Source organism: Leptonotus elevatus, chromosome 12 (assembly GCF_054856555.1).
Source record: "Leptonotus elevatus isolate MCC_2025b chromosome 12, RoL_Lele_1.0, whole genome shotgun sequence".
In the NCBI taxonomy this organism is placed as follows: Eukaryota; Metazoa; Chordata; class Actinopteri; order Syngnathiformes; family Syngnathidae; genus Leptonotus; species Leptonotus elevatus.
The window spans coordinates 7,537,459-7,680,479 of NC_141250.1; the positions used below are offsets into that span (position 1 = coordinate 7,537,459).

Genomic DNA, 143,021 nt, shown 5'->3' on the forward strand with positions numbered 1-143,021 from the left:
AATATTTTAAATTTCATACATAACGGAAAACAAGGTTCTAGAAAGTGTTTTGACATTGCTGCCACTTTGGGGTCAATTGTTGCATGTATTTTAACTCATTCATAGCCAGCCCGGTTAAAATGGATCTTTGACGTCTATAGTCGTCAATGGTATTGTAAAAGAAAAACTCTGCGGTGAAAGATTATATATCGTTGATATAAAGATTTGCCTTTTAGGTTGCATATTTTTCTGATATTTCTGTCTCTTTACTTGGCATTTTGGCAAACACACCTTAGAGCATAAGCAATAATCATCAGAGCGCTTCCACAACCACAGAGCGGTCTCATTGTTCAAAGGTATGAAGAGAAGGTGCCAATAGAATTTCTAAAGCATTAAATATACCATGGAACACAAGTGAAGGTAGCTGTGGACAAAATGCTGCACTACAGAGATATTACCAATAACTGGACATCCCACCAAAATTGTTTTACAGTGACACATGGTAGTGGTAGCATCATGCTTTCAGGATGTTTTTCTCGGGTTGAAATGGGCCATAAGCAAGGTAGAGGGAATTAGGAACAATTCCAAATACCAGTCAGTCTTATTGCGCAAGACCTTTAGGCTTTGCTAATAATAATAATAATAATAATGCATCCGATTTATATATCTTATTAGCTTAGGAGTACAAAAATTAACAAATAATAATACATTACAAAAATAGTGACACCAAAATGTTATGAATCGTCACCAAAATTAACATCTCTAACCTTTTCAATTTCAACTAAAAATACACGCTTTTGGATTTTATGGGTAAGCCTTTTTCTTACCATAGACTGCGCTCATAAGTTTACATATTTTGCAATGAACCATGCTTTTTTTGTTTGTTTGTTTGTTTTTTTAAGGTGTTTTTGTCCTAGAATTTTCATAAATTTTGGGGGGTATTTGTAACTTGTCCATCCTGCATAGTCAAGCCGAATGGTGGATCTGGATTCCTTTTCTGGACACTCAAAGACACTTTACAATGGGTACATTATTCATGCACTCAACACATTCACACTCTGGTGGCTGTAAACTAACATATAAGTAGCCACAGCTGCCCAGGGGTGTGCACCTACGGCCCCTCCGACCACCACCAAACATTCACACCTTTCGGACACCAGCTTGAGTGGCACTGGAGGCAATGTGTGGGACACAACAACAAATGACTTGGAGGGAGAGGGAATCGAACAGCGGACCTTCCGGTTCCTGGACGGCTCTACCTCCTGAGCCCTCAGCCGCCACATTCTAGAAAGCAATAATACAAAAATTTGGAAAAGCCTACTAGAATAGCTCAACTATTTGTGGCTATATAAATGGCAGCAGTGTCACATTTAAAATGAGTTTGAATGTGATTGGTTCATGCTGAACACAGCCACGTCCCCTGTTAGAGGAGGGTGTGTACACTTATGCACATTATGTCAGTTAGTTTTTGCTTCACCACCAAAAAATAAATGAATGGAAGTTTCCTCTATGTCTATTTACAATTTATTCTCTGAGCAGACCTAAAGCTCAGTGACAAAAGGTTGATTTTGAGATTCCTGCCACTTTGTCAATGGGGGCTGGATGCATTTTTGGGGGGCTTGTTGTTGATATTAAGACCCGGGAAGGTAGATTATGCCTCTACACCAACACTCCCGGGGATTCTAATAACAATGCCGGGGTCCCAGGGAGCCGGAGAGGTGCGAGAGCTGTCAGGCCCTTTGTTTCAGGAGCCCACTCATTACATTACAATCCCAAAGATAAGGCTTCCTTCATAGGCTAACAGAAAAGCTACGGAGGAGGAGCTATTGTTCCTCACTGCATGCACACCTCCGTGCTTTTGTAAATCTGCAGGAAACGCGCTCCCGTAAAATGGGGACCTACGCAGCCCTATGAAAAGATGGCGGCGAAAGGCAGACCCTCACCACAAGAAATAAGAGTGGGTCTTCTATGAAGGTGATCATTACTTTGCCAGTAGGAAACTTGTGGATTGAGAGCTGATTGTGTTTGAAAATGAGGTGACGTGCATTGGAGGTGGGCTACATGTTTGTTGGATTTGGACTTTTTTTCTTCTTTTTTTTAGGGAAGGTGGCGGTTTGGGTATGGGGTTGAGGGGCTTGTGATTGGCTGCCTCGCACGCACACATCATGCTGCAATTGTCACATGAGAATGTTCCAAAAAAATGAGACATACATGACAGAGGGGAGAAGTAGGTGCGAATTGGGAAGCGAAGGTCTCCACAGGGAATGTGTGCTTTGGTTTATATATGAATAAATGTGGGCACGCGCACGTGTGTGCGTGAGTGTTTGTGTCGGTGTGAAGCCTTGTGGGTTATCACAAATGACTGTTTTTGTTACAAATCGTGACACCAATTCAAACTTCTAAGAAGGATTCTTCTTCATCTACTGACCCTGCAAAATCCACATATTCATTTTAAATGTTATCCAGCATAAAGTGGCACATTTTTCATGTTTTTTAATCCTATAATTAAAGCACACTGGGGATTTTGAAGAACAGAATGTACGGCATAACAATAGCCTACAGTCTCATATAAAAGCTCCATACGCTTCTAAATAATTGTTTTTGTAAGAAACCTGACATTGCTGCGGTCACAACTCAAAAAGATGAATGCTCAAATACACTGGGCCAATTCTCATAAACTGTTCATGAATATTGTTTCAGATCAGCAAAATGATGCTTGAAGAAGCCGAGCTCAAAGGTAGCATAATATCTCAGTTTTTAACCAAATTTCATGGCCCTGCATTTGCATCTGAGCAAGAATGCTATCACTTTGAATGATGGAAGATGCTTGAGAAAGCAAGGGTCAAAGGTTGGATACTGTAGATACGGTAGATCAGTCATTCCCAACCACTGTGCCGTAGCACAACAGTGTGCCATGAAATCACCAGGTGTACCGCAAGAAATTATTCATTTTAGAATGGCTATATCCCAAACTTCTCTTATACATAAAAAAAACAACAACAAGAAGTCAGCAGGTTGGTTTTAGAACATTCTCTATTTGGGCTCCAGTATACTTTACCACAGAAATTTGAACGGCCCTCTCTGCAGAAATGTTGAAAACTTCAAGACTAATTTCTACACTCTACATTTGGCTAAACCACAAATGATATGCATTTTTTCTTTTGCCTTAAATATGTATTTTGGCCTGTTTTACTGCCACGTCTCCTCTGTTTGTTTTTTGGGTGTTTTTTTATGGGATTTTGCTCATGTCAAATATGTGCCTTGGCTCAATAAAGGTCAGTTATGCTTAAAGGTTTACACACACTTGCAGCATGTAAATTTACAACCTTAAATGTAAAAAAGCTAAATGTCACTTCATGACACAAAAATGCTATGAATCGTCACCAAAATTCTCATGGACATCTCTACCCATGTCAACTAACTTCAATTGAAAATATTGCCACAATATTTTGGATTTTATGGGCATTTTTTTAAAGCCTTTTCTCTTTTTTTTATTTAATCTGTCCATCTTTCCTGCATGGCCATACAAAAGGGTGGATCGAGATGCCTTTTGATGCTGAAACAGTTTTTCAACTGGAAATGAAGCCAGACGGGGGCGCCGGAAGAGGAGAGATGAAGACAGTGGCCATAAGGAGCCGCCATGGGCCAGATCACAGGAGTCAGGTTATTGAGATATTAACCTGTTGATTTTTAACATCAGCCTTTCCTTTGGCACCTTAGTGAGTGTAGAAACTTTCAAGTCAAACGTCATCAAACCGATTAGCAATCATTTGTGCATATTAAAGAAATAAACTCATTTTGTTTTGATTGGCATCTTATTCTGACTCAATTAAGCAGCCCAATGATGATACATACAAACTGCACAGGCACAGTGACTTACTCATGACATCGGGGATTAAAAGGATTCATTTAAACAAGGTTGAGCTATAGATGGATGTAGCGCTTTTTAAAAGGATCGTGTCGATTTAAAACGGCGCAGTCGTTAAGGTCTGCAGGATGAGATCCATAATGAAAGATGTCGCTAGCTCACTTTCATCACCGACTTTTCTGAGCTCCTTTAATGCAAGCCAGGTCAGACTTTATGCAATGATGAAAAGATGATTTATTTATTTTTTGTACAATGTTGTAGTTTGTTGGAGTAATACTGCATGTATTTACTCAGTATGTATGCTGCTATACTTCTGGATTAAAGAAGTTTTTCTTTATGGAAAAAATATTCCTCAAACGTCTATCCACAGAAAGCGGCTGAGAATAATAGCACGATGATATATGGAACAAGCGTGTGTGAGTGTATGCATGTGTGCAAATTAAGCTTTTCGGCATGACAAAAGCAGCCTTTAATTAAATTAAAGGCAAGATGTTAAAGCTGAAGGAGCACATAATGCGATGCATATCAATGGCGCCATGAGTGAATATGCAGCTTGCTCCCCTCCACTTAACTCTCATGACATTGTATTAGTGCTCACCACTCGACCACTGAGCATACTCCTCATCGCGTCGTATCCGTTTGGACCCCAGGGATAAAAATGAAAGTTGTCCGAGCAGTATTGGTACTCTTTATGGTACTATTTATCATTAGTTGGGATTTTTTTCCTTCTAAAATCCCAAATAATGTACAGTCGAAATTGTTCTTATTATATTATATTATATTATATTATATTATATTATATTATATTATATTATATTATATTATATTATATTATATTATATTGTATTGTATTGTATTGTATTGTATTATATTATATTATATTAAATCAAATTATATTTTTTTAAATTAGGGCCTACATGTCAAGGGTTGAATCTTTTTAATTTTTTTATTAGCATGGCTAGTTCAGACCGGACCGAGTATGAGCGGAGAAGAGGCTTCGATCATCACATGTCAATCTGGTGACCGGTGGTTGTGTTGTTACTTTGGCTGCTTAATGCTGTCTTGGTTGACAGTTCAACAACTGTAAACAAGTTAATACACTAACCAGATAGGCCAACTTCCTTTCTCCCTATTCTTAGGGTGACCATATTTTCGGCCCAGCCTCGAAATACTCAAATTATAATGATACTTAAAGTTTCCTTAAAGATGCCATACATTATAACTATTTTTAACAAATGCCTGCCTCCTCTGGATATAAAATAAAACAAATAACATAACTTTCTTTTGAAGTCATACTTGACAAATTAATAAATAATGACAATTTTCTAAGCCCAATTTATTATTTTTTTTAAATAGGTCAAGTGGGGATCGAACACTCACCCTCTGGTTTGTGAGTTGCAGAGCGCTACCCGTGAGCTACAAAATCTAGGCCACCGACATAGTACGGGACTGTATTTGAGATACATAAATATATTACCTGTTTTTTTCTTTTACAAAATAAAATACTTTTTTAATACAATATATAACACTCACAAAAGAATCCCGCCTTTCTTTTTTCCCTACACCACTCCTGATTGACTTGGGAACAGTCCGCAGTCTACCAGTCGCAGCAACAACACAGTGCACTTCGCCTCCCATTTGTCATGCAATAAAAAACGGACATTTTCATGAATTTATAAAACCTACCCAGATTCCCGGATAGGATGTAGGATGGGATGTTTTTATTTCACCACGCTACTGTGTGTGGTGTCATAAAATAAGCAACTCTACAAAGTAGCCACATGAGTAGCCAGTCGTAGCTCGTAACTAGCTAGCTGGTGCTAGCCGGTTCTGCCATTCTCCACTTGGATTCATAATGATGCTCGCATCACCATTGTGCCACTGCCACCACATAAATGATATCAACATCAATATAGTCATATGAATTAGTAATTTACCCGTAAGATTCTTCCAGTCATTCATTGTCACTAGCGTGTGGATGGAAGTTAGGGAGCCCTAACCTTGCATTCAGTATTGATCCCAATCAAAACAAGTTGCCAATACTAATAAAGACCACGTCAAGAGTCATCCGAGCATACCACAATATCAGGGCAACGGGACACTTCATGGCAGGAAACCGCAGAGGTATTGGGGACGCCGTGGGTTGTATCTGGCATGTGCACGGACACATGCGTGCGCTGGTCCGTGCATGGGTGCACATGTGAGAGGCTAATCATCTGTGGGCTCGTGACTCGATGGCAGACATTTATCTGGTCAATAACAGCTATTACACACTGAAATAACAATTGAGATATTATACTGTATGGATTCACTCACATAGAAGACAACAATGATCAACTTCCTCCTTGACGGCTGCCATTTTGTCTTGGAAGGTATTATACAGGGAAAATATTTCAGACACTGCGAGAGGTGAAAATCCACAATATATTACTTTAACACACACAAAGAAGTAATCAAACGACCATACAACTATACTTTATGTTCTACGGGAACAATGGATACTACTAGAACTCAGTTGAGGACCTTCTCTGCCTCATCTTCTCTAGTAGGCCTCAGTGCTGCCCAGCATGTTGAAGCACAATGTGGTGCTTTTTTTTAAGGTAATCTGCCAGTATATTGTAAAAAAGAAAAAGAAAAAAAGAATCCATTAAAAATGATCACTTAAAAAGTGGTGAAACATATGGAATTGGAAAATATGTAGAACAATAGTTGTATAATTTAATAAATCATATGAATAGTTATGATCGAAGCCCAAAAGATTATTTATTTATTTTTTTAACAGCATGTGTCTCAAAGTTGGACAAGTTGCTGCAGGGCGGCCATTCTCAAGTTTCTCATGCAAGTGTGTGGCGTAATGATGATTTTCGGGTTTGGACAGTGGAGGCTTCCTCTCGGAACCCGTGACCTCTACGGTCCCCTCGGGTGCGAGAAAATCGTTAAGAACCCAGCGAGCGAGTGAGCGGGCGGGCATGGCCGCAGCCCACCAGGTCAGGAAAGAGGCAAGCTGTTGGCGTTCTTAAGGTCATACTAATTGTCGCGGACATACGGCGTGCCTATAGTTAGACTGTGCTGAAGAGAATGGGGGAGGGTGTTGGTGGTACAGGTGTGGACCTTTAATTAAATATCACTGCAAAGGTTAATGCACACAACCAGGAAACTTAAACACATATTAAAACACGAACCACACCGAAAGTGTGCAATTAAAACTATTTCCTCCAGAGAAAAAAAAAAGGATGACATTTTAGTCCACATAAGATTAGGTACAAGTAAAGTCCATTTATTTGAATACAGTATTTTTTTCTGTTTCCTTTTAACACCACGATTTTTTGACAATATTTATTATATTGTCTCATAATTGTCTTACCTCTCTTATTTGTCATGATTTTTCATTTTATTATTTGAATGGACTGTCGTCACTGACTTGTATTGTATCACTGGGCTTACTTCAGATTCAGGCACCGGCGGCTCATTTGCCACTCAGTGCAGGTGTGAAAGTGAAGGTGAATGCTTGTCAGTTTCTATATGTGCCCTGTGATTAACTGACGACCAGTCTGGGGTGTAGAACACCTTTCTGTGAGCCATGGATACATGAAACGCATTTCAAACACAAAATCAAATTTTTATCCATAAATCTTGGAACGTTAGCTCTGTTCCCAATCCATTTATTGTTAACGTCTTACTCAACGCAGCTCTATTTTCCTGCTATGTACCATCCAATCAAGTTTTCTCGACAATTGTCCAAACAAAAAATGAAATTATGAGTCTTTATTCTGCGTCAAAAACAAATCACCCATGGCAGATATTTTTCTTTATGAGACAGAAAAAGCTTTCAAGTCATTTTTAATGCTGTCTTTGCAAACATTTCCAAGACACTCAAAAATGTCGCCTCAGGCAGACATTCATGACTGTAGAGGTATTTCTGCACCTTTATACACCTGTATGGAATGTTAACTCAGTCATTTTCTCTAAAGCAACCCCCTTTTTTCCCGGCTGTTTTACTGGATTTTGACAGATTTTGCAAGGCCCGCAGAATATTGTGTACTATTGCTATAAAAACATGGAAGCCACCAAAAGAAAGATTACAGTCTCTTCTTTCATCAGGAAAAAAAAAGTATATTTGTATCTGTTTCCGTTTTGCAGCATTTCGCATTAGAATATAGCTAAGTTCCATCATTATTCACAAACACTGAGGAAAATAGTTTTTTGCAACATGGCCCTGGTTGATCTCTTATACTCTGCTGCGACCTGCTGGCCGTTTATTGTAATAACTACCATTGCTTTAAGCGACGTATTCTGCATCAAAGCCTTCTGTACGCTCTAGGATAAAAAAAGTCATTAAAAAAAACTAATAAATATGTTTTGGGGACCATGGCAATATTTAAAATAGAACGTTTTTATACGTTTTTGGGGCAATTGATGTTAATGAGAGAGTTTCCACCCAATGACTTATTGACCAACACAGGCCTATCTGCCAGGCATCTTAACAATGGTCGTGATGCCATTCCCGGTGGTGGGGCATTCCTCCCACTAGGAGTAGAAATCATTGGTTTTTCCACACCAACTCAAGGCTGGACTGTCCTTGTTATATGAACTGATGACAGAATTCTTGGATGAGAGGCGAAACAGAGCGATCTAGTTGCGTTCGATTATGTGCCCTGAGAAAGGACACAAGGAATGTTTGTTGCATCTTGAGTATTCACGAGCAAATTTGACCCAATTTTACGCTTTCCTATACATTACCCTTGGTCGCCCTCAGCCCAGCCTTATCTCCGTCTTTAACGATCCTCCTTCCCCGTCGCGTGGGTTTCCAAGGTTTCAAATGCAGCGGTATGCCTTTAAGCCACCGCCATCCGGCTGTGAGCGCCAACTCTGGCCTCTTTTCAGACGCACAGCTTGCGCTCAGCCTCAAGCTCTCGCTTCACCTCCTTTCTCCAGCCGCTGCTACTCTTTGGAGCGTGGCCAATACGGGCAACCTATGCCGCCATTTTGGCCCTGTTGCATGAAATGGTCTCGCCAAATACTCACGGATTCACAAATGACGCATTGTAACAGTCCAATAAAGATAACGACAACTTGTTTTGTGGTTTTATGTATGTATAAAACCTGAGGGAATTAAGAACTTAACGCAATTTGGAGATCCATATGACACACTTACATGTTTTGCACATTATACTGAATGTGGTTATCAAGAAAAACAGCACTGCATTGTAAAATATTAATATAAAAAAAAAAAACATAATAAAACATACAATACGGGTTTTATAAAGTGTAGTTTAGCCAAAGGGAGTTTTTCTGTGATGATGGCTCACTCCTAATTAAATTTTTTGTTTTGGGAGAAAACAGTAAATTATAGTCAAGGTACCACTGTAATGACATTGTGATTTTTTTTTTTTTTTTTTTTTTAGAAGATGTTATGGTACTTAGAAAACTTCAAGTTGCATTTCTAAACAGTAAAAAAAAAAGAAGATCTTCATAAAACAAGCTCACTAATTTTCACCTCAGTTTGAACGAGCTCCCTGTTGGGAAATTACTGTCGCAAATTATCTTATAATTAGAAGTGGCTCATAATTTAATTTGCAACACCCGTGAACTGAGCGTCACAAATGATTATGATGTCAAACATGTCAGAAAAGATGCGAAGTTCAACGGGGAAAAAACAACAAGTGTGAAAACAAGGTGCAGCTAAAAATGACACGAAACTTGAACTCTGCTCTCTTCCAATTAACAAAATTTGTTTTGACTTAACTTCATGCAATTCTTTTTGCAGTTTTTCTGATATCATTGGAAACAACCTGGAAGCTTCTCTTGGTCATTGCAGCTTCTTCATATGATATTGTTTATTCATGCAGATTGAAGAAGCAACATTCACAAGCAGCTCTGTGCTGGCACCCTGGGCAGAATGGCATAATTAAATGTATTGACTTAACGGGATGCAATGAATATCCAACACACATAGTTGAGTCAGGCGCACAGATAAATTAAAGCTAAAGAGGGATGAAAAAAAAAACTTTAATTTATCAGAAGAAGCAAACTGGAAGAAACTGCGGGAAAGGCTAATTTGACACTTTCTTACTATACTTACTAACCAAAGAGTATTTTTTATAGAAGAGGCTAGAAAATTTTCCGTAAAAACATTTTATTTGGCATAGGTTACTGTGCATTAGCGATTACTCTCCATGATCTGAATTTCAACTTTTGATATAACTAATTTAATTGAAATCAATTAAAGAGGAAAACGTGCATCAATATACGTAAATTAATTGAATTCAAGAAGAAAAGTCACACTGCTCTAAATATTTGGACTTTTTGGGACAAAATCTAAACTTCAGAAAAATGACGATGCTCTCGCTAATTAATCATTTGATCAGATGACATTTACATCATCTGTATCTTGCTCATTGACACTTGAGCTAGAGGCAAAATCACTCATGAACTGAAGTCTATTTAAAAACAAAACAAAGCAACAATGCTTGATGTTTTCGTACAGACAAGTTTGCTATGATTTCTTTTAAATATATTTGCTTAAAAATGTGCCGAATTACTACCAAATGCTACGTATTGTAGTTTAGCGACCCCTATCGGCCATGTAAATAGCGAAAAAATTGTCAACTGAACCAGAAGAGGAGTTACTGGGACTCGAACCCAGGTCATCTGGTCAGAAGACGAGCGTCAATCTGACTGAGCTAAGAAGCCAGCAATTATTTTGGTGTTCACTACATGTTTTGTAACATCAACCATACTACAACCCAGCCTCTTCCTAACCTCAACCATTAGTGTCCCATGTGAAAACGTAACGTGAACAACCTTATTGAAAGCCTAATACTAACCCCAACCATTAGTATCCCATCCTATAAGTGACGACAAATTGGCGTCAAGGAGCATGCTCAGAAGTCTTGTTCCTCTTGTCACCGTGGGGGACCTGTCGCGGAATACGCTCTATTTTGTCATATTTCAATGGATGGCAAAAACGACCAATATGGTTGTATTAATTGATTGGACATCTTGTTCCTCTTGTGACCTAGGGGGCGCTGTTATGGAATAAGCTTTATTTGGTGCATGGTAAAACAATCAACATGGTCGTATTTGTTGGAGAACTTGTTGGGATTCCCTACCGGATATGGATTATTGAGTGCTTGAGCGAGTGGTGTCAGTTTGGGGCACATTGCTAACAAAAATTTGGATCTGTTTCCAGTGAAGGTTGGACTTCACCAAGGTTGCCCTTTGCCACCGACTCTGTTCATAACGTTTATGCTGCGTGCAGACCGAATGTGTTTCGAGTCAAGTTAAGTCAAGTTTATGTATATAGCCCTTAATCACAAAAGAGTGAGGGCAAGGGGAAAACAAAAAAACAAAACAAAAACATCAGGGAAAAATGAGAAACCTTGAGAAGGGACCGCAAATGTGGTCATCCCCCTTCCATGATGCCAGGCTGCAATAGATGCTGAACGGGCAACAATTTATATAATTTGTGATACTAAAAATTTCGTGTTGTTTCCATATATAATCAATGCAGTTTGATCGCCGCAGCGTCTGCAGTGTGGACTCTGTAATTGTTCGTTGCGGTGACAAAGGAGCTGAGCCATAGACCAAAGTGCTCAATTTAACGGTAGATGGATGTTCCTACTATCAAATATGGTCACCAATTGTGTTTTGTGAGCGAATAAACAAGATCCCAGATACAAGTGCCCGAAATGATTTTCTCCGCTCTCTCTTAAGGCCTAGATACACCAATCCGACATCGGCCGAATGTGACCGACGCCTACCCCCTGTGGCGTCGGCCCAGACGTCGGCACGTCGCGTAGAAAAATGACGTAAATACACACCGCACCGACCACGACTATTATGTACCGTCAACGCATGCACGAGAAGTAATGCATCCCAATGTCATGCCATAGTTTGGCTTTCGTTGTACGTTCAAATGCGATGTAGTCCAACTCGATCCAATTTTACGAGTAATTTATACACTGATCCGACGCCGCATGCCGTCGGCCCGAAGTTGTCCGACTCCCGACGTCGGATTGTTAAATCTAGGCCTTTAGTGATAGGGTGAGAAGCTTGTTTATTCCGGAAGCACTCGGAGAAGAGTTGCTGGTCCTCCACATTGAGATGAGCCGAATGAAGTGGCTTGGGCATCTGGTTAAGATACCTTATTGGGAGGAGGCCTCAAGGACGACCAAGGAAATGCTGGAGATATACTAAATGTCTCCTGTCTGGCCTGGGAATGCCTCAGGACCCCTTGGGAAGATCTGGACCAAGTCTTAGCTTCCCTGCTTAAGATGCTGCCTTTGCAACCCAAGCCCAGATAAGCAGAAGGCGATGGATGGATGGATAATCTGTTCACTGTTCAAAGACATGATGGCACACATTGGTATGATGTGTTTATATTGCATTATAATCCCCAATTTTTTCTTTTTAGAAGCATTTTTGCATCGCTCAGGAAACATACATGTGTGGGAAATTACGATTTCTAGCTCCAGTGATATGAATTTTGAAGCGGCACACTTAAATATAGCCATCCATCCATTCAACGTTTCCGTTTGTTATGCTAAATCTGGAAATCCTAATTCTAGAAGTCCATATTCCAATGATTCAATTTCCTTATTTCACTATATTATTATTGCAAAGATTCTCCCACTTAATGTCACTTTCTGAAAAGAAAGGCAGACAAACAGAAGCGCTATACTCCTGTGTCTTGCGCTTGTAATGAAATAAAACCCATAAAAATGTTGCATGGAAAAGCAATTCCTATCACTGAAGCATAAAGAAACAACAACAGAGTGTACTGGTGTTCTTTGAGTAGCCGTGAACAATAGCTGCAACAAGCAACCCCCAGCCTCCCACTACTACTACAAAAAGACATTTGCATGGTGGGCCCAATGATGGCTGCACATTGTGATGTAAATACATTCGCGCAGAGCCATGAATCTAAATCCAACGAGCTGTAAATTGTCCAATTCCAACGCTCTTACAGTGCCATCGATTTAGAATGCATCAGCATTCGAAATGCCACAGAGTGCTCACGTTAAGAAACACTCGAGGCACATCTGGATTACAATTGCTTTCGTCGGGCTGAAAGAAACACACGATTCATGGTAAAGGTTGCAGAAAATTTGAATAGTTGCTGTGCATCTTAATGCAAGAGCGTCCGTCGCCTAAGTGGCCGATTAACCATTCGTTCAGGAGAATGACTCTTAAAAGGCTCTTTTGTCTGAATCCAGGTTCTGTAATAAACTTTTTATTGTTTTATACTGTAAATTCATACCTCACATGTAGAAACTCTTCTTTATGTGCAACTTTCTACAATGACATTTTCTGGACTGCAATACAAACTGATTAGTCTCAGGATCTAAAGCAAGTCCGTGTTAAATCGAATCGTATTATTTCTTGCATTGTTCCATTGTAGCGACATGTATACATTCTCTACAATAAGTGAGGAATGGCAAACAGTGTCCATATTGCCCTATGGTTTGCCAGTTGCAATCAAACAATGCACTATTTGCTTTGCCCAGCCAGAAGCACAAATTCAAACAAACAACAAGGCCATTTTTTAAGCTTGCAAACGGAGGAGGCTGGCAGCGCTGCCATTGTCACGCGGGGCATGCCTCATATTGGCGAGCACGTCAAGCAGAGGTGGGGCACTGTCCCTGGGGTCCACTATCACAGCAGGTTAACCTGGCACCGCTTTTCCAGAGGACTGATTGCCAGGCCCCCCCGCCGCTCGAGGTAAACCAACAATTTTCCATCAGCAGGGAACATGGCTTTATTAGTAAAAGTAAGAGGGGGGTGGGAGCTATATGCAGGAGAAGAGTGAAATTAAGTTCATAAAGTGATGATGGAAGACCTTAATCCTTTTAAGGCTGCTTATTGAAGTACTCAAGATTTAAAATGTAACCCAAGACGATTATTAAAGTAAAAAAAAAAAAATCTCTTTGAACCTTGCATCTTTTCTCATTTTCTGACATGTTTTTTATTTTTTTTGTTAGAACATATGATGCAGTAAGACACGATAAAAATAAAATACTCGTTATATTTACGAATAATCAAAGATTTGCATCTATGTGTAGATGCTGATCATGTGAATGTCTTCTCACAATAATCATCAACAATGATTTGGTAGGTTGGGAAATGCATGAATATCAATATTACAAATGTTTAATTCTACTGCATACCAAGGAAAACCCAACATCCCGGTGAGGTATCTTTAGAACAGGCCCAAGGGTTACTCAGATGGTCCTTCGGGGCCACTTAATGATCTCTACACAGTAAATTCTGTAGATAATTTTTTATTCTAAACAGAATCTATTTGAATCTAAACAGAGTAAAGTTTACACTTGGATGTGTAAATGTACTCAAAAATGACCGTCTAAAATTTACTTAGAATTTCTGTGTGAAATATCTTTAATATTTTTTTTTTCTCATGGAATAGGCAAATTCTCTTGTATACACTAAAAATACTTTGAGTAAAATTTACTTTGAATGTTTTACTCCCTTCCCAGTGTACATTTTATGTTGAGTGTGACCAAATAGACTCTGTTTAGAGTAATATTTACTATATAGATTTTACTTTGTAGTGGGGGGAAATTAACATAAATTGACATTAAACACATTAACAGAAGAGTTTAACAACATTAAACTCATTTTAAAGTAAAGAAACAAAAGTATGTTTCTAGAATGACTAAAATACTGCACTGCTAAATAGTTTTTTTTGTTTTTGTTTTTTAACTCATTCACTGCCATTGACGGCTACAAACGTAAAAAAATCATTTTAATTATTTCTATTAGTTTAAAAAAATCGACTTTTGTTAACAAGAATATGAAAACCTATATATTTTTATTGTACATTTAGAACAGATATAAAATTTGTGATTAATTGTGAGTTAACCAGTGAAGTCATGCGATTAATTCCGGTTTTAAAAAATGATCGCCTGACGCCCCGAATTTTTAATTATCTTTAAGTCGCATCAGGCGATTACAATTTTTTATTGTAATTAATCGCATGACTTCAATAGTTAACTCTTGATTAATCACACATTTTATATCTGTATTTCAAAAAAAAAAAAAATTCTAGGTTTTCATACTCTTGTTAACAAAAGTGGAAAAAAAATTAAACTAATAGAAATAGTTCAAATTAATTTTTTACATCTATAGCCTTCAATGGCAGTGAATTAGTTAACTATTAAAAAACCTTAATCAAAAGGTATGTAAAACAAAACAAACAAACAAAAAGCTCCGTTTTTAACCTTGATTTAAAGGTATTTACATTTGGGGCAGATTTAACTGTTGGTAGCAAATTCCATTTGCATGCAGCATAACAGCTAAATGCCGCTTCATCGTGTTTGCTTCGAACTCTGGGCCAACTCACCCTAATCTGCAGTCCTCAGAGCACTACTGGATTTACATTCAATCAGCATTTCTTCAAGTCTTCTTAATGTCACTGACAGGACTTTCTCAATCAAAATGAAAACGCCCATCTTAACAAAAATTGTGAGCAAAAAAAAATCCTTCAAATATGAATCCTTTTTTAGTTATTCATTGAAATATCAGCATATTATTGTTGTTCTGTTGTTTAACAATTTCACTTTAACATTCCAACCAAAGAACCTGGTGTAAATTGCAGTGTTCCCCACAGTGAAAATCTACCTCAACAAAATCAGATAGCGTTCGTAAACGTTCAAGGGAACTCATTCTTATAATATAGTGCATACGCAATTAGATGAAATAAAAGATATTCAATAGTCCAAATGCCAACATGTATTGCATAAAACCACAACAATTAAGAGTTCTCATCATTTGTTGACGGACCACTGTGAAAACATTCACCATAACAAAATAACACCAGCAGAAAATCAATAGCATCCTCCAGATATTTGAATTTCTGGAAAACAACACCACCAAAAAGATGCAAAACACAATTAAACATTAAAAAACAAACAGTGTATTTAGAAAAGATACACAAGAGACAAGTTAGAGGGCAAACAAGAAGAGCCGTATGGTTTTCAAGGTCCCCATTTGTTTTTCTATGTTCCATGTCAGGCTGGTGAGCCGCAGAAAGTTCAAAGGCCATCGTTGGGATTACAGCACATGTAAGGACCCCATACTGTGGCTTGACATGTCCACCAGCTTACTGTGCATTTTTCTCTGACAAAGCAGGGTCACGCTCGGCCGAGAAGGCATGAAATGCTTTCAAACGTACATCGGAAGCGGAGCCAAGCTTTGAAAAAACTCAGCCCGAGAGGTTATTTCGTCAAAGGGGCGAATTTTTGAGGGGTTGACAGAGTCATACGGAAAAGTCAAGCTATAATATCAACCAGCCACAGTGGCGTTGGTTTCCATCAAACCGGCACAGCTAAGTATTCCCTAACCAATGGACATGTATGTCTAATCCAACATTTGAGTATTTATTGTGCCTTTTTAACCTTAAGGGCCACCATATTTTCTTATATATTTCTTACTCATGTTTGACAAAACAAGACATGTCAAGTTTGGTCACTGCACATCACTGCCCATTACATACTGTAGGCCAGGGGTGTCCAAACATTTCCCTCCGAGGGCCACAATAGAAAAATCGAAGGATGAAAGGGCCACTTTGAAAAAAAAATATGTCAATTTTTCAAGCACACCAAAATCAGTCATTCAGAACGGGGCTAGTTGTGTCACAGGTAAGTTGTCACATTGCAATTGCACATTCTCTTCTCCACCAGAGGGCGCAAAAAAAAGTGTAATACTAGTTGTCTTCGTATAAATGGTCAGGGGTTGCGTACTGTCTGAGAAAAGAATAGCACATTGTGAGCTGACATGAGTGGCAGTTATCTGTTTTGCACAACCAAAAGTAAAATATTTCAACTTCATATATTTTGAAACAGGTGTCGTACATAGACAAATTGTAGCAGCAAATCATGTGGACTCGTTAGAGGAAAGATTCAGGCATCTTGTCATGCTTCAGTCACTGCTCTGTTTTAAGCTAACTTTAAACTAGAGCAAGTAGACTATTAGCCAACATGGTAGTTTGGGGCAACTTGTCTCAATCATTTTGGGGTTTGTTGTCACATATTCAAAGAATGGGCAGATAAAAAAATGCACCATTTTTAGACTAGCCAGAATTGTTCTTCAGTTGAGTGAGGAAATTAGTTTGCCAGGTTTTGTTTCATTGTTTAAAAAATAGATTTTCCAGTTGTCCACATGTCAAGACTGGTTTAAGTTTCATGATGAACCATCCATCCATCCATTAACCGAAATGCTTTTTTTTTTTTCAGTTTGAAGGAAGGAAAACAGGTATTCGAGGCTGAGACTTACATGACAGCAATTCTTAAAGACTTTAATCTCTTTCATAATATTTTATGTCAAAGTTTGCTCAATGGCCATGGTAAATTTTCAAGATAAATGATAAACAATTTCACTGGCTGTAAAAAATAAAAATAAATAAAAAATACAGGAGAACTAGGATAATTTTGTCCTTGTTTTATTGGTTGCAAAATCGAGTGAGACATCTTACCCCATTGAGTGTGACAACCTACCCATTGGTGGGTCAACATGTCACACGTTCACTCCCTCTATTTGATGGCTTATAAGTCCGCACTGACACAAAGTATTAAAATGACATGAATACAAAAAATATACTTTGGACTTTGGTCTTTCAGCTGGTATACATGTTATTGATATAAGATGTATTAATTCCAAGAAATGTAAAAAAGTATAAAAAGTGATACAACTAACCACGGTCTCCCCTTTATTTATTCCACGGCAGTTTAGTTATGATATATGTTTGCTGTGTAATCAAAAGAAAATGACATTTATGTACATCGGATAAAAAATAAATAAATAAAGAGCCAAGACAAGAATGTGACATGAATGTATGTATTCACAAAAAAAATGAATGGGAACCTCCTTGGAAGAATAGTCATCATTAAAAATCCATATTGATTGACAGGGTCGCCCATGAAAACAAAACCTCCTCGGCCAAGGTCGTTATGTCTCACTCATAGGTGCTTAAAGGCTTCTTTAACGAGGCCCGTTCGTGGATCAACCATTACTCTGGTGTTAATGAGCGGCCACTGCGCACGAGGACATGCCGAGGGCCGGGTGGTAGTTACCGATCAGCATGGGAGCGCCATAATCCTTCCACTGATGAACTCATCTGTCTGTATGTCCACTCCACCCTCAGACGTGTGCTAACATGCCATAAACGCTCCTCGCTCCTGTTCTTACCCGGGGGCACCTCAGCCACCTGATTAGGACCCGGGCTCCCCAAAGGCTTAATTCCACCCTTCGTCTTCACGGCGCCTCGTCCATTAAACGGAGGATGCGGCGAGGGAGGGTGGCTAGGGCAGGGCCTGCTCGACCCCCCCCCCCCCCAAAAAAAAGACCTCCTAGGATTGTCTTTCATCAACAGCTTGCAGTGACACTTTCCAAACATGCAACACTGGAGGGAATTTCTCATTCAATCTGTTTAAAGTCCTTTACTAGACGTGAAAATATATGCCGCCAATGTCCGTCTTTTCTTGCTGCAAGCGGTTCTCAACAAAGCGTCTGAGGGACAGGAGCTCCTCGACCCCCATGGGGAGGGCAAACGAAGCCTCAGCCCCCTCCTCTACTCAGGAGACCGAAGGTGGGAAGTAAACTGAAGCAACACCCCTGGAACTCCTGGGCGCCGTGATGCACATACCCCATCAACGCCTCTTTTGCACGAGAGTGGAAGAGAAAAAAGGAGACAGGACGGCATGTCAGACTGAAGAGCTTAAAGAACCTTTTTTGGGGGGGGAGTCATGTTTATATTCATAAGTGGCAAAATGAATGCGGATCCTTCAGAAATATATTCATCAAGCTGACAGCACGCTGATACGCGCGTGATATGCTGACATTGTTTACACACATGCAAACACACATGCAAACACATCACTATCCATCACATTATGTCAGGTTCATGTCCCGGAGTCTTACCTGCGCTATCAAGTCTTTGTTACAGTTAACAAAATGTGAGCTAATAGCTGGACGAAAAATAACAATGATCAACAGAAGGTGGCAGGACAGGAAGCCTGGCGTTTCATTACTTAGCGCCACAAGTTTGTTAGATGGGAAAAAAATGAAGAAGGAGGGAGGAAGAAAAAAAGGCCGAATCTGTGCTCCATTGGCATAAAGAGACTACAGTATAATGTTTTTAACTTGGCAATAATCTTGACAATAATGTTATGTGTGACGTCACTTGTCTGAACATGACATTTGGATACATATTACAATTGTGGAATTTGAGTTATGCAGCAAAATCTAGCCATTTTTATCCATCTCATGCACTAATCTAAATATATAACTGGATAGCTGATAGCAGGGCGGCCATCTTGCTCCTCCCATCTCACGAGCAGACTACTGTATCAACTATACGGTATACGTACAGATTCAGCTTGTAGGCAGTTAGTATACGGCTGGGGCGGGCTGGGTTTTTTTTGTGGTGGGGTGGTTACTATTTTTTTAACCAGTAAAAAAAAAAAAAAAATCATTCACTGCCATTGGCGGCTATAAACATCAAAAATGCATTTAACTATTTAAATGCATTTAACTATTTAGTATTTTTTTTCCACTTTTGTTAACAATAGTATGAAAACCTTTTTTTTTATCGTACATTTAGAACAGATATGAGATTTGTGAATAATTGCGAGTTGACTAGTGAAGTCATGCGATTAATTACGATTAAAAACTTTAATTACCTGACGCTCCGAATTTTGTAATAATCTTTTCTTCTTTTCTGTTTAATTGATTCACTGCCATTGACGTCTATAAACATCAAAAATTCATTTGAACTATTTCTATTAGTTTAACATTTTTTTCCCCACTTTTGTTAACAAGACTATGAAAACCTTGATTTTTGTTATTGTACATTTAGAACAGATGTAAAAATGTGTGATTAATCGTGAGTTAACTAGTGAAATCATGTGATTAATTACAATTAAAAAATTTAATCGCCTCTTGCCCCTAATTTTTTATTAATTTAAAAATGAATTTATGGCAGTGAACGAGTTAATTAATTAACAAGTGGACAGTATGTGCTGCTTTGAAGACCCCCTTTTTCTTTTATCGCTCAGTTCCTTAGACCCCAATATTAGATTTGGCAGAGGCATCTTTTGTTGAATGACAGTTACAATTCTTTAACAAAAATATACAAGTTTCCTCCTGTAAACATCATTAAGCGTGTAATTTATACATACATTTATACAATCAAATATAAGACCAAATTAATCAAAGAGATAACACTAAATTGATGATGTAATTCATGATGGTCACAGTAGAATGAATTATGAAGCCTACAAAACGATTTTGTCCGGTAATTTACACAATAATGCATCCAAACTAATGGGAAGAAGCTTCATCATCAAACAACACAATGACCCAAAATACACTGCCAACCCAAAAAATTACTTCATGCAGGGAGGGGGGTTGGGGGTGGAAGGTCTTAGACTGGCGAAGTTAATCACCAGACCCTAACCCAATAGAGCATGTATTTTACCTCCTGAGGAGATGACTGAAAGCTGTAGTAAAGTATTTCATATAAAGAACGTCAATTGGTCGCAGGATTGATGCATTTATTGCAAGTAAGGATTATGCCAGTAAAAATTAGAAATGCTATTCACTTTAAATGCATTTAATAATGTCCATTCCAATACTTTACTAACTTGAAAATTGGGTGGCTTCAACAAAAGGTGCTCTGTCCTGAGTTGTTTAACATATCTCGATGTAAATATCATCAAATCAAAGCTGGAATGTCTGAACTTTTGTCTTGTATTCATCTTTTAAAGTGAAACCCACATATATTAAGTATACAACTAAAAGAAAGGAACTGACCTTGCTGTTCCAATACTTTTGGAAGGGACTGTAGAATTTGGGCAGCACACTAGCAAGATTTATGAAGCGTGAACAAGACATAATCTGTTGGATTTCTGGTAGGAATGCGGTTTCACCATTTTAAAACCTAAACTGTTAATTAACTACTAAATGAACAATACAAGGTAGTTATTTGATTCTACAATTGTACTTAATTGCAAATCACAAAATAATGAAATGTAACAAAGATATAAAGTGGCACTCCGGCAAGGTTTAACTATAGCGAACAAGACATCAATCTATTAGATTGCCGGCAAACACATGGGTTCAATCAATGCCACATAAACACAAACCAACATGACAAGATTGAACAGCACATCGACGTGTTGAGTGCTAACTGACTGGCCGTCAATACGCTTACTGACCAGAAAGGTCCCGTCACTGTCGGCGAGACGAGGGCGAGATGAAAAAAATGAAGGCGAAAGTCAATCAAATGACTTCCTTCCAAGCCACTGCCTCAAGAAACCCGACAACGGCCATGGGGGTGCGATGTGAGCGGTTGCCCGCGGTGAAGCTAGCACTGATTAACTGGTAATAACCGGCGGAGCTTCTCCACAACACTGAATAAAAAACATACAGACAACATAAACAAGCAAATGGACGAGGAAAGAAAATGCGAGTTTAGCATTGCGCATTTGCATGTGACGAAGCCCACACGGACTAGCGGTGTGTTTGTTTGTCTCCTGAGGTGACGGGAACCCTCCGGAGAGCAGCAGACAGCCAAAATGCTGTTAAGATTACACTGATAATGACTCGGACAACAAGAGTGCACCGTCGCGGGGACCGCCGCACGTTTGATCCCTGTTCCTCTTTTCTTTGCTTCTCATTAGGTCAACCTGACAGACCTTTACCACCGACGTGTTTTGAAGATGTTAAACATTCAATGCAGACTTGTCACAACACGTCTGGAATTAAATCAAGATGATGTAATGGGAGATTCAGATCAGTCTCTTTGCGCCATTTGGCTTGTTATGTTATGCAGGTGTCAAAGGTTGTCCTGGAAGATTTTGTTCATAGCTTTTTGCACGTTAATTAACGGAAGAGGATTAGGGCCAATGAAGAGAGAGAAAAAAAAGTTGGCAGAATTCTCACTTTATTCTCAGAATGCTCACTTTGAAGTTAGAATTCTGACTTTAATCTCAGAATTCTGACTTTATTCTCAGAATTCACACTTTAATCACAGAATTCTCACTTGTAAGTGAAAATTGTCACAATTCTCACTTTAAAGGGCGAATTCTGACTTTATTCTCAGAATTCTGACTTTGAAGTCAGAATTCTGACTTTAAAGTGAGGATTCTGACTCTTTGAGAATACAGTCCGAATTCTGAGATTAAAGTGAAAATTCCCACTTTAAATAATTCTCACTTTACAGTCAAAATCTAACTTTAAAGTGAGAATTCTGAGAATAAAGTGAAAATGATGCCAACCTTTTTTGTCTTTACCAGCCTTAATCTTCTTCCATATTAACTAAATGTTCATGCAAATTAAAATATCCGTTTATTTTATTAAATGGTGGCAACATTCTATTCTTTATTTTAAAAGAAACTCTTAGGTGACAGAACCTACAAATTGATGTGAATAATACAAACTGGGACTTTTCTTGTCAGATCACATCTAAGCAGAATGAAAGATCAAGCAGACATGATTTATTTAGTGATTTATTTATTTATTTATTAACCTTTGCGTTTGTCATTGTCTCAGGAGAACAACCCGAATGGTAGAAAAAGATTTGGAATACTTAATGAAATTAAATGTGGGGCACTTCAAACCATTCTTTAAATGAGACAAAGCAGGTTACTTTATCGAGTACTTTTTAATCAAAGACAACTAATCTCCTTTGTGTTTGTCCACATCTTCTGAGATAACAAAACAAATGTTCAAAAGATTTCGTAGCACTTGAGGAATAAACTACAGGATCTCAAGATATGTCGCTACAATCCATTCTTTCAATGAAGAAATTCAAGTTACACTCAAATCAAATAAAGATGCTAGATAGCTGCAAACTTCAAAATAAAATATTTTTTTCAAAATAAAAGTCCGAGAAATACTTTTAAATGTATTTCTGATTTGCTGTCTATGGCCCACAAAATGAGCACCACAAACAAATTGGTCTTTATTCCATATGTGCTTTGTTGTGGTCCTAGATTGAACAAGACCTTGAATTTAGCTCTGGTTTTCCTGCTCCGAGGTGGCCTTTCACAACAAAACTTTCCCAGCAACCCCACCACCCAAAGTCTCCTCCCCTCCCTGAAAAAGCTGTGATGCAAAATAGCCACAAGGTTTGTTCCATTACCTGCCAGCCTTCCCTATAAAAAAAAATAAAATAAATAATCCACACCACCCAGTCACCGTCCTTCACGGGGTCCCTCAGGGTGCGTCTCTGGTGTGTTTGAAGATGAAAGGCGGCGAGGTAAAAGCAGCATGTTTACAGGTGTTGGGGAAATTGAAAATTTCCTTGGCGGAGTGTGGGGCTCATGGAGGAGGAAGTTTCTGCTGGTATTTTGTGTGAGTCTGGCATCTTGCAAACACCAAAGACCAACAACACATTCCGTTTGTCCACATCCTCATAATTTTTTTTTTTTTTTTAATACAAATCTAAATCATTTTTCCCATAAGAAATGTGTTACTTTTCTTTACCATTCATTTTGATGATGTTCAGAGAGCAGAGATTATGGTGGTGTCTCTTTTGTTCTCTTACTGTATTTATTGTTGCTTTAGCCATGTTGTACTGAGTAGCCAGGACCAAAACCAAAATGTGCATCAAGGCTCTTTAACAGTAAATTCCATTTCCTGTTCCATGGTTCCTTCTCAGGTGATGTCACACAACGAAAACCTCAAACTAAAAGCAAAGGATACGGCTGGCTAGAATATGGCGCACGGGCCTTTAAAACACCTGCTGGTCAATGATCTGAAATCTCACAAAAGTGCAGTAACTTTTCTGAAGTTTTCATTTGACTTTGGAGGCTTTTTTTTGTGACTGGCGTCTGCTTTTATTTTTCTACTTCCCATTTCTGTTCCGCTGCCATCAACTTGGCAGCACTGTCAGTCTGTATTGAGTAGTTTTTGGTAAAAAAAAAAAAGAAAAAAGAAAAGAAAGACTGATTTGGCTCGGAAGCAACTGGTGTAATATATTTCAGTCTCTATGTTTGTGCTATTTGGCAAGGATGAGCATCAAGTAAAGATGGCTACATTAGCATTTCTTGCTAGCTGCCGACTGTAACTTGTCATTAAAAGGTTAAGTGTTTAATACGTTAATTGTACTTGATTTTTAAAATAATATATACTTTTCACTTTATACTATTGTTTTATACTTTATACTTTTACTTTGACAAGGAGGAACATCGGATGAAGACTGCTACATTAGCATTTTTTGCTAGCTGCCGACCATAACTTGTCATTAAAAAGGTTATTAAAAGTGTTGTATGTGTTCAAATTTTACATTGCACTTGATTTTTTCAATACTTAATAATAAATATATAATAATAAAATGAATAATAATAATTTAGGACAAGCATCAAGCAAAGATTGCTAAATTAGCATTTCTTGCTAGCTTCCGACTAACTTGTCATTAAATGGTTAAGTGTTTAATATGTTAATTGTACTTGATTTTTAAAATACTATATACTTTTCACTTTATACTATTGTTTCATACTTTATACTTTTACTTTGACAAGGAGGAACATCGGATGAAGACTGCTACATTAGCATTTTTTGCTAGCTGTCGACCATAACTTGCCATTAAAATGGTTATTAAAAGTGTTTTATGTGTTCATATTTTACATTGCACTTGACTTTTTTAATACTTAACAATAAATATATAATAATAAAATGAATAATAATAATTTAGGACAAGCATCAAGCAAAGATTGCTAAATTAGCATTTCTTGCTAGCTTCCAACTCTAACTTGTCATTAAATGGTTAGGTGTTTAATATGTTCATTGCACTTGATTTTTTTTACAATGCTTTATACTTTTTCCTTTTTACTATCTCACAGTGATACTTAAACATTGCCTGAACAGTGAATAAAGGTTTTATGCAGGCTAAAGTTTAGACTCTTGAGCTAATCATTCCAAATGGGAAAAATTAATTGTGCTTCCACTGTGAACTGAATGTCTGGCATGAAGAAAGTTGTTAGTCCACTTTTCAAGAGCGGATTGCACAAGAATAAGACACTTCAGTCAAGTTGAGAGTGTCATTTACTCAGCACCTTTCCACTTTGCGTGTGTGTGTGTGTGTGCGTGTGTGTACGCGCGTGCGCGTGCGCGTGGGTGTAGTTCAGTGAAAGCTTGCAGGCGAATGTTTATACTCTACAAATGGGAGGTACTTCCTTTAAAGAGTAAAGCAGGAGGGGTGGGTAGGGTGGTGCGGGATGGGGGGGTTGGGGGTGTCATGGTGGGTGGGTTTGTTTGTTTCTACTGTGTGCCAGGAGAAGTGACAGCCATTCCGGCTCTGTGGCAGCGCCACATTCATGTGTGTGAGAAAGGCGGCAGCAGATCTCAGGATGAAAGGCGGCCAAAGGGGGACGGCGGATTTTGCACAGGAAGGCGGTGAAGTTGTACGGGAGCCTCCACGCACAAAAACAAAAAAAACAATGCACTACATGTTGTACATAACAAAAGAGAGGGTAGAAGGCAGAAAATGACAAATGCATCTTATATTGCCATGCCGTTGACATATAGTGTACATAAAGTATTGATAAAGAACACAGAAGACAATCAATTAACTGATCAGTGATCACGAAAATACGCTACAGCATTTTACTAAATGGACCCATTCTGCGCCCCCGACCCACAGATTGGAAACCCCTTCCTCACTTGAAAAATCAAATGGGTCATCCATGCAATCAACAATGCAAAATCTAATACTTAAAGCAAGCATTTTGTGAGCCATATTGGGGGGAAAATGCCATAAGAGTGTGATTTTACAACCTTTTTTTATATATATATTTAGTTACTTGCTTGATGAAGCTTACAGGGTAATCCCAAATAGCAGAGGGACTTTATCGCCGCAGCCCAAACAAGAGCTTGGCTCCCAGGAGATTACTGTAAGATCATTGCACTTGTATAAATGCATCTGAACTGTATTTAAATGTATTTGTTGCGTTTTGACGCCATATTCAAATCATATCTTAGGGGATTTGATATTGGTGTTAAAACCATGTACAAAAATATAAAAGCAGGATTTTGAGGCATTAATTTGCTCAATAATTTGTATAAAAAATGCATCCATATCAAAGAGAATTAAGAAGTATTGTGACTGTAAGAAAGAAAAAAATCTTATCTAAGCAGGTGCTGCTTGAGTTATGATTCATGATCGTGTGATTATTATATAATCTCATTGGCTCATAAACTACTTCTTTCACTATAAAGTTGCTCAACACGCACACTCGTTTACAAAAAAAATGCTCAATATGTTATTTTAATTATTGATAACATTATTAAAGACAATGTGGTCAGAGTGATGATCACCACTAATTCCGTGTCCATATTTGGAATCCTTGTTGAGTTTTGCCCGTGGCGTTGCCTTGACAACTAATTTATTATTACTAATCAAGTCATAAACACAAATGAGCTCAGCGCGTCCACGATGACTGCATGGGGACTCAATCGTTCAAAGAAAAGTCCTGACGTTTCACTTCCTTAACATTTTTACTCATGGTGTAAATAAACAGGTGAGAAACCGTTCGTGCGCTCACACAGGCGCAAAATTATTTTAAGACATATTTTAATATATTTTTTAGTTTGTACTTCTAATTTCAATGAGTCAAATGCAATCTTTTATGTGCCGGCTCGCTGCAGCCTGCAAATAAAAATATGCACGAACGAAACAAAATAAATTAATTAATTAATTAAATAAAAAGCAACTTTGGCTTGTATGTGGAAAATTCGTTTGCTGAAACACGCACACGCACACGTAAATAATCGGCGCAGCATTGTTGAGTCAAGAAACCAAACTTAAAAGTCACCTTTAATTGTTTAAAATAATAATTTAAAAAATATATTTAAATTGTTCGCCGTCATTAAAGACAGGAGGACGTTCACAACGAGTTGTCAATCAAAACATGTTGAACATGTAAAAAAAAGCCAATGAGACCAAACTCGATCCACATGAACATAAAATGACTTCCAAACACTAAAACATGCCTTTTTCATCTTTCTATCGCGCGCGCGCGCGTATGAGAAAGTAGCTGTAATGGAAGGAAGAAAAGAGAAGAAGCGGCAGCTCTTGCCTTCAAGTGTGGATCGATATGAGCCCAGCAGGAGCAGAACAGGAACCGAGCGGCATGTGGACCCACTGAGCACAAATGACCTTTCCCCGCTTCCCTCCCTACCGCTCGTGCAGGCTCCTTCCTCCTCGGAGGTCACTGGGCCACTTGCTTATTATATAGAAACCCAACGTGATGCTGCTGGCTCCGCGTCCACATCCGCTCGTCGCATATGCTCCTTTTTGACACAGTCGCACCATTGCAATTCAAATTAAAAAGGAATTAAGAAGAAAAAAAACAGGTCGCTGAGACAGCGTGTGGAGCATATAGCCGAGTAATTCGAGCCCAAAAGTCAAACATTTGTTCCTGGACCAGCCAGTGCATCTTGGAATTCAAGGATGGGTTCGAGACCCGGGACATAATAACAAATCATGCGTTTCAACATTTCAATATTGAACATTGTCAAGTTCAAGACAATATTTGATGAGTCATCTATTTTTTGAATTTTATAGGGCCGTAAAAATGGGAAATCCAAAATATTTTGTTGAGATGCCTGATTTGCTGAATTGTGCAGACAGTATGTAGGCAAGCTAGTACATAAAGAAGTGAACATTTCTGCTTGTAGATCAACCAGAACAAAACAAGCAAGCTCAATATTCCACAAAACCACACACATGCACAAAATACATAAATATATGATAAAAATATATAAATATATAACTATCTAAAATATGTATATAGGTATGATAAATGTGTAATAAGCATGTAATAAACATATATATATATATATATATATATTATATGCATATATATTGATGTCAATTTGTTTTCGTACAAATTTTTGCGAGAAACGTGCAGAATTGCTTATTACGATTTAATAACAACTTAATTCATCACAATATTAACTCCTCAAGCAATTTCATGTATTGGTGCAAGTAGCGCAAACAGGTTGCCCACTAGCATGCAAAGAAATCCAAAATAAAGTCGAAGGTGGAAAAGTGTCTACTTGTGGACTGCACAGCAAACAGTGAGCATGCAACAAGCTTGGACTGCCTTAACCTGGTCCCAATTCGAACCCTTACGAGTCAAGTTCAAGGCTACCAAAGAAAAAATATTTTTTTTGTTGCTGCAAAATTATGAAAGGACATATACACATATACATTACTTTAAATAAGATGCACGTATACAAGGTGGCCCCATTTCAAACAGAAACAAAACATGCAGTTTTTTCACTGTTATTAAAGCACATATAAGTGTGTAAGTCTACTTAACATATTAAGGTGTGACGACTTCTTGCAAGGTTTCAAAAGTTTGATACCCTCTCAAATATTTGAGTGTTAAACGAGAGGCCCGACAGACAAATAGCATGACGCTAGCAACACATAAAAAGGACGCACACTGGAGAAAAATTAGCACTTGCAACACTTTTTTTTATTATATTTATATGGAGTCAAATATTTTATCACAGTCAGGATGAAAACACCTTTTTAAAACTTTTTTTTTCCAAAACAAAAAAAGCACGACGAAAAACAACTGCCTCGCGAGTTTTTAAGCTCTTCAATTGTACATATTTATAGTCCAAAACAAAAAGAAACATTCTTTTTATAAATACTGTTTCATCTGTAGCAAGTAAATACCATAATTTAATTACAAACGGATAAATATGGCAGTTGGCTATTTACACTCACACACACAAAACAGGAAGGAGTTTCATTTTTCCTCGACGCTCCTTCCACATGTAGCATGTTAGCTTGTTACAATTTGCAGAGCACAAAAAAAAAACAGCACAAGTTAAGCTTGGCAAACTTTTTAGTTCTTTTAAAAAAGGAACCAAAGAAAAATGTACATTCACAAGCATGATAAACGTGGTGTGTCCGTGTGTTCAACTTTGGCACGCTTTTCAGTTCATAGGCCTTGAAAAGTTTACAGTATAGTACAATCAATTTGCCTGTTTAGGATCACAAGATGGAGTACAATTGTTATTGGGTTATGTGCACTAAGAGTCCAGTTAGAGCCATAGCTACCATTGAAGAAACATCTAGACACCGAAAAAGACAAATCTAGCACAACCAAGGTCAGCCACTATTTACAATAGGAATCTATTTTACACATGGAGGGGAGAAAAGATCAGAAAATAAACATTATGTGTCCCAATCTCCTTTTAGGGGGGGTCCAGTGCTGTGAAATGTGTGTGTGTCTTCATTGGGGAGTGGGGTGGGGGGGTCCTACACATACCATTCACTGAAATTGGACGAGAGGCCACTGTGGTTGGTGCTGTTGTGCACGACCGAGGCTGGCGACAGTGTGGTGTTGCTCTGGGTCTCGGTGGTGGGCGACACCAGGCCCGGCGGGGTTGACGACTCGTAGCCCGAGCTGGCTGCTGGTGAGGAGTCGGACGCGGGCGGGGACGCCTCGTGCACCTCCACGGAGATAACAAACATTTTGAAAAGTTAGTACATGCACCAAGTGGTTGTTACACTTTTATTACATGTTTATTACACGTATGTTCCATGTTTCTTTAAGCATTTCATTAAAGGCGGTACAATTTGACATCTCTTACAATAGATTTATATAGAGTGAATTTAATTTGTATCTCAATGAAGTGTGCCTATAATGTAAGGTCTCGTTTATTGCACTTTATCACTTTAGTACACTAATACAGCATCTGGCATTTCACTTTGTTGTGCTGTAAGGAACATTTTCACTACATGATTTCATTTTAGTACAATGGTCACTCTAAATGTTTTTATTCAAAATTTGGCATACACGGCTTGTTGCTGAAAGGATTAAAACGCAAGCATTTAGTTTTTGCCTCCAGTGTAATTTCTCATTTATTTTACTTTTACTGCATGTTTATTACACATTTATTACATACCTGCATAATGAATTTCAATATATGTTGTGTGTTTTTCATTAAAACATTCTTTATGAAATGGAAATTCGTCATGTTTATATGAAGAAAGTTTCATATTGTATTTATATTACATATTGTATTCCTATTACATTTGACATGTTCTGAAAAGGAGATACTGCAGCCTAATCAAAGTTGACTGCAGGGTGCTGTGCAAAATTCTACACAATGCCAACCGTACGTTTTAATAGCAATTAGTCCTGTATAACGTTTTACAAGTTGCTAGTTCATCAGACTTATTACAATGTGACTTTGTACCTTCATGTGTTTTCGTAGGGAGCTGGGGTGCGTGTAGGATTTGTCGCACATCTTGCACAGGTAGGGCTTGTCCGAGGTGTGCACGTGCATGTGCTTCTTTCGGTCGCTGCTGTTGGCAAACCTCCTGTCGCAACCTTCAAACTCGCACTGAAAGGGTTTCTCTCCTGTTCAAAATAAATACATATAGTCAGGAACAGGCACAAAACGCCTAAGGCAGAAGGAGGGGGAAAAAGCAACGCAGCAATAACAACAACGGCAAACTAACAGCACTCTTCCTGCATATGCAAAGCTGGATGGGGGTTAGCTCGCTTTGCCTAAATAATGCGCATATTGATTTAGGGGAGGGGGGGTGTGGGGGGGCCATCGTCAGAAGGCCCACAGAAGGCGAACCATTTGCTTGGGAGACAATAAAAATCTAATTAGCACCTGGCCTTTTTCGCCGCGCCCATCATGCATCTCCCGAGAAGATAGGTGCACATGTGAAAAGGCTGTGAACGGCCTGTCTAGCACATTAACACACACACACACACACACACACACATTTTACCATACAACCGCTTGCTAATGCGTTAGAAACAACTAGTGCAAAACTCGCCTGTAATTTTGTCGACATTTTTGCATACTGTGCAAAACGGAAGCAAGACAAGAGTAAATGTGAAATATAAAAATACAAGCTAGTCAACGAGATGTTGACGTTTCATTCGGCTAGTTATAAAATGTTGAAATAGGCGAGTTAATTTTTTTAGGCAGGGACGATTAGGGGAAAATACTCTATCGTCGATATAAGTAAAATCAAAGCCATCCTTTTAAACGATTAACTGAAATAATGTCATGTAGAATTATTTCTTCGATTAAAACTATTTTAAGTAGAGCAAAAAACGTTCGCTATTTTAAGTAGAGAGAAAAAACGTTCGTTTTTGTTTTTACAGTTCAAATTGTTACCATAAAAGTTGCTTTACGGATGTAGAAATGTCGCAAATTCGTAACAAAACATTTTATTCGACGGCTTTAATTAAAAGCATACAGCCACAAATGAATCGACATTAGTAAAAAGTATAAAATATAAAAGAAAAAAACCACAGCATTTAAAGAAAGTAAAATAAGGTTGAGTGATTTCCTCTCTATTTTCCTCTTGTTGTTGTTATTATACTGTATTAAACATCGACAAAATGTCGTTTGGTAATCAAAATGGAGAAAGTTGGCGTTACCTGTGTGCGTGCGTTTGTGGATTTTGAGGTTCTCTGAGCGCGCGAAGACTTTCCCGCAGCCGGGGAAGGGGCACGGGAAGGGCTTCTCGCCCGTGTGCACCCTGATGTGGTTGACCAGCTTGTATTTGGCCTTGAAGGGTTTGCTCTCCCGCGGGCACTCCTCCCAGAAGCAGATGTGGTTGGTCTGCTCGGGCCCGCCGACGTGCTCCACCGACACGTGCGTGACCAGCTCGTGCATGGTGCTGAACGTCTTGTTACAGCCCTTCTTCGGGTGGCTCAGCTGTTCGGGTTCGACCCACTTGCAGATCAGCTCCTGCTTGATGCACTGCTGGCGCATGTAGCGGAAGAAGGCGCCCGGGTGGTGGTGGTGATGGTGGTGGTGATGCGCGGCCATGTTCACGTTCATGGAGCCGTACTGGTTGTGCAGCTGCGCCGCCGAGTACGCGTCGGCCCGCGGGCTGGACACCTGGTGGTACTGCTCGGATCGGCCGAACACCTCGCCCGGCAGGCCCAGTCGCCCAATCTGGCCGTTGAGCACGTTGCCGGACGCGTGGGAGCCGTGCTGCTCGTGGATGCCCGGGAACAAGATGTGGCCCTGCGGCGTGTCCGCGTGGTGATGCGACGGGTGCAGGGAGCCCGCCGCGGGGCCGAAGAGCGCATGCTGGCCCCCGGCCGGGGAGCCCTCGCCGAACCCGCGGCTGCGAAACAGGAAGTCCCGCGTGGAGTTGAACGGGGAGCCCGCGTAGGACGTGACGTGGGCGGCGTGCGCGCCCAGAGCCGCCGCCGACGGGTAGCCGGGCGCCTGGCTGCTGAAGGCGGAGTTCTGGCCCGGCGGGGAGAGCTCGTGGTTGAGCTTGAAGGCGCCCATGTGGGCCGCCGAGTCCACGAACGAGTTCTGGGCCAGGCTCAGGTCTCGCTCCTGCATGTCTGCGGCCGCCGGGTGGTGGCGGGCGAACGAGCCCAGACCCGGGAACTGGTGGCCTGCGTCCAGCAGCATGCCGGCGACACTCACTCACTCACTGTCGGCGAATTACGCGTGCGTGCGTGCGTGCGTGCGTGCGTGCGCGGGATGGTTGGGGAGGACGCGACGGGGAGGTGAGACTGTCACGCACTCGGCGTGGGAAACCACATCGCTCACTGATGCGCTCCACGCGAAACAAACGACAGAACGAACGAAACACTCACTTCGCTTTAAGTTTAATTCACATGCAACCAATCCAAATGTAACGGCCTCCTCTTGTGCGTCCAAATTCTTCCTTCGTCAAAGTACTTTGAACGTAAACAAAATATTTCTCTCTCTCTCTCTCTTTCTTTCTTGCTCGCACGCTCGGCTCGCTTGTTGTGCGCCGCGTCTCGCTCGCTCTCGGGGTCTCTTCTCGCGCGGAGGGTCCCAAAAGCTCCTCCGCGTACTGGCCCTTCCTCCTCTAACGCCCCCTTTAACTGGGGCCACTTGACGGGCTCCTCGCAGCCTCATTGGCCGCCGCGCCTCATCAATCCCAGGTGGCCCTCCAATGGCAGGTAACGCGGCGTTGTTCCGCTAATAATTACCGCCTACTTTTTGTGTGTGTGTGAAGAAGGCAGTAGGAGACGAGAGAGAGAGAGAGAACGTGCGTGTTTTTATACGTTTGCATCGGCATGTTGTTGTTTTTAACTCTAGCGAAAATCAAATCTCCCATTTTTGACGTTTCTTATTATAAACATGCTATGAAATGTGGGTGGAGTCCACATCTTGCACAGCAAAGATACAGTAAGAACCGCAAGTATTTTAAAAGCTGAATCACTGCAAATGAGTTGCAAAGAAAAGCAGCAGCCACGAATGGGAAAAAAAACTAATTCATGCCACTTATCTCGCAAAGAGTATATCAAATGGAATATGAATTGCAATTTTTTAAGCTGTCAAAACGTGTAATATATCAGTAAATTAATGTTGCACATCTATTACATGTTTATTACACCTAATGCATTTCATTTGCCACGTCTCCTTCAAAATGAATAAATGGTATGTAATAGGCAAGTGCAGAATATTTGTCTTGTTAAGAATACTGCAAAACGTATTTTTACACTTTATTAGTTAAAAAAAAAAGAAAGTTGGGATGTGCAGCACTTATTTAAAATTTACAAAAAAGAAGGATGTTTTGAATGCATTAATAAAACAACACAAATTACTGTTACACATCTATTACATGTTTGTTACACCTAATGCATATCTTTGGCCGTGTCTCCTTCAAAATGAATACAATGGTATGTAATAGGCAAATGCCGAGTATTTGTTATGTTATGAATACTGTAAAAGGTATGTTGTTTATAACACTGTTATTACATTTTTTTTTACACTATTTATTTTTATTTTTTTTCAAGAAAGTTGGGGTGTATAGCACTTACTTCAAATTTACAAAAAGAATGAAGGATGTTTCAAATGCATAAATAAAACAACACAAAATAAGCTATTACTCTGACTTGGGAAACAAAAATGCATTTTCACATGATAGCATAGAATGATAGTATTCATCCAAAACTAATATGGAGATTAAATATTAATTGTGGCACTAAGGCTTTTGAAATGATCAGGGATTGCATCAGATCCATCTATTAACAATGAGTTCAGATGCATCGTAATAAAACCTTAAGTAGGATTGCATATTGATCCATTTATCCAAGTCTATTTATAACAGCAGTATCAGAAAAAAATGCATTGGGACGAAAGACATGCCGCAAAAAAAATTCACAATATTTCAGAATTGCATATGTTTGCATTTTGTTGTAATTATGCAGTCAAGTTTAATGGCATGCGGAAATCATATTATGAAAACTTGGCAAAAATTCTGATGCAACTGTAAACGATTTAAAAAAAAATTAATAACACATGAAATACCCCTCTCCCTCCCCATCTCATTACCACCATATGTTCAACTAGTGCCTAATTAGCCATGTTAGTTTCATATGCACAAATCTCAGCTAGCATCCAGTTTGCTTTGAAAAGCCAAAATAAAAATACAGCAACCAGCAAACCACACAACATGGACAGTTACTGCTTGTTTGTTTGCTTTTTTTTTGCCATCCTGTGTACCACTACTACCCCCCCCCCCCACCCCCAACCACCACCACCACCACACACACACACACATACACGCACACAAATGTAGGTGACATATTGTGGTGTATGCTTTAACCGACCCTTAAAAACAAAACCACCAGTGAGGTCAGGCAGCATATTTGTGGAGCAGAAAACTCACAGAAGGGTGTGCAAAGTACGGCCCGTGAGTTTTTTTACGATTCAATTTGGCCTCCCGTTCAATTCTGGAAGCAAATAAAACCTCAAAAAGCCCTCCCAACATTTAACCCACAAATGAAAAGCAATTCGAGCAAATGTGAGTTTCCAGTCAAATCCACACAGAAGGTTCAAATTTGCCAACATACAAATTGTTTTCTTCTTGTCACTTGAAAAGCCCAGTAAAGAAGTGGACTTACGTTTTTGGTGCCTCCGGCCGCTGGTCTCCATGATCTAAAATCAACTTTGGCAATTTGTGGTGCGGTGTGGTTTCTCCCGCCGCATGCATGCACGGCCTCCAGCGTGCAGCCACAGCGTTTGGGCCATTCTTCTTCTTCTCCTCCTTCTTCTTCCTGAGCCCATTTCAGGCGGCACGGCGGGAAACGGAGAAGCTGATCCAAGTTCAAAGTCAGGTCCGCCGACCCCTTAGAGAAGAACTTCTTTCTTTCCCTCGCATGCCTGCTTGGGTGGGAGAAAAGGGGGAGGAAAAAAAGAAGGAAAATTCATCGTAAAAGAGGCGTGAGAGAATTGCAAGTGTTAATTCGCATTCCAACAGGTTTGAAAATGATAAATAACACATGATGAAGGAAACCCCCCTACCCCACCCCACCACACACACACTTAAGGCCCCAAGGGTGTTTTAACACTATGTGACAATATCAATATGTTGCCACGCCGGGAAGGTGACTGGTGGGCTCGGCGTGACCTTGTGGTTTCATGGATGTTTGAACTCTGACCCCCTTAAGACCACATAGGCTGCCCTCTTGCCTCCTCGCTGGAAAATAAGCCTGTTTGTCACAAAGACACTTTTGTTTTTGGGTTTTTTGGGGGGGGGGGGGCAACACGCAGCCCACCACACCCCAAAATCAGGTTGTTCAAATAAGACGAATAATATAAATGAGCTTTACACATAAATGAGTAATGTTCGATTTAATACTGACAATTAAAGCTAAATTGTTCATTATGAATATTTCATGGAGAATGAGGGGGTCCAACAATGCTTAACCTTCCGGTTACATATTTTAAAACGTCTCATTGACAAATTTCACCCAAATTTGAGCATTAAAAAAAAAGAAGTACATCAACACCCATTTTTGTGGCTTCTAAATAAGAATGATAGCAAATATTGGTTATGCAAGTGAGACAAAAATAATTGCAGCACAAAAATGTAAATTACACTAAAAACACAGCAAAAAATATTTTGACAGAGTTGATCACGATTAACTCTGCATTTAACACTTTCAAAAGTGTTGTTTGCTGTAGGTGTTTTTATGCTGTGATTATGCTGTGTCGAAATAGGTTATGTTAATATCAACCAAAATTGAGCTAAAAAAGAAGAAGAACAAAGTTTGTTATACAAAATTTGGAGCCCCAAAAAAGAACAACAAAGCTATATTAAAAAAATAACATAAAGCATTGCAGATGCATACAATATTACACTGATGCAATCACAATTGGTATATGATGTATAAATTACAAATATGACAAAAAGGTTTTACACACATACACTCACACACGTTAGACTCATTCCCGTTCATAAATGTACTCCGTACATATGGGCAGCCTTATATTGAGAAACATTCAAGAGTTCCTTTTATGACGTGAATGCGTGTTATTTATTTATTTCAACTCCAGGAGTGTAAAACGTCATCATTTCTTTTTCAAAGTGAATTTTGAATACTTCCTGTTAAATTCACCACCATCAACATGACAAAGATGTCAATGAAGACATTTGAGTGACACATCCGAGTCCGGCTGTCAAACGGGGACAAATCAACGTGCGTGTGTGTGTGTGTGTGTATATATATGTATGTGTGTGTGTGAATGATTCTTCACATCAGTTGCACCCACACGCAATCAGACTGGTGTATATACATGTGTGTGCGCGCGCGCGAGCGTGCGCGTAATCCTCCATCTCAAAGATGATGGTAAATAACAGTTGACAGGGGGAAATACACACGCGCACACAGCCACACCCACGCACTTGGAGTTGAAATGTTATCGATGCTCAAGTGTCTATAAAATGCCTATAAAAATGACTGTAGATTGAACAATAAGTAGAGGAATTAATGGGGAATTTTTTAAATGTTTTTACAGATTATTATTTCCGGGTTTCACGTAAACAGGAAGTGCTGTTCCTGTTCGGGCAGACGGTGCGAGTTCGATTCCCGGAGAGTGCCCGCTCCAAATCCGATTAAAAAAAAGAGAGAAAGAAAAAGAAAAATGGACGGGTTCTGTGAACTGAAAGGGCATCCGGCGTCAAAACTGTGCCAAACAAATCATACGAGTGACTTGCTGTGGCGACCCCTGACGGGACAAGCCGAAAGCCGAATATATAATGAAGAACAGGAAGTTGACAACCTTTAGCTCAATGTAGTTTTAGTCTTTATTAAGTGTGTAAAAATCTATTGTAGGCACTGTTAGAAAATATTATCACGAAAATAAATGCCAGGATATCCGAAAGCGTCTCTCGTGCAACCTGCAACTTTGCGAGTCCCAACTTTTTGGTAGTGCGGCGTGGCCGGCGCGTCGAGGAGAAGGAGGAGGAGTGGGGTTGGGGGGAGGACCCCCGCTGCGCCCCTCGGCTGAACGTCAGCCAATCGCCTCGTCCGCCGGGCTGCCACTCACCCAAATCCGTCCAATACCCGCGGTGGCATTTCCAAAGCGGGTCCCCCCACTGCGTGCTCCAACTGTTGTGCGTTCTGCCCATCGCTCGAGGACAGAGTGAAGGGAAAAAAAAGCAGAGTTAGACGCCGGACAAAAGAAGTTCTCGAGCCCCTTATATCCATATTTCCATGCGTGGTGCATGAGGGCGCGCGCATGGAGTAGTAATGGAAGCCCCTTTGAGCAAGAGGAACCCCGCGTTAAGATTAGCGGATTTGGCAGCCACTCAAGTTCTTCCTCACCAGAACATGACAGGCTTCCCGGGGCTTGGGGGGCATCACCCACTCTCCCACCATGCCCACCTCCACCCTGGGGAGCTGGCCAACGACCCCGGCGTGGCACTCACTCCATTCGGACCGCAGCACATGGCACAGACCAGTGCGCTCAAACTCAGCCCCTCGCAGCACATTCAGAGCCACCACGAAGCGCAGACCGCGGCGGCGGCGGCTGCAGCGGCGGCGACCGCAGCCTCCTTCGCTCCGGCGCAGAGCACCGTGGGCTTCCCCGTGGCCCACCACCCCCACGCGGGCTACTCCAGCAGCAGGGATTTGATCCTCAGGAGAGAACTCTCAGCCTCCGCCATGCACGCTCTCGGCGACCAGTCCGCCGCCTCCCCCCATCAACACCATCATCACCACCACCACGGCGTGTTCATCTCCCCAACAGGTGCGTACGGCCACGCGGACAGCGGGGCCCACTCCCTCTTCTCGGGCCTCCACGAGCAAGCGTCTCCGGGCTCGCACCCGCACCTCAACGGCCAAATGCGCCTGGGTCTACCGGGAGACCTCTACGGCAGGTCGGACCATTTCCGGCAGGATCACTACGGAGCGTCCACGCTGCACGGCTACAACAACGTCAACGCCGCCCACGGGCCCGCGGGGGCCTTCCTGCGCTACATGCGGCAGCCCATCAAGCAGGAGCTCATCTGCAAGTGGATCGAACCGGAGCTGCAGAGTCCCAAGAAGCCCTGCTCCAAGACTTACAGCACCATGCACGAGTTGGTCAACCACGTCACGGTGGAGCACGTCGGCGGGCCCGAGCAGAGCGCGCACGTCTGCTTCTGGGAGGAGTGCCCGCGGGAGGGGAAGGCGTTCAAGGCCAAGTACAAACTTATCAACCACATCCGAGTGCACACCGGAGAGAAGCCCTTTCCCTGCCCCTTCCCGGGATGCGGGAAAGTCTTCGCGCGCTCGGAGAACTTGAAGATCCACAAGAGGACGCACACAGGTCAGTTGATCCACTTTTAAGTGCGTCATTACGCGCACCAGAAGTGAAACTCAACTTGTCTTTATACAAAAATAAATAACAAGAAAAAAAAGTGCGCATTATTTGTTTAAATGCGATTTTACGCACAGCTCGACTTTTTTTTTTTGGGGGGGGGGGGGGTGTTTGGGTAAACAGAACCTTAAATGAATGCTTTAAAAACTTGCAACTTGTTATAAAGTAAAAAATAAATAAGTACCAAGAGCAACAATAGGGAATGAACATGAGAGATCTCTTTTAACATCCTGAAAACGTTATAAAATCAAACATTTAAAGCCAAATAAACACATTTTGCCTTTAAGTGGTAATGCGCAAGAAATAGTACGCGGAAAATCAAACATATAAAGCCAAACATATTTTGACTTTAAATGGTAATGCGCATGCGCAAGAAATAGTACGCGTTCCATGTGTTTCCAGGCTATAAAACAACTCGCCATACCCCCCTCCCACAAACACATGTAGCTAAGAGGCCTGAAGGCATTTTACACGTGTTCACACTGTAAAACATGCCTCGCACATGTGAGGAGGGGGTTCAGTGGTGGGTGCGCTCATGCGTTCAAGATGTAAAAAAAAAAAAAAGTCCTGTGATTGTTTCTGTTTTGTGATTAAGGTGAGAAGCCCTTCAAGTGCGAGTTCGAAGGCTGCGACCGGAAGTTCGCCAACAGCAGCGACCGGAAGAAGCACTCGCACGTGCACACGTCCGACAAGCCCTACTACTGCAAGGTGCGTGGCTGCGACAAGTCCTACACGCACCCGAGCTCGCTGCGCAAACACATGAAGGTGCACTGCAAGAGCCCCCCGCCTCTCCCCAACAACACGACCACCTACATCTCCTCGTCCGCCACCGGCAACCCGCTCGGGGAGCCCCTCTCCCCGCAGCGGAACCGCTCTGCCAGCCTCTCCCCGCAGGTGACCAACTTGAACGAATGGTACGTGTGTCAAGGCAGCGGGGCGGGGGGACATCATCAACAACAACAACAACAACACCCCCATCACCAACACCAGCACAACCTGCACTCCCCCTCCAGTGACGTGCCCACATCGGAGTCTGAAGATGAGGACTCGTTTAGAGACTCGGGCCCCAGGACGATGCTATGATTGACGACCCTGGGGAGGGAGGGGTGGTGGGCACTTAAAAATAATACAAGTACTCAATCAAAGAGGATGCTACGTTGAAATTCTCAGTTTTTGGTGTGATGATGCAAATTTGAGCAATATTCACATTCTACCAACAAGTGTCCTGTCGACCATTTTGTGCAGGGTTGGGCCAACTATTTAATATCGGTGCCCTTTTTTTCCTCCAAGAAGCTTTCAAAATTAATGTCAAAATATGATCAAAAAAAAATGTTCAGTATAGTTTTGACTTATTTGCATTTCAATTTTATGAGATATCTGATAAAAAGAAAAAAGAAGAGGTACACGTTTTGATAACTTTCTTTTGTGTTTTGGGTGTTTTTCTGTAATATTTAAGAGGTATTTATGTCTATTTTATGCAACAACAACAACAACAACAACAAAAGTCCCCGGAGACCCTAAAAAATACACTGACAAGCTTGGTTGGATTTGTACATATGTGAGTGTCCTCATGTTTGTGAATGTTGTAGTTTTTATTGAGACTCTAGAAAAAAATATTTGGCTTTTTTTGTATATTGTTATTTATTTGCTGGTTTCAATGTTGTACTGAAATTTCAGAAGCACCAAAGAAATGATCATAATAATAATACCAGTTTTTGTGGTAGTTCCCTGCTGATATTTTTGTAACTTTTGTTATATATTTTTTCAGATTTTATTTGCAGATTTTTTTTTTTATATAAAAATACATTTTTGTCCTGTAAAAAAACTGACTTGAATAGGCTGTGTAATGTGAAACGTTCCATTTTTTAAAGACATCTCTCGCATGCCTTTGTTATTTTATTATTTTATATATATATATATATATATATATATTAGTGACGTGTCTCTTTTGTTGAGGTGCATGGTGCCATTTGTACATGATGGATATTTAAAAAAAAAAAACTGGGTAAAATGACTGTGCGGACCCTTGATGTTTAAAATTTACTTTACAATATAAAAAAAAGAACAATGCAAAAACCATGAATAAATACCAGTACGGAAGGCAATACTTGATACGTGTCACATAATTGGAATATGTGTGTAGTTTATTTTCCAAGTGACCTTTTCAATCAAATCAAAATTCTCACCTGCAGTTTCCAACCAGATATAAACGAATCATTTGTGCTGCAAAACCTGGTGGAGAGAGAAAAACAATTCCAGAATATCCATCAACAATCAAATCTCCTCTCATATTCCCCGCATTGAAAATGGAAAAGGCCCAATGTGGCCCTCTATGGAGCGGCCTGTGCATGTGTGGGGCCCACGCGCAGCTTCAAACGTCTCACGGGAAGGAGACGTGGCCGCTAAAAAAAAGAAGAAGAAAAAAGAAAAGAAAGCACAGATCCGTACATTTTAATATTCATACGTTACGTCACTTTGAATGGAGCAAAGCAGAAACAGCAAATAACAAAATGTCGCAAAGCAGCAAAGATCAAATGATGAACGGTGATTAAGATTCACAATGTCAACACAATATGTCCGAAAAATACACAAAAATCCAGACAAAAGTTGAGTAGAAATACGTTTATAATGGTTCTTAATTCATCATCACATTGGGGAAAATAATCATATTATACAAAAAGCATAGTCGTCAATATAGACTGCATTATAATGCGTATTTTACGCGTGTCCTCTTTTTGTATTTCTAAAATATGACGATTATAACGACAGTAGAATAATATACTGTGTGCATTGCGTGGATGACCTCTGCTGCATTTTTGATTCATGAGCATGTGCTCGTTTAAATTGGAGGACATGTCATGCGTCATTATAATCATAAATGTAAACTAAAAAGTCTACGATCAAGGAGTCGTGCACCTACTTTCTGGTTTTCACGTTATTGTGATTCTGAAGAAGCGATCACTTGGTAAACAAATACAAATATAATCAGTAGCGCACATAAGGTTGTAATAAATTAGCATAAACATGATCTGTAATTAAAGCCGTTGTAAAATTTTGATGAGGAAAAATGAAACTTGTGCTTTTGCATCTTCATCATTATTATTATGCAGTCCCAACTTAGACAATAGTCCCATGTTTTATATATATATTAAAAAAAAAATCCACATACTTGCCTGATTTATGCAATCACATACAAAGTAAGAAAATAAATGGCGGCATTTCAAATGCAAATTACACATATTACATTGAACAGTGTACATTTGATAAGCTTGTAATTAATTTTTTTTAGTGTTACCTGCACTATGTATTTGATGTGGGTTGCACCAAATAATCACTTTTTACAAGATGCCCCCTTAAAAGCCTCTTGCTCGTCTTTCTCAATCAAGAAAATCAACAAATGTTGCTCTTACATGGCGTGAAGAGGAGGAGTTTATAAACTAAAATGAAAAAGAAGAAGGAGAAGCCAGGCGGCGGTCACCCTCGAGTGGGAAAGCCTTTGAAGTGGAACTTATTATCCCGGGAATACTTTTGGGGTTGTCCTAACGACGCAGCTGAATGGGAGAAGGCGCTCCTTTGTCAGCGATTTGTTCTCCTTTAGTGGGACGCCCGTGGAAATGTACTTACACGGGCCACCTTAACTCGCCGCCTGCAAATCAGTAACCGGCAGAGTCAGACATGCAGACGCCACTATTTGGACCCGAGGACAAAGCAAAAAGAAGAAGAAAAAAGACGCCCTTTAAAAAAAAAAAAAGAGAGAGAGAAAGGGGTTAAATGCAAATATCGTAGATATGTGCACAAACAACAGTAATTGAATTGTCGGCAGATTTTTCTTTGAAGTTGTCAATTCATCCCACCTTAAAAAAAAAAGAAAGAAAAAAAGTGGAGTGCCAACCAACACCTGCGCACTCTGCAGGGGCACCTTGCAAGGCTGCCTATGGAGGGGTGAGGCGGACATGCAGTATAACAAACTTCATTTTAATAAATAAAAACATATTTTCTTTCTTTCTCTTTTTGGGGGTGGGTGGGGGGTGGACCCAATTTTTACGAGCGGAGGTAAGGGGGCGCACCTGACGATGGGTGGCCTCTATGGTATTGCCTATATCACCTTTAAAATCGGATTTAAACACATTTTCACGTGCATGCAGGGTTTATTTCAATGGGTGGGCACTTAACCCCCCCATTAGTATGATAGTCACATCCAGAATTTTATTAGATTTTTTTTAACAGTCATATTTCTCATGTGAATCAAATGACATTTTCCATTTTGGATGGAGGGGAAAAAGGTGGTGAACCTTTTATTGGATTGCATTCTAATTCTCCATTCTAATGATGAAATAGTTTTATTTAGTGTTCAGTATTTTTTTTATGTCAAAAAATTGTGTAAAAATATAATTTGAAAGAATGTCATATTTCTCATGTGGATTATTGTCCCATGGGGAAGGCTGGGTTCCTTTTTTTGGGGAAAGGGAGCCGGGGGGAGGGGGTGGGGTAGTGGTATGCTCGAGTGACAACAATCTTTTTTTTTTTTTCATAATAAGAAGTTCCATCCATCCATTTCTTAACTGCTTATGAGGACAGGGGTAGTGGGGGGTGCTGGAGCCTATCCCAGCTGGCTACGGGCAGTAGGCGTACACCCTGAACTGGTTGCTAGCCAATCGCAGGGCACACAGAGACGAACAACCATCCACACTCACAATCACACCTACGGACAATTTAGAGCGTTCAATTAACCTGCCATGCATGTCTTTGGAATGTGGGAGGAAAATAAGAATAAGAATTTAAATTTCTCAAATTATAGAATGGTGTTTCTTTTTTTTGGTCGGGGATATAGGAACAAAATATATATATTTTTCAGTCTTATGTGAAGAAGTCACATTAGTTTTACTTATTTAAAGTGGGCATTTCTTACGTCCATTATTGGCAAGAGGTGGCCACAAAAAAAAAGGGGGGGGTGGTTGGGCAATCACCTCTTCAAATATTGCCCTCCATCGCTTTATCTACTGCTTTGTGTTGCTTTCGAGGGTCCGAGTGGGTACATTCAAGGTGAGCATGGTGGTCTCGTCTCAGCCACGTCTGGGCCAGCTCCAAGCAGCTGTGCGTTTGTTCACCTCCAAGGCCGAGCGGATCGAGGGAGTTGAGACATGTGACAATGTGCACTCCCAGGGGGGTCACTGGACTGACCTGGACCCTACCAGCCTTTTCATTGCAACTTCATTAAATCAATTACTCAGTGAACACATCAGGATTTCTTTCTTTTTATGTTGTTGTGGGTGGGAGGCTTTCATACGAGGAAGGGAAGAAGTTTTGACTTGAGACATGTCTAGTTCACTGTGAAGCAACAGTGTTGATGATAAGATATTTGTAGCCACATTTTTCCAAATGCATTTGGGAAATTTCAAGTGTGTTTTTGCCACCCTACCTCATAGTTCAGAAATGAGAAGAAGATGGAAGATTGTTGTCACAAGTACTACATAGCCAGTACGATCCACAAATTCCTGCGGCCCTTTCAATGTTGCTGTTGGCCTTTTGGAAACCTCGCAGACTTTTTTTTTTTTTTTGCTATATTTTTTCAACATTTTGGACAAACTTGAAGGTCTTGGTCATATTGTACCATATTTTCTCCACTTGATGACCGTATTCACTGTGTGTTCCATGCTATACGTACTGCACGGTATCCTGACCAATACCTTTGAACAAACAACTTCCTTCTGACGATATGGAAGCTCTCAGTGGACCATAAATTGAGCTATAAGATGTGACTGCGAAAATGTCAGGAAAGCCTACTAAAACATCTGAACTTTGGAGTTAATCAGTAATAAAGTGTTTTATTTGTGTCCTCTTAAAGTACAGGAAGAATACCTGACGATTATAGGGCACGTTAGTGGGGGAAAAAAGTTTCAATCAATCAATCAATCAATCGAGTACCTTTAAAAAGATACTTGACTCATTGAGCTATTGTAACAGTAAGAAAATAATATTCTGTCTACAATTAATGTGAAATTTTTCATGAACCTCCTTGAAAAACACATTTTGCCACTTGCTGTGGACTGAAGATGACATCACCTGTGCTGAGGAAGTAGGCAACGACCAATCATGGCTCAGTTTGCCGACCAAGTCCAGAAAACAGGTGTGATTGGTCGTTACCTATTTCCTCAGCACAGGTGATGTCATCTTCAGTCGACAGCAAGTAGACAAATGTGTTTGTAAAAGTATTCATTGTAGATGAAAAATGACATAATTAAATTAATTCTGGACAAAAATATGAACTTTGTACTGTTGAAAATGGCTCAATCAGTTCAAGAATCCCTTTAACAAGTGGAGGATTGCCGGTAGGAGACGTTGCTAATGAAAGAAAATTAAATCCAAAATGCGTAAAAAACCAAAAAAAAAACTATATAGGTCTTCGTATTCATCTTTGTCAATTTTATACATGAGCTTTTGGTGTTGGTTTTAAATGTATTTATTTTTGTATCACAGCAAGGCTGCTCGCCAGAAGGAAGGTCGGACAGTCATTGTAGTCCTGATGTACGTGATGCATCCACGAGTACCTACATTTGATTTGTGGATGGTTGTTTTTACAATATTGATGTTGAGTTTTTACTACACAATAGGCTACTTACCATGATGTTCAAACTAATATTAAAGGGATACTTGACTCATTGAGCCATTTTTAGCAGTAAAATGGTAATATTTTGTCCAGAATGAATTTGATAACTTCATTATCTTTCTTCTACAATTAATACATTTAAAAACACATTTTTCCACTTGCTGTCCACTGAAGATGACATCACCTGTGCTGTGGAAGTAGGTAACGACCAATCACGGCTCACCTGTTTTCTGGGCTTTGTCAGCAAACAGAGCCATGATTGGTCGTTAGCTAATTCCTACGCACATGTGATGTTATCTTCAGTCGACAGCAAGTGGAAAAAAATAGTTTTTAAAAGGTATTAATTGGAGAAGAAAAATAATGAAATCATCAAATTAATTCTGGACAAAATATTCACTTTTTACTGTTGAAAATGTCTCAATTAGTCTAGTATCTCTTTAAAACTAATTAAACCAATACAATGAAGCATTTTCAAAAACAGTGAAACTGATTTAAAAACAGCAACTCCCAAACACACTTTGGAAACCAATTAGAAGTAACTAAATTAAAACCAACAACTTAAAACAAAATAAAAAAAGATAACAAATTCGAGAACTAATACCCTGGTCCACCAGCATGCATATCTTTCTGAAACCTTGATACAGAATAAACAATTAAAGGAAGCTTGGTGGGATCCATTCATTCAAGGATAATGACTCAATACTGATATACTAGCATCTAGATTATTTACTTTTGTGGTAATCTGTCTACTACATCTATAAATCCATCAATAAATATAACGTTACACTCATTTAAAAAAGAAAAAGAAAAAAAAGAGTGATTACTGTGTGTGGATTAGCAGTTTGTTGGCAACCGGCAGAATGCCACTCCATCCATAAATCTTAAACATAAACTGCACACCAAATCAGTAAAAATCCAAAGCCTGCTTTGGCAGTCGTGCACTATTATCTGCAGCAAGACAATATATCATATCTGGTGGCTGGCTAACATAACATCTGCGGGGGTAGAGGACTTGGTGCCGGTCCAACAGGCCCCATCCCGAGGACTGGGAGCCACTCCAAGCCAGTAGGTGAGCAGAGAGCAAGGTCGTCCACGGACGAGTCACTCTCTGCTCGCCGCTCCTTCTGCAGGCCGACCGACGCTGCCGGCTACAAAGTCGATAGGAAAGTACAGATAGGCGTGAGCAAGCACAGCCTAATGGCCAGCTTCCCCTAAAAGCCTCTAAATGCAGGATGTAGGCTTCAGCATACTTGGAAAGAAAGAAAACATGGCCAGGTGGAGGGAGATGGAGGTGGGGGGGAAGGACAGAAGGAGAGAGAAGCAGATGGACTTCTTACGGCATGGACACTCTTGATTTGTGCCCAAGGATGAGAGTGGACAGTACGAGGAGCAGCTTAATCGCTGGAGTGTGAACAATATCCTGTGGTGGTCCTTTCAAAATAAGCCTCTTCTTATTGCATCTCACTATAGATTGTATTCATTTTACAATATACAGCATACAAGAGGGAGTCCTACAAACATGCAAGAAGATTCAATAAACATTTGAAAAATACTCCATTTGGTAGGAAATTGCAAGCACTGCATTTACATGCAGTCAATATTCGGGTTAAGGTCAAAATTTCGGTTTCTGAAACATTTAAGATAACACGTTTACACGCGTGAGCCGTTTAAACCGCGACGCACGGACATCATTACACAAATAGACGTTATTTTTTTTCTAAGGTCAATAAAAAACATTACATTATATTTATGTCACTCACCATACTAAGAAAGTAGTAGTTTCCCTCCTCGCTCCAACTCCAAGTGGCTTTCTGTACTGCATCGCCGTATTTGTTTACCTCTGCTTGTGCATTTCCGGTTGATTGCGTGCCACACGCACGGACTTGCATACACGGTGGCATTTTCATTGTAAAAACAGAAAATAATGGGAAAACCTAGCGGAGAAATCATGTATTTACATTAGGCTCATTTAGGGAGTGGCAACGCAAGATGGCCGCCGTGCATACAAGTATAAGACAGAGTTTCTTTGCTAAGAGCATGCGCAGAACAGAAACCAAAATTGCGTTCAATGGTGGCCCTGAGGCTTGAGAGGTCAAGGGTTAAATCCCTGGCCGGTCATACCAAAGACTATACGAAAATGGCACCCATTGCCTCCCTGCTTGACACTCAGAATTAAGGTCTGGATTGGGGGTTAGATCACCAAATGATTCCCGAGCGCAGTCCCAGTGGCTCCTCACCGCTCCCTCTCTGGCATGGGTCAAATGTGGAGAGCAAATTTCAACCCACTTAGATCGGTAACTTTAATATGACCAAATATTTGTTTTAGAAAAGGGGTAACCCAGGGGTTTTAAGTTGTTTTTCTTTTTTTGGTTGTGCGTGTGTGTTTTATTTATTTAAATTTTTTTTTTATATGTAACCTCTACGTCATTGGGGGAAGGGATGCTTTTCGTGATGTTAATTTATTTAGCATTTAATTATTCATTCATTTAATCAACAATGACGTTTCCCATATGAACAGAACAATGCTATACAGTACAGTGAAAAATGTATGCTTAAAAAAATTGGACCAGCAACACTCAACATATGGTCAACATGTTGCCACAAAAACCATAAAAGCTAATCATTTTAAATTAAATTAACCTCAAACATTATACTCATTTCCTAATATGGGTGGCAAGCTACAGCATGACAAAGTATATTTTGTAGGGGTGTCAGGCGATTTAATCGTAATTGTAAAACTTCAATAGTTTACTCACGATTAATCACAAATTTTATATCTGTTCTCAATGTACAATATATATTTTGTAGTTTTAATGCTCTTGTTAACAAAAGTGGAAAAAAGTTCAACTGAAAGATATATGCTGCATCTTTTAGTCAATACAGTAATTTCATAATAATTCATGAAATTGAGTTTAAATTAAAAAGTTGTATTGCACTGTAAAAAAACAAGTGTGATATTGATTTGTGTTGGTCATTTTTCTGCCACTAGATGGCATAATTGCATTTGTAAGACGTTGGTGGCAGCTAAGTGCATTTTTCTTTTCATTTTTCAGAGCTATCTAATCTTTAATATGAAGTAAAAAAAATTTAAATTTTTTTAAATGTAAAATACAACTTGACCACAGGCTCCACAAATATATGCATTATTTATTATTAAATGTATTACTGCAATATTTTGACTTGATTTGTTGCGACTGGAATTCCCCCAGTAAAAGCTTTCCAAATAAGGGGCGGTCATTAAACGCACATTCAAAAAAAATTGTGGCGTAAAAAGAAACTTTCAATAAACTCAAGATTATTGCACATTTTGACACCCCTAATTTTGAGCTAACAAAATCAATTTTTTTTTATTGTGACAATCTTTAAACAGGCTTTCCAAATAAGGGTAATTAATCGCACGTTAAAGGGACTTCAAATTAACGCACACATTTTGACACCCCTAATTGTGAGCTATCAAAATCTTCCATTGTATTTTTTGAGAACATTCACTGACAAAAAGAGAGACTATCGAGGGAGTGTGCTTTTTTTTTTTTTTTTGCACAAAACTCTCCTAAATTTCCTTCAGAACAGGCTCCAGCCACCCATTCCCTATTACTTTGCTTCTCCAAGCAACCATCACTCCATCCCATGATATTGCGGGAACAGATTGGTATGACAGCAGCAGAGCTATCATCAGAGGGAGGCCTTAAATGCATCTCGTTTGCCTGCGGGAAAAGGTCAGCATTTGGACATGATAGGAAGGATGGAGGAAGCTGCTGTCCATGATCATAGAAGAGAAGCGCAGATAAAACTGCTCTGCCTATTATCATCTCAATGGAAGTCCACCACGGACCAACTTCAGCCTCACTGTTGGAGCTCTAATCCACCGTGATAAACCAATGCACCAGCAAAAAAAAAATACATAAAAAACCTTCAGTGTGGAAGCATCGCATGACCCCTCAACCATGCAGAGGCAGGGACCTCCCTTGGACTCCGGTGGATCCAGAAACATCACACACAGCCAAATGGCTTGGCTTTGGCAATGACTGATATGAGCCTGGTTGGTCAGAAGAAAATGTGCTGTCTTGATGTTTGCAGCTTGCCTGGGATAAGCCAGAAAGGAAGCACAAATGGCCGGATAGGCAATGAGATTGAGATACGGGGGTCTGCATTTGACCCATAGCTTCAAAGAGACTGAATGAGGCCCCAGAAGAGGCTTAGGACAGAAATGATTGAATGCCAAGATGACCTATGGTGTCCGCAAAATAGCATCTCTAGTCCACTTGCTTGTTTTGATTGGTCTTCTTTGGTAAAAACCCCCAAAACAAAACTTCAAGTCAACGGAGAGCTCTTCTATGACGTCTCTAATGTATCCCACAGGACACTTTGCGCTGGACGGTCCCAATCACAAGACTAATTATGTCATTAGGACAGCTTGAGCAGGGGACGGCCACCTTTTGGCCTTCTGCAGACATATTTGGTAGTAAATGACAGCATCCTTCGCAAAAGACATCATGACAGATCCATCTTAGTGACAAGCAGAATGGCACTCATGGCCCAACTATTCCCCACGTTGGATCTACACTGTCTCAAGGCTCTTTCATGCAGAGATCCTGAAAAATTGCCACATCAGAGCTGCTGATTACTGGTCTGACAATTGCTTTCATGACATCAGGGTGGTAGAAGTGCGCTACAGGTCGTGGCCAATGTTTGACTATCTCTGAAGCTGGAAACTCTGCTTTGTCAACTTCATCACCCAATTCTGCTCAAAGCAACCTTTAGAAGCTGTGTGAAATTCATGACTCATTTAGGCTCTCCACTACCTAAAAAAGGCGGAAAATTGGCAGGTTGACTTTGCTTCACCTCAACAACAACAACAACAAGAGGAAAAGCAGCGAAAAAGATGACTAACAGGCAGTGTGAAAGGGGCTTCGAATTCAGATGTGGTGGGGCCAGTTTTAAATTGGTTCAAGTCCTACGTATACGTGACAGCCCTTCTGTCTTCTGACTCCTTCATGTGCCCGCTGAGAAAGTATTCAAAACAAATAGAAAGTGAAACTTGCCATGCTGCACAGTGTGACCGCGACCCCAAAGGGCAAGTGGCACTTCATTAACCCCCCCGTTTACTGGAGATGCTCTTAAACCTCCCCGCCCCCCTCTACTTTCTCATATAGAGAGGATTAATGTCTTTTACCTGTCACTTTGCAACACTTCCAACACATAGAAGCGCTTATCTCTGGCTGGATGCACTTGGGCTATTGTTCAAATGATATTGCCATTGTCAAAAAGTGAATATTGTAAAGAGAATTAACGTGTTCAAATCGTCTTTAACATAAAACCTTGAGTGAATGTTATAGGCCATGTTTGAATGAACATTTATTACCGTTATAAATGTATAAAGAGAACTTCAACACTTTGAAATAAAGCTAAAATACAGCAAAGTACTCGTACTTTGGTTGATAGTACAAGCAATTTTCAGTGCAGTAAAATTGGCTACATATTTGCCGCTGGATAACTAAAATATTGCACTGACTTGCCTGGTACTTGTTTTATCGGCTTCATTTGCTTTTGAACTGCTGGAAAAGGGAAGTACTCCTACAAGATCAATTTAAACAACTTTCGTAACCACTTGAACTAAAGCTAAACGTCTACATTATACTTGAATCACGTCTCGACTGTTTCACAATATAAAATTCTATCATAAAATAAACTGTTCCAATACTTTTGCCAAAAACTGTATGACTTGTCCTATAAATCGCCATTTGAGCCCCTTAAGTGGACACTGAATCCAAAGTGATTATTTAGTGTTCCTCATTCAAACAAACTAATAACTGTCACCATCTTTGTATAAACCTTCCCCTCCTCCTATTTGGTTGAAGAGCCAAATTAACAGGCTGCTTTGCACTGTGATGAGCACCCCTGAAAAAAAGAAGAGGGGGGGGGGGGTGTCAGGGGCAAGATCCATACAAAGCTGGAGGACCAATGAGGGCTTTTCTTTCACTGGTGGTTCGTGGCCGGGATTAAGAGAGAGGGCTCTTGACTCCTTCCTTTCACGGCGGAGCACAAGAGTGCTTGTCAGCGACTCGGGAGAAGAAAGAGGAGAAGAATACCCGAGTGCAGGGTTATCGTCTTTTTAATTGGATTAACAGGGTGTCGTGTTCGAGTCCCGAGTGTGACCAACATGTCACCATCCACTCTGTCCTTCTCTGATAGACCAAATAAAACACTAGCCAAAAAAAAAGAGAGAAACATTAAAGCAGGGGTGTCAAACTCATATGAGCTCAGGGGCCGCATGGAGGAAAATATATTACCAAGTGGGCCAGATCGGTAAAACACTGCTCAACTGTAATCATGTTGTTACAAAAAAAACACAAATGCAAATTCAACGCAGTAACACTCTGCCCGTATGAGTTCCGGACATGTTAAATCTACCTGTTTTGCATATATATTGTTCCCAGAATGCATTGTGTGGCGCAGTTAATTAAGTTATAAGGACGTTAATCCTTGTCATATGTATTTGTGTTGCCAGTAATTGAATCTCTGTCATATTTAACACGTTTGTCTGGCTACGATAATTTTATTTTTTTAAGCAAACCGTAACTTTAGGTTGTGTCTAAAATAATGACACCCGGGACGATTCTGTGTACAAGTTGCATTGCTCATCTGAGGACTGCTTGTGAAATTACAAATATATATGTTTTGATTGTGGCCGGCTGATTAATTGGTCTGACATTACAACTGTTTTTTTTTTTTACTTTACAAAATTGTCTCGCGGGCCGGATTAAACCCCTTTGCGGGCCTGATCTGGCCTGCGGACCGTATGTTTGACTTAAAACAATGGTGAGCAAGGTAAGGATCGTGGACTATCTGCGGTTTGCTAGGGTATTTGATCAGGTCTTCCAGCAAATCTAAAAACAGATCAAACATCAAAATGCGCCTAATCATATTTGTTCATAGCTTTTCTTTACTAAGGCCCGAGTGTTACCAAAAAAAAAAAAAGGTCAGATTTGTATTTAAGGGATGCAAATGCAATTAGTGTACGACTAAGTGCTTGATTATTTATTATGTTAAAAGTATTAAAACTGGCGGTTAGGACAAGCAACTATTGGTTTGACATGATGTTGACATAGGGTTGGCATTATGGGGAGTTGGAATCAGTCAATGTAGAGAATAATCAACTACACACAGTAGTTTCATTCCAATTATTTGTATAAAGGCAGAATTGTTGCTTTGGCCATCATTAAAGTGTGGAGGTGTACCTAATGAGAGGAAGTCAAAAGTAGAGAACTTTCTTTTTGTCCCCATCCGAGACCATTTCAGCTTTTATCAAGTACTCCACAATGTATTTATTGCATTAAAAAAAAAGAGAGAAGATACAGTACATAGGCATATGTACAGTATTGCTATATAATAAGCACTCATGTCTGAGTGTTAAATGCTAATGTAATAAGACATTTTATACCTCTATTCAGTTTGAATGTTCAAGAAAATATTGATAAAAAAAAAGAAGAATTTCACCTAACAGATGGACAATCAAGCTAAAAAAACCCACAAAAAGTTAAATACATTAGCATGTCTCAGTCACTCAACACTGCCCCTTGCAGATTATTGTGGGCTCTGCTAGTGCCTGTTTAGACCTAGATGTGGGCCTTTAAGAACATGGAAAGGGCTGGGTTTAGACCAAGTGGGGGTCTGACGACTGACCTAGAGACTTGAATAAAACGTGACACTAAAATTAATTAAAAATAAATATATATATTAATACATTTTAAATGAGTATTTCTATACAGGCAAACCCACGGCCTCTTTAGGGTGCGTTCTACAGAGCCCCATCCTGCCTCAGCAGGTGGGCTGTTTGTACACCTGCCTTGACAGGAATGCCTATGTTCATTTTGCACCAATCATAATTTGACTATGGCTTTCTGCCCATCAGAATCTCACATCATTTGAGTTAGTAATAGTTAGTAAAATGAATTTGCATATTATTTAAACTTACACAGCAGAAATAAAGCACACATCCATGTAAAAAATGCTTTAAAGTATGGTGGATTCCTTAAAGTTTTAAAAAATATACAACCTTTCTGCCTTCAAATGAATTTCCCGTTAGATTTTTATGTAATTAATTTGGATTACATCAATTAAATATGTAGGCCTGTCATGTATGGCAGGAAACAAAGGCGTCTTACCTCTCTATTTAATATTGAAAACATGTTTCTTTCCCCAGGTGATTAATAAGGACTGATAAATCGTCTTAAACGTCAGTTATCTAAAAAAAAAAAAAACCTTATTGAGACAATATTCAAAACATTTAAATGTTAATTCTGATTGATCAGGTCACACAGTAATCAACTATTTCCCCCCTCCTGTAGAAGGACGTTCAGCTGCAATTAGCTGCTCATATATTGTCATTAGAAGTCTATTAAAACATCAAGTCATTATTTGGGAGCATCCCCGGGCGGGGAGGGGGAATTAGAATAAAAGCACACACATTTTCTTGCCACACGGGCCCTATTAAGATTAATGGAGAAATATGTAAAACGCGACGTTTTAATTCTCCTCCGACGGTGTTTTGCATACATGCACGCACTTATCACTCACGCCGCCCCCTCGTCAGCTATGAAAGCAATCTCAAGGCAACACATCAGCAAACACTGCTCGCATCTTAATTGATTCCCGCCGCAATTTGGGCGAGCTTCTAATCGTGTTAATTGTAATTTACTCTCTCCGTCTGTCTCTCGGGGAAACGCAGAAGACACGCGTTTAAATAAAGCAGCCGAGCGGGATGGGAGATCATATCAGTTCCACGCATAATAGACACGTCACGTAGCATTACACAGTGCCGAGACACACGCAGGGATTCGTCTAATCTGGACAAATGTCAGTGGAGTCTCCTTTTTGTAGCGCAGAAACACGAATAAAAAGGTTGGAAGTGACATGAACACATGTAATAATAATGAAAAAAAATAAAAAAGAGGGAGGGGGGTGCATTACCACCTTTCCTGCAGACAACTTCTCCCTTCCGCTAGACATGGAGCACCTGTTGACAGCAGGCTTAACAAACTTCAGTCACAAACAAATATACCCCATATGACGTCCATCTCCATAAAGGGGTTATAAATAAACACATAAACATGCAAAATTAATAAATATATATAACAATAATATAATGTCCTTATTTGGCAGACAGGCTGTGCTCAAATTATTTCTGTGTAATACATTTTTTTTAATGCAGGGTTGGGTAGAATTAACAATTAAGGACACCCCTCAGTTTTCTATATAAAAAAATTGAGATTAGACAATTCATTATGTAAAAAAGAAAAAAAAAGAAAAAAGGTGAAGCTGTGCCTTTGTCCTCCGTCACTTTCAAACCGCTCAACTCCACAGTAATGAACTCAATGGGAGGGGAGAAACGGAAATGCCCAAACCTTAAAAAAAAAAAAAAACATGTCCCAAACATCGCAACTTGGTGTTTAAATCCCCCCCAAAATAAAATGAAAAGGCCTACTTGTCTTTCCAAGGGTGACCATAAAAATTCAAACAAGCAAAAGATTTTTATGAAATTATATTAGTATGAAACTGCATCCAAAAAAGGCCTTATGTTCAAAAGGTTCCAGAAACATGAGCATCACTCCATCGCAGAAACTGTGCAACATACATTCAACATTCCCCACTGAAAGTGACACATTTAGCAACAAAAACAGTTTGCCCTAAAATGTATTTGGTGAGGCTTTTTTTTTTAATCAAGTAATTGTCCTTTTTCTATACTCATATATTCTAATTGTCAACGGTCTGTGCACTGCCCATAATTAGTGCAAAGGCATATAAAAAAATACAAATAATTTGATAATTTATAGTGGAGTCTTGTACAAAATCAAGTGCAACAAAATTGTTGCCATGCCAGGCTCTGAAACAAATCTAAAAAGTGAAGCATGCCGAGGAAGAATTTAGTTGAACATCACACAAAAAGTTAACCCCTATAGTCTATGAAATTCTGAAGGAATATTTTCCAAGTGATGACTACCGTCAAAATGTGCAAAACATTCAATAAACATGGATGACATGCATTTTTGGCCTATTATTACACCAATAAAACCACTTTTTGTAAAGAATCCTATAAATGACTGATTTTAAGATCGGCGATACTTTGAAAATTGTCTACAAAATGATTACCAAATATTTTTTTCTGGAAATCATGCAAGCTTTAAAACTGCTAGGTTAAAAAATAAACTAATATATGGGCTAAAAAATTTCCTTTTTGATATGGGCAACACAATCCATGAAAGTTTTTGAAATGTTATGCTGAAAACGTGGACTCCTGCAACAAAAATACAACAAATTTGGCAAAAAACGACAACCCCAAAACAAAACACATTTTGTGTAGTTTATCAAATACACACTACAATAACTTCTTTTGTACAAAATCCTATTAAAATTACTGTCTCCACATTTTCCTCACTTGTGCTGTCAGGACGCGTGTGGATTTACTTAATGAAAGCCATAAATAGTAGCAGCAGTTTTGTCCGCCGACCTCTGCATCAGTTGTGAAAACAAACAAACACAAACGTTGGTGAATAGACGACAGCAAAAAGTGGAGCGGGAGTAGGAGGAATAATGTGGCCGAATGCCAGACAGACAGCTTACTGGTGGGGTCTTGGGCTTGGGCGTTTTTTGTTTTTTTTGTCCGGCCCTGTCCTGGCGCACACTCGGGCCTGTCTGCAGACACAATACATCATACAGTGGCAAGAAAGCGAGGGGAAGATGAGTGGATGAGGTGGGGTGTAAAGGGAGCTTTTCATTGCCATGGTCACCAATGGCACCATGAAGCACTCGCGACACCCCCCCTCAATTATCCTCAAGAGAAGACAAAAGCTAGGATGGGCTGTGCTGGGGCAACAGCAATCCTCCAGCACTATGGTTTGCCGGCGCGCAATTCCACGCAGACATATTGTAGCATGATAGTCAGTAACGCACCACCGCTGGGGCCCCGAGTACTGCGAGAGGCGCCCGCTTGGAATAAAGTGGCTTCACCTTAAATGAGAGCTCAGGCAGCTTTTATTATATTTGTCCACAGTTAGACCCGCAGGCTGCTCGCGCAAGGAGCCGCATGGCTTTTGCTCAAGGGACCCACACAAAGACGCTAAATGGCGAGTTCACGTTGTTCCGCGTTTATGAGCCGGCCCTCGAATAGGGCGGGGTGGGGGGTAGTGCTGAATGGATCTCCCGCAAATCAAAATAGTGTTTGTTTACCCTTTTCGCCCAGCAGTTCTGACCATCAAGATGCTTTCATGGTGACCTCGAGGAGAGCACAGGTGTGGGCACGTGATGACGGAATGATGGCGCCCCTCCACCAGAAGCCGGCGGGGACCAGGTTGTCCACATGTATGATGGTCTTACCTTTTTCCACAAAAAAAACAAAAAACTGAATTGAAACAAAACTGTCCAGTTGGTGTTAGGCAAAGTCTGCCTGCCTGCCTGCCTGCCTGGCCCCCAGGCCCCATCGCCAGCAGCTCTATGTACTCGGTCCCTGGCGGGCACATTATTTCTGAAGCACGGCAGCAGAGAGTGTGACGATGTTCTGCGCTTGCTTCAGCGAGGGCATGTCAATCATGCTGCCGTGGAATGTGAACGCACCCTGGGAAGGTTAAAAAAAAAAGACACACAAAGTAAATGCATGTTAAACTTTCATGTTTTGAACATGGGATAATTACAGTTCGGGTTGGGGCAAGGGAAGAAGTTAATTTGTGGATTATTTTATATATTCAGCACGGCTAAATCAGGAGTGTTTACTAGGATTCCATACAAAAATGTAATGCAATTTAATTTGTAAGAAAGTGATATTTTGAAAAATCTAAAACAAAAAAATACATATCTTGAGTGCTTTAAAATTATGGGCAAACTATAAAAAAATTTTGCTGCAAAAGATGTCGGCCATAATTGAGGAAGGTGTTCAAGCATATTTTTGGATTATTTTACTACTGACAAATAAGTCACTTGAGAAGCTGTTCACACAATTTCATACAAAAATAATGCACAGCAATAAGTAGTAATATGATTAGGAGTGGGCAAGCACTGATATCAGGTATCGGTATTGGGTCAACAAACTCGACACCCAGCCTTATTTCAAGATATAGGTACTCTCGACGGAGGTCAATACTGCCCTCTTGTGGCTATTTAACAATCAGGAACTAGAAATTAGAAAAATAGAAAATTGCCATTACTTTCGTGATGATTAATGATATAATGGAACATACTCGTCTTTCTTTAAAATGATATGGCATTTTTGGAGGGGGACATTTTACGTGTCAAATATCGTGGTATCAGTACTTGGTATCGGTGACTGCTCATGAGTTGAGTACTTTTACTGGTATTGGTCTGGAAAAATAGTGGTATTGAACATACCTAAATATGATGTTTGATCTTATATTTAAAGGTTCAGTTTTAATGAATTTATTAAAAAGCTCCTTCAAATGTAAACAGTGAAATACATTAGCACAAAATTTGACATTTTTGGGCGTGTGCATTGGCCATATTTGTAGAAAATGTTGCAATATATGAACCGATTGAACTTGATTGTAGGAATTTATATTCAATTTTCACGAGAAGACTATTGATGAACTTGCAAATAACAGAAATCTTAAAATTTTGGAACTGGAACTGTGGTTACACTTAACTTTTCGTACAAAATTCTTACAAGAATACAAATAGTTGTTAAATACGATGAGTTACTTGGACGGCAACAAACTTGTAGAAGCTTATTTGTGACCGCATGGGAAAATTAGGTAGGATTCCATGAGAAAATCATACGCTGCAATTAGTAATAAACATTTTTTGAATTACTTGAAAACGCATTGCTGGCCGTTTTGAAATTATAAAGGCACACATGAAATTTTTGATAAATACTTGACTTATGTAGGTTTCCGATTAAATTCTCATAACAGCACAAAGCAAATTGTTCGAAATGGAGATATCATGTCCTCTGTGGAGGTGCCAAGACTTGTTAAAAAAGAAAGAAAGAAACTAAAAAAAAATGAACAACAATACAATCAATAGCTGAAAGCACCTGCCATGCTCTAAAAAAAGCAACCAAGTTCTCTCAACCTCTTCCACACACACAAAAAGGGATGTGCGAACCTATATGAATCCCTGGGGCCACGCAGGCTAAGAGCCGTCCTGGTGGGCAGCGAGAGAAAGAGAGAGAGATAGTTTGGGGCAGATTGTGTATTACCTCAGCAGATAGCCCACCGAGCTCGACACATAGGATCCAACCATGCACTAAATTAGGAACAATAATATTGTACACTTAATTGGCCTGAGGACTTCCCAACCCCCATTCCTCCTCCTCTTCCTATGCTGTCTCTGAGAGTCACCCAAGGGTGTACAGTTTGCATTATGGCGAGCTACAGAGGTGGTCGAGGGGGACATACAAGAGTACACTTGTGCCACACTTTAATTTTAGGAATGCTTAATTTGCTTAAGCCCTGGTATGGCTTTGGAGAGAGCATTTAAATTGCTGTGTTTAGGAGTTCAACTGAGCTTTAAATGAGGTTGCAGCTTCAGTGACTTCACGGACGGCGAAAAAAAAATGCAAGAGAAGCACAGGCACACGCAGTGGCTTCTTTTTGGCTAAACCATTGGAAAAGTAGACAAATGTGCTATCGTGTAGTTATGTAGATGAAGAATAACCAAATCTGGCAAACATATTGAGTTGATTATTTTTTTTTTACCTTTCCTTCTTTCTGATGCTGCTCGAAAGCAGCAATGAGCTCTTTAGCCCACTGGACCCTCTGCTGACTGGGAGAGAATTCTTCTTGCACGGCCCGGACCTGCCCAGGGTGGATGACCTGCTTACCTAAACGCACAGAAACAAAAAACATTTGAGATTGTCCAATCATTCCACACATTGGGAAATATTTTCAAATGTATTTGTACATATTAAAATATGGAGGACTAAAAAAAACACACAACAACTGAATTTAGGATACATTTAAAAACAATATTTTAAAATTATTGTTTTAATCTAAAAAAAAAAAGTAGGCTAATCATTTGTTGAAAAAAAGGCATTCAAACCTAATTTGCATCACAGTCTGAAAAGAGAAACAAATCAGAATGACAAATATGCTGAACTTACGTTTAGCTTTAAAACAAATGGAAAGAAGGGAAAAAGAAGACAAGGCAGCTTAGTCGCAGGGAAAAAAAGGAGAATGGCGACAACACACAGAGAAAATAATTTAGCCGGCAGAGGAAAAGTTAATTGTGTGTGTTTATATGTGAGGCATCTGAGGAGGGCCAGCACCAGACCCCGGAGGACTGTGCGCATCATTAACGAGTGCACCCCACTGCCCCGCGCTTGCAGCCAAACACTTTACAGAAGCACAACGCTTGCATTTAAAACAACAGAGACAGCAGAAAATACTGACATCGGGAGCTGTGTTTTTTTTACACTGTTAAATAACCTTTATTGTGATATATTTAAGTGTGTTATGCAGAGACACTGTGTGCAATGAGGTGTCACATTAATTCCCGCATCATTTCCCTCTCATGAAAGTGCGGTATGAAGATAAATATTACATTTACTCCACTTATCGCATTCAGTTACCCATTAATTTACTGCCATTTGAAATCATTTGTCTTTCAATAAAGTCAAAAGGAGGCAGAGCGGAGAAAATAATGGTGTGTTGCAGCGATGAGGGAGGAGAAATAGGACAACGTGCACGCTCCTCAGACTTGAATGATAGTGATGAAGTGCAAATTTTACTCATAAGAGGCACACCTGCACTACAGAATAAGATCTAACACAATAACTGTATTAGTAATTTAGGCACGGCCAAACTTATTTTTGGCTGTAAATCCAACTCTCTCATAGCAAGTGCTATATAACAATCCAAAACAGACCTTATTCCTCACATACAGTACCATCAATTTGGCATAAAATAAAAAGAAAGAAAAAAATCCATTCCACAAAATAAAAATTCCCTTTTTGAATAAACCCTAGGCTTGATTTTATAGCATATACGGCACTTTAATGATGGTCTTTAAACACACTTTTTTATTTTCATTTATGAGAGGTTAAAGTGCTAACACAAAATATTGCACAAACAGTATAAAAAAAATAGAGTAATAACTGTAATAACACTTAAAAAAATCTGTTAAGGCAGGACAATAAAAACTGAACTGTAATATAGCGGGAGTTTACTGTAGAAATTTGTCATAACATTCAGAACCCCAATAATACTATGACAATATACTCGTAAAATTAATTAAAAAATAAATAAATAACTGAATTGGTTTTGTTCTGGTAATTACAAAACTGTATTCTGATAAAATGATAACCTACTATAAAAGTATGAGTTTATTCACCTTGTACAATTACAATTACTCATGTTATTAAATAACTTCTTGGATAAACAAAGTTGTCCCCCCCTCATATTACTACAACTTTAATTCATAATCGCTCTTTCAGAACTTAAACTGCAATATAACAGACATTAAACTTAGTATAACTAATAGTTAACAAATACAAATTTTCAGCTTGATTAATATGAAAGTCACTGCCACATTTAAATCTTTTATAAGATCATAAATGACAAATCCGGCCGAAACAGACGCCAAACTCCAACACAATCCTCTCTCAGTATTTACTGTACACCCACCCTCCCCGCCCAAAACCCACCTCCTGGTTAAATATGGCAAACGCCACAGACATAATCCTGTGTACATTCGCAGATCAGACTTGTCTTGATAAGTTACGCCGGTTATGAAACGTCTGGTGGCGGACGACAAATCCTTTAATAAAAAAGAAAAAAAAAAAGAAGAAAAAAAAAAAGGTGGGACAAGCCCAAGGAAGCAAACCAAGCAGGAGCGAGTGCCGCAAAGGGGGGGAGGAGAGGGTCCCACTCCCTCCATTCAAACTGCTCTCACCCCGGTTAACCCCCACTAATACACACTCGTACTGTATACACACACACACACTCTCACACACACTGCAGTTACAGGCTGTTGAACGTCTCCTGACATCGTTAATTAGGCTGCAACCCGTCAACGCCTTTGTGCGCTACTCGACATTTATTTTAAAAACACTCATTTCACGTTTGCATGGATGTGAGGACAAGTGCACTGGAGCCGCTCTGTGTGTGCTCAGCTAACCACATACACACACTTGTTGGCTAGCTTTGGATTCACTCACTAAGGAGAACCAGTGGCGAAAAAAAGAAAAAAGAAGAAGGCTAATAAATGATAATAAATAAATAAAAAGTCAATCTAACGAGTTTTGTTTTAAAAAGTTGCCTTAAAATAACTTGGGAGAACATTTGTTTTTTTTAGATACTATGACTATCCGCACAGTTATAACTTGGTTTTGTATAACTTTTTTTTGTATAATACTACGACTTTGTTCTCGTAAAATGAGAACTTTACTCACAACTTTTTTGCTGCATTTTCTCATAATAGAGCAGGGTCTTGGGCTTCAAATGGTCTCGACATATGACATTTGAAGGTCACGATCGGCGCACGGCGTAACGATGTGTCATCATGTAGCACGGGAGGGCATGCTCAGTTATCACCATACTTACCGCCTTTCTTTGGATTATTTTGTATTTATGGCCAAGTAGTGTTTTCGATAAAAATACTTAATGAAATTATGACATTATAAGTGCTACGTACAATTTCAGATTACGTCGCCACCATATGAATGAAACCGTAGTAAACTGTAACTGCACTTTATAGTCGCAAAATCCAACGTCTTAAATACTACGAATTTATTCTCGTACAATTATAGCCTTTTTCTTATACAATGATTACTCTCACAAAACTAGATCACTCAGGAAATTGACTTTTCATATAATACCACAAATACTACTTATTGTTGTATTTTTTTAATTATTATTATTGTTATTTTGAAAAAATTATAACTAATACAACTTTACTATTGTAAAATTACATTTAAACAAAGCTTTTTGTAAAATTATGACTATCTACTGTTTTTATTGAAACATTACTGGTACTTTTTTTTTTTTTTTTCCTGTGTGGCCCTAATACACATTTGTACATTAGAAGAAAGCTAGGCACACCTATGAGAAGGTTGATTCACACTTGAGTCAATGTATGTATACAATAAATGATGTTTTTGCTAATCATTGGAGTGTAAAATTTGGAACGCATGTATGCAGAAACCACAGTGTAAATTAATGAATTAATGTGTGCCCTTTAAAAATGTGCCCAGTTTTTTGTCGGCAGTTTCACATGAGAGACTGTAGAAGCATGTATGGTAGTGACAGCAATGGAAGGGGGACTTCAGGTACTCTCAGTTTCCAACCTATTGCCAGCCACCCCAACATAACCCCCCATTCCTCCCAAAATGCATCATGCATGCCCGATGGCCAATCGCGGGCTGCCATGTGGTGCTGTCACCTCATTGGACGACAGCTATTTGGCAAAATGCTCTCAGGCGAGTGATTGGCAGGGCATGGAAGTGGAAGACTCTTCTTTTAAAAGCAGAGAATTTTGTCAACTCAAACAGGCAAAAAATTGTCTGGAATAGAGATCACAGAGACGTGAAACATGGCGCTTAACAGTAAATAAAGTGTAACATTAAGGAAACCGTATAAATCTAATTCCTCACTAATTACAGGATTTTGGGTGGGAGCATTTTCTGAGCTCTGCGTTAATAGTGGCTTAGATAGCGCCAAGATCAATTACTGCTCAGGTACAAGCTTTTGGCAGCAATGCTTTACTGCTTAAGGACCAGTAATACAAGAGTCTAGCTGTTTTTGGGTGAATTTTGAGCTTTCAGTCACACGCATAAATCAGCCAATTGAAACTGAAGTACAATATACCTACCTATATTATCGAATGAGAAAACGAATGCTAAAAAAATTTCTACAAATATATTTTTTTAACAAACTTTTTAAAAAGTTACTTAAAAACTTAAATACCAATAAATAAAAACCTTAAATCAAATAATTGGCTACGCACCAAATTTTAATTTTGTAATCTAAAATGATTGAAAACAAGAGCTACTGTATATCCAAATAGTCAGAGATAATACTTTGTGGTTTTAATTATCATAACCAGAGAGGTATTAATCTAACAGCATGTTCATTATCATGGTTGCAATTTATTTCATAAGTATATTGGAAGCTGTTTATAAGAGTGTGATGTAGTTAATAAATAATTCTACAAACAGCTCTCAGTGTTATATACAGTAATGCAGTTAAATTATTTATCTCAGTGTCCCAACTAAGCATGAATAAAGATGTCTTAACAGATTGTGCATGCCTAATAAAGTGGCTGTAATTCTTCGGCAGTCCCAAAGGAGAGAAAACACCAAAGTAAATACGTACTGCATGAGGGGTGGGGGGAATGAATGGATTGGAATATCCCTGGAGTAGACTGACCTGCCGGCGTGTGTTGCACGAGCGTGCACACACTCAAAAGGTGGTTGCCTGGCTACAGACATGCAGAGTGCCCAGTTAAAGTAGTCTTGCTCTTGGCTGATAGCTCACTTTAATAACACCTGTATTTTTCGCTAACACTTTCATAGAAATGTCAGAGCATTTAACAACCTTGCGGCTTGGTTGGTCATAATTAGGAAAAAGACAAAAGAAAATGTAGGCTATTTATTCTTAATTTGCACTGCAGGACTATACAAGTTTGCTTTAAGTGTACGTAAGTGGAAATGTTTTGAACAACCTCAACATTCATCACCCATCTATGAGTGTATATCTGAAACTAATGATAAATTTATGTATCAATTTATTTTAGACATGGAACACATTTTTTGTATCAACAAGATGATATCTGATATGGGACTACCAAATTGAAAGCAGGCAATATTACCTTGTCTTAACTTGTTTTCTGCCTCAACGGACTGAGTTTAACATCAAACGTGAAAGTAGAACATACGCAGCTCGCAATTTGGTGTGCTAATAAACACCAAAGTGTTGCAAAACTTTAATACGATATACAGTATAGCTACAAACCGGGATTGGTGGATAATGAACAGATGAGATTACTGGCAACATCAGCATGTCCATTATCCCTGCAAGTTTACAATACTAACCCCCCTTCTCACACACCTTTTGTTGAATTATTTTTATTTTATTTATTATTAAGTTTTTTTTTTAATGTTTTTTTTTAAGAAGGTAAAGGTAAAGATATTTAGTTCTGGGCCTCAGATTCCTGTACTTGTCAATTCTAACAGAGCCATTAATGTTTTAATACTCTATTAATGTCTATTTTGGTCAAGCACAATGTTGTACTGAAAACTGTATAAAGGCCATATAACTTTCTTCAGATTCAATACATGGGGTGTGACACCATTCTAGGATGCAACAATTTTAATGGAACGTTCATCAAATGGTACACCCCTAAACACAAACAATCAACTGTACAACAGCCTAAGTTTTACCTGTGAAGCCCATGAGAGCTCCCTCTCGGGCCTGCTGCCTCAGCCCCTCCACGTCTTTATAGTCTATGTACACCAGGTCGATAGCCTGCAGCCCGAAAGCCTTGGCGGTGGTGACCACTTTCTGCCTGGCGTACAGTAGCTCCTTGGCATCCTTGGTCCGTGTGGCGCCTTTGGGTAAACACGCACAGCATGCGGGTCACGTGTCAAGGTGTGAAAGGGAGCCGAGCTAATGCGAAAGGAAGCCAAGGGGTGCACAGGAAGTGGGGATAGCGAGGGACGATGAGTGAGGAAGTCTGGAACATATACAGTATCGCCGGTAACAAATGCTGCTCTCACGCAGGGGTGCATTACAGGAAAGTAAACAAATCCGTTGTGCTTTTAAAAGGGTCCAGGCATGAATCTAGTTTATCTTACACTTCACAACAAATAATATTAAACGTATTTCTTAGGTTTGATGCAGTGTTTAACCTTTTCTTGACCTTTTTTACGACATTTCAAAAGCAGGACCAACCTCAACAAGTGATGTTACATAATAGTCCACATTCAAAGCAGTGGCATCATTGTGTTAACTTCAATCTTTCATGGTACGAGCCATGAGGGAGCAAGCAGAAATGTTAAGGGTGCACGGCATCATGTGACAGCATTTTATTTTACCATTTGATAAATTTGAGGGTAGTACTGACGTGTGTGATTTTAAGCATGGTAACTTACTTTTTACCCTTATATGAATGTTTAGAATGGTGACCCTGTGTAAACATCAAACAAATTCCATTGATTTGGTAATTTTGACACACAGTAACAGGAGGTTTTTTCCCCCTTCAATTTAAATTTTTTCAACACTTCCACTGATGTCACAAAAGAGGCCAGCAAATATTGTGAAACTTTGGTACAGCAAACACTCAAAGATAAACTAATACATGTGTATTGGAAATGTCTTATTTCAAAACAAACTCAAGTGTCAACAAAGGGTGTTAGGTAAATTAATTTGCATATAAAGCAGTCAGACTTGGGTGTCAACACGCTATTGTGCTGTCAAAGTCAACATTGTTGATTTTAAGCTAACTTACTGTTACTTGTGTATGATTGATAAAAATGTCACAGGGCTTCCAACAATTTCGTGCAGTATGCGCAAAAATTTTGCACAAATTGGAATTTGACTCAAAATCTTTATGGAGAGAAAAAAATTATAATCTTACCATCTAGACCTTAGTTCACCTCGAAGGATTAACTTGTGCAGATATGTGTTTGGCTTTTTATTTGCCTTTTCTGCAACACTTAATTCAAAAGAAACAACAGGAATTAAGACACAAATTTATACAAAGGGGATTTAAATTGAGAGCTGAGATGTCAATGTGTGACACTGTTTTATTTTTTTCAACAAGTGTTTCGAGATGGAATGTGTTCGACTCTGGAGTTTCCACGGAGTACCTAATGTTGTGGCTTAAAAGTGCTAAATATAATGCAAAAATGTTTTTTGTTTTAAATAGCTTCCCTTTATACCAGTGGTATTTTACCTTCCCATGTAAAACATCATTAGTCCATCACACTATCATGACAACAACGGAAGCCTGAGGATGATTCTTCATTTCATCATTATGCTGGAAAAATAAGGCACTTATTTACACGCATCACATTCCATCATCATTCCACCAGGTGTTCCACTGCAGCCAATGTACAAAGATGGAACCATGATTAACACAGGAAAGTGGCATTAAAGGTACCTATACTGGCGCAGAAGTCATCAGAACCGAACACCACGCCGTCATGATGGAGGCCCGCCTTGGGCGCGAGTCGACGAATTTCCTCGCATACCGCCTGAAGAGAAGCAAGGCAGGTAACGTTACAGGCCGACAGTTAGTGGGCGAAACGGTGGCATAAATCTGAAATCTAATTATACCCCAGTGTTCTGACTTCAAACAGCCTGGCTTTGTGATTTGTCTTCACAAGGAACACAACAACAAAAAGCACTCATTACAAAAGTACATTCCCTCTTATCAAATATGCTAATAAACACAAGCCTTTACTCTCTATCAAGGGTGAAAATTAGAATACTAGACAACTCAGTAAGCCGCCAGTGGGCACAAACATGAAGGGGCAGTGCCAGGATGACTCCCTTTTTAAGTTTCGAAAAATCTCATAATTGTATGAAATGCTTCTAGACAAGCCTTCATTTGTTTTTTGTTTTTTTGTTTTTTAAGTAATCTGCTTCTTTTTAATCATGTTTAATTAACAGCAGAACTGGGTGGGCAATTTGGCATTAATATCATTCGTTCACTATGGAGAAGATTAACAATTCCAAATATGAAAACAAACACGTATTCATCAGTTTGTGACAATATCTGAATGTTCTGAACTTGTGTTTCCATCCCAGTGATATATTGAGCTGAACAATGATCCGATAGCAGAGGTCTAAGTGGACAGAAGTTGAGTAAATCAATAGCACCTCTGCTGGTTACAGCCAAGTAGTGCACTCCATTTTGGAGCAATTGCTTCAAGGCGGGACTAATAAGCAATCAATTCAAAACACACATTAGCAGTAGTATTGCTTAATGAAAGTATACTCAAAACGACAAAATGTGTTTGAACTAAAATACATTATTTGCTTCTCATTAAATAAGTAGCTTCCGGTATGTACTTTTATCTCCAATTTTTTTTGCTGTTTGTTGTTTGATGATTACCTGAAAACTTTTATGGAAAACAAATACAATAAGAAATATGTTTAAAAAAAAAATACTAACAAAAACAAGTCTTTTAACTGACAAAAGTGTCACATCGAAATTTGGGAGGGGTTGGGGGATGGGCTGGTAGTCATATTTAATTTACCTTAAAGTTGAGCAGGCCCACAGCCGTTTCCACAAAGGTCACCAGGCGAACGGGCCCCGTCAGCGGCCGTCCTTTCAAGCTGCGCTGAAACCTGTCAACGAACTGAAGAACACAGGCGGTGCAACTCATTAGCTCGCTGTTTGCTTGAACAGCAAAACAACACGGCACCACGCAATTACAATAAATTAATTTTATTTGTACGGCAGACATACATCAGACATTTTGTATCCTCCGCAGAATTTAGCGGCAATAATAACGACCCGTTCCCGCCTTTTGATGTTTCCCGAATTCATTTGTAATAGATGTTTAAATGAATAAATTAAAAGATGCGTCGTGCTCCGAGGGACTGTAAAGTTGCTGCTCCTCACCGTGCAGCTGCCACCCTAAGTGCACTTACCATTGCATTATTAGCCCACTCCAAAGAGCTCACACTGCGCTATTGTGGGAGAATTAATTCAAGGGGTAAAAAAAAAAAAAGGAATAGAAATGTTTGGATACCGGTAAGCGATATGACAGCTTTCAACATCCGTCATGGAGTAAAAAAGAGCCAAAGGAAAGCACAACATTTTGATCTGTATCTGGAGACACTGCTACCTACGTCGCTCACTTAGTAGCCATTATGCCAAGAAACACGGTCGAGGGTTCAAACGCCAAAGAAGCAGAATGAAAATATTTTACATAATCACCAGGGAATATTTCTTCGTTTCGTGTGAAGTCTTCAGAAGCTCTGCACGGCGACAGAGACTTTGCATGCTCATGTAAATACACACAGTGTTTGCATACACATCAAGGTGAGAATAAATAAGATTTAAAAAGTCTTTTGAAACACACACATCTATCAGTGATAGTGGGGCCAGTGGAGCAACAATGTGACACTTTTCTTTCCTCGCTAATGTGCGAGCTCAGCTCACCTAGGCAGATCTTAAAACTGTAGTTTAATTCTTTTAAAGACCAAAGCATTCCCATTTTTTTCCCAACAGACCAGTTCACAGCGAGCCTTGGGACTGCCGGTGGGATAGCCCAAATTCCAAAATCTATCATCTGGAAACTCACAAAAGCCCCCCCTCCCTCCAACAGATATTTCTTTTCAAAGCCAGTGCCCCCCTTCCTCTGCAAACCAGAGGAGAAAACTTTGTGTCCCCTCGCCTTTTTCCATGATAATCTCAGGTAGGCGACCCAAAACGTACCCCCGTGCTCACTTGTCTGAAAGACCGAGGCCTCCATAGAAGGATTTCCAAAATAGGGCCAATTTTAATCATCTCTCCATTCAATCACAGCCAGGATAAATCATATCTGAAGAGATTTGCATAAATACAAACCCATCAAAGACTTTTCATCTTCAAAAGGGTCTTTTTTCCTTTCCAAGACCCCAACAGGCTTTGTACTGTAATCATCTGAGGTCACAACCCGGTGGGAGCCTGGTTGCCATAGCAACGTGAACGCTGGGGGCTTAGTCAGGCATGGGGCGGGTGGAGGGGAAGTGGGGGGGGGGTTTGCGTCTGAGAGTGTGAAAAGGGGGTGTAAGATAAATCTATTTTTGTGACTGAAGAAACAAGATAGATAGATGGCGGGCCATTGAGGGGCGATGGCGCTGATATCACACAACAACGGACATCGTCGGGGAGAAAAACAAACAAACACTTCTTTAAAGAGCCTCCAACCGTCTCTGATTACATGTTTCCGTCCCCGTATTCTCGTCTTCAGCTATTATGCACTTTGAGAGGCTGATTTACACGCCGTAAGAGGTGCTTTCATTGTGCTTCTCTTATGTACAGCGACCATTAGATGTCAATGGCTCTCACAACTAAGGCCCTTTAATTGGGACTCAATTGGGATGGGTGGAAAAAAAACAACAACGAAAAAACTAAGAATAATTTATTTTAAAAAAAGAAGAAAAAAAAGGGAATAACTTCCAAGCAGGCCCTCAGACAATTCAGCAAAGAGCAAGAGAAAGGAAGTGATAGCGGGACAAGTTTCAATTAATTTTGCTTCAAAAGGAGGCCAGATTAAATGTTTCCTGCCTGCTGAAGTGTTCATTTCACAGAGGGGAAGCGGAGAAAGGGATAAGGGGAGGTTACGGGAGGAGGAGGAGCGGGATGGGGGCGCCATTCTTTTGGCTACACCAAATAGTGTGGCGGGGCAAAGAATGCCGCACGGCTCCGAATCTGTGTGAGAATTGTCCCGCAGACAAAAAAAAAAAAAAGAAAGAGGGTTGCTTTGAGAGAAGGGGGGGGGGGGGTTACGCCTGTTACAGCCCAATAAGGCCCGTCAGTCACAAAAGAGGCTGTGGGGGTGCGGTTGAGAGGAGGAAGGCCCCCGCTAAAGATTTTCCACACAAAAGGAAACAAGCGAGTCCATCTTTTAGCGACAAATCAGTCTGGAGGCTCCTGGGCTAATATCAATAAAAAAAAAAAGAGGAGAAAAATAAACAAGTGAGGGAGGGGGGACATGGGGAGGGAGGGGATTTACTGCGCCTGCCTTACAAGACTGGAGAGAATCGGACACATGCTTGCAACACAAGAAGCCTCAATGCGCATGCAAAAGCAGCTGAAAAGGCCAAGAAGACCACAATGGAAGAAAGAAGAGTTTAGGTGATAGAATAGGAAGCATCCCCAACAACACGTGTGTGGACTTACTGATGTATTAGCACATTAAGCACAAGCCATGTAAATAAACAGATCACTTTTCTTCTCCCTAGATGCAACAACCAAACAGCCAATTGTCAGTCTTCCAAAGATTGATGGTAAAACCTAACACAAATAAATCTGTTTCAGATTGAAAGACATCAAGTATCAACAAAGTTGAATAAAAAAAGATGATGACATAGCCTAAAAGGAGCCACCGGTCTTTAGAAATCTAAATCAATATAGATTAAAAAGGGTGGAGAAAAAGAAATTGGTGAGAATGGAACAGCTCTGGGAAGTTATGTAGCAAAAAAAAAAAGAAAAGAAAAAAAAAAAACTCTCCTTTATTGGTCACATTTTCCCCCTAAAATTTGTGGGTGCATGAGCGACTGGTGATTGTGAATAATCACAATTACCAGTCACTAATGCACTCACAATTATTAACTCATTCACTCCCAGCCATTTTCACTAAAACAATCTCCTTCACTCAAGGCTGTTTTAATGGATTTTGACAGATTTTGCAAGGCCCACAGAATATTGTGTTCTATTGCTATAAAAACATGAAACCTACAAAGAAATATTAAAGTATCTTCTTTCATCAGAAAAAGCATATTTCTATCCGTTTCCATTATGCAGCAATTAGCATTAGAATATAGCATTAGAATATAGCTAAGTTTTCACTTTTCTTTGATTCTTCCTCGGGTCTCCTGACAACCTCACGACTCTAGCTGGATTCTGAAGTATTCGGTTTAGGTGAACGGTATGGGATTTTTAATAGGTTTTAGGTGAATTAATGAGTACACATACAAAAAAAAGAAAAAGAGAGAGAGCAATGATGATGATCGGTAAGCTTACTGAAGGAATACTCTCTTTAAAAAAAAATAAAAAAATAAAGAAATAAACAAAAACAAAAAAAGCCAGGTTTCATCATTATTTACAAATCTATTTAGAATTGTGAGTAATTGTTTTTTTTCCCCCAACATGGCCCTGGTTGATCTCTCGCTCTGCTACCACCTGCTGGCCATTTGTGTAATAACTACAATTTCTTCAACTGTTCTTTGCAGTTGAGAGGCTGCATCAAAACCTTCTATATGCTCTAGCATAAATTTTAAAAAAACATAAAAAAAAAAAAAACTTCTTTGGGACATTTAAAACGTTTTTGGGAGCAAATGAGTTAATATTTCAGGTTGCTAACAAACTTCTGCTCCACACTTCAGTCCAATTGTTGCCGATCTTCACAAGTGATCTGCTTTGCCAACCAACATTAAGTCCAAAAGAGGAAGAAGAAGAAGGTAGGAGATGAACACCACAGAAGAAGGTGGGCTCATGTGTTGGGAATAACCACTGCGATTGGCGAATATGTGAAAATTGGTGGGACTTTGGGGTTATACTCTTGTAAATAATTAACAATGGTGAAAACAAACCTGGTGTACCAGGAGACAAATGCTGATATGAGTCTCATTCGTTTTGTTAGGAAACTGTTGCGATTGAATAACAATTAAAAAAAAAACGACAGGAAATTCTGTTTTCAGGTTGAGCTGTTGCACAAATTCACCTGGCTGAAGTATTTCAAGGAGACAAGGTCAATGACCTGGAAATTCTGCTGTCAATACCCACAACATGCGTGAAGCAGGAAATTTGCTGATTATGCTGGCACTACTGGCATAAACATTCAACCTTACATTTTTAGTACTTAAGCTGTATAGCTTGTTTATTTTGTTTATGTTGTGTCAAACGCTTGCATTGATAATTTAAAAGACTGCAGCTTCTGCCTTTATTGCTCAGTAATAAAGTAAACTTGAGAAGAAATGTAAATACAGTACTTAAACTAAAAGTCAATTGCGTGCGTGCGTGCGTGACCCCCTCACCCCCCCCATTTTTTTATTTTATTTTAAATTGTTCAAATCCACAGATTTCAGCATATCAACAGTAATTCACTGATTTATGTAGTCCTTCGTGAAAGAAGACTGATTATCTTCAAAATAAGACATTTGCAAACATGTTTTTACTTTGGAAAACAATGGCCGAACCGGTAACATAGTACAAAATCAATTCGCCCATTTATAAAAAATAAATAAATAAATCACTAGACAAATACGAAATAACCACTAATCAGTGGTTAATAAATAGTAATCAAGTAAAATGTTTTTGTAATACACTTTAATGCAAAATTTTATTGAATTGGGTTAGTTGATTAATTGATTGAATAAATCGATAATTAGTCATTCCTAAAAAATATTTGATAGTGATAGCACTAATCCTAACTGTAGTCTGAGAGTGTGTTTGTATGGAGAAACAGAGCACTCAGTTTTAGACTATGACAAGTCAATTCAATTCCCATAAGGAACAACTGTATTCAAGTTTGAAATGCGACTTTGAACAGATCGCGTTTCACATTAAATCTTACACTGCTGCTCTGTTATTGGGCATAGTTCAGATTTGATTAAATACATTTTGAGCTGTGACATGTTCCGGTTACAAAGTAGTCTTGAGTGAGCTAAGGCAAAGGCACAGTTGCGAGCTCCATTACGCTTATGAAGCAAATCCGCACAAATGTCTGCCTCTTGAGCTGCAGCCAAGAAAAACACTATGGTCCATCCCGGAGTCCTGCCACAGGGATCAATTCCCACTTTTACTGTGAAATGGAAAAGCATGTTATGATTGCTTTGAAGATTCCCGCGGTTTCATCTTACTTCTTGGGTTTGTGTAAGGATACTACTACGTTTCATGGACCCAGAGGACATGGGAAGATATATCACAGAGTTTTTTCAGTTATGTTCTTTGTATGCACAGTTTAGTTTTGTTGAAATAGGTCATATATGGTAGTTTTACATTGTAAACCCTTTTTAGAATTTATATTATATAACCAAATGTCAGTGAATGATTATGGGACGATTAACGCTGAATTGGTGTCATTTTCAGCATCCACATCACACAAGTCACCACTGCTATAAGATGGAAAGTAAAAAATACAATTTTAACCAAAAATAAAAACCTTCATGGCGCAATAATTCAAGAACCTACCCACAGGACTTCTTCAGTGTCTTCCACTTTGGGTAGCATAAGGGCAGGTGGGAGAACCTCAGCCTGTAGGACAACTTGTAGGTCAGCCTCAGCTAAACCACTGGACACAGAGTTAACCCTCACACACTTCTCCGTCCGGCCCAGGTTCAGTTCAGCCAACATCCTGGGAATGTTTTCCCTGGCCTCTGTCTAGAACAGTGGAAAAGCGTTGAAATTAGAACATGTGGTGTTGTGACTGATAAATCATATCTAGTGGCAACAACTGCACATTTAGGCACAAAACAATAAAACACATTGTACTTTGTTCTTTTAAAGTAAACATTGTGCAAAAACAGCAGGAAAGGAGGTGAGGACGATAGATGGAGGGAAAAGAAAATCAAAGTGAGGGCCTGCAGTTCCAAATTCTACCAGTAACAACACATATGCCAGTATATTTAAAACAGATGCCAGGGAATGAAAAAGGAGTGTTGGAATGGTGGGAATGATGTCCTGTTACTCAGACGAGAGAGCTTTCTCTCCCTGGGAGAAATGTGGTCTGAGTTAAGCAACATACGGAAACGGAAGCTTATAAGTTGTCAGGTTTGATTAGAGACTGGAGCTGTTGATGGACCATTTTGGCTTTTTAATAATGCTAGTCATTGTATGAGCGAAAACTACTTTAAAATGAGTGAGAGTTTTTTAAAGCTTAAGTGAAATGGACAGGATGGGTAACAGACAATTATGGTGATCATGGAGAAGTTAGCTTGATCAGCTAAGGTTTAAATAGCAATAGTAAACATTCCAGTGTTATATACTGTATACCAACAAAACGGTGATGAAAGTGAATGGAACAAGGTACCCAGGAGGCAAAGATAGCCTTTCAATAAGCCTACACAGTATGCTCAACCAGAATCATTTAGCCTTTGTTAAAGATGGCTTATGCTTTCGCAGAAAAACGTTTTTGCTCAGAACCTCAGGCTCATGTCGCTTTCTTTTCTGCCACTGTGTTACACTTGATTGGTTCTGTTTAAACACGGCAGTGACGTTTCACTGTTAAATTGTTGACATTTGTCCTCCAGATGTTTTTATTTTCACAATCAATCAACTGTATAAAGTATAATAACCCTCTGGTAAAAAAAACTTGTAAAAAATACAGACATATGTATCAAAGGGAAACATTACACAATTATAACATGAAGAGCCATGCATCAACATCCATGTAAAGTTATGTTGATTTGCATTAGATTAGATCATACAAGAATTTATAGGAACACGATCATCAACATGGGGCATAGACAGAGACACAATTATGATCTAATTGAATGCTTGACTGTACTTGAGCTTATGAACAGCCTTCCAGACTCAATCAAATATTGTAGCAAAACACATGTACTTAAAAAAAATACAGCATTTTAAAGGGGTCAATGTTGGTCATGTGGGGTTGGCCTCAACACATGCCTAACATGGTGATCTTGGAACCTCTCATGGCACCGTTTTACCGTCACGCTCATGAGCCAGCAACGACCGCAGGCTTCATCTTTGTAATTTAAAACGCAAAGGGTTATTTACAAGGCCATAATTCACGTTTCATAAACCTGCCAGGACATCCGCTGTTTTTGGCGACCGTAGAAAACTGATTCATGTGAACTACTGTCTGACACTGACCACTGGACCAAATCAACTGCCATCTACAAATCAAACGACCCTAAATATTGTTGGATCAAATAGACCGAGAAAAGTTGAACGGTTTTATTGTAAATACAAACTGATCATTGCTGCACTTCTCTTGTAATAGCATTCCTGAAACCATGATGCCGTTCCTGAGATCAAGATGCTAAGAATGTAAGATAAGATGTCAGCTCACTGAGCATTTTTTTTGTCTGCAAAGTAAGGAATATTATTCCACAAGACACCTTGACCCCTATGGGTTGAGCTACTCAGGGCTTGAATAAAGCCCTTTGAAAAGAAGGATTTTTACATTAATGGACAGCCGTCCAACAAGTTGCTTCAAAGCTCCCTCCTCATATCACCTGGTGCCCCACGGAGCGCTCTCCCCAACATCAGCTCCATCTCCTCTTTGATTCCCTCCATCATCTTCATCATTAGACGCTGACATGCAGGGAAGGCAGGTAGGCAACTAGTCAGCCAGTGAAGGCAGGGCCTCTGAACGTGAGAGAACAAGCAGCTCCTTAACGTGTATCCTGAAACTTGGAATCCTGCCGAGTCCAATGTACACTTCACACAGCATGGCTACCGCCTTGTTGACATCACATCCGACTAGAAAATGAACATGGAGTTAAAGTTCAATAAGGAGGATCTTCTCTGGTTCTCTTAACTCTACCGGGAATGCCTGCCCGCTTTCAAACAGTCACGATTCCAACATCACTAAATCTGAAATAAAATGGCCAACGCCTATTTCAAGATTTTCCAAAGCAGAGGCTCTTAAACCTGGGATCCAATTGCTCAGGTTCAAAGCCTTGTAGCCCTGACAGACCACAGACAATGCTGCTATCCCCAACTTATTGTAGTCATTTTCTCTACTCTTAATTCTTGCAGAATCACAAAATGATTTGCAACTAATTGAACCTAATTTGAATTAGCATCTTAACTCATGCAAATGCCAGTGTGATTAAGAATAATTTAATGTTCACTAGGTCAGATAGAACGATTGTCTGTATATTTATTTGGATTTGCACCAAAACAAAGAGAGTTCTTGGTCCATCCACTCACAAAGGTTTATGGAATCGTTTACTGAGAGCTACATCTTGGGCTACCAAATTGATACACACTTCTGAAATAAATTACCTTTAATAACGATATTATACAACAGGGTTCACCAATCCATGCTCTAGGTCTGGAGTCCTGCATGTTTTAGATGGTTCCACCCACTAGCACACTTGATTCATATAATCAGCTAATCATCATGCCTGACAACGATCCTGATCTTCAATACCTGGTGTGTTGGTAGGCAGACACATCTAAAACCTGCAGGAGTCCGGACCTCAAGGACCGGAATTGGTGAACCTTTTATACATTATTGATAAATAATGACATTCATTTATGTGAAGACACTGATCACGTTAAATTCTCAAAATATGCAATACTAATATATATATATATATATATATATAAATAAAGCAATACTTTGTTTCTATATACCTCTGCCAGTGTTTACATATCCAAATGATCATTTCTACAACATTCCTACACAATCACAATGTCACATCACCGGTGAGCTATTTTTACAACAGGTCTGTGGGCTCATGTGGGAATCGAGGGCGATCTGGTGCCCGCAAGCACCTTAATTAATGGTGCCCCTGCACTAACTTATGACACCAATTAATTGTTTGCTCAAAAACGTCATGGCAGTTGAAATGAGACACGTTAAAGGTGACAGTATCCTTTTGCTTCGTCTTCTAAATAGCCCTTTCAGATGCTTATTTTGTCATTATTTTGCATTATTACCTTCCTGTAATTCAAGGCATCTGCTCTTCAGTTTTTAGTAGTTACTAAATGGTACATTTTGCTCGATTAGTTTGTTACTGTTTCAATATGCCAATAATGTATTCATGCTTCATGACCTGAGCACCTTAACACTGCACCTGCAGGTTCAGTCATGCAAGCTGTTCTCCCTGTAAGGCAGGTGCGCTCATTTCCAAACAGGCAATTATCTGATCATCTAGATCACAGGTTCATTATAGATCATTTGCTCGCTTGGGCTGGTTTTGAATGGGCATCAAATCTTGAAAACACATTTATTCTTGGTACATCAATTTGTGGTTTTGACAGGAATACTCTCAAGGCCATTGAATTCCGAAACCCATGTTGCTTATTAGTATTTGCTCACCTTCAAATCGATCTCCAAAGTACATGCAACCCACCTTGCATAATCAGCAGTTCTTTGAAAACATCCACATGTTCATGTTCACTCCATTTTTGGACTTGACATCCATACCACTGAATTATAAAATTTAATTGGGACCTAGAGTCAAGAAGCTACTTTCTAATTCATTCTGCCGACATGCTGCTCTCGGTTTCAGCTTTTGGTTCAAATGCTGCAATTCCCTGCTCATTAGGTTCTGTTACATCACCACTTTCATCAAATATACCAAATGTTACAATGTTGTGTATGTCCAGGTTAATGTTCCGGGGAGCTGTTTCTACTTTCAAACTTTAGTTTCCCTTAGGTGAAATAATAATATACAAATAACATTGTCTAATATTTGATAATGGAGTTTCAACAAATAAAGACCTCCTTCGTAATGGTCTCATTCTCTCATCTGTAGTTGCATAATTAAACAGCGCTGTAGAGTTCAACAACCCTGCGTGGCACGTGGCCTAACTGCGCAAAGGGTGGTTAGACCCGATGTTTATAATTTTACAGATGAGGAGTACGGCAGATGATGACAGGGAGAGCTGCAACACTGTGGGAGAGGTCACATTTGACTTCGGTCTTGGCCAATCAAAGTGGCTCCTTTCATTCCCTTTAAATGTGGCGCACTAGTCACACACTAGAGCAGGGGTAGGGAACCCTGGTCCTCTAGAGCCGCTGTCCCGCCTGTCTTCCATGTCTTCATGCACCAACACAGCTGATTTGATGAACAGGATCATTATTAGACTTCTACAGAGATTGCACATGAGCTGATAATATGAGTCAGCTGTGTTGGAGGAGGGAGAAATGGAAAACAGGCGGGACAGAGGCTTTCGAGGACCAGGGTTCTCTACCCCTTCACTAGAGTCATATGATGTGGACACTTGGAGACCGTCTCCCTAGCGGTGATCTGTCATGTGATCCTCATTGCTGTGGGTTGATTTAAAAAACAAAACAATACAATGATTCAGAGAGTTTGAAGACCGCTGTTCAGGTATTTAGGAATTAAATATGTCACATTAGACCAACTATCTACCCTGCACTGGTGTTAGATGTCGATGGAAAACGCATAAGATTGCGACCAAATTGTCACACCACCAGGCACATCTACAAGACTCTCCTTCAGCTGTGCCAGTCCGCCCAGCTTGGCAAACAAGTGCAGTGACCCTTAAGGTAAGATAAGAAAATCAGGATTCGCCTGCATTTGCGCTGTGGCTCAGGCGCATTGTCTATGAAAATAAAGCCCTTAATATGAAAGCTGCATTGTCACCTTATTTAGCTAACAAGGACTGTATATAATGCCAGAAAGTCCAGGCAGTACGCTTTGGAATGGAGGGTGTTTACTGTATGATCAAGCCAGGAATGGATCCATCTACTGGATTGGGTTAGGGTTAGGAGGCTCATTCCCCATTTGTGAGTTTTGGCAGACTATTTGTGAATTTCCCTCGAGTCTCCTGGGTCTATTTGGTGTCAAGCACACGTTTAAACCTGGAGGTAAACACACCCACATACTTAAATACGAAATATTCAGTATTCATGGGCCAACAAACTAAATCAATATTTCCCAAGAGCTTGTCAAGAGTTTAGTCATTCGAGACCACTTCAAGGCAGAGCAGATCTTTCAGTGTCTTCCGGAATAACACACCAAGCACTCAACTGAGGTCATGTAGCAGCTGACAGTTGGCCGCATAATTTATGTAAAATTGAAAATCTCTAGTGTCGGACACCAGTTCATGCATAGGCCATAGCTCATATCATGACTGCACTGCCAACAGCAAAAAGGTAATAGCGCGTAATAATGTCATGCACTGAACATCTAATCTCCGCTCAGCTGCTCGCACCACAACGAGACAGGTCTTTCTCTGCTTCACTGGTTCATAGGAAGACCAGCGGAAGAAAAACCATCACTTTGCTGATTCATATGCATCAGTGACATTGTTAAGCCCCGTGACCACAAGGCTGTACAGTTTGATACACTTTTTCTCCACCAATTTAAAGTTCCAAAGAGCAGCATATTGAAATTGTGGTTAGTTGTTTGAAATTGTATTTAGCAGTGTCCTTCTTTGTATGCCATTCTTTGTATGTCCTTCTTTGATGAATCTCCAATGAAGGATGCAAAACATATTTTTCCACCATATTGCTGGCGACGGGCTGAAACCCTCATAAATTACATTTAGGTAAATTTAATATTTTTTCAAAAAGCTATACTATTGGTCACTACACACGTGTGGGTAACATGTTTACAAATTACTGACCAATATAAAGTGCTGAAAATGGCTTGGTCACTTTGATAATGGAATGTTAATGTTTGAGAAAAAAACAAAACAGTTTTTGGGTATCCTGAAAAGTGACTATTTTGGAGGTGCAAGGTTTCAGCCAGACAGCAGCCGATATTAAAAAATATATATATTTTTTACAGAGGCATTCTGAGACAATGGCTAAATTTGCACATAGATATTGCAGTATTATTTTTTGCTCTAAGCATCTAAAGTTACTCACCAGTTACTCGGTACTTCAGCAGTACCACCCCCCCCCCCCCCTGAATACTTACTCTTAGTAATTATTTGGAGGACTACTTTTACTTATAACTCTAATGTAACCGTACTCTAAGTAGACTTTTTCACTACTCTACCCACCTCTGCTGGGATATTTCTGTGTAGCCCTTGCAGAGCTAAATAATCAATCATTTATTTACAATGGAAGTAAGGAATCTTCAAATGTAGTACAGTAATTTCTGGACTACAAGGCACACCTTACTATAAGCCGCGCTAGCTAAATTTGGGGAATACTCGCACACGACTGTAAGCCGCAGGTGATTTAATGTTACCGCACCGGTGGTTCCCGCTACTTTCTTTTCCATAATGAGGGTGTAGATTGTCTCGCTCTCGTTATGTCTCTCCTACTGTATTTGGGCTCACTTGGTTTGTTTTGCTCTGCCTGACGCTCTTGCGCTTCTTTTATAGTAAACCCCCTTGTGATCTGATGGATAAGCCGCACCTTTGTATTAACCGCAGGATCGAATGCAAGGGAAAAAAGTAGCGGCTCGTAGTCCAGAAATTACGTTAGTTACTGTTTCATATGTTGAGTTTTTTGGGTTACAGGCATTTAGCTTTTTCAGTCACCCTAAAGTATGCTTAAGTAAGTTATCAAAAAATTGGTAGGCATTTTGTTTTGATTATGTTCATAATTGTTTTGTGGCAAACCAAACTAAACTCAACAAAAATATTGCAGAACTCAGCTTGACATCTTGTAGTGTTTTAAAACGAACAACTGATCGTAATTTATGGCTATTTCTGCATAGACCTTGCAAAATTGACAAATGGGGTAATCTGTTGCAAACGTGAACACCATAGCTTAAATAGCAGTATTTCTATAACTCTCACAAGAACATTGTGCCATTGAAATTTGCTTTCAATTAGGGTATTAAGGTAAACACAAACCATCTAAAAGTTAACTGGCAAGCTGTTTCTGCTGTAACCCTGTTGGTGGCGTGCTTACTAAGCCTTCAGTAGTTGAGGTCAACAGTGTTTGTGTACTTGTCTGCTAAATGTGTCTAAGTGCACGTGCGCGGTTGCGTGTGTGCATCCGCAGGCTCATGAGAGTGAGTGAGGTGCCTAGCCCTCCCTCCCACCGTGCCTGCCGAGCCACTGTGCCATCTGGAGAGGAAATCGAGTGTGAAGTACAGTATAGTTTGGGAGCAAGCTCCGTAGCAGTGGCTCAGCAGTTAGTTCATTAGTTCCAAATTTCCAAGGATTAGGAGAGAATCTCTAAGGCAGGGAAGGCAGAGGGGGGCAAGGGGCAGAGGGTGGAGGGACCCATGTGGGGAAAGGAGACAGAGAGACACACGCCAGGGAGGGAAAAAGTGGACCATAGGGCAACGCAGAGACCAGGAGGGAACCATCTTAACCCTGAGGAACCTGCAGTGTAGGGCCGAGTACACGAGGGGGGCAAAAAAGATGGTGAGGAAAAGATGAGGACAGAGGACAGGTGTAGCCGTCAGTTTCGCTCCAGGGTTTTAACTCTCCCTTTTCCTCCACCCCACTGATCATACAGATACGTTGATATGTGTAAGAGTGTTAAGAGCAGTCAGCCTTATCTTCCCTCCCTTCTCTCCCCTACGGGTCCATGCTGACAGTTCGCAAGCTCTCTGTGGCTTTGACCCTTTGGTCCATCTCTTATCCCAGCCTCCTAAGCAGCCGGCGTTAATGCCAAGATGGAGGGCGGACATTTGAGTCAAAGTGGCAAGCAATTAATATGGGCACTCAGATAGTTTTAAAGGTCAAGGTGGCAGATCATGAAAATAATACGTTAAAAAAGTATATTTACAAGAAAATAAACTCGTAAAAATGTAAGGTTTTGAATACAGAAAAAAATATATAAATAATAAATTAACAAAATTGTTTTAATATGCATTTCAGGCCAGTAGTTGGCAATGTCACTTTGTAAAGAAAAACTTTATGTGTCGCAGATAATAACATCATGTTTATTTTATTTTTGCCAGCCTTGTGGCTACCAGCATCCTTGCAGGGATCACTAAGTTAAATTGTAGATCTTTTTTTTAGACCATTATAAGAAAATGAGCTCGCTATGACTTCAAGTGCTTTCCGGCTTCCGCGTGTGACTCGAGGGTCTTCACGCCCAAAGTCCCCCTTTTTTTTTTTTGCATACTTTGCAACGCGCCGAGTGCCTATTGCCTGCTACCTCTTCCAACCAGCTAGAAAACTCAGTACTTTCAAGCCAATTCTTGTTAAACTGACATTTACCACTTTTACAGAAACATGTTCACACTCCCCATTCTGACTAACTGCATAAACTCGGTGGAAACGAAAACTTGAAAGGTATGGTACGCGGTAGTGGACACATTGAGCCATCTAAATATAATGCTGCATTCACACCAAAAGCATAGGGAACTTTTCGCCTCGCTTTACTCACTAGTGTTTTACTGCCGGAGTTTATACGGCCGCTTCATTTGCACACACCGGAGATGGGGGTTTTGCTTTGCTTCACTTATTGCAGCCACTTCCACTACGCCAAAACTCTCAGAAAAAAAAGTTTCAACATTGCAATCAAGTGACCGACACTGTGCTATAATGTTTTAGCCAATGCAGGGTTCTACGTTAAGCCTTTTCGCGTGGTGACCCAGAACCAGCACTGGCCCTGTCTATCGCTAGCCTTGGGCCGATACCTCACATCAGAATAGAGTTAATTTAACATTTTTCAAATTAATACTATTAATCGTCCTCACGTGTGCATTTTTTTATGTCTATTTATTTATTTTACAAACGATTCACCAATCTCAAGTATTGAAAATCGCTTGCTTTCTTTGAGGATGCGATGCCAATGATTGAACAAACATTCAGTTTTTGAGGATGACGGCAACACAGCACATTACATTACTAGAACTCGCTACTTCATCACCGCAAACACGACACCACTTGGAAGAAAGATGAGAGTAAATAATCTAATGATTCCAAATAAGAGATAAAATAATCCACAATTAGTAAAACATAACTCTAAAACATTGTATATTATTAAAGTGTTGATTTCATCAGATTTGTTGATAACATTTCTAGGGGCCATTTGTATTTTTACCAGTGTCTAGACACCCTGTGCAATACAAAATAAAACTAATTTTAAAAACTAAATACGTAGATAAAATAAAAAGTAAAATATCGAGTGGCCATATAAGTCACATTCAAAATATGTGGTTGTACAAGTTTTTTTTCAAGACAAGTCCAAATAATTTAATTCAATACAACAGCGTACCTAAAGTAGCTCCCATTTAACTGGTTTTCACACAAACTGCAGTGTCTCCATCTGAACACTTAGTGGCACACTGGGTCGCACCCATATAATGACGTAGACAGCTGAAGAAGAGAGCCGCGAAAGGATTCTTTAGCGTCATGTGCTGTTAATAATGAATTAAATCAAATAAATACAAGACTAATTGCTGAGAATGCTGCCAGATTATCAAACTCAATGTCCGCTACAGGCACAGACAGCGACCCCCACCCAATTGAAAACTATTTGCAGCGATCAAAGACTTATCTGTCATGATTCTGAACGCAACAAGCTAGATGCTATGCTAACCGCTACGAACTACCCGCCCACCCGAACTACATTGACTACAATACAAACGCACCCCTTTGCTTTTGGTGTGGACGTTTTTCAGCACGCAGACAGTAGAAACAACGTAACAGGCACTTTTTCTTTTTCTTTCTACGGACAGTTTTCGGAATGTACGGAGCGGTTATAAGAATTTAAGAATTGGGTAAATTAAATTTTAGACCTGGGATTCAAATATGGGTGTTTTTTTAAAGACATTTAAAGCCTAAAATTTAAGGTTTTGAATTTGAGACTTTTTAAGACTTTTTAGACCTGTGGGAACCCTGGGCTACACATAAAAATATAAAAAAAATAGTAGGGATGCTTCATACCATATCGGTACTCGCCCATCCCTAAAAACAGCTTTTCTGTGATGCAAAACAGTACTGGAAACAACCAAAACAATAATAAATGATTGTATACTGTACCTTACAATTACCTTCAGGTATTGTTCTAGAGGCTGGATTTTTGATACAACTGTAACCTTACTTCTCATTGCCCAGGTGAACGTAATATTGTGGCCATTGATGTGAAAGAAGTGGGTTGAAAGGGCACTCTTACACAGAGTCAGAACCTGGGAATTCCTCCTCGAGCCTGAATGGCTGCATTCCTGTGGACCAAAGCTGTGACATCATCACGGGGTCACAGCTCTGAGCTGTCAGTCACGCAGGCCATCATCTTATTGTCTTTGTCTAACTACAGGAACGGCCTGCAGCCATATCAATCATCTTTATTATCATGACTTAAAAACCTTTGTTAGCTTTTTTGTACCCGGGCCCACTCTTTATCCCGCTCTCCAATCACAATTTCATGGACAGTTCAGGAGGGCCAATGGGGAGGCGGCGTAGGCGGGAGGAGAATGCTTTTAACCTGCTGCATCTGCCGCTTTCCCGCTGCTTGCCCAGTGGGACGTGGTCACCTTGTTTTAAAGGAGGCTTGGGAGGGGGGCACCACTGCCTTTATACCACTATAATAGGGAGAAATGTGCTTGTTTTAAACATCTTACTTAGGTAGTTTGCCTTTAAGGGACTACTAAGTGTGAAAGCACCTGTCGGCCGAAGAATTCCTATTTAGGTCAAAAGTAAGCGCATGACTGAAGCACAACTTGTGACTGATTTTTTCCCCCATTAGGATCAATGCATACCAATATTAAGAACAAACAAAAGTGACAAAAATGTCATAAATCTGCGCCTTTACCAATTCTTTAACAATGAAATTATTTTTCCTTGTCCCATGGCTCACCCTTTTACGCGGAATATATTTTGTACCATATATTTTATTATATAATTTATACCAACTATATTATACTGTTTTTATTTGGTGAAATGTTTGCATGTCTATAAAATACTTATAATGCTACCTATAAGGGACGAGCATCGTATAGTTTGATTTAAGAATTTTTTTTTTTAAAGCATGTACAGTATCACCATATCCAAAACAAAAACATGTGTTGCAATTAAAGTGAAAAAAATGTAAACATAAAAAAATTAAGTATGTGTCTTCAATTGGCAGTGTTGATATGTACATTTGTTTTTAATAAACATCGGCTTATTAATATGCTTTAATTCATCTCATTCTTAAACAAAAAACACATTTGTCAAGTAGTTATTGAATGCATCCATTTAAGAAACATACAAACTGCACACACTTGAATTGTGTTGTCCGGTTGCATTTGTGTTTTTAGGCTCCAAAAATATTTCATCGTGTAAACTACCGTTCGTTAAAAAATACCTTTTTTAAATATGGCCAAGATCTAAAATGTGATCACAAGCTTAAATCCAAGTAGTCCATTTTACACGGTAACATCCGGCCCCTTCCCGCCTTCTTTCTGTCCTGCTAAACGAAACAGACACACAATCGACCACCTTCATTGATAGTATCAAAACTGTAACAGAGGTGGGGCGTTGGTTTTGTGTCAGGGTATTTCTCCTGTATTGGGACTGCCATAAGAAGTAACTGACACTCACTTCGCCCATCCTGTGGGATTGAAAGCAGGTTTTAAATACAGCACACCAGATGCTGGTGCTGATGTTTTTACTTTGGATACGGTGTCGCAATATTACCACACCCCTGATTTTTGTGTATAATGCACAAGCAGATCTCTTGTTACACCTTTCATGTGGCTATTGCATGGGACTTTTGAATAAAACAGGCTCAAATAGTAGGTTCCCTTCCCAATACTGTGAAAATCTGCTAAATAGCTTTTGTGTATTCTGCGAGCTAAGAAACAACTTTCTTGTTTTGGCGGAGGTAATTTGGGATAGCTACCTTTTTGGTGAGGGCAACGCCATCTTCGCAGTCCAGGACGGCGCAGTCAACATCCAGTGTGGCCAGTGTTCTCAGCTTTCGCTCATCATTGCCAGGGCAATAGAGCACGGCTCTGCGGGGTACATAATTCAGCAAAGCACCTGCAGCGTCATGGTGGTGACGCCAGCCCTTGGTACACAACTTGAGCCAGACACCCTCCCTGTCAACACCAAAAGATATGCAGAACATAAGCACACAAATACAGAGTAATTCACATATTTGTTGCATAAATTGGAAGACCTTATACAGTATGAATGCAGGGTTGAGGACATTGAATAATTAAAGGTTGTTGTTGCATTCATCTTCATAATATAAATAGCTTTAATGGTAAACATGGTGACTACAGTGAAGGTTGTTTTTTTTAAAGTCCCATTTGCCCTTCAGCTGCTCAGTGAAATGGAGGGGACATATGCAATGACCTGGGCTTTAGTTTTCTTTTATTGAAGACAAACTCACCCAAACACTCAGCCACTCATATGCTAATGTAGTCACACTGCTCCGTGTCTGGGGGAGTTGGCGAAGGTGCTTGTTGTGGTTGTAACAGAGTCGAGTGGAACACAGACCGCCGGCAAGGCCAGGTTTGATAAAAGCAGCATGAATGAGATGCTATGAGTAGGGCTGCTTGATTATGAAGAAAATATTAATCATGATTAATTTGGTAATAATTGAAACACGATTAAGACAATCATTTGTTTTCCTGCAAAAGAAGAAAATATTTAAAACATTAAGACAAATAAAAAAAAATAAAAAACTATTATAACAAGTTCTTTTTGGACCAAACAAGATTGAATGAATTAGTCATTTTAAAGTAAAAAGGTGCAAGGTTGCAGGTTGTTTACATTGTTGATTTTGTAATTGCTGAGTGTAATAATTGAAACTGTAATTGAATTTTGATTAATTGCACAGCCCTAGCTATGAGTATAAACATGTATGATCCTATGCCACCCCCATCAACAAATACCTTTGGTCTGCAAAGTGCAAAACACTGCTCATTTTAGCTATTAATTGAAATACGAACCAATGCTGCATAGTGTTTCTTTACTGTTAATAAGTGACACCAACAGGTAGGCATATTACAGTATTTTATTTTTATTTTTTTAAATATAGGACTGCGTGAACAGAGATCGGGAACACTGTCGGTTGGTAATGAAGAAATGCATTAAAAGGAACCCCGACTGTCTAGACTGAGTTTGCGCCATATAATTTATTTGATTGTTACTAACATAACTATGAGATTAGTTTTTCAAAAATTATTTGCAGTTTAACAAATTTTATAGAAACTTTATTTGTACATATGCCTCCATTGTTGTTTGTCGCAACGCATTCAGTGCGTAGTGGCGTAGAATGGCGGCTGTCTCTCTGCCGAGCAATGCGAAACGGGTATAAAGAACGTGAGGTAAGCCTTCGTAGCACTCCTAAAAGAACGATCAAAACTCTTTAATGTGTCTGGTGAATGACGAGAGCACGGGGTGGGGAAGAGTGACTGTCGTTTTTTTAGGAACGGTACAAGGCTCACTTTCTTTATATCCATTTTGCATTGCTCGGCAGAGAGCCAGCCGCCATTCCACATCACTACAGACTGAATGCATTGCAACATAAATAACAATGGCGGCGTACGTACAAATACAGCTTCTACAAAATGTATTAAACTGGAAATGATTTTTGAAAAATGAATCTCATAGTTTTGTTCGTAACAATCAAATAAATCATATAGAGCAAACTTGTCATTACAGTCAGGGTTACTTTTAAGGTAGACCAGCAATATATAAAGGCAAGTTGAGAGGCATGCTCAGAAAAACTTAATTTATTAGTTTCAGTACATGCAGAGGTGTTCATCACAGCAAGTCTGACAAAGAAAAAAAAAAGTCCAGATGCAGACGGAAAACTGCTGAGTTTTAAATTTGTGCCTTCGCTTAACTGCAAATACTAAAATCTTAAGTAAGATATAATTTCTTATATTTAACCTAAATTTGCTTATTTTGATTTGACAAGTTATTTTTACTTAAAATGAAATTGTCAGGCAAGATCATTCTGCTTATTTTAAGATACTTATTACTTATCTTATTTGATCAAGCAGTCTTGGCATTGAGTGTTAACAGCCAGTTTTAAGTACTGTGAGGATTAAAACAAGCATTTCCCACATTTTAAGACGGCAACTAACCAACATCAAAGGCCCTGAACTGGGGTTTAATGAGTTTTCTTATTTTAAGATTTTGCATAATCCAGTAATAAGATAAATGGAAAAAAATATACAAGTATGAAAAGAGACGAGTGCAATATGGTTCATATCGTTAGATTTACTAAGCTAATTTTTCCTTCTTTCAGTACAAGCTCAGTCCTGCCTCACGAATGCCGCCGTTTTGCAAGCGGGCACAAGTTGACCGAATGTTCCATACTGTCTTAATATTCAGTTTTTACACGCTTGTACTCCACATCATAGCTACATTTGCGACTATATCACGTGTTGTCATTACAATATATGCAGGCTTTCTCTCACAGTATATTCGCTCCATCACCATCAAATCACCATATATATATATAAAAAGAAAATTCCTGCTGCTGGAGTAAACAGCTTTTGTCGTTGTGATTTCTGTACTATTTGGCAGTGGTGCATCAGTACTTACTGCAGATTAAAATGTGATGATGTGAATGGGTGTATGTGAGGCATTATAACAGCTTTGGGCACCAAATAGTGTAGTTAATAAATATATATATATATATATATATATATATATATATATATATATATATATATATATATATATATATATATATATATATATATATATATATATATATAAATATAAATATAAATATATATATATATATATATAAATATATATATATATATATATAAATATATATATATATATATATATAAATATATATATATATATATATATAAATAAAGCAGTTAATTTACCATTTACCAGATCTGTTATTATGTAATGATAAAATGCATTTAATTGACAAATATTCAGAAAAAATAATGAAAATACCCTACATAGCCTGGAAATAATAATAAAGCTTTAATTGTTAAATGTTGCAGTAGAATATGGTTGTAGAATGTTTTGTAGAAGATGTATTAAGCAAATTAAAATATAATATATATATAGCTGTTGTTCAAAAACGCTGTCTATAATTATTCTGTAAAGCGAGTGCAGATTCCCACGATTATTTTTAGTAGAATATCGTCAATATATCGTTAGAGTTTTTTTTTTTTTTTTTTTTTTTTTTTAAAATACCGAATGAATGAATCGCTACCTTGAAAATGCTCTATTTGGCCACTCTAAGAGCTAAATGGTTAGAAAGAGATACATTTAATTACAGTGAGAAATCTCTCACTGCTAAATCTCACTAAGAAGGATCATATTGTTGGTGGATTGTGTGTCAGTGTCCTTTTGTTTGATGGCCACAAAAGGAGGATGAAGGGCTTTTCTTTTCTGGTTGTACAAAAAGGGCAGAATTATTCTCTTCTTTACTTGTCTTTAGCTTTATAAAAAAAGAGATAAAATCACTTCAACAGCCACTTAATCCTGTCAACAACGCTTCCACGTGCCCTCCAGTCAATTCTGGCTCTAATCTGCTTGTGACTTGTGTAATAGCAGCCCCATTGAAATAAGATTATTCTTGCATACATGACAAACATATGGCTTGCAAATAGTACAACATTCAATCAAACAAAACTGAAAATATGTCAAAGAGTGGATGGGTGGATAGCAATAGTAGATAAAATATATAGCCTATAGAAGAACATCTATTGTCGATTGATAAATAAATAAATAAAATATTACTATTAAGCATTTTTTATGTTGTTTGGTCTTGATTACTATCACAATTTTTATACAGTTTAAATTATTTTTTTAACTGCCAGAAAACTGGGGAGTAGCTCAACATTGTATGGCAAGTTTGGCGGTTTAAACAATTTTTGACTTTTAACATCATGGTATACCATCACCAACCAGTTATCGGCACATGCCTATGTGGAACAAAAAGCTGCGAAAAGTGAGGGACACTGTACATGTATTTCCAGGTTGTGACGCTGTTGTCACAGATATACACATACTGACTAGCGCTAGCTAACAGATGTGTCTACGTGGCCGCCATGTTGGCAGGGGAGACACCTTATCATTGCTGTAGGCACGCAGCTCAAGAGGGGCAAATCTACCTATTCCTATCTACAGCTGCTGTTTACTGGAGCAAAGTCGTATCTGTGCACGTCTATCAAAACATGCTATACTGATTTTGGTACATTACACAGTTGCTTTTTAATCAAGCCCTTCTCCACGGCATCCAAATCTAACACAGACGAAAAAAGGAAGCGCGCTATCCTCGCGGCTCATGAGAGCAAAAGAATGACAATATTAAAACCAGTCGCCAACATGCCATATGGGAGTGCATTAACAATGTATTTCCCTTCCCGTCATTTTTCCGTTTTTTAAAGGTTATGATAACACGGGGCTGTGTGGGTATACAAGCATCTGTAAAGTGGTGGGACATGGCCACAGCAGCTGCGTTTACTGGTTTGAGATCAGAAGTGAGTGTGTGTTTGTGGGTTTATATGGTTGCTGGTTCTCATTAGCAAGAACGGTGGCGGCAACCATGGCAGCAGACAGGCCACAAGGCACTGAAAACAAGGTAAGTAAGGACAGGCGGAAATATGGGTGAAATTAGTGTATATCTTTTGGAAACATTGTGTTCATCCTTCTTGTTAAGTGATTAAGGGGAACAAAGCACAACTGCAGCAACACAGACAGAACAAGAATAATGACATTAAGAGAGAATTAATATCCCATGGTGTGTTGAATATGCTCAAACAACTTATGATTTTATGTTGCTTTTCCTTTTTATGTGTCACCCTTGCGTTGAATTAATTAGCCTGCAGCAGTTGTTTCATTATCACAATGTAATGATAAGCATTTCTTGTAACTCTCCAGGCCTCCAACTGGCAACATAATGGCCTAATTCAGGTGGTAATATTCATTGTACCACATGAATGATGGCTGATAACAAGAGGCCACACTCCAAAATAGAGGAGGACAACAGCCATGCGCTCAATATGTAGATTTGCACAATTACCTGGAGCAGGAAGATGCTGTGTGGTAAATGTACAAAATTAAAGATATGGGTTCCTCTCCCCCCCACACACACAATAATCATTGAGTGATGCATATGCAAACTACATTGTAATGTCACTGGATGTGAGGACTGTTGATTCAATTTCGGAGAGAGGAAATCATTGTATCTGAAGCGTAATCATGACATCCAGATGTAGAAAAATGTCCACGGGTGGTGGACGAAAAACAGTCTGGAAGAAGTCATCAATATTTTTCTAGTTTCATGTCAACATATCTGGCACTTTGACTGTACAAAATAAATAAAAGGAGAAAAGAATAATTCTCAGCAGCAAACCCCCTCTGCCTCTAGGACACAACATAAAGGTATGTTTAAAAAAAAAAAAGTTTTTGAACTAACCCAAGACCGAAAATGCTCAATTTTACGTTCTCATGAAAAATATTTTGAAAACAATAATGGGTTAATTGATTGTCAATTTTCACCTTTGTCAAAGGGAACGTAGTCAAATGCCCACCCAAACACTTTTCTCAGGGAGTTAAATTGCCATTGATATTTTAATGTTCATATAGGCCTATTTCGCGGGACGCAACAACAGCGTTTTGGAGAAGCCATTGGCTTGACTGTTCGTGCTGCCCGTGGTGCATGGGCACATTGAGCACTTGTAAAACATGAAATACAAACTAGAAAATATGTTCAACACATGTCTCCAAGGTAGCTTTTTGTTTTTCGTTTTTGAAATATGATTTCAATGCGTGTGCTGCTCCAAGCAGAGCCACACTCCTCCAAACAGAGCACGCCTCGTCTGAACACAAGCACGCTCATTGTTATAGTGTATGGGCGTCAGAATGAATTTATGAATGGGACCTTGGAAAGAACTTTGCCGACATGTCTAATGACAAAATACAACATTATTATGAGCAAATGTGCATGTTGGCGAAACAATGGATTGACAAGGAAATTTTTAACATGTTCAAAATAACCTTGCAACAAGGGCGAGTAATTATGAACATAAACGAGACACAAACGTGATCTATTTCGAACTCTAATGAAGCACAACATTCTCAAAGTTAGGCAACATTCGCAAGGAGCTTAAGACAGATGTTCCAGTTTGTATTGGGTCATCCATTGTTAGCAGTCTCAAGCAAAAATTCTGTAAGAGGCAAAAATGTTGGATCCTACCATTGGATTCCTTCCCCACATTTTATAATCAGCATTGCAGCAATGATTTTGATTTAAAAATACTGATAGTTGCTCATCATGAACAATACCCTCATCACCCCCACCATGTCCTCTCCCCCTTCGAGGTCTCATTAGTTTAGGTTTTATGCCCTAATCTACACAATGAGGATGAAGTCATGGCAGTTATCTTGAGCAGCCAATGCCTGTTCTACCTGTAATCCTTCTCAAAGACCCCCGACTTTCTTCAAAGCTCACAAATCGGCACACAATGCTTTTTATGCAAGGTCTCCTCCGCTGCAATGCCAGGGAAAGACTTTTCTCATCCCTCCCGTATAAAACGAGTTTAATCCCACTCCTCCTTTGAAGGGTGGAGATATCTTTATTGAGGTCTCCGGAAAGGCAAACGTTCAAATAGAAAGGACATGAGCACTATGACAAACAAGAGCAGCAATTTGGCCTGTAGAAAACGTGTCACTATTTCATGAAAAGTCACTCATTGTGTAAATGCGTGTTTGCTAACCAACGAGGAGCATGTGCATCAAAATGTTGATTATTTCTAAACAAAACTGTCTCTTTTGTTTTTACGCAAACAACCATCTTTATTGTTTTCACCTAAACTCTAAGAAAATGGATTCCTCACAGGCTACAAACCTAAGTGGCCATTTTGTGGACTGTTTTCATCTACTTTATACATTTGTCACCATTTCATAAAAATACATTAATTGTGTAGGTTTGTCAACGCTGTCCAATGAATCACAGAAAAAAAATATATATATATATCTGAAAAAAAAGCCAATTTCCAATTTATATTTTCTGCAATAAAATGCCACAAATTTGTTCACACGTGCTTTTCATTAGACAGCAAATAAAACACATTCATTGACAAAGTGCAGAGTAAAACACTTTTGTTGACAGTTTAAATGAATTTATCATTAAAAGTCAATTGAGAGGGAGGCTTAAAAGAGGTCAAATAAGTCGTTCCATTTGAGGAGGACATAAGGGGGTTAGCTTTTAACTTAGCATTTTTATTGACTCTGGCAAAATAAAATGAGCGGCCTCTGTAGGATTGTGCCCTCTGCATTGGCCATTCAGGCCTTCTGAGGCCCATTGTACTACTTTGAAGGCATTGAAAGGAAACCCCACTGGTGGAAATGCAGTGGAACAGCCCCACAACAGGCCACAACAGGCCACAACTGTTCCCTTATGCATGAAAGGCAGCCATATAAAAGACAAGATGGACTTCTGAGGTAACAGCAAAAACAAAGGCAACAAAAGTGCTGATCACGAGGGGATGACACGACTTGTCTCACCAGAAGGAGTCCAAAGAAAGAGAGGGGGAACAATAGCACTCCTGGCCAATGACACGTTGAAGAATTGAAAAATCCACACAAGAAGTGTCTTTTCAATTCACTAAACCCACAAGCGCTGGCGGAGTGGCGGCTGGACCCTGGTCAGACTGAAAGGGGGTGGGCTAGAACAACCAGAACGTTTTTTTTCTCCCTTTAGCTGTGTTTCCAAAATATTCCCCGGTTCTGTCAAATCACTTGGCAATGGCAGAGGAACACCAGGGGGATGGCTTTAGTAAGGATACACCAAAACCAAATCAAGAGTGTGGTGACTTCCGCTCCCGCAGTTTCCCCTTCTTTTTTAATCTGTTGACCGTCAGATCCGTTTCTGTTTGTGCCCCACAAATAATTATGCTACTGCCCAGACGCCATGGTAACTGTCGGACAAACAAAAACATGTTTGCTCTCACTGACCATGACTCCATGTTTTGCGATTGACTGTGTTGGCTTTTAGAAAAAGAAAATTTGGACCTTTTATTTTCCCATGGGCTTGATATCCCAGAAGCCCTTAACGTGGGAATGAAAAACAACAACAACAAAAAACTATCAACTGTTTATATGATTACAGCACTCTAACTATATTGTATGTACTCTTTTCTTCTGGATTATTAAAAGTTGTTGTTCTTAAATTCTGTTATATCCAAACGTTATTGTGAGTTGTAACTTTGCAGTGGCAGAATGCTGAATGGATTTACAAGACGTGTTTACAATAGTTACTAACTACTTAATTGTGGCATGTAAGCAAGTTATGCATAAAGTATGAATAGCTATTTTTTTGCACAAGCTATGAATGCCGAGTTAACGTTAAAACTTATTTGAAATCAATATACATTTTCCACAGGATTTATTTTTGAAAAAGTGAAACCTTCAAATAAATGTTTGTTGGGTATTACTTAGATTAAAATTGTAATTGTCCAAAATGATATTTTTGGGCCATATCGCCCAGCCCTAAATGCTAACATTTTGAAATCAGTCATGTTAATGTTTCAAACTAAAACCCCGAAACGCTGGTCTGTGAAACTGAAAATTACTTCCCATTCACAACAGTTCTGTTGTGTATGCTGAACTGTGATTAATTTCAGTTGTTAAATCTCCATTTTGGAGACTAAAAGCCATCTTTTGAAAAAGTGTCTCAACATTTTTTTAAACAATAATGGCATTGCTTCTGCTGTCAAAAACATGTTTTAGTCCAAAATATGCTTCTGGAAAAGATAGTAAGAACAAGCAGTTGGGTGTAAATTTTACTTGATATGCAAAATACAATGTTTTTAATTGTTTTTGTAGGTATTTATGAACTGGGAGGATTTTGACGTGAAATCTTTGAAAAATGAAAAATATACCATATATTTTTATTTTTATTATTTGATTAGCTCATTCTCGACTAATCATATGTGGAATAACTTTTTGCATATTTTTATAATGAATTAGCATGACCAGATATTTAAGAACAAAGATAATTCCTTACACATGGTCATAAACATTGTGGTTAGTGCAGTAATGCATTCTAGTTAGGACTAAGCCAATTGCTGAACAGTACAACCACAGGTGAATAAACTCTTCCACGATAGCCCAAGGCCTATCCCACAGTTCTTCACGCATCGCCATGGGGCCTTTCAATAGCCACCCCCCCTGTCTGATTAATGGATCAATGTGGTAATTGATTAGTGAAGAGGAGGTGGGAATAAGTACATAGGTCACAGCCCTCACCCTCCACCCCCAAACAAAAGGGGGAAGACGTAAAATAAAATGTAGCAGTGATAGCCTGCAGCCAAGCCGCTACCCATCAAAGCTATAGCAGAACTGACATAAAGGCCCTGACCCATTCTGCAGCGAGGCCAGTCCTCCCTCCCCAACTCTCCTTTTCTCTTGTTAATACTGTCTGTATAGTGACAGGAACCATTTTGGGAGCTGCTTGTCCACTCACCTTCATAAAACAAGCCGTAAAGCAGCAAATAACAGGCTTATATGGCTTCATTATGCTGCCTGCACAGGTTCACAGCCCCTGGGCTGGAGGGGTGAGGGGGTTCGCTGTGGTTGTGCAAAGGCGGGGTTCGCTGTTGGCAGGAAGGACCGTGTGGTTCTCGTGGAACACTTGTTGTCCCAAATGCTGTCACCATGTCCGAGTTTGCTCAAGAAGACTACTTGACCCTTCCTTTATCCCTGAACTGCCTTAAATCTCAAGCAGGACAAACAGAGCGACACAGCTCACTCCAAGACGGGAAGTGATGCCAGGAGACAAACCCTAATTCCAATGAACTTGAGATGTTCGGTAAAATGTAAATAAAAACCAAATACAATGATTTCATACTTAGATATTTAATGTTTCAACTGCTGAATGTTATTGTTTAGATTTTTTTATGTGCAAATATTTTCTCATTTTGAATTTGATGCCTGCAACATGTTCCAAAAAAAAGCTGGGACGGGGTCACAAAAACTGGGAAAGTTCAGAAATTCTATAAAAAAAAAGAAAAAAAGAAACTAAACTAAAAAAATAAACACGTGTTTGGAACATTCTACAGGTTATATGGAAACAGGTAAGTGTCATGATTGGGTGCATAAAAGGAACATCTGCAAGAGATTCAGTTATTTGCAAAGTGGAAAAGTGTGCTGTGGCCTGACAAATTCACATTTCAAGTTGTTTTTGGAAATCATGGATGTTGTGTGCACCGGGCCAAAGAGGACTATGCGGGCACAACACAAAATTCGAAAGCCAATATATTTGATGGTTATGGGGGTGTGTTAGTGTCCATGGCATGGGTAACTTGTACATCAATGAAGGCATCATTAATGGGTGATGTAACACAGTGGTAGACAATCCCCATTCCCAGATTATTTTTTTTATGTGTGTACCACATATCAAATTGAAAATGAATTAATATTTGAGAAAATACAAACTTTATTAATTTGAACAATACATACTTTATTTTATCTTTGTGGTGTATTTAATTTAACTTAAATTGAAAATAATTTACAAATGATTGTATTCTGTTTTTATTCTTTTACACAACATCCCAACTTTATTGGAAATGGAGTTTGTAATAATGATGAGGATGAATATCCAAAAGTAATTTATTAAGAATCATGTAATTGACTGTAGGCATAACTTCAGACAATGGAGGAAAGGTCGGGCAATGGTTGTCAATATTGATGTTTGAGTCTTCAGGGGTCGACTAGCATTCTGGCCCAGATAAAGGGTCAGCACTGGTAGCCAATAAACTGGGGGGAAAGTGCAACAAAAAGTTAATGGCCAGTAATTAAATAACAGGTAACTTACAACTTCAACATCATATCTTCATTTGTCCCTGGAGGGTAATAATTTCCACAAAACCTGGTGGTGGGGATGAAGGAGTTTCTGAAATTATTGTTCCTAATGAGGTAATTTGTACCTGGAGCTAGAAAGCAAAAGTTTAAACTCCATTGAAGAGGAAGGGTCGGAAAAGATGGCTTTGGCCTTCCTTCTAAACTGTCTGCTGTGCAGATCAGTGCACACTGCACTCTGCTGTATTATCAGCGCTACATCCCTGCGATAACAGGACAGCTGAAACACTAGCCGATCATTACAGGTGCAGAAACCCTTGTGTGGAAATGTTCCTGTCGGAAAAATATTATACTAGAGTTGGGACTAAACCTTGACTCACAGAATTTTTTTTTTGCAACCAATCAGGAACCATCACCCAATGCTAGTAGACTCTTCAATTAAATTGACAGGATATTTTCAGAAATCTTTGCAACCGATCAGCAACCATCACTAACTGTAATACTACACTTTAATACTGTATCTTCTTTTCAAACACTCAAACACGTTTAGCGGAACCTCAAAGGTTCTCCCTCTAGTGCTAGTGATGTCACTGCTCTTGTCAGAATGACAGTCAACGATTAGTGCTTAGTTGCATCACTGTGGCCGGTGCATTGTTAATCACTCCCATGAACACAAGATGTTTCAAAGGTGTTAAACCAGAAAAAGGGGGTGGGGTGGCATAGAGTGCACACGCTGCACACGAAGCTGACACTGGACCGAGGGTCCGTGTCCAGCGTCAGGATTATGGAGTTTGGATAGAAAGGAGGCAGAGGAGTGGGTGGAGTCCTTTCTCCACAATGTATATCAGTACGATAATCTGTAAAGACAAACAAGACAGACTGCTCAGCGCTTACTTTTAAGCAACCTCTCAACCAAACGATGAGACTAAGTGGTATCAAGTCCTAAAGACTACACTAAAGCCGGGTTCACAATGCAGGAGAATTAGCCCGATTTTAGCCCCAAACTACAAATACTGTAAATCGTTGCAATCTTAAGTGGTTCTTGCTACCAATATCAGCTTTATAGAGAACAACTCAGCTTTATTTATAAAGACCAGTTTTTTTCTTGCTCATTCTCATATAAGAAATACCCCTTTACTCGCTATCGTTTCACCGCAAGAGTTGTACTGGACGCATTCACTTTATTTGCACACACCAGAGAGGGTGAGGGGTGTTGCTTGATGGACAACTACTGTACAGCATTTCAGAAAGCATGCATCCGCGGTCAACTTGGCAAACTACATTGACTACAATGCAATTGCACACTCCCCACGTTTGATGTGAACGTAGCATTATACTTTTTATCTAGCACCTTATACACTATCTGATATCAACCAGGGACTACATACCTAAAGGAACTGGGAAGAAAAGAAACAATAGCACCCCAAGTCAAATTTAATTAAAATGTTCTGATTATGCAAGATTTATTGTCATTAGTATAATTTTGACAAACTTGTTTTCTGTATTTTGAAAGCTCTGAAAATGCATAAAAACAAACGGAAAATATATATTAATATTTTGCTTGGACATTCTCACCAGTAGCCATGTAAAGGTAACCCATTGAACTATATCTTTACAAAGTTTCCTAAAATAAATAAATAAATAATAATAATAATAATAATAATAACAACAACAACAACAATAGCAACATTGTGACTGTGGATTCTCAAGTTCATTGAGCTGCTGAACGTAGAAAATTCAATGTGGCCAAAAACTGAAACTGCACACACCCTTCTTCACGTACAAACATGCGCCAACATAGGGCGGGAAATACAAACCCAGTCTGAAAACTATTGGCCAGAGGCCTGCAGGAATACAGAGTATGAACAGCTAATATATTAATCTAATAATTTGAAGATGTATCATTTATAAAATTGTCAAATAAAAAGGCTATTGTAAATATATTTTGGGCAAATTGTTACAAAAAGCAGCTTTAACGATTAAGTGTCATTTTATGGATAATTATGTTGCTAATTTTGTAATAGCAAATGTAAAGACTTTATGAGGATCAGTAGACACACTGCTAAAACTAAATTAACACCACCACCTAAAAAATAAATTCTGATTTGGCTTATCGGCAATATTAGTACGTACTTTACAGAAAACCAAAAAAGGTAAGCATGAGGCCTGGTTGATTCTACCACCAAGGTGGCTACCAGAAGACAAAATGAATAAGAAATATTTGAGGTGGTGAAAGAAACAATGTCAGAACAGAAATTTGGCCAGCCTGGACTGCAGCGAAGGGCCTTGGATGTGGCTGCAGCTGAGACAGTAGGTCAGATGGTAGACCAGACCGTTAGGATATTTGGCCTCCGATTTGATGTGTCCTGCAGATTTGCTTTACCTCCTCTCGCAACCAAAACATGCCCTCATACCCCAGACTTCGATTCCCGGAAAAAGTCAGGCAGATGGGTGAGCATAAAGATCCACTTGGGAGACTGAAACTTACTAAAGGCGCAGTACATTTGATGTTCGGATTTGGAACTGTAACTAGAGAAAAGCAGGACTGGGAAAAAAGGAGGACATCTGTGTCATTGTTTTGCTCTTATTTCATCTCTTGTGGGCCATGATGTGTCATGAGTGAGTTTTTTGGATCATGGTCTGTTTAATTAAATGGACCACCATCACTCAAACATTTAACAGTGACACCCCCCCAGCTCATTGCTGCACACTCTCATCCTTGCAAGTTGCCTGTGCCCCCAAGTGGTCACATATGAAAATAACACCTGTAGTCCAAATGAGGAGACTTAAAAAAAAAAAAGAGAGGTATTTGTATGTTTTTAATTAAGTCTAAAATGCATGTCTACCCCCTACGATATGGTCAATTTGGGTATGTCACTACTGCCCAGGAAGATTTTTTAAAGGAATTTAAGTCATGAAGTTGATGCTCCCTATAGTGTTGTAATGACAGACACTTCATTCTTTTGACCAACGGGGATGCCGCTTGCCCTCGACTTCTGCCCGGCCCCGAGTCTTTAATTAAGACTGGCTTAGGCCTGATTGATCCTGACACACCAGGAAGTTTCTTGAAAATCTGACTGCCAAAACCATGAAAGTATTATATAGGCTAACCCCCCCTCATAGCCCCTCCTGGCACTCCACATAAAAAGATTCTTAGCTGAAAGCCTCTACATTTTTTGTGGTATGCTGTTAGAATTAACCCTTAGCTTCCTTCCGTGGTTGTCCTCATTATTCTTAGGCATTTCCTATAATTCCACATTTCCTTACAATGGAACACTCAAATATTAAAAAGGTAGACAAGCCAAAATACACTGCAATGGAAAAAAATCAACAACATATTTCCCTCAACAAAAGTAAAACAAATCGGAAGCAGGATTTGTCAGGTTTGTCCGAGCTGTGTGTAGCGCTCCTGTTGTGCGTGTCTACAGACACCACATGGGGGGGAACCTGTGTACCAGTTTTTACCACAACAAAGCCACAGATGACTGGGGAAGCGATAGCAAAGTCTGCTTCATTTTAAACTTCTCACACATCCCACTGAATGACTAAATTCAATTTGTGCAAGTGAACATTTAAAAAGTAAAAAATAATATACAAACAAACAAAAAAAAACAAAAAAATGTGTCCAAAATCAAACTTAAAAAGGCCAAAGTTCACTGGTTAAATAGTCTTGGAAAATAAAGCTCAAATTTCATTTGAATTGTCCTGTTGGATACCTTGACAAATTCAGAATTGGAAAAATGTGTTGCTCAGAGCAGAACTATTACGTGGGTTTTATGTCACCTTGAGAAATAGGAGGTCCATTTTTTAAAACTTATTTTTAATGTTTTAACTGTATGAAAAAAACTTTAAACTCCCAATGTATGATATAAATTAAAAAGAAGAAAAGAAAGAAAAGCATGTTACAATATTACCAAGACAACCAAAGTGACCCAAAAATAGCACTGAACTACAGCTCTTTCTGCTGGGGCCAAATATTCCATATTCCCCCCCCAAAAAATATTCACGCTTCCTGTACTTTTGTTAAAGTATCATACCATTTTCAACCTCACAATGAAAATGAAACAGTCAAATTGTTGCTACTGTACAATTTACATTCTCAATTGTTTACATTTGAGAACATTAGTTTAAAAATGTTTTGGTCACAAAAAGGCAAATTACACATACATGGGGTTGTCTCCACAACACAACAACACTGACAGTGACAGTGACAGCAAAAAAAATAATACTGTGGGAACATATAGTTTTCCCATGTTAGTATTCAAACCCCTCAGGAACAAAAAACTCAATGTGGAAAGTGTCAGCAAGCAGGATCCTACGTTGGCCCATCTCTCTATTAAGGGTGTGGATTGGGCAGGAGTGGGTATGAATCAAGTGCCCCTCTTCCTTCCTTTAAGGGGTGGACCATGGAAACACATGATCTCATTTTCAACTTGATACCAACACACCTCAGGATCAAACGGAAAATAAAAAAACATATCCCAGTACGACTACGGTAATTGTAATCTTCAAGAGTGGAGTTATCATGCTTCTCTGATAAAGACATCTGAAATCAATGTAGCACGTCATCCAAGAAATTGACTGGATACTTCAGTGCTTGATAAACACTGTGTTCACTCTCCTTTCATGTCAGACATGTCAGTTATTCTGCTAGACTAGTCTTACAAAGTGGACCAAATAAAAATCAGCCTACAGTATTTCTTATGAAAACAAAATCATTTTAAATGTTAAAAGAGGAAAGGAATGAAAATTACAATCAAAGTGTTGAACAATAAACTCAAAAACCCCTTTCACACTTTCTATGAGAGATGGTTATTTTCATGTTGCTGTTCTGTATAAACAGCACCGCAACAGAGAGGAGTTAGAAGTCAGCCTGGTAATACTTCAGCATTCCTCCAATTTTATAATATAATATCAGAGCCATAGCAGATCTGGGATGTCACCTGTTTGTCAGGGTATTCCACACAAAATAAATATTTTAAGCGTGATTAAGGATGGATGTGATGTTGCTCGGTGGTTGTGAGTATAGTAGGGGTGTGAATTGCCTAGTACCTGGCGATTCGATTCGTATCATGATTCATAGGTTACGATTAGATACCGATTAATCCCGATACGAATCTATAAATTGATTATTGCAATTTTTTTTACTCAAATTCAGAAAATACTAATCAGTAAACTTGTACATTTACACTGTAAGATTTGTATAAAAATGTATTTATTTATCTGAAAATTCAGGTTGCAGTCTGTTTAATGTTTGAACAGCACAGAAATGAAATATTAAGGCTTAATGTTCCATTAATATAACATTCTTCCATGCTTAATGTGTAAATCCTAACCCTAAGTAAGATGTTTAGTTTAATATTCCCATAAAAAAATGTATGTTTAAAAATCGATTCGGCCGCATATTGAATCGATTCGAGAATTGTGCGCTGTAATATCGCGATATATTGCAGAATCGATTTTTTCTAACACCCCTAGCATATAGTATCGGAAATATCCTGCAATCTGTATAGAAGACGCAGGTAGATAAATGCAGGATCTTCTGCTGCGTTTCTGAAGCTCCTCTTTTGACTACTGTGTAAAAGATGTAAAGACGTATCCACCCATATTTGATCAGGCTCTTTTTCAGGTCAATCTCAAAACTACGTAGAAAAAATTATACAGAAATAAACTAGTGTTGTTCCGATACCGATACTGCATTAAAACAGTGGTATCGGTATCGGTGAGTGCTAACAAGTAGCATATCGATACCATTTCAACTAATATAGGACTTTGGGCTGCAGCATCTTGTGTCTTTCTCATGCACGACATTCACTGATGTGTGACACGTTAACTGCATGCCGAGCTAAGATATCCTATTGGCCCTTGAATGCTCTGAACCAATGGCAGGACAGCTTTTTCATGTTGAGAAAAAAAACAACAACTTTGGTATCGATATCGTATCGGCAGCGGCCGATACTGCAAAGCTGGGTATCGGAATCTGTATCGGAATTTATTTTTATTTTTATAATAATAAATTGTATTGGAACAACACTAAAATAAACCCTTAGCTGCATTGAGCTGGAATACAAAAAGGCCCTGATTAAAATGCTAGCACAGATAAATCTGACTTGAGTAACAAAATAGTGGTCTGTGATTAAGGATCGTTAAAAAGAACAAGTATTAAACTAGACACTGTAGACAGTAAAAATAATAATAATAAGTTGAAGTTTGCAATTGTGCTTATTGTTAGCAGTGTTCACAAAACAAATGAGGAAGGTAACGACGCAAAAACTCCATATCACGGCGAGGGGGCGGGGCGGCCTAGATAGTACAAAGCAGGCGCGAGGTTCAGGAAATAATCAAGAAGATTCCATTTGGACTCAGTAATAGATTTCCTGACTGTGGGTGTATTATGGGTGTTAGCATAGTGCTGCTGGAAATGTCTGCTGATTGACATGGGCCAGATTTGACGTAGACATGCTGCTGACTGTTTGGATTGGAAGGCTATGATGTTTTTAAAAACGATTTGAGGAAAATTGCATTAGGCACAAAAATATCTGGAAATGTAGCCTTTTTTAGGCTTTAGGTATTGTTATCATGAGTCATTGTTATATAGTCCCAAAAGCTTGAACAGGGGCAGGGGCAGGATGCTGTTAGGCTAACAAATGGAAGAGTGACCGTAACCTCGTAAAAGGGAAGAACTAGGGCTGGGTAATTATAGAAAAATCAGATTATTTTGGATTGATCACGATTATTCATTGATTTAAAAACTTTGTATTGATATAACGCAACTACCGTACTCATAATTTTTGAACTACTAAAACTTTACTCAGTTACTCATAACTAACATCATAACCTCATGCCAATTCATCCCTGCACATTGAACACTTTATTCTTCAACAAACACTATTTATTTTGTACAAAGTACAAAACTAGCTTGGAAATAGAATTTGAAATTCCAGCCTCTTGCATTTTCATTCTGCTGCATCCACACCATTGCCATCTTACATATTTGCACATATTTCAAACCATGAGCAAGGATTCAAGCATCTCCCTCATCTCTTTCTCATATTTGTCTTATTTTGTTGTTCTGGGTCATTCCATGCCAAATCACTCAGGGGGTTTCCTTCAGGTAGATTACAGGAATGTGATTTGACCAAAGTGAAATTATCTGAAAATTTAGCCGGGGGTCTGGGGGCCGCGGGCACTCAGCTAGGTCGAGAGCTCATGGGTTTTCCGTGTTTTTAAGTACTTTCAATGCACTCAGATGACAAAGAAATAGACAAAACAACAGCATAAATTTTCAATGTATATTGAACTATCCCATATAAAATTGCAGTTTTAGTCAACTCAAAATCAGTCACATTCAAAAACATTGGACTGCCTTTGCTTTTAAAAACTATCACTGAGAATATCATCATATATATTTACCATGCAATAAATCATTTAATCAATCATTCTTAATTTAATACATAATGCATAACAAAAACATAAAATACCTCATGCAGCAAGCTCTGGTAAAAACACAATCATGCATTCGGATTGACTAAGATCATCTCTGTAACTGCATACATCAAGATAGTCAACATATTGAAACCTGAAAAGTGCAAACATGCAGCATTCATTTGAGTTTGTGTCAATGATTAACCATGTTAAATATTTATGGCCATTTTTATTACGTTATAATATTTTCGAAAATTTGATTTCGATTAATTTGAAAAGTTTACCACCGACCTCAAAATTCACGACTCTATCAGCAACTGGTACAGGTTGTTGGGGTGGATCACGTCTCTCTATTACCGCTTCCGATTGTGATGTCAATAAGGGATGGAGGCCGTAAAGTTTTGGAGTTTTCGTTTGGGCACCGAAACTTCCAGCGATGGAATAATTTGTTGTTCTTGACTGGAGTTCTTTCACGTGTTTTTTGCTCTTTGCGTGACTTTCAAGAGCTTTGAAACCTCTCCCACCTTAGTCAACGGTATCACGGCACCAAATGCAAAGCGCTTTCCCGGCACGATCGATCTTCCGAATAAAGTCACTCAACAAATTCGTCACAGTCTTCTTTCCGACATTTGCAGATATATCCTTCTCTAACCAGTCCCATCGAAACTTGTTTTTTACGATCTTGTCAATTTCCTTAACTCGCGGAGCATCTTTGCGTTCGATCACGGACATCTTTCTTTAAACACCCGGCAAAAACGTCTGAGAAATGAACAATGGCATACTCCTATGCCTTTATAACAAGCGCGTTTATTGGTCAACAAACAATGGCATACGCCTATGCCTTTATAACAAGCGCGTTTATTGGTCAACACGGAGACTTCAGCCAATCGCAAGATCAGTTTCATTTCAGTTACGGAAACACTAAAATGGAATGCTGTCGAGAGACGAAATCGGATTTTTTACCACTTAAAAAATTGTAACATTTTATTTTTGGAGATAAAAAAAGCGGAATTCCGCGAATTAGCGGAAAAATCACATCCCTGAGATTAATATTTGAATGAAACTCTGTGTACTTGTTGATAGGAAAGTCACAACACTAAATATCAAATTTGATGTCAATCGGAGTATGGGTTTGGGAGCTACGGTCCACCGAATTTTTACACTTTTGGCAAAAAGGGATGTGGCCGCCTTCCTTCACTTTTATCTCAAGAACTACTGGGTCAAACTTCACAAAACGGGTATTGTTGGAAAGGGAATTCAACAAAGATTACAAATCTGTAATTATTTAGAAGATTGGTGGGTATTTTAGTAACTTGACCTTTTGAACTATAATTTGACCATGAGATTGAACTTGTGGATTATGTGACCTTAACAAAAAAAAATTATATGAAATGTAATTTCTCACATGTTCTCTGCCTGAAACATACAAAAGTTTAAGATATTTTTTTTGTAGTCGAGTTTAGTAACATTAAAATAAGTCAAAAGTATTTATACCATCTATCATTGAATATCTGAGGTGATTGATGCTCAGTGTGGTAGACACAGCGAGAGGGTAAGAGGGAGAGAACATTGTGGAGTGGGTAAATAAGCTTTTTTGCATGTTTAACATTTTCCTTTTGTTGAAAAACTGTAAATTTGAAAATAATCTATTTTAAAATGTTATGTGTTTTTTTTGGCATTCACCAATTAGGGTAGCTGTGGCAAAAACCTGACATTGGGTGATGGTCTATAGATTGGATAAGCACTGTATATGGGTGTACAACTTTCTCTTCTATCAGTTTGATGAACAGGACTGAGCTCTCCTGTGTTTACAGTTTCATCTAATTATGCTGATGTATTCTTCCTGCCCAATAACATGATTTTTAAGCAGTGAATATTTTACATCTGCTTCATTTAAGGCCATTTCTTATGCCCATTGATATTCCCCTCTCAATGAACTGGGGGGCTTTTGCCTTCATTGAAATGACCACTGCATTAATGAACACTGGCTGCCTTTAGGCTCTGGCGCTTTAAACCAAATGTTTGATTTCTCCTTACAGGCCGCACAGAGCATCATTTAGCTGTGAATTAATTTTCATGTTTGGATCAACCCTGCTGAGGTGTGATGCCAGAAGTGCATAATTATAGAAACGCTCCATAAGAAAAAGGTAAGCTTTAGTCTTGCGGGTATTTTTACCCAGACACTGAAATCCGAGTGAGGCATCAGTGGAGTACAAAAGGAGAATACATCTGCTGGCTTATGAAAGGGTTATGCGGCGAAGGACTTATGCAGTTGTGTGCATCTGGTCTCATCATAGGATGAGACACGCACCCACAGCCACAGCTCAAACACCAGCAGCCCTTAACAAGGTGTGTCTAATGCTCCTATTTAATGTTTAGGGGTTCAGTGGCGCGTGGCCTGAGGTTTTTTCTTTTTTGGCAGGGGTGCGCTGAGAGCCCCGACAGCTGTGGCCCGAACTGCAGACAAAAGCCGAAAGGAAGTACCGCATCATCGAAGATTGGCGTAAAAAGCTACGGCGATTTGTTTGTGGTCACTGGTCAGGTCTACATATATGTTGATGGCTGATTCTGACCTTAGTCTGCTTTTCATGGTGTAAAATGGCTATTTGAAAGGTGAGCTTAGCAAACAAATACGGTCGTGAAAAAGCAGTACCGTGTGGAACGTTTAAAATACAAAGCACTAAAGCTGCAAATTGAACACAACCGTTTGAATCTTTCAACTGTGGCCATTACACCTGCTAAGTAGGGCTCCAGACAGCATAAACCATAGAGAGCCTGATCATTTAGACTAATACCCATTCGTAGGAATTAGGCCGGTTACCATTATCAGGATATACCGTGGGTTTAAAATGAAACGGTATCAAAATGAGTACATTTTCCATCAGCTCTATGTCTTTGTGAATTCTAAGTGCAGGCAAAATGACATGACACGCTTCCGACGACTTCTCCCAAAGAAGTTGGCTCATTTGGGATATTATTTGGCTTCTTGGGTCCCCAGATCCTGGTAGAGGAAAAATAATCAAAACATTCCAATCAGGAGTGGTTGCTATTAGAGACATTACCAATACAAGATCACATTTATTTGAGTGTCACCCATTACTCAACAAATTTAACATTGATATATTACGCCATCTTGAAACTTACCATGTCTACAACAGGTGAAATAAACACTTCAGACACATTACCGAGATAAATAATTATCTAATTATGGCTAACATCAGTTTCCGCTCTGACGTTACTTCACAAAGTGGAGGAGCAGAGAAGAAAAATGTGTTCTCAATACACATTTGCAATCTGCAAGCAATACAATGGATACACACTAAACAGACTCAACGTAAAATGTTTTGTTTTTTATAAACCCACGTTTGAATTTATCTAACACTGAGCATCATTCATTGGATTTAAATTCTAAACATTCCAATCAGACTAACCTCAAAACTCAAGTCATAACCCCTCAAACTGACCAAACAGTCCGATGTCAACAAATCCTCCAGAAGACTGAACTTTGTTTTAAAAATATTAACTTGTTTAGTACAAAAGCATCAAACAGACAGCTGCTGATTTTGTTATCCTGTCAATGTGTGTGGCGTTTTCTGGTGTGTGCATGTGTGTGTGGCGTTTTCTGGTGTGTATTTGTACAGCTTCGCTTGTGTATTGTTCCATTTTGTCCGCAGCTGCAATTGAAGAGCTGGGTAACTCTATTGCTAGTGATAAAGACCTTACTATTCTTGATGAACTGCCACCTCTAGAGGAATAACAGAGTATTACAATATGGATCAGCTCTTGCTTGACAGACCGATGTTTTTTTTGTTTTGTTTTTTCAGGGCCGATAACGATTCCAATAGTCAAGGAGAGCGATAACTAATATTTGGAGCAGATATTCATATTCAGTAAAGGAGGAAAAACTACTGCCGTAAAATGTAAAAAAATTTTTTTTAACTCTTTCCATACACAAGACGTATCAATATCAATGTTCTGTGGGCCTTGCAGGATCAGTCAAAAATCAATAAAACGGCTGGTATTGAAGGGGTTGCTCAAATGAAAATGGCTGGGATCAAATGAGTTAATAAAAATATAATTTTCCTCCTGTAGCCTAAACGGTTGCACTCTTTCAGTGACAAACGTCCATGGGGCTAAGATGATGCACAGGGTTTGATGTCACTTTTAACTAAAAAAAAGACCCAAAAAATTAAGCTTTATGTCATTACTGCAAAGCTGAGTAGGGGTCGCTTGGAGACAGGGGTCAAGGGAACAGGGAACGTACACGCAGGACTACAAGCCAGTCCGGCTGGCAACCACTACACTATGATGGGTGTAATATACCCTACCATTGCTATTTGGAACACACCCTATGGCGTTTGTAAACTCCACAGTCGGCCCACACACTATATTGTATATATTGCAATCCTTTCGTAAACTACGCTTGCGCAAGTGCCAGTTTCATGCTTCTCACAAAGTGTAGCCTTATGTCGGTGCTTTTTAAGTAAGCTTGCTCTCAACAGGCTAAAGCCTCATCACAGTACGTCCCATCACTACTGTACGGGGAGCAAAGCAGGAGCTTTCACTAAGTTGCTGTGCACAGTTAAACTTGTCTCGTACAAGTTAAAGCTTCTCTAGCTAACTTAGCTCACTCTAAAACGTGTCTACATAGCTAGGCCTTGATCGAGTGAGAGTGTAAAGTGACATGATTTTGTGGGAAAAGTGTATGAAAATGAATAAAGACCAGGCGAGCGTGACAGTCAGAGTTGCATTATTATTATTATTTTAACCAAGTCATCACATCCAATGCTAGCAGAACAGCCATTAACGGCCATGAGAGGTACTTGTGAATGACACCAGACCATCCGTGACAATATTAAAATGTTGTTTTCTCTACAGTTCGTATAGTGTTCATACATCAAGTTTGGCAAACAAGTGTTATGCGTTCTTATCACTGTTGGTAATTTTCTGTGTGGAGGGGGGGAGATGTCCGGAGAATGGTGTATTAACCGGGCAATTGATTTAATAATCAATAGGATAATCAATTCTCAAAAGATTTGTTTGTGACAGCTCTAATATTCCCATCCTTATCCAATTTATTGGAGGTCGGAAAAGTAGTTTATTTTGCATTTAAATGGCTGCTTTGAATACTGTTTATTCATCTTAAAAAAAAAATATATATATATATATATATATATATATATATATATATATATTTTTTTTTTTTTTTTTTTTTTAAATCATACGCCAAGGATTACAAATACTACCAAGACTGGGGAAACTGATTACTGTAACATAGTCAATTCTGTATTTCTGCAAATGATAAGAGCGTGTGTGTGATGAGAAAGTTCAGGCCCTTATTAATGCGAGTGGCTGTGTCCTTAGAGGGCATTAGCATGGGCATTATCTTGTTGTGCCAGACAGTTCCGTAGTAAACACCCTGGCAGAGGGCCTCGTCCTCGTAGTAAACTGATGTGACTGTACAGTCGCGACAGAGTTGTGTAGCCGTCCTGGCACGGAGATATGGGTCATGCTAGGCTGTCCTCTTGCTCACCCCGGCAGTAGGGCCCAAACTCTGATGAGATTAGCTTGGCCAGCCAGGAGGCTCAGCAATTGAAAGGCAAAAAACACCACTGATTACACGAACACTGCCGTTGGATCCCCTTGCACTTCGACTCAGATTCCCTTGTGTTAGGTTGTACCTTTGGCCTGAATATATCAAAACCAAGACTGAGCACATTGAATGGGCATAGGCAGGTGACGTCTCAACTTTATCATACACTGCAGGAAAAAGACAAATCAAAGGCTAAACAAGCCTTATATTTGGGGTGAGTCAGAGAAATTCACCCTCTTGACCAGTCAGAGTTTAAATATTGCTAAAAATGGGATTAGGCAGCTCGGAACGCCGGGGCAATCACTTCATCATCACTGGCCAGGAGAGAAGCCCTCTTTAAGGCGAAGAAGGGATGGGTTTTATATAGCTGAGAGATTTGATTACTACATCGTCTTAAAAACCGCATCCGGTGAGTAAAGACAAGCGCTTGGTCCTCCCCCGCATTTACTGAGTGAGTCTGCCTCCTGGGTTCCTGTAAATAAGTGACGTCACAGTACTTAATGATGCCCAGACGAGACTCAGCAGGGTCTCGAGAGGCGAGCAACACTGTCAACAGATACTAGTTCTTCACATAATGTCTAAGTACTTGGTGATGAACATGAGTATACTCATCGACAGTTCCCTTATGGCGAAGAAATGCATTCCCTCATCTGATGATCGACTGACGTGAAGATGTTAAACATGATCTTCATTGGTGTACACTACTGGTGTGTGGTAGTGACAGTTCTTTCCAGTATAAAAAGGTCCATCATAAAGCCCAGCTAGAGGAAACAGGATAAGCGCTTGAGCCAAGGCAGTAAAAAGCTCTCTGGGAAACTTGAAAGCCACACAAATTAAGTCTGTGTCTGCCATCTGGAAACAATAAACAAACAAAACCATGAAGCCAAACAAACATCATGGAAGGGAGAGAGAGATGTGAAGATGGAGAGTGCAAATCAGTGACAGGGAGAGGACGGTGTAAAGAAATGTGCATCATTAGCGGACGGCGGACACTAATGGGAAGACAGAGACGAGGCTTTGTCAAAGACAAAAAAGACTGATGCTAAGGAGATGACGGTGACCTTGCGGTTTTGAACGTGTGTGGTAGAACTACAACCGGTTTCTAATGAAATGTAGCGCTCATAGAAGGCCGTCTGTCTGCAACTGATGCCAGTGTTGTGATGAGATGGGCAGCACAGGACCAAACCAATAGGAGCCAATTCGTTGGAATTATTACCTTGTTTTGGTTATCGCTTTTTGAAATCTGACATGTGACCACGCCATTCATAATAGCTTGTAAAATATTATATTATCCACTTTATGTAATGCAAATTCTGCACTGCAATTGTGCAGAATAACTGGTGCGACCAAAGAAATTTCTGACATGCCAAAAAACATTTATACGATTGTTGTATGACTGTACGCAAGTATGAACCACTCTTTCTTCTACCCAGATTGAAAACAATAACAGAATTGAAATCCTCCATGAGTGGCTTTCTGTTGCTTCTCCATGTTGCTATGGATCGTTGAATGCAAACTTCTTCTTTTTTTGGGGGGCAAAGCCTTGTTTAGCAAACTGAATATCCAACTTTTCGGACAGTCTGAGTGAAGCAGTTCACACTGAACGTATTTCCGAACTTGCCCTACAACAGCACAATACTAGACTAGACTAGCAAACAACTGTGTCTTCATGGCTTGCTGTATTTTTCTGTCCGCAATATGGCCATAGAGTAGCTTTTTTTGGTTAATAAACGGAGTCCATTGACTCGTTCCCGTGATCTTAAGACGACATCACTACAATATGGAAATAGGTGTTAACAGCTGTGCCAGCGATGCTCTTTGATTAACGATGAGTAGTGAGAACAATTTTATCATTCGCATTATGTAGATTTGTAACATTAGACGTTATATAACATGTTGCAATGAAGTACACTTTTTTTTTTCACAACCCCTGGATCCTGCCTCGGCACTTGATAAACATCTAAACAAAGTTAAAATTCTGGGTTTCATATTAAATTCGGTGTGTTAGTACTCTCTTTTGATTTGGGATCATATTTTGGGGGGTAAAAATGCCAATTATTCATGGGGATTTTACTGTATTTTAGCTTTGCACTTAAAAAAAAAAAACATTTGCATCAAATCGGGGGAAAAAAAAGTTTTTTTAACTTTCAAATAGCTTTATAATATCTGTTTTTGTTTTTGCTGCTGCTGCTGCTGCGCCAACAAATTTCTCCCACCACAGCTGAAGTACAATCCACTTCTTTTTGCTTTAAGGTTTTATGAGAACTTCCTTTTTTCACTAGAAACATGTCATAGAAATGTGCAGTAGTTAATAGTTCAGTTTCTGTCAGTACAAGTAACATACCCCCCCACCCCCACCTTGAATCATGACACAAACTGTACTGTCAATACTGACACCAATGGGCCACACTAAGAACAGCATCCATGTGGCCTCAGCATCTCTTCTACACAATTGAGGTATATATACTGTAAGCTTTAAAGAAACATTAAGTTGGAATGCCCCAGAGAACCATGTACAACTTCCCCCCGCTGCGCCTGCTTAACAAACACCCCTCTATAAAAAGTAAAACCCATTACACATTAAGGTGTTGTGTATCAGACAGGAAATGCTGCTAAATTACACCTCATCGTTCTGGAACTGACTGATCGTCACCATGGCAGTGAGCCAACCTCAGAGGCGTGAGAAGACCAAAACCACTACCTCTACTACCCGGCAACAGAGTGAGATGGAGGGGTTCACTGAATACTCAAAATAATCCAAATACTGTATGTGCCTATTTAATAGTTAGGAAAAAAAATGTGGCTTACTGCAAACCTGGAAGTAATATCCTGCCCACACACACACACACACACACACACACACACACATAACCACTTGCTCGCAAATGAATACTACATGGGATATAGAACTATAACAACAGGCTCGTAAGGAAGCCATTAAAAATGATTAGTCATACTTTGAATGAGCAACTTCGCTATCAGCACCTAATAAGAACATTTATATTTGATGGCTGCACACCGTAAATAAATGTGTATATGTATATATAAAACTTCTTGAGTGCCCTAATCAGCTCCCTGAGCTAAGGAACAGGAGAAAAAAATAATAAAAAAATCCCAGGGAGTTTAGAGATTGCTAAATAGAGAGTTTGCTCCAGCACCGTAATGTTCTTCTCGCCCAGGAACTGTTGGATGCTCAGGGCATTGCGAGCATGCCTGTTGTGATGGTGAAGCACTGAAGCAGCCACGAGTTGTCGTGCTCTCTCGCCTCTACTCGCACACTGAACACAAGATTTGTGGATGTGCTGGTTGATCGCTGAATGACCCGCCACAATCCATGATGTCACACGATATACTCTCCTATCGTGCCAGCTCTTTACGTACTGCACAAGGCCGAACTACTGTCATGTTTGACAACGTGCAAGATTTAGCCAATCATGCCCGACTTTAGTGTAGTTCAGTTCAGCAAGCATTAACTCTTCTACTGTTTTTTTTTTACTTGAGTTTTTGTACAACAGTTATTTCAAAAGATAGACAGCAGTGTCTCCCACAGATTTGAAATCTACTTGAGTGGGTGGACTACGGTGGTGTTGATGGGAGGCGGGTTGGACGGGAGGTGGGTCTCAGTCCTGTTACTACGTCTCCTCTAGCCTCACGATCCACAAGTGAGTGACAGCAAACTAACGTTACATGCGGTATATCCTGTCTCAACACGTTTTTTTTCTTTTTAAATATATTTTTTATAAATATACTTGAAAACTTCTTGGGTGGTGGCCAATTTACTTGGGTGGCTCGCTTAAGTATTAACATGGTGTGGGAAACGATGTAAGCATATTATGCCAGAGCTGGGGATAATTTTTGTCCACGGCATTCTCTTTCATATGATGTACAGTAAAACACTTGAATTCAAATGCTCTTGCAGTAGTACAATTCTGAATATGAACAAAAGTATAGAATTATAATTTCTGCCACAAATGATTTCAAGTGAAACATGTCAAAGCATATCACGCCAGACATCAGCACAGCACACAGTTCTGTTTAGTAAGTCTAGGCTCGCATGACTCATCACGGTTTCATAGGGATGGGACAAGATCTTGTACTACGAGATCGCACGGGATTAGAACGCCACAAGATTTCTTGTCCCTGCAAAGCACGAGATCCATTTATTTTTTTGAGGCATTTTTTATGACTCTGGTGTCCACTTATTTAGTGTACACTGTCTGTAAGACAGTCGCAGTAACACTTGTTCATGACAGTAACACCGTAATCATCGAATTTAAAAAAAGTTATGGTCGACTCTTTTTCATTTTACAGTGGTTAACTTTGTTGACCAATTATATTCACATAACTCCTTTGCCATTCTTCAATAATGGTTTTAATGTGATAATATTGACAGATTTTTTTAAATTATCCTTATCTAGAACAAGAAAAATGTGTCTTCTAGTCTCAAAAAATCTGTGACGCGAGGTTCAATTGTACATTTAATTCAATAATAATAATTGTACATCAATTGCGTTTACTAAATCTTAAGGTCAAAATTCCAAGAGAATATTACCTCGCATTTGTAAAGCGCAAACATTCTCAGCTTCTCTTATCCTTAAAAACAAAGAAAGACCCACACTTCTTCATTTGATACTAAACTCCAGAATATATATGACCTATTAGCCAAGAACAATTTTTTTTTGTTGAATTGTTCGCACATTCCTCCCCGATTCTGTTTATACAGATGTGCACTCCGAGGGTCCGAAGTCTTCTCTTTTTTTTTTTTTAACCCATCGGCGGCTGAAGATGTGCTGTTGATCAAAGGCTTCTGTGCTAGAGCTGAGACACTTGCTTTGGTTGTTTTCTTTGCCTCTGGGGGATACAGGCTAACAGATCCATCTGTTGGCCGCATGGATCCACCTTTCGCCGGGACAAGTGTAGTGTGGGGCCTCTTCCCTTCACTGCCCACCCACCCCTCCCCTCCATGCAGCACGTTTACTCAGCTGGCCCCTCATACCAGTCACCAGAGTTTGTTTTTGCATAGCAACATGTGTTAACTTAATGCTCTGTAACACATTTCAAAGGCAAGCTTAGCTAGGTCAACAACAGGTAATAGAGCCATTTATTGATGCATTGCCTTGAAAATAGTATCGTTAAAAAAAGGGCTTGGTTAGTGACCCATCCACATTAACTAATAAAGAATGGTTACATTTGACTGATGATGCAATGCCTAAAACATTGAACCCCTGTTTATCGAGGGGAATACATTCCAGACCCACCCGCAATAGGTAACTATCTGTGATATAAAGAGACCATATCATTTATCATTTCATTTTTTATGTAGTTTTACTCCTCCCACACGCTTTAAACGCATTTAAACTTATTTAAGCACACTGAAGTCCTGCACGACAATAGCCAAATGCATGGAGTAAGTGCTACAGAATAACAACAACAAAAAACAACAAAAAACCAAGACCTGAACAGTGCTTGTTGGACTAAAGTAAACAGCCGGCATGATATGCTTAAGTTTCATGTGACAGTCATGAGCGTTCATCAAGTGTTGAAAAGAAAAATAAGATGCAAAACTGAGCTCGTTTGGCTGATATTTGGCATGGAGATTCTAATGTTTTGCATGATGTCACCCATGATTGGGAGTTGAATTGCAAAGTTTTATAAGACGACTTTCACAATAATTTTGGTCAAATTCTGAAGCATAGAACCCGACGGTGCACTGTTCCGGGTATAAAAAGGGTAAAGCTAGTGGACAAAACAATCCAGAAACCTATGCAACCGCGATAGAAAATCTTTAAAAGTCAATAAACGTTGAAATAATACATTCAAATCCAAAGATTAACCAAAGGATGAAGTGGCTGAAAATTTGGTTACACAGACCCACTGGTTGTTTTCCCACCTGATTGGATTATGGCCACACACCCACAAACACACTTCGAGCTTTCAGCTTCCAGCGCCAATCAATGAGGAAATGAGGTGTCAACACACGGGTGTTTATTCAAACACTCATTTATTTTTCTACCGGAAGCCAAAGCCGGCTCTTGCACAGACGACACCACATGAGTGAGGGAATTTTCATCGAGGATTTCCCCCTCTCCTATACAAATAAATCCCGTGCAAATGTATGTGATTCTAGTATTAGGAGTATTTAAGGATATACTCGATTAGTACGAGGGCTGGGAAAATACATCGATATTGTGATACACATTGTTATCTTTCATGATACAGATTATGACTGGCTGTGATAGCAACTCTTAGGAAATACACTGCAATCTTCAAAGTCAAACTACTGAAAGCTTGTAAAAAAATGGACTATTATCATTTCAAGTGAAAATTTGGGACTCTTGACGTTAACACACCTCACTGATACTCCTTTCAGCCAGCATCAAAGCATTAAGTCTTTAGAACAGGAAGAAGAAGGAAAAAAAGAACATACACTGATATCTACTGTGAAGTATGCCAACTCAAATTTAATGCATTGAAGACAATGTAAGTGAAATTTTGTATGGTGCATTTTACTTCATCTGTTTGTGATGTTTGCCAAGAAGGAGCACTATGAAAAAATGTAGGCTTATTACAATAGCTTAGTTGCCATATGCTAAGTATTACTAGGTTTTACCCAATCTGGATTTTGGAGCTGATCACTAATCAGAGAGTTAAAAAAAAAAAAAAAATCACTGTTCCGATCAGAATATGGACCTATCCAATATATTTAAACAACATGTTTATTAACTGTACAGTCAAACCCGCTATTTCGGAATGGGACCAGCCCGGCTCATGAACAGCCAAAATTCGCATATAATTGATAATAATAACTAAACCCTAAAAATTCTCCCAAAAACGCTGATAAGCAATCAAGGGTTGAGATGTGGCGGACAGACATAACTCCTCTCCTCCCCCAAAAAATATATTATTTAAAACTATTGGGGATTTTTTTTTTTTTTTTTAAATAGTCCAACTGTATAGTATATGCTGATAAAATTTGGATTATTAACAATGGCAGCACAGAACGTCCCTGGAATGAATAACATTGTGTTTGCTATGATTTTTATTTGGCGCATCCAATCAATGACATCACTGATCGACATTACAACGGATCACCAATTTTGCATTACATTTATCCTGCCAATCAGATCTGTGTAGTCTAATTATAACAGAACCCTAAATTCTCATAAAACTCATCGGAAGTAGCATCAAAATACAGTAGTGGCCACTTTAAAGTCCCATCCCGATCTATACCACGCGCCACCGTATAAATCATTCAAGCAAGCGCAGACACTGCTTCACGTCTCTCAACTGAAAACATTATAGGGACGCATTACACTTGAGCATTTTATAAGCGTCGCTATAAAGCCCTAGCAGGCCACAAGAGGGGAAACTGCCCATTAACTTATAAGGTCCAGGCCTTGGCTCTCTTAATTGACAAGCTGCAGGCTACTTTCATCACTTGTCGACTTCATAGCGGCAGCCAACGCTTCCTCCCAGGATGCCGTTGCATCTTTGACGTGAGGGTGTTGGTGACAAAGAGCAGTCTGCTGCCAGTGTCGAGGCGAAGCGAGGGCGGCTTTAGGCTGTTCATAAAACAAAACAACAAGAGCGCACATTCCTCTTCGCGGTCTCGGCTGTCTGAGCATTTAACCTTGTAGACGTAGCTTCCCTCGAGTAACAACGGATCCAATTAGGGAGATATGACCCTTTGTTGAGGCTGTAAACTGTAGCTGTTAGGTTTATTACCTCCGCCAAGTGTTAAATGCAAGAGCAAGAGGCATTTTGAAAAAAATTTTTTTACAAAGCATTTAAATATTTGCCCAAAAATTGCAATGGAGAAAAAAAAAACCTTACAATACAGTGGTACCTCGGAGTTTGAACATAATTCGTTCCTGCGAAGTGTTCAAAGTCCGAATTGTTCAACCTCCAAAACATTTTGCAATTATTCCGTTCCCCAGCTCCAAAAACTGAAAATTCCTATTTTAAGTTCTATTTATGTTTTTTACATTTATACCCTGTACAGTATTTAAACAATAAAAAAATACCTTGGCATCAGTGGATGATAAACGCTATGTTAATGCTACCTTTAGTTCAGTGCTGAGTTTGTGTATTTTACATTGGGCATATTGTTAGAATACTAAACGGTCCTTGCGTGCGTTGTTTAACGTCAGGCATGTTGTTGAACAGCTAAGGGAGGTCCTCGTGCCAATATTTACACAAGTAGTCGCGGTAGTTACAACTGCGCGATAATCTCCTTCCTAATTCCACTGTGGTGCGTAGCACTGTATGTTTTTCTTTGCTGCCACTGGCACTGTTGTCTTACTTTGGGCCCATGTTGAAGAAAATTGTCGTGGAAAGATCTAAATGCACTCGCGAGTATGGAGCACCTTCGGGAGTATTCACAATCTGACTGGAAATGAGCAGTGCATCGTCTCAACTACCGCAATGTGAGCCTTCGGCATTGCTCGTCTTCGCTCGGCTACCCGTTTTCAAGGTACGTTCGGCTTAGCTTGCTTTGCTTTGGTGTTCAAACTCCGAAAATGAGTTCAAACTCAGAGGTATTTTTTTACTCAGATTTTTTGGTTGAAGTCCGAATTGTACGAGTTCCGAGCCGTTCAAACTCCGAGGTTCCACTGTAGATATGCGAAAACACTCTCCTTGGTATTGTCTGGCATCTCACAAAAAATGCAGTTACAAATTATTTTTATCAACAGTCATTCAAAGTCTAGTCAAATAACCACCCCTCCCAGACACAGGAATGTATTTCCACCTTTTTCACAATGACAGACCACTTGCATTTGGGACTAACTGATGAGCTCCACCCTCAGGACTAAAATAGACCCAGTGGCCTCTCACATTATGATTTGTCAATCAAACAAGTCAGACAGGAGTGTTGCACCTTGGTGGGGTGAAGATCAGTGACAACCTGCAACTCCACTCAGGGAATTGTATTAATTTATTCGCCATCGCTCAAGAGGTTATGGGTTAGAATGTCATCTGGGATAGGCTCCAGCTCATGATCCTACATTGTTCATCCATCGTTTGTGTTATACAAGGGATAGGCCGGCTTAACTGTTATATTGAGCAATATACACAGGTGATGTTAAAAGTAGGGAAAATTATGCCGGACAATCCACAGCACCATCTCCAGGCAGAAGAGCAGCTTTAGCAGCAGTCTGCTGTCACTACCGTGCTTCATTAATTCTATTCTCCCCTTGAAGGGAAATGTTAATATCACATTCCCTCAAGTCTGTACTGTCGACATCTTCCAGACTTGCACACTAATATGCCCCTTATTACAGACTTTCTGACCACACTGGAGTGACTGTTCATTTATTTCTGAATGTTTAGAACAACAACAACAAACGCATACTGCACTTTTTTTTTTATACCTTCTCCTCAGGACATTGAATCGATTGCAACGGCAATTGCTCACCACAATGATTAAGGACAGCATCCATCCATCCATCCATCCATCCATTTGCGATGTGGTTGTTGTGCTTTAATCATGATTATAAAACTTAAATTGTACTTTTTCATCAAGTGTAAAACACAACGATCGCAGCAAAGATACCTTCCAAGTCAATCAAGCCTAGAGTTTTCATATCTATTCTCAGTATTTTCTAGGGGGATTTACAGCACATTTGATGCTATGTACATTACTCTACAGTAGGGCTGCCAAGATTAGTCGATTAGTCACGACAACGTCAACGATCAAAACTGTTGACAATTAATATGAACTCATTCACTGCCATAAATTCATTAAAAAGAGAGAGATTATTAAAAATTAGGGGCGACGGGCAATTAAAATTTTGAATTGTAATTAATCGCATTACTTCACTAGTTAACTCATGATTAATCACAAATTTTATATCTGTTCTAAATGTACAATAAAAAACATTCTAGGTTTTCATACTCTTGTTAACAAAAGTTGAAAAAAATGTTAAACTAATAGAAATAAAATTATTTCTTTAGCCGTAAATGGCAGCGAATTAGTTAATAGTCGACAAACCATTTATGTATTTATTTATGTGGCGCTCTGTTTTTGTCGAAAACTTCCTCGTCTCGCACTTCTCCCGGGGCTGGATGCCATGTCTGGGACGCACATGTCCAGTAGTGTTCCGCAATGAAAAGAAAAGCATTATGGGTAGTGTGGTTTCATGGCTAACCCGTGTTAGCAACAGAACCTGAAACTTCAGGCGCAGCTCAACCAGAATAATATATTATTCTCATATTGACCTTAATATGAGGTAAACCTTCTTTTCATGGCACCACGGCAGTGATAAAGCAGCATCTAAAAAGGAAGCATGTTGTGGCTGATGCCTAATAATATTTTGGGCAAAGTGTATATAGTCATGTATGGAAGCTAGCATTAGCACTGTGTATGTTAGCACCGTGTGTGTAACATGATGTTTGGCACGCTAAGATATTTGTAAGGTTTACAGGGCCTTTAGTCAGCGAATATTATATTATATTATATTATATATAATATTAATAACCGAAACAGTTTGCCACAGATCGCGTTGACATTGAACGTGCTCCCTCACGGAGATATTTTTATTTTCTCTTGCGTTTATGAACTCGGACATAGCAAGGCTCAACAAAACATGACAGCTTTGCCACAACCCCTCAACGGCAACACATTACAATAGAGCACAAAATAGTTTGTTATAATATGCAGTACAGTGCTTAGAAAAAGATCCTCCTAATCTTTAAGGACTACATTCTGTTTGTGTAGATCAATTTACTGCTTTTAAAATACACATACTAATGAAGCAAAACAAACTAACAAAGCATAATTGATAAATGTAAAATAAAACAAAATAAAAATAACACAAGCATTCATTTTAAGTGTGTGTAGCACAATGTATTTTACTAATTTTACTCATCTGATTTCACTACCTTCTAGACCTACATTAAAAAAAAAAGGCTTAGTCCCCAAGAAGAGTGAAATATTATAGTTTAATAGTATTAGTGCTACTCTACATAGTTTTTGGTTCAATTTTAAAATACACTAAAGATTTACAGCAAAAAAAATAATTATAATTAATTTATAAACATGTCAGAGATTATGGTACAAGCTGCAATATCTAATCAAAGTTCAATGTACTATAATCTTAATTGTCTTCATTATTAGTTTGTACATATTTTTAAAGAATTCAAAATGTAAACTAATGATGGTTTTGAAAAGAGAAGCCGCTTGTTGGTGCAATATGCTGCTATTTACATATTGTCGCTGTCCTGTGAAAAACGCATCCATTTTTGTCATTTTTACGTTTATGAGACGAAACTGAATACAGACATCCACAAAATGTAAAAAAATAAAAAACAAAAGAAAATAATTCTTTTTTTCACAGGACAGCGACAATATGTTTTGATCAGTCGAATAATCGCGACTACTGTTGTGATTAGTCGACTTGCAAAATTATCGTTTGTGGCAGCCCTACTCTACAGTAAGTAAGTGCATTTTATATTTTTAAGTTATACAGAAATTGTCACAGTAAGGACTCACATTGTGCTTCACATAAGTATGGAATATGGTGGTCATACATAAAATAATGAATTACAAAATTTTACAATTAACACAAGCAAAAACGCAAATCAAAATTAAACAATCTAACCATAATGGTATACCTGATTTAAAAAAATGTCCACTAAGATTAGAAGGAAGGGCATTCCACAATGTGGGGGCAATGAACTGCAATATTCTACCACCTTTCAATTTTAATTTCATGTGAGAGACTTTACACCGAATAAGATGATAAAATGACAGCAGAGTCACCACTTAGGAGCCTGAATGACCATTGAGAACTCTTTGGCTGTACTTAACCTAATAATATGGGCATAATGAAGGCAAAAGCAAAAAGCCAAATCACCAGCTATGAGGTCAAAACCCCAATGTACTGCATCAAACTTCAACTGGCACAAAATGTGCCTACTTGACCATGTTTATATACAGAAGGATAAACAAACAAATGCTGCCTTCCAAGCAGTGAATTTACTCCTTGGAGCTATACTCCTATTCGGTTGAAAATACAACCAAATACGCCCCACCGTGAGCTTAAGTAGTTCAACCGGTCATGTTTTTAAAACGTTAATGAAAGCAAAACCGTCTTAAAAAGCATAAAATTTGACTTACTGTTGCAAAAGTCGTTTTACAGTCCTTCTCATGGGCGCCGCCATTTTTCTTCATGCGAAGTTAGAATAGAGGGCGTCGATTGGCTGGTTAAGTCATTTCTTGTCTTGTGTGATTTGTCGCAGCGGCTGAGGGGGCGGGTACTAAAGGGGGAAGCAGCTTATTAGTCTTGACGTTTCTGAGTGGGCGGAACGTGTTGGGGTCAACTTTTGCATATTAAACTTCCACAGAGAACAGACAGACTGACAGACATATAAAATAAATAAAATAAAATAAAATAAAATAAAATAAAATAAAACTGCATGTGAAATAAAAAAATATGTATAAAAACAAATGAATGAATACAGTTTTAATAGTATAGTTATTATTATTTTTATTATTATTATTATTATTATTATTATTATGAAGTAAAAATTTAAACGTAATATGTAAAATGTCACTATTTTCTTCTTTATTTACTTAATTACTTACTTTATTTTTTATTCCCCGTACCCTAATCAATTAAAAGCTAGTGATTCTCAAAGTGCGGTGCTACTATTGGTATACCAGTATCACTTAATTAAATATTCTAACAGTTCATAATACTACAGTCTGAAACGTTTGCCTAATCTAATGCAGCACATTTGCTCTGTACATGGCTATGTACATATGTAATTTGTATTTAACTTTGAAGTACAATACATATAATCTTTAACAGTTAAAATTTTTAATATATATTTTAATTGAAATATTATTTAAGTACATTTTTATATCGTATTGTGTAGAGTTAATGCGGAAGATGTACATGTTGCAGTGGTTTACAACATCAAATACACTTAACAACGAATAAATATGTACCAAGTATTATTTTTTTTTAGGTGACACTCATTTTAGAATCACAGAATTAATGAATTATTTGTTGAGATAAATGGGGAAAAAATTATCCAATAAATATAACAGGACTGTTAGTAATGTAAATGCTTGGTGAGCTAGGTTAAATAATGAAACAGACCATAGGTGGGCCCCAGGCCATAATTTGCCCCAGCCAGACCAAGATGATCTGTTAAAATGAGGGTGGGCAAAATTTTGTGTTCAAGGGCAAAATTTTATCTTTAAAACCATCCGATGGGTTGCATAATTTGTAGACGTGGTAAAGATATTAATATGTACAGTGCTCAGCATATATGAGTACACCCCCTTTGAAAAATGTAAAGATTGTATTCAATATCTCAATGAACATAAGAACAATTTCCAGAATTTTGACAAAAAAAATGTGCTTAACTCACAAACTGAAAGTAAGGTTGGTAATAGAATGCATAGATTACAAAATCTTCAGTTTAATCAAATTAACTAATGCAAAAAAAAAAAAATAATAATAATGCATCCAACAACAAAAACGACTGCATCTAGTATGTTCTATGACCTCTATGCATTTTATGGATAGCAACATGCCTGCTAGGCCTAGAATTAACAAGTTGCAGTCACCTCCCTCATTTGCATTGAAATTGGGGTGGTCCAGAGCAAGCGCCATGTTTGTCATCGCGGAAACAAATTGACTCGCCGGGCTTGGCGAAATAAGACTGGCTTGTACATAGTGTATTTATCCAGACAAACGGTAAGATCCCACACCCTTGCATGATGTAGATCACCGCGAATGTGACATGGGCAACTGAATGCATGCACTACTGTTTATTTTATCAGCCATTTTAAAATGTTGTCTCAGTTTTAGTCCAGGTTCAGTCACGCTTGTTAGCTTTTATCATAGTTAGTCAACCTCATCCGTTTTTATTCTATCAACTTTTAATCAACTATAAATTGAGCATTTTAGTCTTTAATTTAGTCCAAGAAAAGACAATATTATTAATCTAGTTTTAGTTAACAAAAACTGTGAATGTTTCAGTCTAATTTTAGTCAGGACAATCATTTGACCCTTTTACATTGACATCTGATATCAAACAATTTCACATTAAATTTAATTTAATTTTCTCTCATCTTTTTGTTGAAAAAACTACTTCACACACAATTACAGTATATCAACAAGTGGTTACTATGGCTCGATGCTACAAGCTACAAAGTTAGCTAGCATTAGTTTGTGGTCAGATTAACGTTATTTTTGGAACGTTATAGCCGTTGGGTTAATGTTACATTATAAACAACTACCACTAAAATTATTTCAAAATCATATGATTTTTGTCTCATTTTCATCAACTAAAATGTCCATAGAATTGAGTCCAGTCTTGTGTGGACGCCATTTTTGTTTTGTCTTCATTAGTCAATGAAATTCCATACTGATTTAGTTCCAGTTATAGTTTATTAATGGGGTCTAGTATAGTCTAGTTATTGTCCGGTAAACAATTTTAGTTGACGAAAATATTTCCGTTTAATTTTTGTCAATGAAATTAAAACAAGCGTGCGTCCATAACTCTTGCTAGAGCAACATGCAATTTTATATGAACAAATAAAGGCCTATCTCATAAAATAAAAGTGACGAGAGCGACTAAGATAGGACCATAGCAAATGACAAAATTATTACATTACCACCATAAGAGACATAGTAACTGCATAAGACGTGACGGACTAAGAGTGGGCAATACATCATCAAACGTCATCATGTGCTACAGCCCCTCCTACATTACCCTCACAAGGGACATAGTAACCGCATAAGCAGCTGACAACATCAAAACGATAACACAATGACCTCATGACCTCAACAGTTTAATATAACTCAATGAACAACCCAATACACAGTTTTAACAATAGCATTTAAATGCATCTCAATGGGAGAAAGCTTGTGCATAAAACTACAAATATTTTACTAAAGTGCTTGTCCCCATCTGCACTTGAGTAATTAAACAATACCAGCCACTTCAAGTGGATATTGGGACTAGGATATAATCACTATTGTACTACATTATTTCCTATGGTGAAATGTTTGGAAATTAAAACTTGGAAGTCAACCAGCGTCACAAAACGGAGTTTGGAGGTTCCCTTAGATCATATTTGTGTGACACATCACAAACATCCTAATGATCAACTTTATGATTAAGCAGCTGGCTTGTTTGTCGCTTTGCTCCGATTCTCTGGCGTTCAAGACCTCTTTGCGTCACTGCTGTTTGTGTTTACACTGGCTGGCTCAGCGGGACGGGAAGTCACGGAGACAGAATGAAGCTTGTGACCTCGAGAGAGAGCGGGGAGACGCGTGACCCCCCAGGAGTCCCACCTCACAGCGGCGGCGAATTACGAGGCCTGCCATCAGCACCGGTCTGAGCGCAGCGCACAAAATGACACGCAATATCTGCCGTGATTAAGTCAGCAGGGAGTTTGCTCCAAATGTCAACATTGGCCATACAGCCATTGGGTGATTTTGAACGTGAACGTGCTGCCACATGTACCGTATGAAGTGCAAGAAATACAGTAACTTATTCATTCAATAATTACGTAAAAAGCATCTACACTGGTGCTATCAAATCATGTATTAAATTGTTCTTAGTCCTCGGTTCGGCGAGAGCAACCAAGGAATCATTTTCTGCATTTTCTGTGTGTTTTTGGCAACACTTATTTCAAAAGGAATAGTCTCAAAATAGTCTTATGAAAAGAAGAAACACAGGAAATTGTGTGACATATTTGAACCAACAGGTAGTTTTAAAAAAATCTATTTTCCCCCTAATTGTTAAAACTGTCATCATAACCTGCCCTGACAGTAATACATGAATAAAATGATATGTGAAAAAAATCTGCCCTCTTTGGCCCCATCTTGTACATTTAATTAGAAACAACCACACCCGAAGAAAAAAAACAACTGATCAGAGACAGAAGGCCTGACTGACAAGGTGTCAATCCTTTGAGCTTTAGTCACCGGCTCTCTCATAGGCACACACACGTCAGTGAAATGCTCTGGAGTCGGCTATAAAAATATGAACCCAAAATAGAAGATAGCCTATGTTTAAATTTGTGTTCAACAATATGATAGCAAGTAAAACGAACAGAGATAGGCACTTCTGTCAATCGTCAATTCCCGTCAATGACGATGCCCACCTTTCGCTGAGTGCAGAAAGGTAGGCATCGTGACAATTGACGATTGACAAAAATGCACACCTACGGTAAAGCAAAAGAACATTTAATATAATCTCAAATTTGTTGTTGCTGTTTTTTTTAAGCATTTGGTCTTTAATTTATATTTAATATGTTATGAAGCCCCGCTTGTAAGATTAATTACATGTCTGGTATCATGACTGCATGTCTGATGTTTCTAGCAAACAAATACTGTACATGTCAAAATCGATAAACAATTCTAGTTAAGATAAATTTATTGAACCCAAACACAATTACCTCAATACACGTGAATTAAAGAGATCGGCGGGGACTCTTTGCATCAAGTCTGCTTATCCTCAACAAGCTGTGGCTTCCTTTAGTGGGGTTCTGGATTCAGGACAGAGCACCTTTTGTTTGAAGCCACCCACTTTTAGAGTGAGCAAAAGTATTGGAACTATTTAACGTTTAATATTTGGTGGCATAAACCTTACTTGCAAAAACTGCACCAAGCCTGCAATCCATTTACTTCACCAGAATGCTGCTTTTCCAGGCCTTTACTGCAGCCTCTTTCTTGTTTGTTTCTTTGGGTATCTCCCTCCAGTCTTCAAGTGGCAAAATATATGCCCTATGGGGTGGATGCCACGGACTTCCGACTTCCGGGTTTTACACATCAGCGCCGTTTCCGGCCACTGCTGGCGGCGTTCCAACACGCATGATGTCGCTTCTCCTAATTACCCGATTTTTCGTCTTTAGAATTTCTTCTGCTGCTACCATCGTGAGTTACATCATCAATAAAGACTAGTGAGCCCGCTCCAGAAGCAGCCATGTCATTTTTTTTTTTTTTAATATCTATCATATACGACAGATGAGCTTGGGTGTTAGATCATAAGCAGATCCTTTCTTTCTCGATAATTTGGCATTTCCATCACTTTGGGAGACGTTAATCTTGGTCTCAGGTAAGGTGGAAATCCCAGTGCCTAAGGGCTCAGGCAATGACCATCACCTCTCACCTGTTTTCTGGATTTGGTCATGTGGCGTTCGCAAGTGGGGCCCTTTGGCAACTGTGATGTCAATTTAAGTCAACAGCAAATAGCAAAATGGTCACCTCCTGAGATAGATAAAAAAAGGGTGGATTTTGCTTCTTAATTCATATTACACAAACAGAATATTGATCAAAATACCGTCTTTAGACTAGTGAGGGCGCATAGAACACAGGTTTTAGAGGAATGGAAATAGAATATTTCAATCTTTATTCTGGACTAATAACACAATGTCATACAATAAAACATGTTGATTATCATGAACATAGCCTACATTTTCCCTTCTAAACAAAAATGGTGCTCGTGCACATCCGTTCACAAGACAGAAACAGCAATGCTCTTTCCCCTCCTCCCCTCACAGTCTTCTTCTTCTTTTGCTTCCGCTGATCGAACACAAATGTTGTGTGCTAATCCAGTGTTGATAGAATTTGGCACACTTTCTTTGGATCACAGCAAGATGCTCAACTTCCATTCTGCTCTCCCCCAAGGAACCTCCTGAGCCCAAGAAAGCAGCCGACACTGGGTCGCGCCACAGCAACTTGGAGGGCGGGGGTGGAGGGTTTCTCTTGTGTTATCAAAAAAAAAGAGAAAGAAGAAAATCATCTTCTTTCGAGTCAAGTAATAGCCTTTGCCACCTGCACGCACACACGCGCGCGCACACACACACACGCACACACAGGAAAGCAGTATGGAAGCTCATTGAAGATGTGTTTTTAAATGTTAAGGCAATAAAATATAAAACAATAATGTCAAAGGGAAGAGCTTTTTTCGTGGGACAATGCTCACAAGTCTGCCTTCATTAAAAGACGTGCCAAAGCTGTAGTCGACGATTAGAAAAAAAAGGAATATGAAAGGATAATTCACGGATTGGTGAGTCGCTGCCTTGCCCTGGCATTTATAATCATAAACAAAAGCTTTTCGTTTTCCAATTTAAATTCCTCATTATACTGTGACTTTTGCCAAATGCGTTTCATTGAAAAAAATAAATAAAAGAAGCAGTATAATTGATTAGATTTACATGCTTCTGATTTGAATGTGCTTTTTAGCCAGTTAGTTAAAAAAAAGAAGCTCCTGAGGCACGTTATTAGCATCATATAAAACAAAGCAACATATCAAACTGATTTTTTTTCCTCTTCTCCACCGATAAAATAATTGGCTTTCAATTGACCCCTTTGAAAGAAACTTCTGTGAGGGCACCTAAAAAAGAAAAATGGTGCGATAGACTTCACAGGCCGAGAGTGCAAGATGGACATCAATGATGGCTGTATTAACCCATGGCTAAATCCCATCACACAAATGTCAGTGTATCCGTTATGAAACCGTGACATTTAGATCCAAGGTCTCCATTGCGGGTTTTTTTAAACAGGCGAGATGGTGTTTGTCCACTCTGCTTTGCATCTGTCACACAACTTGCACTGGAAGCACCGCAAAGGTTCGAGACGATAATGGAATTTGCTTTACTGTACAACACATGGAGTAGTTTACTTGTAAAATCCTGATAATAAAACGTTTTTTTTGTAAAAATAATTATCACATCGAGGCTTGTGGGAGAGTTATTTAACAACAACAACAACAACAACAATAATAATAATAATAATAATAATAATAAATATAATAATAATCATCATAATAATAATAATAAAATTACTAAAAGAGCATACAGCGCAAGAACAAGATTTTCGAAAACATGATTTTTAAAATATTTTGAAAGACACATAGGTCCAGGAAAAGCATTGTTTTTAACCTAAGCAGATACAATCCCCTTGTTGTTTAAAAATTGTTTTTTTAACTTAAAGTTAGTCACTTAGTGACCACTCCCACCCCCTGGCTCTATACTAAGCGCCTACGAGCTGGATATGTCTAATCTGTACGTATACGTATAGTTTATGCAGTAGTGATGGCCGCCCTGTCACTTCAACGGATTGCAAGGGCATGTATGGGCTATCGGCTATCCAGTAATATATACAGATCAGCGAGACGAACACAGGAGAAATTAAAAAGGCGGCTGATTCAAGTACATTGGAACGTACCGGGCACGTTTTGAAATCTTTCCACTCTGGAGCCCGGTTACAAAAGCGATCGGTTTCAAGCTCCGAAACGGCGCAGCCGTGTGGACAAACTGCGGCAAGAAACTTGTGCAGATACATTGTTCTCTCTAATAATAAAGGATACCAGCAAATTAAAGGATTGTGTTGTACACAAGTACAGAGAAAAAACTGCCTTTAGGTGAATTGGGTTCGTGGTGGTGGTGGTTGCGTATTATGCATGGGTGCGTGTTATTCACCGAATTTTACCATATTCATGTACTTCTTTGTTTTGTTTTTTCCCACACCAACTTGGACTAGTGCTGATCCAACAAATCCTTGATGGCTGAACCGATGAAGTCTACTTAGATGAAAGGCAAGACAGAACATTTAAAACAGAGGGTATATATATTTATATATATATATATATATATAGTATAGGCACTAAATCCGAATTGGTCATTTAAACCTTCAGCTTAAATTCAGCCAAGTGATCCATTGGAGCCATTCCCATACACACTCCAAACACCACACACACAGCAGCTGTAGTACATCCTTTCTGATCATGGCTATTAGCGCAATGTACCGAAACAAGCCCGATGTGACGCGACCCGACCGCTCGCCAGTCTCGTGTGATGAGGACGTCTACATTTAAGGAAGGGACAGTGTGTCACAGCGGCCTCATGTAACTAGTGCAACACCTATGAGCCACTTGGCCCAGCGTCACGAGATGTTTAATTATTGCCTCCTTACATTAGCTTGACTTATCTCGACCGCTCCCTCGGGCGCCAGTTTGGGGCGGGGATCGTTGGGGGGATCGGGGGGGCAGTTGAAGGGGGCCCAGAATGGTTGGGTGAGGAATAACAGCGCTCCATCACCAGATCTAGTTCTCCTTCCCATGATGATATCATGACACTTTTTCACGCTCTTCGGCGAAGTGATGTTTTACCGACTCATTTGCTATGATACCTTGTTGCGGATCCAGCTGTGAATCAGTGACGTGTCATGGGCTAGAAACTCATCTCCTGCTGGGCCTGGCCAATGACCTGGAAGGCAATAGGGGATGCCAGTGCCTGCAGCATGTGCTGCACTGATAAAGCAGCAGGGCACCATCAAAAAGCCTCTCGTACAAACTTTGGAGATCACTCTGCTTTTAACAGATGAGTAAGCAGCACTCTTGACTTATACCTTCCTATATAAGGTTTAGTGAATCCCTTCACGAGTCGGCGATGATGCCAGGCGAAACCGATTGCGCCGGAGGGGGAGCAAGTAGCGTGGAGGAAGATCTGGGGTACAAGGAAACAGATGACAAATGGCAGGGTCACTGCGCAGGTTAAGCAACAATTCAGTTGAGTGTAAAGCAAGTGAAATGCACATGGAAAAGACCAGCACACCAGCAAGAGCGCACAATACAGATGACACTTTGGCAGCCACCTAAACATAGCACAATAGGCTATACGTATGCTGTATCTAATATTGTATTAACACAAGTGAAGTAGTCTTGGGAAACGTCCTGTGTTTTTTCTTTTTTAAGAAAATATTTTTTTTTGCTTTACCTTGACTAGTTTCGGCGACGACTGCCGCCTTCCTCAGAAGCTGTCAAACTGACAGTTGTGACTTGTCTTATCAGCTGATGTTTCTGGGCGTCCGTGATGTGGACAAGAAAACCTAAAATCCGCCATATCAGATCTCTGCAAATGAGAAAACCACATCATGGACTGGGACAAAGCAAGCATCATTGGAACGGAAGAACAAAAATACAAAAGATGGATAAAAGAAGCAATAGAGATCAGGAAATAGGGACCGGACACACTAAACAGGGATGAAAGAACTTTTCAACGTTCCCACACATGGGATCCACTTCTCTGGAAATCATTGAGCAACAAAGGGTATAGTCGGCGTAGAGCGCCACATGACAGCTCCGCCATGACTACGCCCAGGAACATCAGCTGATAAGACACGTCACAACTGTCAGTTTGACAGCTTCTGAGGAAGGCGGCAGTCGTCGCCGAAACTAGTCAAGGTAAAGCACAAGCTTTTTTTTCTTAAAAAATAAAAAACACAGGACGATATAGATTTGTTGACAAGATTAATTTTTTTAGTCACTACTTTTGGGAATATTCAGTCTGTACTGCATCTTGCCACTTCTTATTTGATAGCGACATTTTTCGGTTATCTCAGTATGCTATACATCTACTATTGGTATTGCTAACGCACTATTTGCATTCTTTTTGAAGGCAGGTATGCCCATCCTGGGCAACTGGTTTATTTTAATGTACCCTTCTTTGTTAACCAGTTTCTTGCAGTCTATTTGGCAAGATTTTATTTTGAAGTTGACTTCCAAACAAATTCTCGTTCATATACCAGGTTCTTGTAGTCTGCATTTGAACAGAGGTGCCCAACTCCGGTCCTCGAGAGCCCCTATCCAGCCTGTTTTCCATACCTCCCCTCCTCCAGCGCAGGTGAATCCAATGATCAGCTCATCAGCAAACTTTGCAGAAGCCTGATAACAATCCTGATCATGAATCAGGTGTGTTGGTGGAGAGAAACATGGAAAACAGGCAGGATAGGGGCTCTTGAGAACCAGATTTGGTGTACGAGCTCCTTGTAGTTCACTTCTGAAACAATCTTTGTCTGAATCAGTCTTTGTCTATTGGCTTCTTGTAGTCTATTTCCTACGCAATCGTGGTTCATTGCCCAGTTGCAGTCCGATGCTAAAGCAATCTTGGTCAACCAGCTTCTTCTTCGTAGTCTACTTCTACAAATCGTAACTTTTTTTTTGTTAAATCCAGTCTCTTTCTGAAACGCTACTGACCAGCTAGTTTCTTATTGTCCCTGCAGTCTACCCAGAGGTGTCAAAAGTATTCACGTTTTGGAAAGCCAATAATTGGTGGTACATGGGTTTGGAGGGTTTGATGTGCATTCGAAAGGAGTTGTTTTGGCATCCAATCAAAAACATTTTTGAAAAATTCTTCCAGGTATGGCCAGGGTACAAGAGTTGGCTGGCCTTTCTGGCTATCAACTTCCTTGCTGATGGTGACTTTTGGTTTGTGTTTTTTATCATGGACATCTTCAGGGCTACGCAATTTGTCTAAACTCTATGTCCTAGTGTGACAATTTGTGTCCGATTTGTTACATGATTTGTGTCATGTGCAAATGTGATGGATCCATTACACAACCACCAGGGTGTAGGAATGGTATATGTTGATAGTCCTCATTCAAACATAAACAAAATCACTCTATCCTGTCGTAAAGTACAAAGTACAGATTTTTATGTGAAAATGGAAGGAGTAGACATAATCAAAAAGTAGGCCAATACATTAACACTCAGTTTCTACTTAAGAAGCAGTTGTACTTCATTACTTGAGTCGACCTTGGATTTGCTGAAAAAGCTTCACCTTTTCCGGTAGCAGCATGGATGGATTGATAGCTAGACTTTAAGACACATAATTTCAGTTGGACCAACATGTTTACCTATATTGATTGAGTTTCAATCAGAGTAAACCAATAATTTTATCCTGAATTCACAAAAAATATTTTTGTTTTCTAAAAAGGGCAAACTCCCTCTTTCTTTCCCCTCTTCTTTCACAGGAATTCTTCAAGGGCTGGTGAGGCTTTCCAGATGAGAGACTTTATGCAATCCCGGCCCTTGATGACTTCTACATTACTGGAATGATGCGGCCAGGACTGATGGGGCTGAGAGTGTCAGGAGGCATTAGCCCCACGGTCCAAAGCTGGTGGACAGAACCAGTCTGCACCCCCTGACCTGGCCCACCACAAAGCTACTGACCCAGCAATCATGACCAAAACAGAGAGAGATGAGAAGGAGAGTGACAGATTTGGGTAAAAAAACAAAATGCATTTGTGCTATTCACGTTAAGGGAAATGTTCAAGGAGAATACAGACGTTCCACCGTTTTTGTTTTTTTCTCCCACTAATCACAGGAAATGGTTTTAAAGTTGATTTTTCCTGTTCGGTACACCCTCTCACTTCATTTCACTGAATTAATGAGCAGGTCCAACCACAAAATATTAACACTTTTAGATGTTGATGGATAGCTTTCTCCTGAGGATTATTTTTAAAATATCGGCAAAGAAAGTAGGCATTTAATATGCCTAGGGCTGGGCGATATGGCCCAAAACTCATATCCCGGTATAAACTGCATCCCTTCACGGTAACAGTATATATCAGGCTATAGAATTAAGTTTTTTTTTTTTAATAAATAAATAATTTGCTTACTGGTTTACATAGTCCTTTATAGAAGCTATATGGATTTAAAAAAAAAACTGTGAAAAATTCACTTTGGATAGGATTATTTATTGTGCAAATCTCAAATCAAAATTAAAAGTCAGCACTCTCTGGTGAAAAAATAGTGCAAACAAAAAATATTCAGGGCTCTACACTAACTAACACTGGTGCTACCAACTTTTTCAGTTGAAGATACAGCTTGACCGTATTTGCTCACATATGGTTGTCACAATTTGCATAGCGTCGTTTCAGATGACGTAAAGAATGACAGCGACACAACATATAGCTGCAAAATATTTTACTGTAACAAGATTTGTCTCCACTAAAACAGGTCAATTATTTTATATTGCTTTAAAAGAAATTGGGGAAAAAGGCTTTGTTTGGTGAACATTAGTCTGTTCAATGCAGAGGGGGCAGCTCTGAATATGCCTAGCATCAGTCAAATCTGGCCCTTCAACATTACTTTGGATTAGGTCATTAGGTCGTCCGATGCAGTGTTATCCAACCAGGAGTATGTGAGCACATTGCAGGGAGTATAATATGTAAACTCAGGTAACTGATGAAAATAAAATAAAACTGCTATACTATGACTCAGATTGTGTATTTCCTGTTCAATGTTTTGCTTAATTAATGCTTGTTTAAAAGCGACTATAGTAAATGTGTTCCTATTTTTTATGGTAAATATTATAAGAATTATATAAAACAGCAGGTTTATTCTTTAAAGTTTCAGATTAAGATTCAGATTCAGTTTATTGCCATTACAACAAGTGCAACGAAACAGTAAACTGCAGACCATTCAGTGCAAAGACAAAAATAAAGGATTTTATAACTATGATAGTAAAATAAATTAATATAAATAGATAAAAAGAAACGAAAACAACAAGATCATAATCAGAATTAAAATTGGAATTAAAAAAGGCACATTTTTGAACACAGACTAAAACAACTTTCTACATAACGTGCACACGAGACAAGTGTTCCATATTGTATATTGCATGGTGTATTGCACATATTATAGAGAGTGGTTATTATGGGCTCTTACCGCAGTTGGATACAAGCTGTTGTTCAGTCTGTTTGTCCTGGTTTTAGTGGCCCTGTAATGTCTGCCTGACGGCAGTAGCTCGAACATCGAGTGGCCCGGGTGGTTCGAGTCCTTCAGGATGACACTGACTCTTCTGAGGCAGTAGGAGCAATGAAGGTCCTCCAATGTGGGCAGAGGGCACCCAATGACCTTCTCGGCCATTTTGGTGACCCTCTGGAGCTCCTTCTTGTTTGCTATTGTGCAGCTGGCAAACCACGTGCACAGGCAGTAGGTCAGGATGCTCTCTATGGTGGAGCGATAAAAAGACACAAGCAGTCTCTGGCTGATGTTGTTCTTCCTGAGAATTCTCAGTCTTCTTTGTGCCTTCTTAGCAACCTGTGCAGTGTTCTTATTCCAGGTCAGTTTTTCCTTGATGCGGAGTCCCAGGAAGCATAAGTCACTGACCCTTTCCACACAGGTCCAACCGATGAGAATGGGCTGAATGTCGGTTTTGTTTTTCCTGAAATCTATGATGAGCTCCTTTGTTTTGGATGTGTTCAGGAGCAGACTATTGTCTCTACCACAAGGTCAGCTGCTACTCCTCATCCCGGTAAGCGGACTCATCACTTCCTGTGATACAGCCTACCACTGTGATGTCGTTTATTTTTTATTCATTGACAGACATACCAACAACTAGAATGGAAGATGGAAGCCTAGTAGAATAGTAGATGATTCGGTATTGTAAACAAAAGTGATTAATTGGACCATTGATTGTAACAAAGTAAAAAAATACAAAAAAAACAAACAAACAGTGATTTCACACCCATCATTCTTCTTACGTATGTCAGCTTTTATAGATTGATAGGAAGCTTACATTGTTTAGCTATTTGCAATTATTAACGGTAAATGCATTGATTGACTTTTTTCGATCTGAGTTTGAAATGTCCGACAGTATATGAACGCAGCTGTAGTTTGGCTCGCTGAACGCTATCATTTGTTCACGCTCCCGTTAGTGGCTAGTTGCTAACACTGCCGATTTGTGTCGTATCATACGATGAAAGACTAATTAACAAACTAATTAACTTTCTTAGCTTCCTTAATTGGCAATTAAATATAATTTTGAGGTGGCGTAGTGTTGATGTTGGAAGTCGACAGTCGTGTGAGGACGAGACTAGCTGGTTGCCACAACGAGACGTGTGCCATGCCGGGACGCAGATACCATGACGTCATCAACATGCGCTACCGTGGTAAGACGGTAGTCAAAATCTCTACCTTTGACAAAATGTATACCTTATATTGAATATATCGTTTATATTGCCCAGCCCTAAATATGTACATTTTTAGTAGCAGAATCACACCTTTGAGCTGTGTACACAAAGTTCACATCAGGACAAACGTGCTCACAGTGCAATGCAACTGTCGGACCCCCCCCCCCCCTTCCCCCCATGAGCCCAGACTGCACCTTATTGAATGAAGGTGCAGCCTTCAATGATTTTGCGAATGCTTCAGGCAACATAATAACGGATGCAGCATTACTGTGTTAAATGGAGTTTAAAATGTGTATCTGTTATTTAATAATTAAATACTGGTGTGCTGCTGCTACTACATGTCTTGTTCAATCCCGCTGTTCGATGAAACGACGCAAGTTCATTCATAATTCATAATGCCAGTGGAGTTATTAGCCTTTATCCCTTGAGGCGCGCCACCGACACCATAAACGCGATGAAATCCCAGTTTGCTTAACACATTGCCGCCGCTGTGAAAAGTGGTCACAAGTGACTAGTTAGCGGCGGTGTTGCGGCACTCGGCACATGAGCGCTAAATGCCATTCAAGTGACCCGTGTATTTTTAATACAAACAAATGCAATGAATAAGAGAATGGAGAAGAAAAGAAACGAACCAGTGAACTAAAGGCTCTTGACACACATACACATACCCAATGAACAAACAGCAGCGTCTATTTATTTGTTACGTTTGTTCACAACAATTATGCTGGTTAAGTGGCGTATCTTTGTCCCACCTCTAGCAGATGCAAAAGGCCCTAGAGCTGTACGCAACAAAGCTACAATTAGTTTTTACCACTACTAATTGTAGCAGTTATATTAGCAATATTCACATTAAGAGTTATATCGCCTTAAGGGATGGGTATTATAAAGATTTTAATGGTAGTGCTGAAAAAACACAAAATTAAATTATAATAATTAACACTATTATGTCACTTATTCGTGAGATAAAGGACAAAAAAGGGTTTTACAAATATATATTTTTAAATGCACATGGTAGGCCTATTATTTGGATTTGCAAATATTTGTACAGAAAATTCTTAGGTATTTATCCATGTAAAGGAACAGGTTCTAAATAAAACCACTTTTTTTAAATTTTAATTTTAAATCATGTTTCAGTTTACAACTTGATTTGTCTCAACTCTGTCTAACACATTTCAAAGTGTACAATCTGAAGTCAAAGAGGTCTAAAAAGAATCAAAGGTCTGAAATACATGGGATTAGTTTTTAGTTACTCTGATATGTCATAATACAGTATATAAACTTGTGTTGTGATTTCACACAATTGTGAAAACCCAAACTTCTAAATGTCTTTTTTTATTTAAGTATAGAATAGTGAAAAAATAGTGTCTTAAAAAAATGTCACAAAATTGTTCTAAGAATGAAAGATGATGGTCCAACACTACATGCGCTGAACGACGCCTCCCTTTGACATCGTTGCTACGGCAACCTGTCAGGTGGGTCAATAATGTGGCCCAATCTAAACAGGGCCATATCAGATTTTGACACTTGCTAAAAACAGTGTGGACAGTCAGCAATAAAAATTGGATTTGAGCAGGAATCCGATTGGAATCAGATATGCCTGCAGTCTGAACTAAGTTCCAGGAAACGGTGGAATAGCTGAACCGTAGAAAAGTGAGGCCGATATGCTAACCATTTATTCACCGTGCTGAAAGTGAGGGTGTCATTCAAAATTCATAGCGGTCCTTTACAAAAGGAACTTTTACGCAAAAAAAAAATGTACTAGTAAACATAAATGACACTATAGACAAGGGGTGCCCCACCTTCACTAACAACTCTTGCTCCTCCTTAGAGTCTACTCGTAAGAGTTAAAAATGTGTTGGCACCTTTTCGATATAAATACTCATCCACCCTGGGCATAAGAAAGCTGTCAACAGAACGTTTGTTTTCCATTTTTCACCACCCAGAGTACTTAAAGCCGAAGGGCGACATGGATTGTTTGGCAGAGACAAGGCGTTAAAACAGCTCTTTCACCCTTTGGTTAAGTCTGAAGCATTAACAGATGAGGCGTTGTGGTTGGATATTCATACCCGTACAGTATGTAGCCTACTGTAGCAACTGCCATCCCTAAAGCCCATTCATTACCTAACATTGGGCTGAGTGAAAAACATCAGTGAATGTCAAGTGAACTGTAAGACGAGCGATGTCAGAGGTGCGTGAACTGACCCACGCATGGAAATAAGCTGTTGCAGCAAACCCCCCTCTCCTCAACATCCAGCCTACCGTAAATAGATCAAAGCACATCTGTTTGGCTATCCGGCAGCCACACATCTCTAATTGCAAACCGGACCTTAATGGCTCCAAGCGAGCCGTCGGACACTGAGCGGTTTGGACACGGGTGATGCTGAAGCATATGAGCGGAGTGTTAGCGTCGGTAATCGCAGGACGGAGGATTCTCTGGAGCTACGGTGGCGGGTGTCTGCTCTCCAGCAGACTGAAATAGATATCACAACTTCAGTCCAAAGGATGGGGTGTCCTGAGGGGTGGTGACCTCGCAGCTGGGATTGTGAGGCAGTGGTTGGGAGACTAAAGGAAGACGCAAATTGACATTGCTTGTTTCTACAGTGGCATTACCGCTAAACACTTAAGGGAATGAGTTTAGCAGCATTTAATTCCAAATGCCCTGTTCAAGTCATTAAAGAAGAAAAAAAAGAGAGAGAACCCAAAGGTGTCAAATTGGTCCGGCAGAGTCCAAGTTGGTCTCGGCCGGATGGATAAGCACCGCGAGTGACAGGAGAAGCTTCAAGTTGGCCGCTTGTCACAGTGTGACACTGATTCAGCCTAATGAGCGTTGAGCTGTCACCGCACATCTGCCTCGCACTCACTTGTAGAATATGGCAGAGTCCGAAAAAACCTGCTGCTAGATGCTGGAACTCCAGACGGCCAACAACTCGCTGAGCCCGGAACAGTTTGCCAGAAAACGTCCGACAAGCCAACTTAAACTACAAATTCAAAAGAAGACACACACAAATAAGCTTTGGTCATGCCTCAGCATTCATCCAGAGTGACAAGAAATGACCGGTTTCCCACAGTTGACAACTGTCAGTGGCATTTTTCCAGTTTTACATGCATCAAAACATGCATGGTTGTTTTGTTTGGCCTTTGATGTAGGAATTTTTGACACCTCAGTATGAAAATGTGGCTTTATAAATATCAAACATTACGTCCGCAAAGTCCGAAAGTACTTTTGTGTCAAGGGTGCAATGAGAAAAGTGGTGTAATTGATTTTCATTAGCATTTTGTCATTGCCCAATGAAAACCTTGTGTTTTTAATAAGTACCTTCATTCACCATCAGAAACATTCCTAACATCTGTAGTACCTATATTGACCACACCGCACATTCACTTTGTTTGGAAGATGAGCAACACTAAACCAGAAACAACTTTGCTTTAATAGACCAAGTGCCATCAACCTCAGGTAATGAACAAGACGTTTTGACCAGATGCTTGGCATTTGGTGGGTTGCACACGAAGCACAGACTGATACACACGTATATATGTGTGTATAGATACACACTGTGGCATTTTCGCTGCTGAGACAGAAAATAACGTGAAAACAGCTTCAGAGAAATCTGTGTATTCAAGTGTATTCAAATTGGGACAGCGCCACTCATACATGTCGTTCCAGTCCTACAAAGACCAAGGCTGTGCCTAAACGTCCATCCTCATTCCCTAACCTTCCATTCACTATTAAGTCCCGCACTACTTGCCTAGTAACATTCGTACAGCCAGCTCACTACTTGCTCCTCGTCACATATTATGTGACCACCGTACGTGTCATGACACACCAGCGCATTCATCTCTGACTTTTTATTGTGAATACAAATGTATCTTATTTCTTTTGTTGTACATATTTTCAGCTAAAACGTATTATATAGTTAATGTATCACTTTGACTTTCGCACATTGTGGTCTATATCAACCGGTTGAGCGACCATCGATGTTCACTACTTTCGAAAGTGCATTGTGGGTAATTTTGAGTTTCTTTTGGACATTCGGACACCCCTACAAAATGGTGTGACCCCATACTATATGGGAAGTAGTGTGCACATTCGGACACACCTTGCGACTAGAGCGTGCACAGAAGGCAAGCCGAAGCCCCCGTTCAATCGAGGTATTCGGAATACGTTTTTATGAACAAATGTTTTTGGGTTTTTTTTATGAATAAGAGCATATTTGGGTATAAAGGGCTCTTATCAAAACCCGAATATTGCAATATTTGGGTTTTAAAAGAGTTACTAGCCTGGTTTACATGTATTCCGATTAGAATGAATCCGAACGGCCAAACTAAATGAAAATGCTCCATATAAACATCTCAATCGGAATGCAAAGGCTGAATCCGAATTGAATTTCATTCGGAATCACAAGGGTGGTATATTTCCTTTTGTCAATCTGAACGAGCGTCATGTTTACATTCGGAATGGCGAGGCTGCGTCCGTCATACGCATGCCCTGTCTTGACGTAAATGCGTCTTGACGTCATCGTTTCCACCCACTAAAATGGCGACGTCTCCCCAGAGCTTGTCTGCGAGGGGAGAACTTGTTTTTAATTACTTGAAGCTTGTTTTTTTTTATCAAGATGTTGCTTCAATAAAAGTGTTAACACGATCACAGCTACTGTGCTAAATGACAAATTAACTCCATCTTTATAAATCACGTAATCGATGTCCGTGCGTCCCGCGGCTGCCACGGGGCTGATGTGATTCAACGGGGGAGCATATAAACGGCAGATCGGAATGGATCACGTCACATGTTAACAGGTGACCAGAGATCTTCATTCGGAATGATTTCAACCGGAATGACTAAAAAGTCTCCATGTAAAGCCGGCTATTGACTGCATGTAAACATTAGTAGTTGTCGTCTGAAAGTGCTCTTTAGTTTATTTCTCATAAGATTGCAACTTATCTCTCGTAGTTTTTTCCCAGTGTGGATAAGTGTAGACTAGCACCAGAACTAAAAACTTTAATCATAGCGTGAACCCCAACGTGAACCCCAAAGGCAGTATTATCAAGCTGTGATTGAATGGTAAAATATGTGCCTTGATAAGCACAACTTGCTCACATGCATGACAGGTAAATTAACCATCCTCCATTGATCTATGATAACAATTACCATGTTCCTTTGGAGACCATGGTTTAGGCAATGAAAGGTTAGCATCACGATGCTAGCCTCGTGCTAATGCAAGTCGACAACAAGACAATGAGCGAGACTGTACGCCCTATAAGGTGATAACAACGATGAGCTCGTCACGTCTGTTATGTGACGTGAGTGGCGCGGCGATGGCGGCGAGTCCACCCATCTGTTTTAGACGGAGTCGAAAAATTCCTCGTGGGCATCCTCGTGGAAAATAGCACAAAGGTTTACCAAACATCATTGTGGCGGTGGCACCAATTATTCTTAATCAAATCAAACGGCCTCAGCCCAGTCCCAGAAACACGCTGATCACTCCAATGACAGCAACTGTCAGTCTGCCTCCCACCAAAGAGAAGACGCTGTTGGAATAATTAGTCCATGCCCTGTGAATATAACAATAATACAACAGCCCAGATGACATCCAAAATATGCACGTCGCCTTTAGATGACCCGAAAAGTTGCCACAGCTCGGCCTGCGGAACGAGGCGGAAAATTTGGGAGTCACAAATCGATATTGGCTTTGATCAAAGTCAGTTACAAACAAATTAGTTTGGCCTTACAGTATTCTCAAATTATGATCTAATAGATAAGAAAATAATTGTTAGCAATAATGTTGGCCACGTATCAGGGATGGTCCTTTGATGAAATTACAGTAATCCGCCATGTGGGAACATTTTTCAAATATTGTGGATTAATGTTGCAAAATGTCTCATTTTAAATACACTAACACATTCAACTTCACAGATACTACTGTGGGCAAAAATATTACCAGTATCTCACATGCATATACAAATATTTTGGTATAACATGCTTGAAGTTTTACAATATTTATAAATACTAACAAATACTTGTTCACTCTTTTGTGGATTTCATATGGGGGTGGTCTGGAATGCTACCCCTACAATCAAAAGGATTACTGTACTACCAGATATTTGGAATGGTAATCATTTGGCTTCTTGATATTTGTGTTTCATGTCTTGTTTTCTGCATTTTATACAAAAACGGGTAAATGATAAAAAAATTGCTAAGAATTTCATGTTATTTTAAGGGAAAGTACTAGATCGTGATACATATGGTTATTTGGAATAAAAAATTACCTATATTAGGATGTAACATTTTGTTCATATCTAATAGCATTAGATGTACACATAAGGTTTAATCGGTGGAACAGGAGATGAAAAGAATCACTGTGATTCATTTTCCTGATCAAGTCTGCTTGGCAACTTGTTGCTAGGCAGAATTCACAGGGCTTAATCATAACCACCACGTAACACCACGTCACATAACCAGTCACGCGCCACTAGACCCCAAGATAGAAGACCATTAGGGAAAAAAAGCCCCCAAAAATTACATGAAAATCAGTTTAATTAAAAAGTTTGTTTTTATAAAGACTACCATGTTTTTATTTTTGTGAATCCAAATGAATGAATAAAATAAGGGCAAACGGTCCACCCACAGAAGTAGATTCAGAGCCGTAACAGAGGTGGGATGATGCTTTTGTAAGTGAATTTTACAAAGCGATGACAGGGGACAGAACGTTTAACACCCGAGACTCACTTTTCTCACTGAGATTCATTCTTGTTTTAGTATGTTGTTAATGGAAAGATCTTGACTTAATCCCCTCAAGCCTGATAGGTGCTGTGCTGTCGCCGACCCGTGAACTGGCAGGAGATGGTACGGAGCAAGTGCAATTATCATCATTAGTCACAGTTACCAGGTACAAGGCTGACAACAAGAGTTCCAACAAAAATTGGACGGCAAAAAACGAAAACTTCATTAGGTACGACTGCACAATGCAAAACCTGTACTGTATGTCCGAAGTGTGCGTAAAAAGTCACTATGAATGAAGAAGAAGTCTCTTGACAAAATAACACAAAGCTGCTTAGCAATGAGGTTGACAAGCAAAGTGTGAACAGTGTCAACATGCAAGTGTGCTGGTGGTACAGATGTCGGAGTGTGTGTGTGTGTGTGTGTGTGTGTGTGTGTGTGTGTGTGTGTGTGTGTGTGTGTGTGTGTGTGTGTGTGTGTGTGTGTGTGTGTTTGGAGAGGGGGGGGGGGGGGGGATGTACAGAGGAGAGAGACTGCTGGTGTGGTGATGATGAGACCAGACACAAGCCACATGAGGCCCCCTCTGACAATGTACCCTGCAGTATGTCCAGCAGTCTGCTTTGCGCACGTGCGCACACACATGCACATGATTTTTAAAATAGTAGTTTTGAGCGTGAACTTAAAAAAAACACTCAATAGTAATATTCTAAATTTGAATGCAGCAATATATCGTAACATTTGCTCTCTTTTTTTTTTTTTTTTTTACAATTTATTCTTACCTTTATATTACAGTGAATTTTCCATGTGGATGAATAAAGTATTTATTTATCTATCTATCTATCTATCTATCTATCTATCTATCTATCTAGCAGCAATTCCTTGGGGTTGCCTGCCCTCTAGCGGTATAATGTTTATTTGCACTTTTCTGGTCCCATCCATACCATACAAATATTTGTATTAAACATAAGGATGAATATTTGAATTTATGTGAACAAAATTAATTATAGTCAATACATTTCTTTGCATATGTTACAGCAAGAACCAGAAGAGTATTCAGTAAAGGCCATCTTTTCCTCCATTGTGTCTTCTGTGAGTGAGCTGCAGCCTGTTACAGCTGACTTGGGGAAGAAGCGGGGTACACAACACCATGAACCAGTCAGTAACCAAACGCTGACAAACGACTGTTCACACTTACATTCACACCTCTGAACAATTTAGTCTCCTATGTTGTTAGTTTAAAATAATAATAATAATAATAATAATAATAATAATAATAATAATAATAATAATAATAATAATAATAATAATAATAATCAAACGAGTTCATTGGTTGTGGTTTGCTAGCTGCATTGTAGTCTCTTCAAGATAGTTGATTAGTTTGTTGTTGGAATTAGAGTTCTTGTACAGTCAATGATTATGTTTTGGTTCACTCACCTGTTTTCAGGTCCCATTCAGTGTAAATGTGAGAG

General features: G+C 39.3%; 3 protein-coding genes across 4 annotated transcripts; 1 reads left to right on the plus strand and 2 right to left on the minus strand.

Annotated features, from left to right (window-relative positions):
• Positions 1-28,331: 28,331 nt before the first annotated feature.
• On the minus strand, positions 28,332-34,362 carry zic2a (zic family member 2 (odd-paired homolog, Drosophila), a). Its single transcript, XM_086091867.1, has 3 exons — positions 31,300-34,362; positions 30,092-30,255; positions 28,332-29,342 (listed from the first exon to the last, which is right to left on the minus strand). The coding sequence occupies exons 1-3, from the start codon at positions 32,294-32,296 to the stop codon at positions 29,148-29,150; spliced, it is 1,356 nt and encodes a 451-aa protein (XP_085947993.1). The 5' UTR covers positions 32,297-34,362; the 3' UTR covers positions 28,332-29,147.
• A 2,949-nt stretch (positions 34,363-37,311) lies between these two features.
• Positions 37,312-40,232, plus strand: zic5 (Zic family zinc finger 5). Its single transcript, XM_086092048.1, has 2 exons — positions 37,312-38,458; positions 39,105-40,232. Exons 1-2 carry the CDS (start codon positions 37,399-37,401, stop codon positions 39,590-39,592), a joined length of 1,548 nt encoding a protein of 515 aa, XP_085948174.1. The 5' UTR covers positions 37,312-37,398; the 3' UTR covers positions 39,593-40,232.
• A 10,978-nt stretch (positions 40,233-51,210) lies between these two features.
• clybl (citrate lyase beta like) lies at positions 51,211-121,272 on the minus strand. Of its 2 annotated transcripts, XR_015096768.1 has the most exons (9): positions 121,229-121,272; positions 85,195-85,393; positions 72,972-73,160; positions 67,324-67,425; positions 66,222-66,315; positions 64,501-64,668; positions 58,820-58,944; positions 56,568-56,727; positions 51,211-56,489 (listed from the first exon to the last, which is right to left on the minus strand). XR_015096768.1 is itself a non-coding variant. In XM_086092134.1 (8 exons), exons 1-8 carry the CDS (start codon positions 121,270-121,272, stop codon positions 56,632-56,634), a joined length of 1,017 nt encoding a protein of 338 aa, XP_085948260.1. In that variant the 3' UTR covers positions 51,211-56,631. The 2 variants fall into 2 exon arrangements, 1 of the variants encoding a protein (XP_085948260.1); XM_086092134.1 differs by having other exon boundaries at positions 51,211-56,727.
• Between the last annotated feature and the right edge of the window lie 21,749 nt (positions 121,273-143,021).

Coding starts and splice junctions, on each gene's coding strand:
- zic2a (XM_086091867.1), bottom strand. CDS start 32,296: ATGCTGCTGGACGCAGGCCACCAGTTCCCGGGTCTGGGCTCGTTCGCC. Junction 30,256..31,299: donor CCACAAACGCACGCACACAG/GTAACGCCAACT, acceptor TATTTTGAACAG/GAGAGAAACCCTTTCAGTGC. Junction 29,343..30,091: donor CCCTACGAAAACACATGAAG/GTACAAAGTCAC, acceptor ATCTCCGTGGAG/GTGCACGAGGCGTCCCCGCC.
- zic5 (XM_086092048.1), top strand. CDS start 37,399: ATGGAAGCCCCTTTGAGCAAGAGGAACCCCGCGTTAAGATTAGCGGAT. Junction 38,459..39,104: donor CCACAAGAGGACGCACACAG/GTCAGTTGATCC, acceptor TTTGTGATTAAG/GTGAGAAGCCCTTCAAGTGC.
- clybl (XM_086092134.1), bottom strand. CDS start 121,272: ATGGCGGCGCCCATGAGAAGGACTGTAAAACGACTTTTGCAACA. Junction 58,945..64,500: donor AGCTCTCATGGGCTTCACAG/GTAAAACTTAGG, acceptor CTGTGCGTTTAG/GTAAGCAGGTCATCCACCCT. Junction 56,728..58,819: donor AGCATCAGAAAGAAGGAAAG/GTAAAAAAAAAA, acceptor TAACCTTCCCAG/GGTGCGTTCACATTCCACGG.